Source organism: Cyclopterus lumpus, chromosome 5 (genome assembly GCF_009769545.1).
Source record: "Cyclopterus lumpus isolate fCycLum1 chromosome 5, fCycLum1.pri, whole genome shotgun sequence".
NCBI classification, from domain to species: domain Eukaryota; kingdom Metazoa; phylum Chordata; class Actinopteri; order Perciformes; family Cyclopteridae; genus Cyclopterus; species Cyclopterus lumpus.
The window spans coordinates 17,995,666-18,139,844 of NC_046970.1; the positions used below are offsets into that span (position 1 = coordinate 17,995,666).

Consider the following 144,179-nt stretch of genomic DNA (forward strand, 5'->3'; position numbering starts at 1 on the left):
CTCGAATTAATTGATAAATATGCTTAGAATTTGCTTATGAACAGAAACAGAAAAACAGAACCGCCAGGAAGAAATTATCAACATTAGAAAGAACAAGCAACAAAAGCCTCACAGAAATAGTAAAAGATAGACAGTAGGAAGGCAAGAGGTCATTTCCAGGAGGAAAAAAGCTTCTGGATTCTGATTATTTAAAACATTCACGTACATTCAGTCTGCAAACACGTCGTTATTGCCACTTCTTATTTGCATTTGCAGTACAGAACATCACTTGTGTTTGATCTCACACACACACACACACACACACACACACATGAACACTATGGGGGTTTCATCATGATACGATATTATATTGATTATTTCCAAGGGCTTTAGACCAACTTTTCCACTGGTAGCCCTGGTACTACTAACCTTTCTCCGACTCGTTCATTATAAGCCTCCATCCCTTTAGTTATTTCTGGAACACTAATAACTAAACATATGCATGTATGGTGAGTAATTAGCCTCAAAACCGTGCAAAAGAATTACAATAATTTTAAATTTGTTTCCAGTGAGATATTAATTACTTTATATAGTGACTTTGCTGCTAGAAACAATATTTAGTTATATCTAAATTATAAATGACTTCTAATTCTGTTATGAATGTATTTGTTTTTAAAAGTCTATGAATGTTTTGAAAAACAATTATTTAGTCACGCAGAAAAGCAGAATATTGACAAGAGTAGCTCTGAGTTGTACTAAACTCATAAACATACCTATCCAAAGCTGTAGACCATCGCACTCCGACATGCTTGTTAAGGGAGGAGTGAGCTGAGGAGTATTTAGTTGGTTGTAACCTGCCACAAACCACTAGATGCCACTGAAACTTACACTCTGTTCCTTAGAGTTGATTAACGCGTATTTCTGATCCACACATCACTATTAACAAGTCCGGAAACATGCGGTTACCCCACTGTTTTGTGCATTTTAATTGTCAACTTTATTCTTACACACTGTAGGCTACAGTGAAGATCTCTCTCTCTCTTTCCATTTTTACTGTTCTGACACATTCCACTGGTGAAAGAATTCCTGCCCTCAAAAACTTCTTGTTGCTATGCAACTGATCTGCCTGGCACTTAGAATAATGTTAGCTCACATAGGCTACACAGAGTACAACCCTTCACACACACACACACACACACACACACACACACACACACACACACACTCACGCACGCACGCACGCACGCATCACACACACACATACCAAGCAGCTCTTAGCGGCACATCCTGTGCTTGTTAAAAAAGATTGAGCTATTAAACTAGTAAGAACAAAACATTTTTAATCTGTATTGTTTTTGACAAATAAGCCTTTTTCATAACAGCGATTTTATAAATCTTTTACATAGTTACAAACTGGTACATTACGAAATGTCTCTGACTTTGCTGTCTTTGTTGTAAAAGGCAAGATAATGAAGACATTCTACATTGGCACATTAAAGCACATGAGTGCCGTTAAGGTGGATGAAAACCAACCTTATTTTCACACGTGTGAGTGTAAGCAGGCTTTTGTTTCACAAAATTATATTCCTGAAAGAAATGCAGATGAATAACTTTCCAAATAATTCTGCTACTTTGTTGTAAGTACTTCAACAACAAGTTGTTACAAATAATAAATACACTGTTAAACCCAAAGTGCTTGCTGGCATTAAGACTCATATTTCAAGTCACAATTACAATTTGAAATCATGAATAAAAACTAAAAGAGATATTTGCTTTCAAAAAGATTGTGTTGGAAACTCTACCAAAATACAGGTATATTATATAACCCATCTACATAAACTTGAATCATTGTTCCTTGTGGTCACTTCCATCTTCAAGGAAGTCATACGACAGGAGACATAAACCTTTTAAGTAATTAAATGTATCACTCAGTCATTAGCTATGTATATTCAAATGGAAGTCCACAGTTTGACGCGCCTCATAATACTGCCTTATTACATAGTTTTGATACAATCTCCTTTCAGTGCCAGTCGCCATTTTTTAAAAGTCCTTGTAATATCCTTTGCTATCTGCATTCTGCTATATTGATACTGCATTACTTCATGTCAAAACTGGCCTTAAATCCTGTACAGTGCAAATGGACTCAATCAGGCAAAGCTGTGCTTGGAGCAACAGAATAAAGTGTAAGTAAATGTGTAAAAAAAAACATCCAAGATTAGCTTCTAACTCCCCTCAAGGGAGAAGAAGAGTGTCAGATTAGGCGACCAGGAAGCGTCTGATGAAGAGTGATGGAGGAAAAAGGAGACCAGGCTGGTTTGAGAATGGTGAGCTTCAGACGAGAGACAGCCTGGGCTGCAAGTTAACCAGACATGCCTGGTTGAGATGCCTTACGCAAATAACACTGACTGCTGCCAAGGACCCCCCCTTCCCTCCACACACACACACACACACACAGGCTGTGCCTCTTTCACACTCCATCTCTTATTATCCGAATGTACACACACACACGCTCGCACACACGCACACAAGCGCACACACACACACACACACACACACACATACAAAGTGAGAGCAACTTGCTCACTCACTGGCTTGCCACTGCAGAGCTTTAGCCCATCTCCCTCACGGTCACACCAAGGGCATCCACTCCCTTGAAACAGAACCGCGCAGCTCGACACAGGAGAGGAGAGGAGAGGAGAGGAGAGGAGAGGAGAGGAGAGGAGAGGAGAGGAGAGGAGGAGGTTGTCCCTTTAATGACGACGAACACAAAGAAAAACCAAGTACTATAAAAAGACAGAGGGATGAAATGTTAATGCCGATTGTTTACCCACCTGTGTAAAAGAAAATACGCAAACAATGAAGATGGAAATTATTACGAAAAATGATAAAGGAGTGGTGGAAATGCTGCAGGTGATGAAAAGAGGAAGAAGAGAAGACAGAAGGTGGTAAAAAGCAGAGAGAGAGGGCAGGATGTAGACGGGTAATGGAGATGAGATGTTAATGTGCCTGCTAGTGATGCACTGCAGCAAACTGAGGGAAGAAGAAGTAGAAGAAGAAGAAATAGGACGTGTTAGAGGACAGAAAGGGGAAGAGGGGCGTGATAAAGAAAAGAAGAAGACAGGGAGGAGAAGAAAGAAAGATGGAAGATTTGGAGATATGCATTAGAAAGAAATGGGAACAGAAAGAGAGAAAGAGGAAGATGCTCAGATCTAGGCTAAACTTTAATGGAGCTGATGATGCAGCAAGATGATGCGTGAATAACCAACCTAAATTGCATGCATACTCAGCCGTACTTTAACTGTGTGCGAAGGCTCCTATGTTATCCCTTTCACATATCTATCATATTTAAGAATTTCCATAATTAATTAAAACCCCAAACACACACAGACTGGACATTGTACTCTTTATAATGAATATATGAAGTAGGACTCAAATGGTTCCAAGCCCCATGCCATGTACTTGCAATATTGTGCAGCGAGTGAACTGTTCCATCTCCAATCATAAAATTGCTCAAACAATCTAAAGAAAAAAAAACTTGACACAGAGCTACCGACATGAAGGCATCTTTGATGTTACAGCTGAACTACATCTGAACCTGCAGAGCAGCAAATCATCCCACATGCGGTTGCTGAGTAAAGACTTCCAAAAACAGAGAGAAAAAAAATACGGAGCAATTTCATCAAAGATGGAACTAGGAAAAGAGCCGATCAGGGGGAAATGAAACATAGCCACTGCCACGAGCAAAACACCTTTTAAGACACAGCTAATCTCCGACACACAGAGACCAAAACACACAATATACATAGATAGAAACTGTAAGAATAAAGTCACCACAAAGGTAAACTGTGAATTTGATGTGTGCAAGGTGGTGCAGATGGTTTCATACACTTCTGTAAAGATTGAGTTTTAAAGGTTGCGACCGTTTTCAATGGATTTCTTAAAGCTTCCCCTTCATACACCAGTATGACTTTAACATCATGGCTATATTTATCTTTAGCAGTACAAGTAAGTACAGTGGAGAAGATATGCGGCATATTTAGTTTACATGAAGCATGTAAGTCTGGCCCAAAGCGAGAGGCTTTTCATTCACAGCTTTTTGTGTGAGTATGACATAATACATTAAAGTCTTTGTACTATGGACGTTTCACATAAAATGTGAATGCTAACCTCTGAACATGCCTTTAGCTAGACGGTTTTCTTCATATGTTACTCTTACATTGGGTGAGTTAAGGTGAAAGAAAATGGCTGGTATAGCACTTCAGAGGACATACCTTTAATGTTGTTTTAATTTAGTCTATGAAATGTCAAATAAAAAAATACAAATCCCAGGTTTACAGAACGGAAAGTGTCCAAACCCTAAAGACATTCAGTAAATAATGATACATGACAAAAGAAAAGCAACAAATCTTGGTTTGCTAGCTAAAACCATGGTTCTCTACGGAAATAATGAGATTGAGTAACAGCAACCAAGCGAAGGAGTTTAAGTATCTCTGGGTGTTTTTCAAAAGTGAGGGGAAAATGGAGCTTGTACCGGACCGATATGGTAAAGAGAAAGCTGAGCAATAAGGAGAAGCTCTCGATTTACTCGTCAATCTACTTTCCGACCCTCACCTATGGTCATGTGGTCATTTCCCCCCTGCTCCTTCCCGTCAAGAGGGGCCAGCTGAGGTGGTTCGGGCATCTAATGAGGATGCCTCCTGGATGAGACGTTTCCCTTTACAAGTGTTACAGGCACGTCCAACTGGTAAGAGGCCCCGGGGTAGACCCAGAATACGCTGGAGAGATTACATATCTTGTCTGGCCAGGGAACATCTTTGGGTTTCCCAGGAGGAGCTAGAAAGCGTTGCTGGCGAGAAGGGCATTTGGAATACCCTCCTAAGCCTGCTGCCTATGCGAGACAGACCCGGATAAGCGGAAACTAATGGATGGATGGATGGATGATACATGACAAAAATAAATCAACAATTCCTCTCATTGGAGAAGCTGAAACCAGAGAGAAATATTCACCTAATTTCAGATCTAATCCGCAACTAGAAAGGTGCACTCAGTAAAATGTAGATCTCCATCAGGTGTTTTTGCAATGACCACTGCTGTATTGTGTGATCGAATGAATACAACTCACTATTGTGTGCAAACTGTTTTTCCCCACTGGTCGGGAGCAGCAGCAAGAGGCACTCAGAAGTGCATGTACTGGTAATCCCGTTAGCTGTCAACTAAACACATCGTCCAAAACACTAAAAGTGAGCACACTATACTGTGTTAACACTAGCGGCCACGACTGGATGGGAGTCTGACATGTACATTTGTGTCTTTTATAGTGTGATGTACATTGATTTAGCTGTTTAAAACAGGCACGAAAAAGTGTTTTGAGAAAGTGTGAGTCACCTCAACTATGAGAGCATGCAGCCATAACTTGCCACCCAAAAAAATATGCAATTTGCTGCAGCAGATAGTGAGATTTACCATGGACAGACAAAGATGTGCACACTCATTTACAGACGCATGACATCACATTATCCTCCAGGCAGAGATAATAGGCGGATATCGTTCTCGACTTTAAACTGAGTTTAAGTACGTACCTCCGGCACCATCTCTGTACAAATAAAAGAGGAAATTGGTATCAAATTTCTTATTCGACTTTGAGTAACATGGCATGTTACAAGAAAATTACAAGCAAATTATTCCTTGAAGATGTTCATTGTTTGAATTGGCACCTAGCTGCATAATAAATAGGCATTTAGATGAACACTGTAGACTACTTTTGGAACTGAGTTGTATCACGTTGTATAGCAAATATAACATTAGATCTGGCAGCACCTTATTTCAGATTTTAACAAAATGCTTTTCATCTTTGTGTGTATGTCTAATCATACAGATAAGACACTCCTAGATAAATCAGCAGAATAAAGGAATAAGTGAGGAACGAAAACAACAAAATAAGATATGAAGCATGACAGAAAAGCGAGAGAAAAGATGGGAGGATCGGAAGGATGGACTGATGAATTGAAGGTCACAGAAGTGAAGAATTCAATGAATGAAGGAACAGATATGTTCGAAGGGATAGTCATAATATGCATAATTAAAGGTCATAGTAGGTTTGTAACTTTGTTTAACTGTATGGGTAACGTGTTATTGTGTATTTTACGGACCGCCATTTGCCCTTCAGTGCTGTGTAACATTAACGGCAGATTGTATTTTATTTTGAGTTAAATGTCCAGTGCCCGGCTGCCGAAGTTTGCCAGTCGGGCGTCTGTGATAAAGTTACTGTTACTGTACTTTACTGCTGCGGTGAGGATCTGTCTTGTTTGGAGTGTTTTCCTTTCAAACTAACCCACACACACGTACACACATTCACACACTTTGGGTGTATTTCACACACACATGGTGTGTTAAGAGCAGCCTTCATTGAGTGTTGCATTCTCCCTTTAAATAAGCGTGGTCTCACGGGGTGTAATCATTTACGTGACTACGTCCACCATTTTTGAGCAGCAAGTAGGTCTGTGTGGAAGTTATAACCTCCATCACATAACTCTTACAATGGTGCAGAAAGAAACTGGGCAGGCATCCAGTATTATTTCTGCAACAGAATAGGGTGAAACATAACGCTCTCGTATTCTTTTACTCTCTCACAAACACACATAAACATCAAACATACATACATTATTTCTAACTATAAAAAGGCACACACGTGAAGGACAGTGCACATGAGTCGAGTTCAAATGTATGATGACAGATTTTTTTGGTAATGCTTTGACCACATGGGTCAGATTGGGAGGAATACAATGTTAGACCTCAATTCAATCATAACCATTAAAAGTGCAAGATCCAACATTGATTGGTCACACTGACTGCCCCTCAACGACTTTAAACATGGCGACGCCTGAGCTAACTATACACACAAGCTAACAGTGTATACCAGATGGGGAACCTGTGTGTTACGCTTCCGCTACGAAGCTGTTGGTTGGGACGGCTTCATTAGCTCCTACCACCATATGAGAGCAATGCAAAGCAGCAGCTATGAGCTAGCCAGTAGGACACGCTCACATGCACTAAGGTGCATTAAAAGCAAGTGCGGTCGGCCCGGCCATGTCATTAAAGCAAGGAAAAGCTCTCATAACAACACACACAGAGGGAGAGCAAGTACATTCTCTGCTCGGGTAGACATTAATCCACTATATATTTAGGTAGTCAATGGTTGTTTGATGCTATATTAATGCTCTGAATGATTTTATTCCCCCTTTAAATTGACTACTTTTCCTGTCCTTTAAAAGTCATGTGCTCACGACTAATATGTCCTGGTAATTTGATAATAGAGAAGAACAATCAGAAAAAACATCTCACAGGCGGAAACTAATCCAACTAGTCCAGAACAGAGCGTACAGTACCACATACAAGCTGCGAAGAGACAAAGATGTGAAACTTATTTGGGAGACAATAGCTCATTAAGTAAAGTGAAAGCAAATGTCTACCTGGAAACATGTTAATTTCATGTTATAGTTTTAATGTCAGCTTAGAATTTATTTTTGTGAAGGAAAACTTTCCTCAGGGGCATGGCCCAATTTATACTCACTCAATATTCAAATTATGTTAGGTCCCAATTAATTGCAGGGTGCATGTGGGAATATGGACCAGGAGTATCTCTGAACAGCCCTTCCCTACCTCTTCTTTACCTCTACACTTAACTTTTGCATTTTAACAAAGTTAAGTAAAAGTAATTTAATGAAGAGATAACTGTTGCTTTGTGCTTTTCAGGTAACGCACACTCCACTAATCTGAGCTTGATAGCTTCAATTGGTGGTCCAGTCTTAGTGTCTGGACACATGATAAAGTGGCACAGTCAAATTAATTTGCACTTCTTTGCCAAATGGATGTTTCTGGAAGGCCAAATCTGTCGAGACAGCCAAAAACTGTTCAACTTTCGATGTTTAAGTCAACATATCAACTCAATCAAAGGGAAACTCAAAAATGTACATCACCTCTGTGAGCGGATCTACTTATAGCGGTTTCCCATTCAAATGTACTAATTTCAGTCAGACATGTCATAGCTCACGTTGTGATACTTCCATGTAGGCCACAACTAGCGAGGTAGTGAGTTAGGGAGCGAGCCCATTCTCCATTTTCCATTAATAACATGATTGGTTGCGCACGCAGCCCCGCTCTACAGGCGCACCATGCTATTTTGCCTGACCTGCTTTGCCATGGTGATTTTGAAGCTTTAAAAGTCAGGTTCACAAACACGGCCACTGCCGAGAGCAACTGCACAACTAATACACAAATACACAGACTTGAATGGTGGCTTCTAGTGAAGCTGGTCCGTAAATGTACAAAATCACTCACTACATAACCATTAGTTATGGGCCATGTCAGTTGAATGACATCTATGTAAATACTCAAAAAGAGAAAGAGAGTTGTTTACTTTGTTGAAGGTAGAGTCAAAAGCATGTTTATGGCAGGAAATGTTATGAAAGCGTTGCAGAATATTTTCTTTCTTCCTCCTCCCTAACCTCATCTACCGACATAGAATTCTTCCATTCTTTCTACATATCTCCATTTTCTCCTTCTAGCTGCAATCATTACAAGAAGCTAATTAAGTAAGACCATTGGTGAACTGAGTAACCCCATGGGCAGACTGGGCAGCTGGCTATTTTAGGAAAGGTTTGCTGTTAAGGCAGCATAGAGATGCCATGCATAGAATGGACACAATCCCTCAGCCCTATCAGGAACAAAGACAGCCGATAGAGAGGAATATCTGTGTCCCTGTATTTCTGTGAAGCAGGAACTCTGTGTAAGCACGGATGCAGGTAGCTCCTCTCTTTGCTCTGTCCTGCACTGTTCTTTGGTGCACTGAGTGCGTGGGTTCATTGATTGTATCTCTCTCTTGGCACTTTAATGGTCGTGGTACACTCGTCTCTGGACCCAGCATTAGCATGGTCAAGTTATTTCCTCTCAGGGGCTATTTCCACTGACCGAACAGGATTTTTCCATTCACTCCTTTAAACTTGTGTAAGAAAACGGCAAGCTGTGTTTCCATTATTTCCTATACGCTGCCTTGTGATACAGGCAGCAAGAAGTGACTGTGCCTTGATGTATTTATTGGTAACATAACAGGTTGATATGCTTTAATTCTGAAAAAGTAGTCAATCTATATAAGTGTCAATTATAAACCAATTTTCTGTGAATTGTACAGCACATCTCTGTGAATTCAACCCAAACTGTGCAGTGAGCAGTGGTGCATACATTCAAGCAGATTAGTATTTGCTATTTGATATGTGCTGTAGATTCTCCTTGAGACCTTTGTCATATCACAGAAAATGAAGGTCCACTTACTGTAAATTGTCCAGAGCTTCCAGTCATTTTTCATAGCATTTATTAATAAAACAAATAAAGACCACGAGATGAGGTTGAAAGCTCTGGAACATGTCCAGAGAGTGGGTCTCATCCAATCAGTCAACAGAAATCCCCAGTTTATTTTTTGGGTGAAATGTAGATAAATAAGGTCAACAAACTGGACCATGAGACAAAGGTATCTACAAAACATCAGCATACATTTTGTAAGATGACTGAATCCCCTACACACACAGAGAAGAACAATACAGAAAAAGCCTTGAAGCTGAAGAGAATAGTGGGAGTTAGGGTAAGTGAAAATGAAGAAACAGAGAAAGACAGTGAGGGGAAATCCAGGTGGGAGTGCTCCATCAAGCAGCTTTTCCCCTGCAATTAAGGATGACTTGCTTGGGGTAATTCTACACACATTCACAAACAAACAAACACTATCCACTGCAAGTAATTGGTGTCATGAAAACTAGCTGTCAGTCCACCAGAAGGTAGTACTGCAAACCCCACCCCATCATCTTCCTGCCCTCCACCCCCATCCGTCGGGTGCATTCGGTGCTGCACTTTTTGAGCATCCTCAATCTTTATATATATATAAAGATTGAGAATGCTCTCTATTATAGGAGTCCTTAAACAATGACTCCTCATGGCACTCAATGAGAAAGGATAAACGATACTGAAAAAGAAACCTACCTGCCCACTGGTAGATAATTAACTATCAACTATGTAAACCGTGAACACTGCATGTCAATGCATAATACTCCCAGAAAAAAAACACATATACAACAGATGCAATTAATTACATTTTGATTAAAGGTAACTCCTGTTGCCGTTCAGGATCTCCCCTGCAGTATACCATTGGATTACAGTATAAACTGCAGTATGCCTTTGGATTACAAAGCCTTCTAACAGAACATATCGCCACATGAGGTCTCCTTAAAGGCCACAGTAGAGCACAGCAGGTGAGCTGTGTAGAACATTGGGCAGGTGCAGGCAATAAATGAAGCCGCATATTGCCGATCACAGAACTGAGAATATAGGTGCAATATGAGACTTGTGCACACATTCTGTGCCACATTTAACACTTTAAGTACAGATGAGACAAATTAAAAAGTTGTAAGTTAAAATAAATGTATCACCATTACTAATGTATCGCCATTACTATCTTTCAATTGTGGTGTGCACATGTGTACGACTTTGTAAGAGTGTGTGGTCATCAAGGCTCTCTCAGGAGACTTTCCAGTCCCGTCATGTTGTCACAGGGTTTGGCACTGGTCTTGTTTCTCCAGATGTTCCCACCATCCTGCCTCTTCTTTTTTATGTCTGCCTTCTCTTCCATTTTCAGGGATGAGAAGTTCACTTTTAAATTTTCCATGTCTTGCTGTCTGCCTTCGTTGTCAAATGCAAGCACAATCCCGGCCCCCCCCCCCCCCCAGAACAAATACTGTATGAACCTAACATTAACATTTCCTTGTTTAAACACACAGCAAGCATACATTATTATAACGATTTAAAAAGACAGAGGCACTGAAACAATAAATGCCATATTGGACGTTTTTTTTACATCTCAGTCTCAATAAAGCTCAATAAAGCTAAGGCAAAGGGCAAACTAGATTTTTCTTTGTACAGGCAACAAGACTTTACTTCCATACATATCATAATAGTCCAAATAGTATTGCTCTATATTCAACAAAGTCACTTAAAAACGTTTACTAAAGTTAATAAGAATAACAACTAAGAACTAATATACTATTGAACCTCATGTTTCTTAACAAACAACAGTAGAAAAGTGCTGGTTATTGAGCCTATTTCAAAGGCAGTCTGATATACTGAGGCATACTCTGAGTTACCACAGTACTTTCAGGAAATATCAATTGGAACCACATCAAAGGATTACAAAAACTCATTTACTTCACTACATATACAGTGTAGTGTAACTGCTTCCAACTAATCCTGTTGTGCCTTCTCCAAAGTGGCAATACCGGACTCTGTAATTCAACAGAAATGCCATTGTGTGAAAAGGATTTACTTACAGTGAAACAGCAGAGAGGAAAATGTGGTGACGGTGCTAGGTATAGTGTCCCCGGATATCCCTTTTGGTGCTGATGATAGCTGTAGTAGACTAAATATAACCTAAAGAGCTTGTAGCAGGAGTAGACAGCAGGCCGAATTGGTCTTTTCCACGCCGCACAGATAATGTATTTGCAATAAGCCAACTCATTCTAAACGTCTGGAAAGCTGTATAGCACGAGAAAGTACAAGAACAAGAAGCTTCACACTAATAGGGCTCTATCCCTAGAACAAATAATTGGAGGGAGGGAGGGAGGGAGAAAGAGAGAGGGAGGGAGGAAGAGAGGGAGGGAGGGAGGGACAGAGCGGGTGTTGTGTATATAAAGGACTTGCTTGCATGACCTCTTGTAATGAGAGCACAAACTGACATACACAGCCACAGCCTTCAGTCGATCTTGAAAAATACTGATAAATTGACAGTCATCAACTTTGCACTTAAAGGGATTCCTCTTTTTCTGCAGAAGGTGAGTATATTTACTTGATTTGCATTTTCTGGGGGTTCTATGGTTTTAGGATAATGAAACAAAATAAAAGTGAAAAGCTCATTGTTAAGTTGAGCAGAACGATCTTTAGTAATCATATTAGCAGTTCCTTTCTTTTTAGCTGGCTGGTAGTGGGTGGGGCTTGTCGATTAACCCACTGTCTCAGGAGTGATAAGGCTTCTGGGTAACAGCGACCAGGGGGGGATTTTGGCGCTGAGTGAGACAAGACGCCAGAGCCACTATGAGGTTTTGCTCTGATAACTGAACTCCTATCACCTCCAGCTCTGTTGTTTTCTTTTCGAACAGACCATCAATAACAACAAAACTTGAACAAGAATCACTTACTGACGCCATGTGGACTGGCCGCTCATGGGGAGCTCTTGGTTGGAGCTGGCCGCTGTTGCTGACCGGAGAAAAGCCCGCAGGCCTTCTCTTCAGAGCACACGTTATGTTCGGAAAAGATCGTTAGAAACCAACAAACATTCTGGTAACAACATGTAAATCAGCTTAAATGGGAGGAATCTAGTTGAATGTTGTTTCTCTTGGGCCTGATTTTGTCACAGATTATCTGTCAGGATATAGTGACAATTTGAGCAAAATATGACAAAAAGTTGTTGTTTTTTATCAAAGTTATCAACTATAGCTTTTTTTGTAGGATTATCACACTACTATAGTTGTGTTTGTGTGTCGACCAATCCCCTTCAAACTTGCCGCAAATGAAATTCGGGGAACTGGCCTTTGCATTGTTTATTTTCAGTGGTTTCTTTTTTTAGCATATAATCTTTCATTTTCAATGTTATACAAATGAATACTCCCTGCAGAACTACTATCACCTGGAACTACGTGTTCCACTATACCACACAAAGCGGCTACTCTACCTGAATCTAGAGAAGTAGCAGTAGAATCTAATTACAAAAGGAGTCAGTAACGAAAAAACAGTGATGTTGAATGATGCCAAATAAATGTTGGCAAGTTGTGAGATTTGCGTGCAATAGCGAATCCCCAGTCAGGTAAATATTTTGCAGTAAATTGCTGAACGGCATGTGGACGATCACCAGAGAATGAGACTGCCCATGTGAAAGGCCACAGGTAATTAATGACACAAACTGCTCCAGTCCTGTTGTGCATGGTGTCCACTCAAGGCATATATTACAATTTAGTAATGCATCTTATATCGAACCTTTTCACAAGTCACGTTTTTTGTGTATTGACTCTCCAATCCACTGTAGTGATCACATACATATCTCCTTCAGAATGAGTTTAGAAAATAATGCTCCTCTATGTCTTCCTATTTGGTTAGAAGTAATAAAAACATGAAGCAAAACACCTTGGTCCATTTCTAAAAATGTATGCCTAAATCTATACAGCAATCAATAAATCCCTTTATTCATCTTTGTTGAGCCATGTACCTTTTTATCATTCATCCCACAAAATATTTACGCATACCACATCAAGTAAAGTTCTCAATGATGATGATTATTATTTGTATTATTATTATCTTAGTTCAGCATCGGCAGTACCCATTAGCCTAACACGTATTGCCCACAACCAACTGGATTGCAGACAACATGCTGACTATTTTCAGCTCGACACCGTATTGCGAGTATTTAATAGGAAAGATCAGGCAGAACCAGAAAGAAGGATAAGAACTTCAGAGGGGCCTGGACTTCTCCACAAGATACCACAAACTCTGTTTCACCTAAGATTGATTTAGTCTGCATTTCCTGCAATGTTCTCATGTTCAGTTGGGTCTCGTCAAAAGCTCACAGGGATCTCAGTTCTTCAGTGCCTGCTGCAATTACGGAAAAATTCCGATCAATCCATTCAAAGATCCTCCTCTTACACTGAGGCCTCTTGGACCGAACTGCTCAGCAATCCAGGCGGTTCTTACAGAACATCACGCAATATAATGGATTAGTGTCTATGACTTCTAAGAATGTCTCTGGAAAGATAACAGAGTTCAAAAGTCATCTGTCAACAAGCCCTACATTTTTATACAGAGTTTTCATTTATGTGAAGTACTATGATCTTAATATACAAATATACAGTATTATTACTGCACTATGAAGTTTGGTGCTTTTTGGGATATGTACCATTCACCTCTCCCGTCTTTTGCACTTAACTTTTGCAAAGGGTGGGGCCAAAGGGTCAACAGGATCGGAGGAAGCTGAGGGTGAAAGCAATGCAGAGCAGAGGTCACATTAACCAAATATTGACAGAATTCTTTTTCCCAGGAAAAATCTGAAGGCCGTCTGTCATGTTGACGGACTGGAGAACGCCACCAGTCACACCGCTACCGGTGACGCGACTGGCATGAAAAGTGACCGCGTGTTCTGTGTCGTGTCACTAATCATCTTTTTTCTACATTCCCTTGAAATGAAATAACAATCTATTCTCTACATTTCCATTGAAATAAAATAACAACCTATAAGCTTTATCCGTAGATTATTTCTATTTAAAAAACAACTGCTGTCCTTAGTCAAAAGCTCAAAATGTATTGAAGAAAACATAGATGTAAAGCCAAAATTCAAAACTGGTTTAATTGAAGTAGGCGTTCAGCCGTTCAAAAACATTTTTTTCACTGCGGTCAAACATGTTAATGTTTTTTTTTTTTTATTACGGTAAAACTCTAGTGGCTCTGTCTAATTTGTTTGTTTCCCATTTACAGAGACAGGACTGTGCATTGAACCAGATTATTTTTTTCATTTCACACACAGAACTAACGGGCATTATTAAAATGGGGTTTTTACAACCCTGTCTGTCAAAAATACAACGAGAATGTCTAACGCTACCACGGAAGGAGAGGGCTGGGGTACACAAGCAAATCTCAGGGGTCAGGGGAAGGTCAAAGAAAAAAGGGGGGCTCTGTTCCAATTTTAGAATCAGTGAGGGATGACACAGATTTTTCATCTACTCAATTTCAACTCAATAATTCATCTACAGTTGTGTATGAAAGTAAATGTTGTAATTAGTTTGACAAACATAATCTTAGCTCACTTACCAAACACTCCATCCCTATGACAACTGAGCAAACTACATCCTCTGATGAAGATTGTGAGATGCAGTTGACAAATTTAATACATTTGTGTGAAAAATGTACATAGTCAAAATTACAGAGTGGGCCTTTAAGCATCTGATGGTGTATATTTTAATAATTTGTAAATACCCAGATACATATACAGTAAGTCAAATAAAGTGAAATAAAAGTTTCTTTCTCCAATTGTTTTCTATTCTCCAGCTCTCTCTCTCTTCCTCCGCACCCTCTGCAACCCTAAAATAATGATTCATATCAGTATAAAAAAAATGTGGCTTTATAAACAACCAGTTGTGGGGGGAGCAACAAGGTTACTCTTTGACAATAACCTGATGAACAATTGTGTGTGTACATGACCAGGAGAGTTATATTCTTTCACTTATGCATTGAGACTATTTTCAGCAAACTTGACACAATGTGCGCACACCCACAAACACACAGCTATACAAACACACACACACACACACAGTGCTTAAAGTCTAGCAGAAAGGGACAACACATGAGGCAGAATAGAGGTCTTCCCATGCCCCCCTGCCCTTTCTGTTGGATCTCCCACAGGCTGAGCTGTAAATAGACAGTACCCCCAAAAACTTCACACACACACACACTCACACATTCACAAACACATATGTGTGCACGCACACAGAACTATATTTAGACGCCTACTCTGGCCTGCCACCATATACTCAAACTGCCTCTCCCCACAGTGAGATGGGGCACATCAGCCTGAATATTTAAGCAGAGACAAAGCTAAATTGTCCTTCTCACTACAGGAAGATTACATATGAAATGAATGTGAAACCGTTCAACTTTAGAACATTGGTTTGCTTGGGTTTGATAAAGTACCGTGGTACAGAGGATTTCACAACATGCAGGGCTTCTTCTAGCCTCGATGGCAAGCTCATGGAACATCTGTAACCGATAATGTATAAACAGATCACAGTAATAGTTTATGAAATGTCAGGAGGGGTCTAATAGCAATACCACAGAACAGAAACAATGTTTTATTGAACTATTTTTGATAGATTGCCACTTGAAAGGTTGCACAGTAAATTGACTGTGCTTAAACACTGTGCTGGCCAACCTACAGTAAGGTTCAGTAAGTTAATGTTGTCAGTTAATGCTCTTCCGGTTAAGTGTTACAGTTACCGGTGGCTGAAGACTACAGTGGAAAGATGTGAACACATGCAAACACGGTAACTCACACGGACAATGAGACATTTTGACATATGATCAGATCCCTGCTGAAGTTGGGGAATGGCCGTTACAGTAAACTGCTTCCAGTGGTCCCCATCATCATGCATCTATCTACTGGTAGTCCTGCAGCAGCCACTGCAGCCAATTACTTTTCAAATGAACTTTAGTAGTGAGTACTAGTGGGGAAGAAGAAGCTTGCAAAGCCTAATCAAACAACTGATTCTGGATATATTGTTGTTTGATTAGATATATTGGATACAATATGATCAACTAATAGTGAACCACCTTTATGGAACCATGACAGCACATCAATCTACTTTGCACAATTATCTCTTAGGTTTTGCTCCATAATCAGTCATTGTGTTGAACGACAATAATTACTGTCTGAATTGAATACTTGGCAATATATTTGTGTTGTCTGCAAAAAAAGTTATCTTCAGAGAGCACCTAACATAACTTGTGATGCACAAAACAATGTATCCACTGTTTTACAGCCGTAAGCGTAGAATCAGAGTAGGCTACAACTCATTGGCTGTTCTTGGTGTTTTTATAGGTAATAGAGGAAAAGCTATTTAAAAATAACATTATTAAAAATAAGTCTCTAAAAAAAAGAAATGTCTATATTGTTTTAATGCCTAGCTCTCTAAGGGGTTAGGAGGTCTGCAATATAGGAGAGGCCCAGTCCATTTAGGGCTTTACAGAGAAACAGGAGAACCTTAAAGAGAACATCTGAACATCAATGCACACCCCGAAGAGTACAATGTTGTTTTATTCTGGACTGATGATGTTTTTGTAAGAGATCAAGGTTTTTCACACCTCCGGTCCCACTAAACAGCCTTTAATATGTCAACCCCATGACCTGAAGGATAACACTGACCTAAAGTCTTTATTACCAACGTGACAGTGTCAATGTCATATAAAATGACTACTTCCCATTCCAGTTCATATTTATATATGGCTGATATACATGAACCTCTAAGTTCAGCTACCAATAGCAGTGTTAACAGTAGGGTTGGGTATCGTTAGGATTTTATCGATACTAGTACTCTTATTGATACTGCTTATCGATTCCGTTTTTTTATTATTTTGTGAGAAAAAAAGCCAATTCATTAGAAAAGAACCAACATAGCTGCTACCTTTATTAATAACTATGTATTGAACAACTCAATATACAGTGACAGATTTCCTGTATTAGCTTGTTCTTATTATCAAACTCTGTATGGCTGCTAACGTTACCTGCAGTGACCAAGGATGGGCGGCTTAAGTGTCTTAAAGGTCTTCAACATGATCAGATTCTCAATAGCTCAAACACAGTATTTGTGTTTGTGGCAGTGGGGTGTGGTTAGGCTCGGCTGCAGAGTGGGTGGAGCGGGGGGGTGGTTCAGGGACCGGTGTCGGGACAGGTCTAATCAACCTCAGCTGGGGTGAGGGTTAATCGGCCCCAGCTGGGGTTAATGAGTGTGTGTGTGTGTGTGTGTCTGTCTTCCCTCAAAAGGAGCAGTAGCGATGGGGAAGAGTGCGCAAATGCAACTGTGTGTGTGCGTGAAACAATAAAGAAGGTTTTGTGAAACCCAAGAATCGCCGTTGCTTCCTCTGTTACTGTCCGAGACTCACGGGATAACCCGTTACAGTGTTAAAATCACTGCCAAAGATTGTTGACTCTGTTTGCTCGCATAAAAGGCCTCTCTATCGGGTTGATCGGGTTCAGGCCAAAAAACAACTTTCGAGTTTGGGAAAGATCAAGTTTGGGTCAAAATGACTACTTGGTTAAGGTTGTGTGGTCGTTGGGGAACGATCATCGTCATGGTGAAAATAAAACAAACAAACAAACAGTGGTCTGCCAACATTTTGTTGACCTATGTTGCACCCTATAGGTACAAGTCCCAATCCATAGGTAAATATTGTTTTGGGGGATTAACTGAAACGACAAATTCTGTTGTTTTTATTGGAAGAACAATGTTAACTTACAAGACATTTCTTACTTTACAAACAAATACAATCTCAAGAAATTGAACTTGCAACACTTCTTTTTATTTTGCTCATCTGCCAACTGGCCAGATGTTTTTTTTCTTTTTCTGATATTTGGTACTTGGCATTATAATGAATTTGCACCAAACATAGGGAGTCATATTATTCTCAAATCAGACAATAAGAAGATTATACAGAATGGGGGGAGGGGGAGAAACAGGGTCATTTCAGTGCAATAAAATAATGTATCAATACATCTTACTTGTCTCACTTCAGTTCCAACAATTGCTCTATGACTTCTCTTTTGTGATACTGGCATTTGCAGTGACTGAAGGCACATGTGTCCTGCTGCATGTTGACTCCAATAGTTTTGTGGAGTTAAAACTATTGTAGCAAGAAAAATGGCATCCCACACAGATCGTTTCCACAAAATAAACAAAAGAACGCAATCAGTAGCAAACACAGTGGATCCATCCTCCAATAGCATTTCAGAGGAACTGGGTTCTCTTTTTTTCCAGGCCTAATTTACCTAGCATACTCTAAAATAACATGTAGACATGCTCTATGTTGAATGATTCAATTAGCTCCTAAGACTGAGCAATTAGCAATTAGCTATCCCTTTCACAAAGAAAATGTCTACTCCCACCATGTAACATTAAAATCTGCCACTTATTTTGAATGCCACACAGACATGCACAGTAAATTCAGGGGGGAGTGTAACAAAGAACAGCAAGTCAGCAGGAAGGAACTTAAGTGACCACTCAAGAGGCACCTGCTGTGCCTCATACGTGGCAGGAATTTTAAGCCTATGGGGGAAGAAGTATGAAAGATCCTAAAAACAATGCATGCATAAAGCGTATACAGAAACACATGATACTAAGAGCATTAGAAAATGATAAATAGACCGATATCTGTTCTATTACAAGTTAGTTATGTACAAGTTTGTCACTTATTATTGAAATGTGCAATTCTTCGAAAATGAAACTCTGCAAGTTCCTTTAGTCTCACGGAAAGCTTTCTTGAGTAAAAGGTTTGACCTGAATGCACCCAATACCAACAGCCTACTGTAAGCTCTTTAATGTGTGAGTCTAGATTATTTAACTGCAAGTGCTGAAAGTCCACTTTTGCCAAGACTTAGATAGCTGCCAAGTTGACTTGGCAAACAAAAGCATAACTATACATTCCTTATAATAAGGTAAACAGTTGCACAAAGCTCAATTGGGTAATTAAAACTAATGTAAAAATGTGGCTACCTATTAAAGGTAATGCAATCTGACAAACTACAATTGGAACTATTAAACACACTGCACCTTAGTAGGTGAAGGGAACTGTTGACAAGCGGCGCTGTCAGTCTTTCTCAATGCCTATCAGCATAACAGCAATTTACAGTCCAAACAGACAAATATTTCCGAGGCAGTCCTGCCAACATCAAATTAGTGAAACAAACACATAACAATTGCTTGGTTTATGTGTGTTGTTAATTTAAAAAATGTGTCCTTCACAGAAGAATAACTGTATTTGTTCATGTAACACTGTGCCTCACTGTCTATGAGAAAATCCTGGCCACACTATTGACACAAATTCAATTGAACCTAACACTGCGTATCCAGTGCTCTAAAAAATATTTTATATAATATATAAAGCGGATTCTTATGTGTGTCAACCCAATGGTAAACACCGGACACTAAAAAGATTTAGAAAAAGATGTGTAATAGCTGTGATCTTAAGTTATTAATTGGCACATGTGGACAGCCAAAGATGCCATTTATCACTGTGGTGAGATTACACCATAGAAAACATCCAGTCTTCTATAGTGAGCAAGATCGAGAGAGGAGCAGGATTTAAAAGAGATGGAACAGAGAAGAAAAACACAGAAGAAACATAATCATACGTCTCTCCCGAAATTCTGTAATGGCCATAATGCCTGAAATAGTGTTTTTGATTGTTGCAGTGAGGATTTGTCATGGGTAAATCGATTCTAACACCGTGCCATGAAATGCAAATGACAGACAGAAGGAACACTAAATCTGCTGCAGTAATTAAACATCCTAAATGGCTCATTAGAATTCATGATTTTATTAGCTAATCAAGTGTTTAATTTGGGGGTGCTTGTGTAAAATTAATCAAAATGAGAAAAAAAAATCAGATTTACCTACCGGTAAATGCTAAATTGACTGGAGTGTCTATTTTTGGCCAGATTTCTACAGCTGGATCAATTGCTCAATCAACCTTCATTTAGGAACTACACAAGACCCTAATTGTAGCCACACAATAAGATGTCACTTCTTACTACGTTGCAAACACAAACAAACACAGTAATGATGTATGCACTCTGAATTTACAGTCAGAGGAGCAGTATTAATGGAGCTACTGTTTGAGAAAAAGATTAATGAGGATGGGAGTCTGCCTTTCAAACTATTTTGATATAGTATCCCCTTTCCTTAGAGGGAGACACCCCAAGCGAATAGGATAAAAAAGAAAAATGGAACAAGATATCGCCTTCAACGTCCCCACTTGGTTACTTACACTAAGATCTTTTTGTATTATAGGTTTTCTGAAAATGTATGTTTAAATATGCAAAGGATTAGCTTATCAAATATGTGCTGATTTGCATAACTTTCCAGATCAGAAATCTGAACATTGGATAAAGCCAGGTTGAAAAATCTAGTTTCATTTTGTTGACATATTAGAGTCAAAGGTTTTTGCCATGGGAATGTTGGATATCTCTTTTTTTTAACTCCATAAATCAGAAAATAGCCATAACACCATTTTTTAAAAGAAAATATTAATTAAAAAAACCTATGAAATATATATGAAAAAAAAAACTATAAATATAGATTATAACTGAAGTTTGGTGTATGTAAGCACTGCTGAAGTCATTTTGAGAAAGCGGCCTTTCAAAGATATGGATTGTAAATGCAGGATAACCACCGCTTCATCCGGCTTTATCTTAAATAAGGTGTAGGAAGTATCAAAAAACGTGGTACAATACTTCCTGCCAAAATTCAGAAAACATGACATACTCTTTTTTCTACAGTGCCGTAGGTACGGGGCATCAGCGCTCAAAACTCTTCTAGAACCACATTTACATCCGGTGGTCACCTCAACAACGACTGGCAGGAATCAAGGACATTTGCTTCTAAAGACGGGAAGCAAAAAAAAAAAAATACACCCAAAAGGCATATTTGTAAAGGGGCCTTGAGTGTAACTGCAACACCCTTAATTTCAACTAAGTGTAAAATCTACCGCAAGTAGAAGAAAAGGCTGTTTCTAATACAAAATGCTTTAAGTTATATTTTGAGGCTCTTCTTACAGTAGGTGTTATTAATGTGGAGTGCATATTCTTGATTTGCATTGGTTCACCTTGGACACAGCAACAAACAAAAGCACTGAGCCACAACTGTTGTCAATTATTACAAATATAATATAATATTACAATTAATAATAATGCCAGAGGCTTTTAATCCCAGTGGTGTGAGGTTGGCTATCATCAGTGAGTCTACAACAGTCACAATACTGTAGGTATACCGTTTACATAAACTACATAACTTATCACTTGTGATTTACAGTAAATAAAGTAAATGTCAGCCAAAATAAATTTGACAAACATCCATTTTGATTATATCATCAGTTGGAGTAATTTAAATTAACCCCAACTCTCATGTATTACTATTACGTTCGAGTCACACAACTGTGTATTTCATTAACAGCAAAATATTTACCTTGCATCTTTGAAAACCCCAAAAGGTTGTTTAACAACAGAGTCGGTTGCACAAAAAGAAAGATTTTCTGAAATTGTGACCTTACAGTTTATCGTAATACTTTTCGCTGGAAATGACATAATGTCCTTGCTCACCGGAGAATGATAACATGTTATTTTTTCATACATGAAACTTTGGAAAGAAACATCCAATATAACTTATAATAACGTGGTTCACGTTCTACAAATTGAGCATCTGATGCTCAGCTATGTGGTTCAACTGCAACGGTGAACCCAAGAGGCACAAATTGGGGCTACTCTGAGTCCTCCGGCTCTTGGTGGAAAGTAACTGAAAATAGGTCGCCTTGTTATATCATCAATCATTATGTCTTCAAACCGTGTGGCATGAAGAAAGAAGATGGCCCATGTTCCACGTGCAGTACACATGCACACGAATACAAGTGGAGAATAAGAAAGTAATTGGTTGCATCCATCCCCTCTTCCACTGCGTACCTGCGGCAGAACAGTCTCTGTGGCAACTCTACCGCAGACAGAATGGGTAGCAACAGTGTGTCATATATATATCTCACTCCGGATGCCAGGGCATCTCCCATCATCACTCCTCATCCGACAGCGGGCTCCAAACAAACCACGACATGGACGAACTAAAACAAAGGGAGGGGGGGGGGGGGACCGCGAGCACTAGAACATGAGGGACCATCTCCCCACCTCAACCCCCACTAACTGGATGTGTGGGAGATATTTCCCAAATCGGAAGCGTGTCCTACCTGTTTCTGCTGTTCCAAGAGGGCGAGGAGGAGGAGGAGGAGGAGGGGGGGAGGAGGGGGCGCATCAGGATGAAGATAGATGCCGCATTTAGAAGATCAGGTGATAACGGGAAGAGCGCGCGGTATAGCGGGGACGTGGTGGCGCTCCCTCGGCCAGTCAGGTCGCAGCTGTCCCGACACTTTGCGCTCCGCTACTGGTGTCGCACAGCTTCTACATGCAGGTGCAGGGCACAATTGTTGCGCAACATATTAGCAATTGAATCCTTTTTCTTCCCCCCCCCCCCCCCCCCCCAGAGAACCAATGGTGTCATGGAAGGAGGGTACACCGTAAAGTCGGTTATAAATGGAGTCGAACAATATTGAAGCTAAAGTGAAACTGCAGTACCATAAACAGTTTATAGACAGTAAATTAGCGTTAATTCAACAGAGGGGAGTTAAATTAGCAGCTTTTCCATCTACTAACTACCTCCCAGCTTTAGATTTTAACGTTATGGTTTTTCATAATAATCTCCTGTTAAGATGCTTCAAGCGGTTATAGCTTGCTAACGAGTGCGTTCATATAACGAACTAGGACCTCTGGTGAATTACAACGGTTTGCTTTAACCTTTCAAATGTGACTTGCTTTTTTAATGACAGCCACGATAGCGAACACATGAATCCACCTCACCTGCAGCTCGACCCGGCTTGTGCGTCATGTGAGCCCTCGTCTTAACATTAGAAACGTAGCTAGCTAACGGTGTCAAATCAACGTGCGTTTAAGAGATGAGCTGTTCTTGGGGTTCTCAACTATACACTCTAGGCCAAACAACAATTATGGCAGTTTTGGAGAAATGTCCAGATTTTCATTTTCCATTGGAATTTAAAATATTCTAATATTCTTCAGCTTAAATGAAGATACAAACTATTTCCGAATCAGTATCGCTAACGCAATAATGGCTGCCGGAAGTAATATATCACGCCAACTGCCATAAAACATCAGAAGAAGAGAAGATGCATCTTCTTGCTGGTTGTTTAGAAAGCTGTGGAAAAATCAAACACGCTAAAATGTTCATGGGGGGGCAAAAGTTGCCCTCTGTATATTTTACAGGAATTTGGGGAATGTAGCAAACTAGGGTAGTTAATTTTTATTAAGAAATACTTTACAATAAAACATAAACAAATAGTTAAAACATGTTGTCAATTCAAAGGATAATTTCTGTATGTTTAACCTCAATTTATTTAATTTTGACCATTGTAAAACAAACAAAACAAAAATGAAAAGTTCCTGTATTTGTTCACACAGATTGCATTCCTGGAAGTGTGGAGAGGTATTTGAAACAGCATTAAGACCCTCATGTTGGGGAAAGGTATGCAGAAATCATAATTAATTAATTAAACAGTATCTTTGGCATTTCATAGTGCTTCTAATATTGGCCTGCCTAATTAATTGGTCAGCTTCTAATGTGTATTTCAAGAAAAGCAACAAGGTAAGTCATTTTTGGCATATGTTGGATTCAGTATTTTCTTTAATTTATGAAATCATGGTAACATATGTGGCACAGAGATCACATTATGTGGGTCCCTGCTCATACAGATATTCTGGGCAATGTTGACATACTGGCCAAACTAGTTGTTAAAATGAAAAATGTCAATACTGAACTTTGAAAAAACAAAATAGGATATATTGTAGTTTGTAAGGAAATACAACAATAATTGAGAAATCTGAGCTTGGGTGTTTTTTCCCTTTTCTTCCTTTGAACTAAAATGTAAATGTTTTGTAGTCAAGATGCCACAAATTGCAAAAAAAAATTTAATTTCTTTGAGATCATAATAACAAAGACACTTCATTTTGTTTCCCACCCTCTTACCTACTGGCATGCTTGTTTGAGGTTGTATTTGCTGCTGTCATTCTGGAGTGGGCAACATGCAGAGCACTGAAATTTGATTTACTGGCAGAGATTTAGATTTTTCCATTACGCAGCGCACGTGTTACCAGGGTGAGTTGGTCGGAAACAGTTCTACTTGGTGTTCGTGTTCTTGAAAATACACCTGTCTTTATCCTGCACTGTGGCAAAACGTTTGTTCTTTGATGACTGTCACTGCAGCACACTGTAATTAGTTTTGCTGTGCATTATTAGAGTTGGATGACAGGGGTCATGTTCACTTCACCCATACTGCATTCTGTATTTCTCTGAAGTCTTTCACCAGATGGGTCGCTGACCTGCTCTCTTACCAAGGCCGAAGTGTGCAGCCACAAATGGAGCAGCAGGAGCAGATGGGAGCGAGACGGATGAGAGGAGGATGAGACAAGAGCTGTGTGCTTAATATTTAACCAGTGAAGCAGCATGCTGCTCCGCCCAGAAGGGGGGAGGATAAAATCATCACAGTGAAGTGACACTGATTATAGAGATGCTGGAATTCACAGGTGGAAAGTAAAGTACTCCACTATATTACCCACATTTTTGAAGTGGCACTTCAAGTGTTGTATAGACTTTACCCTTTTATTCCACAATGTTTCCAATGAAAATACTGTACTTGGGTGAAAATATCCCAAATACCAGAGCCTCATGCTTGTTTATACCTTGATACGTTAGGTATCCCTTAAATATTTCTGGATGTATAAGGTCAATGTGGACAATGTTGCAAAGTGTTGAGCACAACTCCATTATGGAAATAGAATTTGATACTATTTGGCCATCAATGTGCTAAAGTCCTTTAATTTGGCGGTTATTGGAATCACTATCGATCTACAACAAACTTCCTGTCTGGCTATTTTATACATAAACACTTCCTTCATCATTTTTGAAAAGTAACTTAATTGTATTACATGTGAAATACTTTGACATAAAACCAAGTAAAGTAAACTTTGATATGGAGTTTTACAATTATTATCCAGTTTAAAAGAAAAACAGTTCTTTACACCAGAGTACATTTTACTGCCAATACCTTTTACTGATAACTTTTACCTGGAGTATTTTATGTATGCGTTATCTGCTTTGGCTATTTCGGGTATAATATCACTGTGAAATAGACACAGATGTACTCATCTGATGTATTCATGTTTAATTGTTTTGTTTTTAGCTGAGAAGCAGTTTAATATACATTGTCATATTCATGTAATGTGTTTATGTAACTCTGTAATGCTGTTCATTCTGTACACATGACATCTATTGCATCTGTCCATCCGGGGAGAGGGATCCTCCTCTGTTGCTCTCCTGAAGGTTTCTTCCCTTTTTTTCCCTGTGAAAGGTTATTTTTGGGGAGTTTTTCCTGATTCGATGTGAGGTCCTGGGACAGGGATGTCGTATGTGTACAGATTGTAAAGCCCTCTGAGGCAAATTTGTGATATTGGGCTATACAAAATAAACTGAATTGAATTGAATATACTGTGCTGGTGCTAATCGTGCAGCAGTGAGCAAATGTTTATGAATATTATTTGGATAATATAAGATTAATTGTGTACTTATGCATTTAATTTGAATGCAAATTAGTTTTACATTTTAAGTATGGTGGGAAAGTCTGGAAAAGAGGTTTTGCAGCAGCGCCCCCAATTGAGAGTTATCTGAACTGCCAACAGGCAGTTCTCCCTCCCGAGCCCTTCGTTAATACACACACACGCACACACACGACTTGTCACTATATTGGCTGCAGACCAGTGGGAACCTAGTTTCACAGACAGATTACCATTATGCTTGTGGACATCAGCACCCTATGAACATCCCCTGGAAATTCCAGTTGGCCTCACGCTGTTTAATGCTCAACTGTCAAACCTCAAGGTCACCCATGCTGTGAGAGAATTATGTTATATTCAGAACATGGAATCTGTGACATTATTAACTGTACTTTTTAAAGCCTCCAAAAAGGACCACACCTCAAAAGATTAGTTGACAGTTTTAAAGATATGAGTGGCGAGTGACTCAATTCAAATAATGTGAATCCCTTCTTAGAACTGGCTGCAAGAATTGAAAACTAGGACGAAGGCATCTTTAAAATAAAAATGAAGCTCGCAGAATGACCCTGTGGATTATTAATTGCTCTTTCTATAGCCAGCTAATTACTGGGTAAGAACATACTGTATGAGACGGTAACTTTTCCTCTCTTTCACCTGAAACTAGACAGAGGAGCGTGCATGATTATGACACCATCAGTTGACAGGAAGTATCCAAAGGTCACAGATAATAAGATAGTAAATAGCAACCATGAAAAAAAAATCTGAAAAATGCCTTTAGTTAGGGAAGATGGTATCATCAGGTGGTAGTATTTTTATATTTCTCATTTGGTTTGTTGCTAAGTCACAACAGTGATTGAGTAACAACAGATGGGCTGCTTGTTGGAGGCCAATTTAATCAGAAAACTATAACAAATTAAAACATTGGATCCACAACTCTTGTTCTCACGATAGCTTCTTTAGCAACATTTATTTTGAGAAAGCGAGTCTCGATTCTTTAAAAAAGAAAAAACAGGGTGCCACTTTCCTCTCCTGTACGGCACACATTTAAAGGATTAGTTTGACATTTTAGGAAAAACACTCACGTTGTAGCCGGGCATTAGAATGGAAGATTAATACCTCCCTGTGGATATCATTATCTTTGTACAGAACCCTATAACCATTTCCCAGTTTCAAGACTTTGCTAAGCTAAGCTAACTGTTTGCTAGCAACAGAGTTCAAATAAATGGACAGATGCGAGTGCATCAATCTTCTTATCGAACTCTCACCAACAAGGCGAATAATTGTACTTAATAATTGTACTAAGTCACAGATATGATCCGTCCTTTCTCGTCATACAGAAGTATAGTGAGCAGAAGGAAAAAATAACCCTTTGATTTGATACACCTTTGATTTATTCCATTTGTCACTTAAAATAGTACATTGTCCATTTGTTGCTCTTTTTAATAGAAAACCCCTTTGTCCTTCAGGTACAGCAGCCCAAAAAACATTTAACTTTTATAATTGTAAAGATTCCCAATACAATGACGAGCAGGTTTATCTGTTAAATTCTAAATTGTGTGTAAGCACAGCCGGACAAATTGAATCCCAGATGATGAGCCAGAGCAATAATTATTCTGGACAAAGCTCACCTTAAATAAGCATTGAAAAGAAGTAGTTTGCAGAATTTTGATCATAAGCATAATAAAGACAAAAACATATATGGGTATAATATTGACATCTTGACAGTTTAGACAGTTCCCTGGAATATTTATGTCAAAGCAGAAATACTGAAACATGACTGAAAATAAATCTGCTGTTTCTGGGTAGGTGAGGTTTTCCTTTTATAAAAGGCACACACTTACACATCTATCCAGAGGGTCTATTAATCTGTTATGAATTAACAATCCTTCGTCTTTTTAAGTGTGTCCACTTTCTAGTGTAAACATAATGTGTATCTCTTCACTATCCAGACTTATAAAGCTTAGCAACACACTGTTCTTTCTTAGAAACTGTCACTTGTAATTTGTGACAAATTAAAGACAGTACAAGGGAAAGAACAGTTATGTAAGTCTTGTCTAAATACGATGGTTAGTTAGAGCCATTGAAACAAATCAAAATATTCAGACACTCATTGTGTGTCAAGACATGGGTGATAGTGACTGAATGAATTAAAATGTGTGAACTTGACAGACAAACCTGCTCTGCTTGATTAAGGATTTCCAAAACAAATGACATACAACACAAGGGAATACTGGTGGAATTTAACTGGTAAAAACCTCATTCAGGGACCCTGTGAGGCATCTGAGACAAATGTTCCGAAAGACGTCATTTCTGGATTTAGGCCTCTGCAGTTGTTGGAAGAACTCGCACAAACAGGGTTTTGGTGTCTAGAGATTTTACTGATGAATCAGCTGACAGCTCTGAAAAACACAAAGAGACAAACATTCACAAAGTATGATTATTTTTATTTTTTCAGCTAAAATTAGGTGTGGAAAAAACATTTACGCAATCACAAAAGAGCACAGTTTTTAGAGAGATAATCGAAAAAAGAAGATCCAAGAGAACTAAGGAATGTGCTGTAAAGTGTCCATTCATAATACATAACTTATTCATCCAAATTGCACTATTATATCATAGCCACTAACTTACTAACTTCCTCCAGCATTTAATTCATGTTAAATGTTGCAGGCCAAAGAACTGAAGCCCATGTTGGATAAATTAAGTGACGGGGATATTTAAATTACCCGTTAACAGTTACTGTCACTTGTTTGTTTTGCATGTGGGCACCAATTTGTAAAGTAAATCTTTTATTTATTTATTTGTATTGTTTAGATCATGCATAACATGTTTTAGCAACTTCACCACTCACGGCTTTATTTGCTTGAACTGATTTTAATAAAGTGAGTTAATTATTTCTGACCAAAAAATGTAAACAGTACCAAGACCTTGTCTCAAAACTACAAAACTACTTTTCCTCTCAGTGACCTGTTAGACAATAGTAAAAACTATTCCTCTTGCTGTATATCTTAAATCTGTGTATTCGACTTCTAAGTGGATGCTATAGTCAAAATTGTATCCACCATCTTTTCATCTTACCCTGGGTGAGGTCCTGGTCCAGGTAGAGTTTAACCCGTCTGCTGCGGAACCCAAACACCTTGGCAGCCTCAGACAGCAGGCCTGAGTAGTGGAGCCCATTCTGACCCACTGGATTCACCAACAGGAGGGTGCCCACCTCTCCAGTCTGGCATTCTGGGGGCGATAGGATGAGTGTTGGAAGAGGAGTAAACCAAGCAGACAGACTCCACTTGTTTTACAAATAAGACATGATTGCTTGAAGTCCTGTAAAGGTAACACGCCTGAGCCAAAGCCAAAGGGAAAAACAAGATACAGAGAGGGGGAATGATAGATCACCAAGAGGGGAAGAGAGAGACAGACAGATCAATAGGTAGATGTAGAGTCAGAGGGGCAAGGTGAACATGTTTGAGTGTGAATGACTTAAAGCCTTATACTGGATCATGGTACACTTCAGTACAGTGAACACACAATGAGTGCAAAGCACAGTTTCTATTTACTGTACAGATTCTGATTTTATAAACACAACATATAATCAACATTTAAAATATGATGTTTTAAAATAGATTAAAATGCACAACAGTATATAAAGCACATAAGGAATGGTTTGACAATTTGGGAAAAACAAGTATTCGCTTTGTATTCTTGACTGTATGGTAAATATGAAGCTACAGCAAGAAGCTGTTTGTGGTTTAGCTAAGTATGACGACAGCATAAAAACACAACATAGCTCTGCTCAAAAAGGAAAATAGTCTGCCTACCAGCACCCTTCGAAAGCTCATTCATCAACTTGCTTAATTTAAATTTCTTTTTTTATTATTAAACAAAGTGTTAAAACAACAATTACGGTTTAATTGGGGATTATGTGTTGGACATATTCTTTTCAGAAATAGCCAGGCTAAAAATGTCAGCAGGATAAATTCATTGTTGTTTTATAATTCAAACGATTAATGGCAGCCTTATAACAGTGAGAAGGACATACTTTTCAGTTGTTTTCATGGCTATATGTGTTTTTCTCACCAGCTGGTTGTGCGTTGCAGAGCACCAGGTTAACGTAAGGACACAGGAGGCTGTCGGTGGTCTGAGCTAAACCAGGGGAGGAAGAGCCTGAAGTCACTGACACCGTTGAACCGCTCAAAGCCTGAAGGTCCATTTTACTGGTCAACTCTGTAATGACAACACAAATGCACACAATTAGTATTAGATAACTAACTATGGTTAGATTGCAGGCTAAATGCTTTTCCCACTGTTACAAGAGTTTATACAATGATGCAGTGTGATGAACGATGATGTGTCGGGGCGATGAATAGCACCAGCTGGGGAAATTTTATGACAAAAGTTAGCTGCAGCTATGTAGCTCGCTGAAAAGGCAGGTGCTCAGTGTGTGTTCTAAGTTTAGTTAGCTTTGGAAAATTACAAATATTGTCTGGGAGTAATAGGAGGTGGCAGATGTCTCAACCGTGACAATGAGTCGCTGCATTTATATTTGTCTAAGGTTCCAAAACCAGTTCTCACCAGTTCCACCGTTGAATAATGTGAGTTGGGTGTTATCGGTTCCAAATATACTGCTGCACACTTTCTTCAGCTTGTCCAAGTTTAGTCTGTTATCGCCTTTCGGGTTCTCCAACAGCACCACTCCCTCTAAACAAGAAACAGCCAGGATTACAGGATTATGAACATAGCTAAACAGTTCACAGAGTAAAATGCAAAATAACCGAGGCAGGAGCAACTTCCATCGAGAGTGTAATTGTTACACAAATTCTTGATAAATCTTTTCTGGCTGGAAGAACAGACTTGCTTTTTGGCCTTCCAATGTTCTACCTTGTTCTTTGTTGTTGACCTTCACCCTGATGTTCACATAGGTGCAAGCTGGCCCATTTAAAAGAGCTTGAGGGGTTGAAGATCCCTTTACTATGGTTAACTCCAAGTCTGAACCCTTCAGCTGCGAGGAAAGAAAAAAAAGAGCATGACAAAAAAAGACTGACTTTTTATGTTCTCTAAACTAAAAATCGAATTATGACTTATACCACAAGTACATACAGACAGTGGTGATATGGGAATCATGAGGCAGAACATGTTTGAACAATATCCCTGCTTGCCCTGAGGTGTCATTTCATACCTGAGTCTTTTCTTCTATGATGACGCTGGCAGTCTTGGGGATGGGGAAGGGCAACAGTGGAGCCTTGGTGGTAGCCAGGATAAAGTCAGTGTGAGCCTGGATCACAGAGCCCAAGTACTGCCCCTCTGGCTGGCAGCGGTAGTACACACTTATCTCATCTGATGGCACCAAATGACCCTGTGCGACGGGTAGTTGGTTTTAATAAGTAAACAAATACCAAGTACAGTTGTTTTTTTTCAGAAACTAAGAATGCATGTTTGTTTTAGTAAATACAAATCACAAGCCAACAGGAACCATTAGTGAGTACTGCTCGAATAACAATGATGCATAATAATAGAAAAACATGTTATCCGATTAAAAAGAAATATTGCCAAACGCAAATAATCACAATTGAATTAGTAATTATCTTCAAATTATCTTTCTCGTCTATAAGAAAATGAAATCTGTAAAACAATTACCAGAAAGAAGGCTGTAATAAGGGGGGTGGGTGGAGGGGGGAATAAACACAATGGAAAGGCGGCCAAAAGAAGAGACGGAGGGGATTTTAAAAAAAGAAGCAAAAAAACAGAGAGTGTGGAACCAAATAAAGGGAGGGGGGAACAAGAGGAGCTTTTTTATTGGATGAAAACCTGTCTATTTTGGCATTGTGTGCTGACAGCTTCCTCTAACCTTGACACATTCAAACACATTGATCTCATTCTAATCTTCAGTGTACATCCCCTACACCTGTGTGCACAGCCCTACACACATGCAGTATATTAACTGTATAGTATATATACACACACACACACGCACCAGTATGTGGCTCAAGGTCAGAGGAATAATGTTAGCTAGATACAGAAAGGCAGTCAATCAATGGAGGAAGGTTTATAGGCTTTTCCTGCCAAGTCAAGGTACTGTGACTCTACCCTGAAGGGGCTAGTAGAGTGTGTGTGTGTGTGTGTGTGTGTGTGTGTGTGTGTGTGTGTGTGTGTGTGTGTGTGTGTCAAGTCATAGAGCAAGAGCTATTGCAACTTTGTCAGCGATCTCCAGTAACAGTCCAATAATAAAAGGAAACACTGACCTCCCGTTTCTCAACCCTGCATATGTTAACACACAAATACCCACACAATCACTGATTAAGACATGCATGCACAGCCACAAACTACAACCAAACATGTCAAAGAATTGTTCAAAATTAATTCCCATCGCAGGGGTGGAAAATTCCTAACAGATCTCAGTTTGAAATAACTGGAGGAATTTAGCCTGGCCGGGAGCCAGTGCACATCACTGCTATAGGGGGACGGAAAAACTGTTTGTTGCTTGTGAAAACAAGGGGCTGTTGGTTAATCCGTCTTTACTCCCCAGACCACTTCAAAGCTCCAACATTAGAATCTGAAAGGGGCCAGACTGTAATTAAGCTTCCATTAAGCCTGCCTTATGATGGAGAAACTTCTAACTGTGACGCTGCAGTGGAAAGATTTAAAAACTGCCCTGACAAAATTAGCATGGGACATACAGAGGAACGGGTAGCACTGGTTGATCAGGAGGGAAATGTAATAAAATAATACAGCAAATGTGTCAATGCTTGGTCTACATTGAAGGGCTGCAACCATCGATTATTTTCAATTCTTCAATCAATTCATAGTTAATAAAATATCAGAAAAGAGTGATAAACGTCCATTGCGGAGGCTTGCCTAGGAAGGTTTCACACTGAGGAAAATGACCCCAAAGTATTAAGTGGTAGCCATGAGAAGAGCTGGTCGAATTCTCTGAACGCTAAGGAAAAGTGATTCAATGCTTCCTTTCTTATTTCCTTCAGCATAGGGTACACTGGTCCATCCTTTATGGATGACAAATATAATAAATATAAAACATGAATTGGGCGTAATTTAGCATAATAATAATTTTAATGGAATAAAAAAAAATAATATATATATATATATATATATATATATATAAGCATTAAACTATTATAATTCTTAGTCAAATTAATAATAATAAATATTTTTCAACTCTTTTTCAACTTTGTACACATATAATGATTAATCTTGTTGTCATCACATTTCCACATTAAACATAAAAAACATTTATAATAATAATAATAATAATAACGTGTCGAAGTCTGCATTAGGACAACTAAAGATCACTGACAACAGATGCTGAAAGAAAAGTTAAGAAAAAGTCAAAGTAGTTTCGACCGGAGTATTTTGTTCTAATTCTAGAGAGCATGCCGTGTTCCATACATTTTTCAGGAGAGGATCAGAAACTGCTTTATTGGCCAGGCATGAGAACATATGCCAGGAATTGTATCAGTTTTTTTCAGTTGTCATCATCCTTTGAAAATACCACACAGATCTTTGTGATAATTTGATACTCCCAAAGGGCATGCTCCTAAATGCCTCCTTTGTTTAAGTGTCATGAATCGTCACCTATCATTATTATGCATGTTGTCTTCCAGTTCAACTGCTCAAATGTTGTATTCTATTCATTAGACACTGGATTGTAAAATTCACTGGTAGTGTGTTATGTGTCACTCTAGTTTCCAGAGCTAGTAGTGCTCCTGAAATAATTGTCCCACCTTCTTGCGTAGTTTCTGAATGCGGTTGATGACCTCTCGGGCAACGCCTTCATCCATCATGGACTGGTCCGGGGAGACATCCAACAGCACAAGAACCTAAAGGACAACAGACCCAGAGGACAGACAACAGGAGGCGTCATAAGCTTCATATTCGCAAAAGTTATCACAGGACTGATACCAGATACGATATTTTCAATCGATACCCGATACAACTATTTGAGTCTGTGAATGTGGGGAGGGGGGCTCATTCAAGACAGGTTGTACACTAATCATGGACAACCCACAATTACTGCAATGTGCATTTGACAGAATAGTAGAAGAGTGTGACATAATTTCACATGACATGAAGATCTTAGACTGGAGCCACTCCGTGACCAGACTCCTTCAGCCACGCGCTACAAACTATACAGCCGATAAGGCAGGGAGCAACCTTTATGTAATCTGCCTTACAGTGTTCAAACATTTACAATGTAAAAGTAATAAAAAATAAATAAAAAAAACACCCACGTAGCAATAATGACAATCGTGAGTGACTCCACAAAAGCAAACAGAAAACGAATATGGGAGAAAGAACAGAGAAACAGGCAGATGGGGAGTCAGTGCGAGAGAGCGAGAGTAACAGAGAGAACTAAAAAGCCAGCTCAGTAAACTGGTATTAAGGTTCAGCCGTGTGGTGTGTATACGGTTGGACGAGCACTGATTAGAGAGGGCCTGTGGGAAACGCATACATGCCGGGTTCCACTTAGCCGTGAAATGATTTCATATATCACACTCATAGTGAGGACGAATAAATGCATTTACAGTATATGGCAGCTTGGTGCAGGAGCAGCCACGCAGAGGCTTTCTTTTTTTGTATCAGGTTACATTACACTTTACAGCTCAATCTAGTAGTAATGTGGTAGTACGGAGTGTGGTATACTGTATGTGTGTTTGTATTTCTATACATTTTCGTGTTTGTTAAAAAGTGACTGAAATAATTTAGAAACGTTTGTGTGCTACAAGGACATGAATGATTTATCAATTTTGAAAAAATATTTAAAAGATTGACAATATTAAACCAACTAAAAGAACTAAGATACAAATCTATATCTATATTCATTCAAATAAAACAATGAGACTGCTACAAGGTTCAAGGAACAGCCTCACATTATTTGGGGTAAAAATAATTGTCTTATTTGCCGAAAAAAAGAAGGAACTATGGTTGAAAGAAAATAGTTCCGACATGAAACTGATCACAACAAGGTCTGAACGGCAATTTGAACGGCACGTTGAGCACCAAGCCGAGTGCCATATAGTCCCAATATATTGACTTACATATATCTTCCTGGGTGGATATCTTCAAAACTAGCACCTCACATCAAAACAATCCAGATTGATAAATCATTTTTGATTTGGGGATTTAAGCAGGGAAGCTATGTTCGTCTACTTTCTTTTCTTCAATTCGTTGGGCTTGAATTTCAAAACATACCTGTGAATCAGAGTGTGCTTCATACTGTGTTGCTGAGCCAGAGCTCTGGTCGAAGGTGTACATGAGTCTCAGGTCATCCTCATGAAGCTCATGGCCGTCCACCTCGATGGATCCTAAACATTAACAACCACAATAATAGGAAAATGTTCAGAACCACAGTTATGCCACTGAACCTACAAATAAACACTGTCAAATGGCAAAAAAACTAAACATCCATTAAGTCACAGAACAGCGTATGAATTGTACGTATACGATAATATGCTGTTCATGCAGAACTCAACACCAGTGGAACCCTACTGTTTCTCAGCATCATCAGATCACATAACTTAACAACCGTACATTATACAGCCCACACAAAACTCCCCAGGGGCTATGAGAAGATTAGTCAAACCATACTTAATATACATTCAATAAAACTATTTGCGACCACAAATAATACGATGTTCCTCTTGGGTTGGGATATGTTTGGCAAAAATCATACATGACAAAACGATTTGAGACTCTAGAGACAATCATGAAAAGTGTTCTGGTACATTGTCATTTGGATGTCAAGTGATATGAAATATAGACAATGTAACCGTTTTGTTGGATCACTCAAATGATGACATAATAATTAAACTATATAATGATAATACTAACATAAAAACTCAACTAGACAAGTACAACATACTGATTTTCAGATGCTGTCCTATGAAAATCTAAAATACCACCAGTCTAATAACGGAAAATGGATAATTTAAGAGCAGATGAAAATCTGTTTTTGCATTTGAAAATGATCTATATTGATGGCCATTATGATTAAATCGATGCTGACAACATACTTTAATGCAAATTAGATGATAGACAATTAGGTGCCGGGCTATTCTCCTAATTAAATTTGAATACGGTGCCAACTGATTGTGTGAAATTAGTACCGGTATTTATTTTGGTGTTCCGTCTCATGGAAAGGAGTCTAGAAATGGTTTCAATTACACTTAATCATACTGAGTAAAGTGCTCTCCTAACCCGCATGTTTTGAATTAGCATGGGTCTCGACCAGTATTTGCTTGCATTTTCAGATTCCTCACATTGCAGTCTTCCTGGCCAAATCCACACACGATCTGAGCTTTTAAACAATACAACAAACCCATTCTAGTCAGGTTTATGTCTCCATTTTGCTTGTGGCAGCAATTATCCCAGTCTGTGTTCTGACTAAAAACCGTGACATGGTTGTCCTCTCCTCTTCACTTCTCCAAACCCAGAGGCTGGGTGAAACAGTGACTCCCTTTCTCTCTAATCCTAGATTTCAATGCTTTGATTTCTGGTGTCCCTCCCTCCTTCTCCACCTCTTTTCTTCTGCCCCATCAAAAATAATGGGATCAAAAGCTGCAGGTAAGGAATATTGAGTAACACAACCAATGGTCATGAACGCACATCAGTTTCTCAACAAATTGCTACCGTTCTAGTCTAAAAGGTCACGGATTCTCAGGTAGAATTTGCTCAAGAGGTTAAAAATGGACTCTCAACCTAGTGTTAGCTTTTTCATATATAGATTATTTCAGAGACAGTGACGTACCTTCCACCAAACGTCTGCTAGCTGAACTATTTTGACAGAAATAGGTGAAACATTATAAAGTTTAGCACCCTAAAAGCAGGTTTTGTAATCTCAAAACGTCATATCTTGAGTTTAATCACAAGTCAGTGAAATGTTACTTGGTTCCTCTGCACACAATCATCTGTGTGTTTCCTCTCTCCATCATTTTTCCAGCATCCTCTACCACATCTATCTCTTTCCTTCCATCGCCCATCCTCCTTCTTTCCTTCCAATTGGCTTCACTTCAAACATCCAAGTGATTGGAAATGTTAAGTTCCCACAGCCCAGCTGACCTCCACTGCTTCCTTTCCCCAGAGACTCTGGGGGCTCTCCTCGTCTCTCTATAATTGGAGAGACAAGATACCTTGCACTGCTTTGATCCGTACTCCAGCTCCGATTATAGTTTTAGAAGGGTAAGGGTTTACATTCGGAGGATAAGCTGCCCGTCTGTCTGTACTCGACTTCACTGCGAGGATTCACAGTTGAGTATTTAGAATAAGGAAAATAAAAAAATAAAGAAATAAATCAAAAAAATAAAGAAAGAAATATATATATATGATTTCAACACAATTTGCAGCTATTGTACAGTTGTGTGTAAAATATTGAGTGTGATTTATAATTTATTTTTTGTTTTTAAACACAAGCAGGCAGCCACACACACAGAACAATACCTGTCTTCTGGAAGGCCTCTAGCTGTTCGCTGGTGAGCTCCTTGATAGAAGCAGTGATGGCTTTGAAGGCCCCCTTTAGTCTCTTGCCCAGCACCATGTGGTCTGGCTCGGCTCTCAGACGGATACCATACTTGTCCTTGTCTGTTGATAGTGTCAACTGTCGTACATTAAGCTCCTGGAAGATAACAACAAACAAAAGACACATATGTCTTAGAAAAGGTCATGTTGCTGCCTTGTCGCTTCCCAAGTACTAGTTACTAGTGTTATTACTGTTGATAAAAACAAACATGTAAATGAAGTACAACATTGAAACAAAGAAACTAAAAATTAAAGGGTAATGTGCACTGCAAAAATAACAAAACCTGTTGTGTTTTCATTAAATGGTGTTAAATCATTAAAAGGCCAAAAGCATTAGCGAAAGAAAATGAAGAAAGCGCTCCAGGTAACAACGTAAATGTAAAGTAACCCGGCTGCATCTGTTTAGTTTAACCGTTAAACCTTTTAAACTCATCATGCACCCAACATTTGTCCAATCAATCCAAAAGCATATTACATGTTAGTTACAATGCATTCATTAAACTGCCAATGCACACTAAAAGTGAACTAAAACTAAACTTAAAACATATTCAATAATTTTAAATACCTCAGGCATGTACTGTAAAGAGCAAATCAATAATTGATTACTGTAGTCATGCACTTACAGAGGAAGTCAGCCATATAATCAACCAGTAAGTCAGTCAGTACGCCATTCCTCCTATACAGTCAATACTCCTGCCTTTCAGTACAGTACATTTCAATCTAAATGGAGATAGGAATCTGTGATCCTCTTATAGCTGGTGTAGCAATAGAGATCAGTCAATCACACAGGAAAGTTGGACTTAGTTTGAGCATATCTGAGCACAGATAGGCTGCTGTAGTGGTGTGGGGTTGAAAAAAGCACCTGGAACTTCTGTTTTGAGCGGAGCTTGGTTTGTGAAGAAAAGAAATCACCTCTCTTATCTTGAGGACACACAGTATATGGCATTGTTTGTGTGTGATGTTGGTGCATTACAATATATTCATTGTATATCTTAAGTTCGGCAACGAGCTTGCCAGCAAAGAAAAGCAGTTCAAAGCTACAGTCATCCACAGCCAATCCCATGCTGTGCTTATTTTCTTCCATAAGACTGCAGACTGTAAAAAATAAAGAAGTAATCTCCATCACATCAGCCATTGGTTTCTATGAAGCCATTTGGAAGACCAAAGTGAGTGGCTCTGGACATCGCCATTTTGACAAGACTAAAAACTCTAAACATGAACTTGAGCTGCGGCGGCCCGCGTGACCCAGCAGAGCAGAGCTAGCAGCTAACAACCTGGTAGCGCACGCACCCGTCACTTAAAGCGACCCATGAAATAGGCCAGTGACAGTATCAATGCCAATAGTATCCACTACCCGATAGATTGGAAAGGCAATTCTGAAGGGTCTAAACTAGATACTTTGTTACATCCTGTAGAAGTCAAACTATAAAAAATGTATTGCTCCAAACGAGCAGAAATAGACGAGCAGAAAATGTAATTCCCTCAGAGAGCAAGTCAGCCTTGAAATCAACCGGTGAGCCAGTCGATAGCAACAATAGGTGCCCAATCAATGCACATTTAAGTAGTGATGAAATTAATTTAAAATGAATCACAGAGAAGGACCAGTTAAATAGTAATAATTATAAAATAATAATGAAGGAATCTAAGTTAAAGCCACAGTGAAACGGTGAATCTAGACTTAATCTACCAAACTTTCAAAAGCTCAGCTCAACTAAAACTACAACAATAGTAAGAGAGTTTGAAGGTTCTTCCCTGGGCTGCAGGACCTTAAACTGCTCTCGGTTCTGATCAAATAAACCTTGTTTACTGGAGGGAAGCTAGATGCCGGCAAGGTTAAATGTTTTCCTCACCAGAAATCAAACCGAGTGAGAGATAAAAAGTGGCTCGAACTAAGATTAAGCTTGAAGGTTCCAACAAAAGGTTACACCAGCAGCCCTTTCCCAGGTAATCCCCATCTCTATATGTTTTGTCAATTTTCTTGGTCAGCAGCATATGGCAACAAGAGCCACAATCAATTTCCCATCTAAGATGCATTAGTAAGAATGGAAAGACTTCACGTGGCTCCAGTGGGAACAACATAATTAACATTTCCAGGTAAAGCATTACAATGCTTAAGAGTAGTTATCCGAGTCAGCTGTGGAACAGCATTGACTTATTGAGCTTTGTTGGTGGAAGAGCAAACCCAAAGACAAAAGGGATAATGTCAGTTTAATGGCTTCCTGCGCTAGAGGCTATGACAATTAGTCTGCTTGAGTGTGCCCCCCCCCCCAGTATTTTGGGCAGCACCTGAATGGACCAGACAAACTTGTAATTAATCTGCATTTTCCGGTGCATAACCATAGTGATGATGTTATGTGAATGTTATGAAAAAGACACTGACATTGGAAACAGCCTCCTCGACTATATGATTTTGCTTTTATATAGTTAAAAGCAAAATCAGGATGTCTAAATGGGGATGTCTAAATGGCAAAAGAAACATGACCTTCGAGATGTCTAAATGGCAAAAGAAACATGACCTTACCTGGAAAGTCAAAACTTACAGAGCCAGCTGTTGCAGGCTCTTTATGTAAAACAAGAGCTAGAAGAGCTGCGCGAACTATAATGATGCATATTACAGTGACGTATGAAGTACACAAACACATTAACAGTAAATGTATGTTTCCATGTGATGAAGTCTGCATTCTATAGTTGATGAAGGGTTTGCATGTGGCAATTGGAGTAGATCAACTTTTCCAAGGTATCTGCTCCACCCCCTTTTGAGATGAACCAACCGCAGACATTTTACATTACAGCTGAAGATACAGATGGTGTGTGAACATGTGCTCCCTCCCCTCTATCAAATCAACACACTGGCTTTGGGAGTGTCAAAGAGGTTCTAGGAGAGATATCTCTTTCACTTAGAAATGTAAAGGTACTGATCAAAGCGGAGTAAAAAAACTACACGTTATAGCAAAGAGGAGAAGAAGATGCACCTCTTTCCTTGAAGCATTGAACTGGTACAGTACTAAGACGACTCTAAGATGGCACAAATTATCACACAAAACAAACAGCGTGTTCCGACTTACTTCCAGGATGTATTTCTGCAGGGACTGAATGTCTTTCAGAGCTTCTTGGTCCTGGTGAATAACTACCACCTCCTTTAATGGGTACTGAAATACACATCAACATTACAGTGGGTCAATTGTTCCAGCACAAACTTTCTAGATAGAGCTCCCATAAAGAACTGTAAACAAGTAATATACTTAATATTGTACAGTTGTGAAATAAACTTGCCAGTTCTTTTTGGAGGACAAACAATGTATAATAAACAAAACACAAACATGTCTTTAGCTGAGAGCAACTGAGTAAAGTTGATGATTCACCTTTACGGGTAGAGTCTTCCTGTCTCGGATCACTCGGCCCAGCTCAATCACAGACTGCATCTGACAGACGGCGCTCTCGATGCGCTTGTCAATCACACTCTCCCTGAAATACATAAAGAAAATCTAAGCCTCACCACATCATAAGTAGCGTTACAGTGCCATGGTATGTTTGAATAACCTCTTTACAGTTTGGTTTATACGGGAAAGAACGTTTTTATCCCAAACTCTTAACCTGGTGAGACTTTTGCAATTGCAATGGGTGCCACCTGACCGAGCTACCTCCTTATAATAAGTGGATGTGGGAAGATGAGAGGAACATCTTTCAAAAAAACCCATCTTCTTAGGAGAGTCCCTCTGTATTCTGTGAAATTCTGTTTCATTTCAGGGCACACTTAGGTGCATTTCACAGTAGGTGCATTTCTGCCGAAACTTACAGGCAGCGGTCATCATATTCTGGTTAATCAGTGGTTTAGAAATTTGAAATGACTAATATACTGAGGAAAATGAATAATAGAGCGTGACAAGGTTAGTACCATATATCTTAACAAAGACAGAGTTCAGAACCACCAGCGCCAGAGTTTAACTCAGGAGCATCCACTAATAAGGTACACTGTGACTTCCACCGCTGAATTCAAATTAGAGCTGCACAGCCACTGATAATCACGCATAATAGCAATATTAGCCCTGACTGTCTGGAGGAACACACACTGATGTGTGTGTGCGTGCGTGGGTGCGTGTGCACAAAGCTTTTTCATTTACTTCTACGGTCTGCTTCTCCATGTGTGCACACAACAGTGGAGTAAAATGAGAGAGGAGAGGACTCCAGGGACAGCCAATCATGTAATGAGCTGATTGAGGAGAAGCTCTTCCCACCGCCTGATTGGTGGCTGACCTTTGGGAGGGGGGTGAAGTGGTCCCATTTGACAGCAGGAAGGACAAGCGGCTAATAAAGCAACAGCACTGAGTGCTGCCAAAGTGACAGCAGTGATTATATGAACCATTACACAAACTATTTTCCTTGCAGTAAATCAAATGGATATTTAGTCAGAACTTTTTCGTTGTTGAAGACGATGCTATTAAGTATGTGCAATTAGACATTCCTCTCTGGCTTTAAAAAAAGTGATAAGCCAAATGCACACATTTTACAGAAGTAAAGTAAAGAATGAAATGGTAATATTTTGTGAGCAATATCCATCTGCTTTTCAAGAAGATAGCAGTGAACTTGATAGAAGCTGTTCACAAGGATTTCAATGTCTTTCTCCGTATCAGATGACCTGGTTGTTGCTTATAACTAACTTGAGCCTTGCATTTGACACATGAACAGGGAATCTGCTCAGAAATGGCTCAAAAGCTAATCTTTATCGACAGAACTATTCATTGCCATGTATATTAATACATGTTTAAATGGAAAATTTGATCAAAGTATCCACTAACAACACAGAGGAAGCAGCGAACAGCAGGAATGAAGAGAAGAAATGGTTAAGACCCAAAGAAAACAGCTGCTGAGAAGCCTGAAACTTCATTTAGAAACTACTGTAGATGTTTGAGCTTCAAAAGCTTCTACTTTGAGGAGTTCAGAGTGTGGCTGAATGATTGAGCACTGCACCAACAGTGGATATCCTGCGAGAAAAGGACGTTTTCCTTAACATTTGATCTGCATTGCGTGGATGAAAAGTACTACATTAAGTTTATTTTCATTCCCATCATTAAAAGGGCCGTGATGTGCTGCTCTAAATAATTACTGCACATATACAATGGAATGATCGATCGCTGTCACCTTGTGAACGAATCAGATCCTGATGCATTGCATTCCATGATCAATATAGTTTCTAGAATAAATATGTCGTCTTTTTCTGAGTGAATTTACTTGTTTTCCCTAAAATGTGATATATTTCATAAAAGTGTGATAATTCCCTCTTACGTTAGCTGCATTTCAGGCAAAACGGGCCTCGACAATGGCACACAAACTCCATAAAAGAGTAAAGAGTACTTACAGTCTCAATTTCTGCCTGGCTCCTCCAAGTAGAATATTTAAAAGCCACTTTTAGCTCATTTCGATAGCGATCGGGGGAAACAGGTGACACATGGACCATCGCAGTCGCAAGAGCCACTTTTAGCTCATTTGGATAGCAACAACTCTCAGGGCCTTTTTGACATTTTTCCTCTTCAATTTAAGCTTTAAATGAATCAGTCGATGTTCGTAAAAGTTGAGCTTTCTTGAAGGCTTTGTCCTACCTGACTTGAGGCAGCATGAGATAGTGGATGCTGCTGCTGTCCTTCTCTTCGACAGAGGCGGGATCGATGAGGTGACGCAGATTTTGGTACATCATCTCTGTAATGAAGGGTGTGAAAGGAGCCTGAGAGAAGGAAGGAAAAAGTAGACGTAAGAAAAAGGTTATTAGATGCTCTGTACTGTAGCTAATTTACATTTTCTGACAATAAGGTCTAGAAGTCAGAAGCATCTGTATAATCAGCATAAAAACAGATTTTTACGTCAGTTGTTTTTCCCTCAATGGTGATAAAGTTCAAACAGAATGGTGCCAGAGTGAGGTTACTTAAAGTGTAACTTTCTTCCATTTCAACCATGGTTAATTAATTTCTGAAGCTCACAGCTGATCTGTATTGATCCGGGTTAGGCTAACTGGCGCTTAGTGTGCAAACATCTGCAATATGTTATAAATAAAAACTCCTACTGTTCATGTATAATTCATAGCCATGCAAACACATAAACACGCACACCTCTTCCATACCAGCGTTATTTCTTTGTGTCTTGCATACACAAAAGCAAAACCTCACCACGAGAAATCTTTTTTTCTAACACACACAGAGAGAATAAGAGAGAGAGAGAGAGAAACAGTATGACTCACCATCAGCTTGCACATGGAGAACAGAACACTGAAGAGGGTTTCCAGCGCCCACAGGCAGTCCTCAGTGCCACTCTCTCCCTACAAAGTTCACACACACACGCACACATACGAGAACAGTGAAAAGAGCCCTTACACACATCAGCACATGTATCCCCAATTCACTTCAACCAAATGTTGACTTGAAGGGCCTCCAAAATGTCCACAGATGGTGGCGATGATGAAGACACTTGGTAGCTTAAATCCCTGTTTCCATTAAACCAAAGGGATCATTTAAATGCTACACAAAACAGCAACACAAAGAAAGATAGAGGACATACGCTGTAGAGTAGCATCAACTATGTATTTATACACTAATGTATAATTATACTTTGACTCATCAGATCCTACTACTGCTTGTGATTTTAGTCATAAGCGGCCACTTGCATCTGCCTTACATAATAACATTAAAATCAAAACACACACTGATCAGAGCAGTTCTCACCTTCAGTCGGCGTCTGTTGGTCCTCACATACCAGTTGGTGAGCATGTCCACAAACTTGACCAGACGAGGCACGACGGTGTACAGGTGGTAAGCTGCAACAAGAAACTACAGTCTAGTTTGTCTTTTCTAGCTTAATTAGGTTGAACTTAGAAACGGCATGAATATGTTACAGGATGGGATGCATTTTAAGATATGAGCCACTCATCTTCTTAGCCAGTGTGTGTGTGTGTGTGTATATATATATATATATATATATATATATATATATATATATATATATGTGTGTGTGTGTGTGTGTGTGTGTGTGTGTGTGTGTGTGTTTTGAGGACGTCTGTCTCACCATCCATCTCAGTCTTGACAAACTGGATGAGGGACTGTATAAAAGACTGAATCCATTTGTCCATGATGTTGTCACTCTGCTTCGCTGTGTTTTCATTGTACAAGAACTGAATCTCATCCTCCTGACACATTAGTACACAAGCACACACAGTTAAACAAAACATCAACATCCATCACCATTTCATCTTTAATTTTTTTTTTACAAAGACACACATTGTAGTTGATGCAAAGCCACTAAACAGGTCATTTCCTTTTTGTTCCGGTGATTGCCTTATGAATAATTGGTTAACAACAGTAACAATATTCTGTGCTACTATGCCTTGCTGTGCTTTTTAGAACAGGAATAGCTAAAGCAACACAGTAGGAGTTATGCAAGGTATGAGCTTTTTATTCTGTTCATTACCTTCTGTAACCTTTGTACATTCTGTACCAGGAAGCGATAGGCATTATACCACGGCAATAAGACATCCTTCAACACGTCTCGGACACCGTCCTCCTTGAAACGCAGGTTCTCTGCTCTCACTACTGGGGAGTTGATGAGGTACATTCTACCAGGAGAGACAGAGTTGGTCAGTGTGGACGGATTGATAAGGCGTGAGTGAGAGCATACAGTGTGTAGAAGCCTGCACACCAACCCCAGCCCGGCCCAGTCTGCAGTTCTTCAGCTCAACCTGTCCTAAGACCGACACCGATCCATTTAAGCTCTCTAATGCACGTTCTCACTGATGCGTGCAACAACGCTGCAGTATGGGCCTAATTAAAGGACAACGGTCTCTTTGATACACGCAAAAACACCGTGCCGCACACACAAGCTGGAGAAAAGTTAAATGAGTCCGACTTAAGCCCATTGGGTCCCCAGGCGTCAGCAGCAAAGTTATCATTTGGAATGATATATCATAAGTCTATACATTCACAACATGTTACCAGTGACGTAATCAGGCTAATGCTATGGAAATCAGAGGATTACCTAATGTACAACTACACATGAGATTTTGGCAAGTTTACCAAACTGTAAACATTGCAATGTAACAAATAACAATTTATCTTATAATGATATGGATGTCCGAAGCGACCTTTCAAGACCACACACACACACACTATGTCACTTGTTTGATGTTTTACAGCTACACGTACCACTGTTGGTTGGAGCCAGAATTTGAACTTCAGTATGTTGCTCATACAGATGCGTGCAGATGGTTAAAACCATGTTGAAAACTTTTTGCCCCAACAATCTGACGTAAACACTTCATTTTATGTCACATAAAAACGCTGTTAGGGAGGCAGCATTTTCATAATGCAAAGCTGTTCAGCTGTCAGACATATATTGATACGATTGGCTCTATCAATTAGTTTAAATGTCCACCTTGAATAGGTTCTGCAAAACATTTTGGGCCAAAAGCAAATTTTACCAACAGCATCCCATTGCAAATTAATCTCTACTCTTCATTCAGGCCAAATAAAGACACTGTTGACATGACAATGGAAGAAAATCTGAATAATCCATACGGATATAATAGCCTGTGGCAGGCATCAGTGCACTGTGTTAGAGTAGTTAGAAAAGGTTTTGATGACGACTCTGGAAGCGAGCTAAATGATGCAACTTCATGCAATAGGCCGTGAGCAATTTAATAGCGGCAACTATTGAAGATACACTTGAAATATGAAATGCAGAATAGACAGAAGCATCAGATGGTTAAATACCTCAAAATGAGCCAACATGAAAACAGACACCTGTCACTGAAAATACCAACAAAACCCCCCCGCAGTCCATACTTCAACCTCTCGCCGCTTAAGTTTCTATCAGATATATGTACAACTTTCTTTCTTTATCTCTGCAACTCACTCTTCATCAGTATATACGGTTTGCAAGCATATGGCGCAACTGCATAGTGCTTTATTCATTAGGCCATATGGCCATGGCACTCTCACTGCTCAGGGCAAAGGAGCACATGTATGTAGGAGAAATGTGTGTATGAATGTGTATGAATGTGTATGTACAGTATGCGTGAGCATGTCTATGCTGTTAGTAGGACAAAGAACAAGCTTAATTAAGCATAGATATCGATTCAAAGCCTTTAAAACCATGCCTGCTAATAACATAAGGTAGGTTAACAGTAACACACAGAACCCTGCCACCGGCACAAAGGCATTCATGCTTCAGAAACACACACTCATTCACATTCAAGCACAGAGCTGACCTGAGGGCATCAGCTCCATATTGCTGCACTATCAGTCCTGGATCTGGGTAGTTCTTCTTGCGCTTGCTCATCTTCTGTCCATCGCTGCAGGAGTGGGACAAGCAAAGGCATTAATGCACATACACACGCATGCATGCACAAAAGTGCATGTTAGAAACCAAGTACTTGGTATTCAAATTAGTCAAGTCCTTCCAGGTCAGCAGGCCACAGCACTGCATTCAGACCCCGGGGCTAAGGACATGACGAGTAGCCCTAATGTAGAGCAGCTCTAAAGGGGCTAAATGCTGCAGCACACAAACCACACTGATCAGGAGAAACAGATGGGGATGAATGGGTGATGAAAGGTGGAGAAAGGAGATGAAAAGGAACATTAAAATGTTAGTTAAGAGGAGGGCAACCAGTGGATTATTAGAGGCCAACAAGAAAACAATAACGTCTCAGAAATATGCTTGAAAACGACTGAAAGCGTTAGGTTGGCAATATCCTGTTTTTTTTTTTACCGTCAACAAATCTCATTAAAGATGAAAAACAACCCTGCTATTGAGTACTGCCTGTGCAACCAAAGCCTGATTGGGGAATTGGAAGGACTAGAAATGTGTCTCTCAATCTAAGTATTGAGAGACACATTGTTGGTTTTGATATTTTCACAGCATTTGTTGACAAGAAAAACAGATACATTTTATTTGCAATTGAAAGAAAGATGAAGATGAGGGGTTTGTTAATAAGTCAATGAACTCACCTAGCGAGTACCAATCCGTTAACAATGACATTCTTGAAGGGCGGTTTGCCAAACAGCGCCGTGGAGAGCACCAGCAAGGTGTAGAACCTACAGCAGGATGCAAAATATAGTACACACGGTCAGCGTGACAAGGACTAAAACATTACAATTAATTTTATTTCCGAGGTAAGACTCATCTCTTAACTTAATCGTTGATAAACTAATAACTTTTATTTGGTTTCATTCAAAACTAAAAATGAGTGTTTTAGAAACACACCATCCACGCTATGCATTCGTCATTTCCCTCAATGGACTCATCGGTCGACCTCTTTCCATCTACCATTCATCAACAGCTTACCATCCCCTGGTCTGGTCAATGCCTTCGGCGATGAAGTCTGCTGGGAAAGAGTCCTCAAACTCCTTCTTGTTTTCAAAGGGGTAGTGGGCCTGGGCGTAAGGCATGCTGCCGCTCTCAAACCAGCAGTCAAACACCTCTGTGATCCTCCGCAGCACGCCCTTCCCACAGCGCGACGGGATTGTCAGACTGTCAATGCTGGGCAGAGGAAGTGGTGCCAGGAGCAGGGAAAGAAAGAGAAAGGAGGAACCAATTGTTAAGACAAATGGCAACAATAACTAAATGAAAAGTCCAGTTTTATTATTGCCGTGGGGCACTTTTCTACACAATATGGATCCAAGCGTGTATATATAGGCTTTTGGCTGCAGTACCAAACAAGGATTTTATAATCTTTCGCCTCTTGGAACATGGTTTAAGAAAAAAAGAGCAATGTTGCTAACGATGTGCTGACACCCACTAGAATAAGCTTGGTTATTGCTTTGGGTCACAAGTTTCAGACAAGGATATGGATTCATTTACTCCATATACCAACTCACGCAGAAAAAAATAATTGTTTCTTCAGTAAAGTTAGATGAACTTGGGTGTAAAAGTCTGTGTTGGCCTGTGCACACTAAATCTAGATAAAATGTGTGTGTATGTAAAGTTTCCTCAGTTGTAGAAATACAAAAACCACCACAACAGAACATTTACATCACATATTCAAATAAGTTGATTCAATCAAACTTTTATTTCAGACTCAAGGTCCAGATAGTACAAAAATAAATGCTCATTTACTTTCTTTTACCCTTCAGCAACAGCCTACTACACATTTCTAGAACTATTAGCACTCAGTCCTTTAAACTGCAGATTACACCTTTAGTAATCACTAAAGCCCTCTCAGCTGCAGTACTCTGCTGCTTCTAAAAGCTTATTGAGGAAAGGGAGCCTGTTAAGCAGGAATATTACAAAAAGAAATGCACTGCGGAGTACATTTTGAGGAGGTTATTATGTCATTTTTGTGGTGTGTTACTAAGATTTTGGTAAAATGTTCGCAATGCAGGCAGAGCCATTATCTCTGGGATTTGGCCACTTCACTTCTTTTTATATGATTTAACAGTCATTTAGTTTTTAGAGATCCATACATCTTTTGTACTTTCGAAACCACCGCACACTTTCAAACACTGCACACTTTCAAACATCAGATAAACATCCTTAAATTAGAGGACTTTCTTTTTATTCTTGAGGGATTACTAAAATAATGTTCATGACCTTTCCACTGTCCATTAGCAGAGGACAGTGATCTGTGTTCCACAGCACACTTCTAAATTTAGGCAGACTGGTCACATTAGAGAGGCAGAGGGCAGATTTACTGTGGACCAGCACGCACACACACAAAATATTATAAACTTATCATCTCATGCCCACCCATCTACACACATACAGCCTGTGAATCGGAGTCACACTACCACGGCAGACACACATCACTGAGTACGTGCTCAGGTGGTTGGTTGATAATCTCGGTGTTTGACCGGGGACTCACCTCTCCCGATGCAGATCAGTTATTTTGACACCGGTCAGTTCCTCCAGTTCGGCTATGGACCCGACACACACCACCTGAAGTACAAGTGCGCACACACACATGGTACAGGTTGAGTGAGCAATATCACAAAACACCTTTCAAGTTTCCTGAAGATGGAACTTAACGATTATTGTTATAATTATTATTATTAAAGTTAATCAATGAGTTGATGCAACAAAAATTAACCAACAATTGAAATAAGCAATTTACTGTTTAAATCATCAAGCAAAACAAGTTTCCGTTAAATTTCCAGAAAGTTTCCACGGGAATTTTGTCTCGGGAATTTGGGGAATTTTGAAAACCCTGAATGCAGCTGGTTGGGAACATTGTCTGCCAGAAACATAAACATAAAACGTTCTGTTGTTTTTGAACGTCTTTGTCATCAGTGTTGCTCTGAACGTTTCAGCCCTATGCCTGGCAAGTGTGAGAGCGCCGAGTGGCGTAGAGGCCAAGAGCGGTATTGCAGACAGGTAGAGATTTCAATTATAGCTCGCAACATATTGAAAATAATAACTGAACTATGAACTGTAGAATGTAGAAAGTGAACTTTCCCAACACTGTTTGTCATTACCTAGCATATTGATTACTTGGTAAACTGAAGCCATGTTCATTTTAATACCAAGTTTATTTGTATAGAGTAGACTAAGTTTTTACAGCAGTGAGGAGGACGTTGATGAGGTCCAGGAAGAAAGCATTTAGACCTGAAAGGATTCAGGGAAAAACACTAAAAAAAGAAATGTGGGTTGGGGGGTGGTGATCATAGGGAATACACCTTTTTTATTCAACGTTCATGTTTTTGTTGTTCGATGAAAGAATAAAGTTCTACTCACAAAATGTCAAAAAAGTCAAAAATGTCATTTTTAAAAGTTGTATTATAAATGTTTGCATGCATGTCTGCTTATGACAAGGTACATACAGTTAAATTACCCCAACATTTCCAGTTTATTCCTGTTAATTCCCGTGGAAAGTTTCCAACTTTGAATATTCCCGGAATTTTGCAATCCTGATAAGACATCACATTAGGCCTTTCCATTCAATTTCTGACATTTTATCAATGATGAATTAAATTAGTAATGATCCGATTAAAAAATAATTTTAAAAAAATCTAAATATCTGTATTGGCCTCCAAAATCCATTATTAGTAGAGCTGTACTTTACAATAAGCACATGACATGGGTTAGTTTGTACAATGAATTATTACCAACCTTTACAATGTTGTCAAATGCAATTTTTTTGTGTTTTGTGTCTTTCTCACGGTTCATTTTACTGAAAGAAATTGTTTGACATTTTGGGATACGTGCTTATCCACTTTCTCGTTGAGTCAGAATTTTTTAACAAAATCAATTTGTAAGGGACCATGTACAATATCAATCATAAATGTTCCCATTTATTTATTGTATTACGGTAATGATGAGAAAATGTATACCATTGATGTGCAGATTAAACAAATGAGATAGTGTGTGTGCTACATGTGAGCTTAAGGGTCCGTTTAAAACCGGCAAAGGACTGTAAACCATAGAAATAATTCTAATGAATTTATCAAAATACAAACACAAATTAAAAGGAGGCCTACTTTAACACACTTCCCCGAGTAACTTTACCTTAGAAAGTATGGTAAAGTGTGTTATCTGGTCTCCTCAGAGAGTTAACCTGTAGGCTCTGCTCTAGTTTTACCACAGTGCCAGGTAATGTGGCCCAGATTCAGCCTGATACAAAACCACCTTCACAGACAACAGAAGAATCAAAGAAACACATCCAGAAAAGACAGAGAGAAAACAAAAACAAAACAATACTGAGATAGAAATTATACTGCCGCACACAGACAGACTGACGGACTGGACTCACTTACAGCTTTAGTTTTGGGTGAGTGCTTAGCCGCTGAGGGGCGTTTGAAAGAGGCACCAGGGACGCAAGTGTTCTGGAAACAGTCACAATGCTATTTCCAGCAAGCAGGTCGCTGGCTGTGCCTCTTTCAGCCAAGGGAGTAAGACTTCATTTTGAAAACGCTCAAACAACCCAATTCTGACATCTCTTTTCAGTTCAGTCTACTTCACGCAGTTGGCCGGGTTTGGCAATGGACATCCATAACCAGACGAACATTCATACAGTTCTGCTGGCTTCTCCGCTGTCTGCTTCTTTTTCTTCCATCCATTTATTTTCCTCCCCCTCTTTTTAAACTCGTACTCCCCCCGCCCCCTCTTCTCGTATATTTCACTTCCTCATTTTCTTCACACGATAATGTATTCTGTCCTCTCTTCCTCCTCCCCTTATTTTCCGTGTCATCCTTCCTTTCCTCCCCTCGATCACCGTTTTTGTTCCCCTGCGGACCGGTTAAGGCGACTTAACCGACATGAAGAGAACGCAATCACATTGGTTCTGGTTTATTTGCTGTTTACGTTAATGAATCATTCATGTGTTGAGTTTACGGAGGCACTCGGTTGGTGCCCGAGGGGAGCTGACTCAGACTGCAGTACGGAGTCACGCTACACTCCCTGGTCACCTCACTCTGCCATGCCAGAAAGTCTCACACACACACACAAAAGGTCCAGATATGCTAAATTACGTGAGTGTCAAAAGGAGGTCAGTGAGAAACATTTTCACACTGCACATTTATGAGAAGACTTGGATTGCTGTGCCCTCGCAGCAGACCAGTCTACTATTCGGAGAGGCATAAGACATTTTTTTAGAAAAATAAAATCAGACTTATGGAGGAGTTAAACTTTTCAATTATGCCTTCTCATGCTAAGCCCAGATTGATTTATGAGTGTTGCCAACCCTTAGAAAAGAGTGACTGTCTTGGTATTTGGTCATGACACAGACAAATTGTGTGATATCTGCAGAGTACAAAGACACATTAGAAGCATCGGGTGCTCCATTAAAACAAGTGCGTTTCCGTGTGTTTTCCTGACCTCCTCAAAGTCGTCGCTGACCCACAGGGGGATCGGAGTTCCCCAATAACGGTTCCTGGAAATCGCCCAGTCTCGTGCGTCTCTCAGCCAGTTCCCGAAACGCTTCTCTCGCACAAACTCTGGAACCCTACCGAAACAGAGAGGAGATGATGATGATGATGATGATGATGATGATGATGATGATTATTATTTTGACCACAGGGTGATTCAAGTATGAATGTGGGATTGAGGTCTATTTCTTCTTGAAATGAGACACAACAAGAATAGTTGCCGTCACACTTGTGTTTAAACATCATTTAAAAGTCATTTACAAACACTTCGAGAGACCATTTCATCAGGTTTTCTGGAGGGTTCATCAAGTTTAATTTAAGACTTTTGAGCACAACATGGAGTCTGATCAGCTGTATATAGATAGATAGACACGGAGAGATGATTTATTTAAAGTGTGGCCCAAATGTACATTTGCTCATTTTGAGATGAGCTTCCTCGCTACTGTAGCTGACAGTGGTGACGGTGTTTTCTGAAACAAGAAAAGACTAAATAGCCTCATTACATTACATTACATGTCATTTAGCTGACGCTTTTATCGAAAGCGACTTACAATCATGTTACATTCATACACGGTAGACACAGCTACAGGGAACAATGCAGGGTTAAGTGTCTTGCTCAAGGACACATCGACTAGGGCGGGGATTGAACCACCAACCCCCTGATTGAAAGACAGACCTGCTAACCACTGACCCACAGTCGCCCACAATCCACTGTCAAGACATCACCCACCTAAAAACTATAAGTGGGAGATGACGGATACAATACCATTTAGGAACTAATTTTACTCCCTATTGTATAGACTATTCTAAATAAAATGTAAGATTTTTAAAACCTATAGATACCCTGCTAATGTAATGTGCAATACATTTTCTTCCAACAAGAACAAGCATGGTCAAAATGTCCATTATTCCTTCTTCCTTCTTTTAGCCCTAAAAATAAACTGTGTTGCTGTATTTATTTAGCTCAACTGAAAAGGTTAACGTTCCCTCCAAGGCATCTTCCTCCTCCGTACCCCTTTTCTGCTCTCCCGTTTTCCTATTTTGCCTCAACCGATTTCAAGCTTTAATCCATTATCTCACAATCTCTTCCTTTTCTTCTGTCCCCCTCTCTTGCTTTGCCAGGCAGTGTTGCTCAGGAGAACAGAGGAGGGGGGGTATAAATTGTCATCAGGATCCACGTGCTAAGCAACGAGTTCATCAATTCCCATTTGTAGGAGGCATTTCTATTTAGGCCCCTAATATATCAATTTAATGATTTTTCTCCTTTGCTGCTGCTGCTGCTCACCAGCCCCCCGTGAACACTCACCCACCACCTCATCCTCCCACTCTTCTAAATGTGGAATTTAAAATGTTCTGTCTTGTGCTCAAGACGCACAGGAGGAGTCATTTAACGTGTACAGGCTTCTATTATAAGTCAGAGACGCTAGGGATGGATACAAGAGGGAGGCAGAGGGACAGAGGTTGTGGTCAGGACAGGATTGAGCGTGTGCTTGATGGAAACAAGCGAAAGAGGACAAAATCATGAAGAAAAAAACGTGGGAAGAAATGTGATCGTCCAATCATGGCTTAGTAATTGTAACTATGCAGACAGGTCTGTGAAGCTACATGTTGAAGCAGTGTGCACAGGGTTGTGTTGTTTTATACTCCGTTTCTCTGCTCTAACGTTAGCTAGAGATGTTAACATATCCGGCAAACTAGCTTACTATTATCTGCTGTAGACAACAAATGTCATTTCAGCCGACAGAATCAACAGTCGCCCGGTAAAAATGAGAAGCCTACTTTTGTCTGCCTCCGTCTGAAATCAAGGACCCATTGTTTAAAAAATGACTAAGCCTTTTAAAGTAGCTTAGAAAACAGTTGGGTTTGAATTAAAGAGACGGACAAAAGTCCAATGGAGGAGAAAACATGTCGGATTTCTGCTCGAGTCATTTGTCACCAGTCACTCAACACCATATTTCAAGAAACTACGTTCTGAAATCAGGCAGTGACCGAGCTTCCTGCAAAGAGAGCAGCGAGCACTCATTAATTCAGTCCTTAATTTATTCAGACAGACAGACATCTGGAGAAATCAGCCTGAACTTTCTCAATATACTTAGAACCGCTGCACACTGGAGGAAGGAGAGATAAAATGAACAAAATCCCGTTGAGAATATGGTAATAGCACTTTGCTTTCTGAAGGATTCTTTTAAGTCTTCATCAGCTAACATGAATTTCATGTAGAGGAACTGAGCACAGAAAAGACAGAGAGACAGACAGAGAATCGTCCTGAGGTTACAACTCAAGTATGAAAGTTAAGTCAAAACAAGAAAAAAAAAATCTAATAATTAAGGATGGAAGAAAAGCTTAATTAGAAAGCTGCAAAAGAGCTTCACCCTGCAACCACAGGGGGAAATATGTGTGTATGTACTTAATGTCTCCTGAAGGCTATGAAGTATAACAGCTACATTTATCCTTAAAAATTATGAATTTACATGGATGTTGTCAACACATTAATTGTAAACGTTTCATTATGTCTACAAATATGTTACATTTCATTGCATTTCACTTTTGAGCTGAAACAACTAATCGATTATAAAATGTGATCAGCAGAAATGTGGATAATCGAGTGGTTGTTTCAAGTAATTTTCAAAAGGTCCTCTATTTGATACTATTATTACAACAGCAAACATCCATTAGCTATGTAAAGATATAGTGGTGTAATTTATACCTGAGCAGAGAAAGAAATCACTCTCCCTCTGTGTGTGCCGTAATCGGATGTTCTCCTTGTTTTGTTCACATAGCTGTGCTGCACCGCTCTCATGCAGCAGTTATAAGCAGTTATAGCTGATAACGCCGCCCTCCGGTTCCCCCTCAGGTAAACACCGTTGGCTCCGTCTGCACTGTTGCCTTTGTTTGCACTGTTAAGTGTTATTAGCACCGTTACCGGCCATTTTCTAGACCATGTGATTAATTGAAATAATAAAAAGGCAGATTAATAGATAATGAGTTGCCAGATTCTTCTGCAAAAATACCCCATAACATACTGTAAATTACTTTGACATAATATGGACATAGTTGTCTTGTATTCAATAGGACACGTGTACCCCTCGTAAAAGGAATGTAGCCTCTAAAGTAGTGTGTGTGCCGGTCTCTGAACGTGTGTGCCTGTGCGTCGTCACCTTACTAGCGGCTACCCATTCATCTCAGTTTGACAGTCCCATTACCAGAGGCAGCTACTGTGGCTCAGAAAAGAGCACTGGGAGCACCAGGGGTAATACCACTTAGCAAAGCCATCGTGCCGACACATACTTTGCTCCACGTTCTGCCTTTAAAATTAGCATCATGCTAATGTTTTCTGTAAAAACATCCGTCCTGTGTGCATCGTAATAAATTGCTTTGAAAAGGATGTTTACCTTAATTAGTGAAAGATAAAGATACATATATGCACAGTAATACATAGCTGTCGTGTAGAGGCAAAGAACTTGAGGTGGTCATGCAGAATCAGGGCTGTAATCATAGCTGCCAATTCCCTGTCACTTAGCACCAAGCTAGCTATCAGCTGTCTCAGAAAACTGCTCACCAGTAACATTTGCTGTTGTTCTCCAGTAGTTTTTCCACCATGTGCTCCACTCGAACAAACCAGCTGGGGACGGCTTTGTAGATCAGAGGCGTGTCAGACCTGAAAGCATATCAACACATTACATAAAACATGGTTCTGCAAAATAAAATGCACTCAGAAGACGAATCAGAATTCATGAAGCAAGCCATTTGCATTCAGGTTGAAGAGGGATTTTGATGATTGTTGTTGTTATTTGTTTTTCGCATAGTAAGTTATATGGTGTTCTGCTGTATTTACATCAGAACACCTGCTGTATTACCACTGAATAGGAACTGGCCTGGCTCAGTAAATAGTAGATGGCAGTGTTTTTTAGCCACGCTTGCAGCATTGCTGTAAGAATGGCAATGTTGTTAGGTCGGTGAGTCAGACTGAAATATCTGAACAACTGTTGGTCTTTCAGAGAAATAGAGAGAACCAATCAGAATGACTTTGGGGATCTCCTCACTCTTGATCTAGCATCAGATCATAATATAAATGTGTTCAATAGTTTGGTTTATCACCAAATATCTCAAGAAAAAAAAACGTATTCCTATCAGTCAGTCAACTTCAAAGAGCCACGAGCATGGCTGTGGACTCCATCTTAAGACAACCTTGAGAAAAGCTGCTCTCTCAACTACAGAACCAGTGGAAAATAAGTAAGTACAAATAAATGGAAAATCTAAATCACGCAATTTAGTATCATAATTCTATTACATTGTTCTGCTTGTTCTCCCAATGTTTTGATAGCGTTCTACTTTTTCATCTCTCCAGTTAATTTGTGATTTCAGGTATATTCTTTTGAAGTGTTGTCAAAAGCATAGCTCCCTTCACTTTGCCGAGTTCTACCTTGCAGGTGCCAAGTGGTTCACACAACCGTTTCATCTCCACGAGCCTGTGTCTCCTTGTGGCATAAAGAGCACATCTCTGCTATTTACTGGGTTAATTAATCCTGCTCGGGTCAGCCTGCAGCTGCTCCAAGTGAGACACTGATTTAGTTTGCTTAAAAAGTTACAATATGTATGTGTGGATCTGCATGTGCTTGTTACGACTTAATAATGTGGGAACTTGAGGTTGCGTGCGTGTGCGTGTGTGTGACCATATTGATATTGGCTTTGTGGATTGATTCTGTGCAGACCACAAAACCTCTAATGGTCCTCAGGGAGTCATGAGTGGAGAAGAACCACACACTTTTTTAACACTGTACTGAATGCTGAACTGTACATTATGTTTTCTAACACTAAGGCTGCCTGTATTAAAGTAGAAAATATAATTTAACATGTCTAGAGTCCTAACATCTGCAGCAGGTGGGGTTATTATCTAACCATTGTTTTAATGGTCGCCAGTGGAAGAATGATGCTTTTAGTTGAAGTGAGTTGGAAGGCGCCACTCTAACGTGGCACAGAGGTAACATCAGTTTTACAGTTTGACTGTTTGTCTCACCTCCAGCAGAAGGGGTAACTATGTTTGAGACTGCTGGCATTGACGAGGCGACCCTTCTCCTTCAGCCACTTGATGATATTTTTGTCGGCATCCTAAAAAAAATAGATACAAAGAAAATAGACGTGCAGCGTTAAAGAGTAACACAATACCAGGCTGAAAAGGAGTGTTTCACTGTGGTTCCAATGTGGTTTGGTGTGGTCCGAAGGTGCAGCTTTGCACCTGGAACGACACCAAACTGTGACATCATAGTGTACTGAAACACGCTGGAGTACACCTGTGCACCATTGATGAAAAGGTGAGAAGTTAACGACGTCAGCAAAAACAAGATTTTCACCTGATGTTAATTAGTTTAAACGATGATAATAAAAGTCCAAGTGAAAACCAGATTATGAAATGTTGACATTTGCTACCCAAACTTTTTTAATTAAGCATCTCGCTATTTTTCTCCACTTTTTCTATTAATGAAAGCGCTGTCAAGCTGTACACAAGTGAAGCACGATTACTGGAACCTGCAGTTTCTCATGCAGCAAATCTAGGATTTGTCTTTCTTCTTTATGCCCATTGCTCAAAATATTGTTCACATAATCAACATATTTTATGTGCGAGCAGTATTTAAAACCAGCACACCATTTTAATGGATCTCAGAATTTAAAACACACTTAAAAAATAATAAATAATAATTACTATCGTCTTAAACATTCTTTACATATTATTCCACAAACCTATTAATCATAAACTGCAGTAGCACAACTACAGCTGAACTTATAATACTACTACTACGATTATGTATTATATCATTAATCTTGTATTGTAGCTATTGGAACATGTTTACTTTATGAACGTCTTGCATATAAAAGGTTCACAGTAAAACCATACCATGGCAACACTGCTGTGCACCACTTGCCGTTTGTTGCTAAGGTAGCGTTAAGGACAAGCATTTATCACTAGTTTGACATATTTTACTTGTAGTATTACATTTTCTCATTCCGGTAGGAAAGCTCTGGATTCTTGAATGCACCACAGCTTTAGGTTTTCCTTTGAGTAAAACCAAGGTAAAGTCACAGCCAAGGTCACGGTCTGCTCATTCAGGGTATGATGAATACCACCAAAGAGGGAGGAAGAAATTGTCTGTTTTGTCATCCAGCACATTGTTTATGGCAAACAATCTAATATGCAATCAGCCCTGTGCCTCACCACGCACCATTTCATGTCCCTCTAACCAAGCTCACAGTGCAATTCACAGCAAGCTCATAAATATGACTTCTCAGCAAGGTGTTTGGCAGACTGTTGGTCGTGACCTCTTTGTAGCGAGAAGGGTTTCAAATGTTCTCAGCCAGGAGTACATTTTGTTATAGCCTGGGCTCATTAAAACATGAAAGAGCACCTGTGATGTGGAGATTCAATGGAACTTCGCCTGCAACCAATTGAGAGAATTTCCCCACCTGGCCAATTTAGTATAAACAAGGGTTACTAGATATATTGACTAGATTACTCACATATATTTGTGACTCTTTTAGAAGACCTTCGTGACGAGACAATTTCTTCTTTAGTGGTACATTGAGTTTTTAGAAATTATTTACAGGATAAAGCAAACATTTTCAAATATATTTACTGTGCCTGACTTTCCAAAACGTTAACTGTAGTTCGTAGGTTAAAATGAAAGTATGAGAATGCAAAGAGACCGAGAAATAAAGTTAATACAGAAAGACGAAGTAGACCAGTCACTAAAGACACAAGATAATATATGAGTGCAAACAGACACACAGGAAAAAAAGAGCAATGCATTATTTTAGAATGCACTCACTTCAATCTTTATTATGTAACAATTGGTCAACATTAGTGTAAATAGTCAATAGTTGAGTCCTGTCAAAACATTCAGTGTGGAACTGTAAAGACAAGTCAAAACACTGATGGCATCGGCTCTGCTTTGTTTGGGTTGAGAGGTGAAACCTCACAGCAGGACAAAAGTGTATTTTGTAAAAGGAGGGGAGATCCTAAATGTTTATCAAGAGAAGCAGTGGCGGCAAAAGGTAAGCAGATGTAGCAACGGGAAGTGGCAGAAGTGGGGAGAGCAGTATAACGGTGGGGTTGATTTGGCAAGAAAAGGGGAAGGTGAATTAAACAAGGGTGTTGTAGGGGGAAAAAATCCAACTAAGGAGAGCTGAGGGTCATTAAACTGGATCCAGGGGGGATGCTGGAGGTGGCAGGGTAGAGTTGGGAAGACAGGAGGGTTGTTTTGAGAAGTTTAAAGAACTTGGAGGGATGTAGAGCAAATATGTAAGGATAATGGGGTCAGGGTATGGCAAGGATAGTAAAATGGTAAGAAGGGCTGGGTATCAAATCTCAATGTGTCCCCAAAAAAAGCTCAAGGACGGAAAGCTGGATTCAATAGACACGTAAATCTTGTTTAGCCCATTATTTTTTAAATCAGACACCAACTGCTTTCAATTTTCTTTTTTGTAGAGGGTGGACACCTAACGAGTGTAGGTCTTTGTTTTTCCTCAGTTTGTTGAATCAATATTTTGCAAATTTTAGAATGTTCTAATTGGGCAAAGTTCTTGTCAAAGAACACAAAGAACATGTGTTTGGACAGCATTTTACATTTGGTATAAGTTTCCTTGTCCAAAGAAATGTTTTGTACAAAATAACATATCCCCAGTGTCATTTAGGCATCTGGACTGAAAAACAAATTGGCATCGGTATCGAAACATTTCAAACAATACCCAGCCCTTGGAGTAAGGATGGTAAAGTAGGCGGAAAATTGGAAGATTGGAAGAATCTGTTTCACGAGTATGAGCTGATCTCTCCACTCCACAATGCTCTGCTGGTCGCTGCTTTAGACAATTTTGTCAATTCCAAGCCTATGCTCCTCCCCTTCCAGCAGCTTCCTGTAGGTGGCGATCTCTGCATCCAGCTTGAGCTTAATGTGCAGCAGGTCCTGGTAGTCTTGGAGATACTTTGTCATCTCTAGTTTGGTTTCGCAGAGCTGGGCCTCCAACTGAGCAATGATACTCTGGAGGCTCTCCACCTTATCCATGTGGGACATTTCCATGGCCTCCAGCTGCTGCTCCAGAGCTGCGTTGCGAGCCTTCACACCATCAATCTGGTTCTGCAGCTCTGACACTTGGTTGTGGAAGGTTGTGATCTCGTCTTTCATGGTCTTCATTTGCGTCTCATTTTTGCCAGCATGCTCCTTGAGGGTGTCAAACTTGCTCTTGTACCATTTCTCAGCTTCCTGGACGTTGCGGGCAGCCGCAGATTCTATCTCTGCACGCATGTTGCGGAGATAAGCGGCCAGGTCAGGCCGATCGCCATCCAGCTCTGCTGTGATCTTTGAGTCCTCGATCTGCTTCATGAGGTCAGCCACTTCTTCATCATGGAGCTTTTTGAGGAACTCTATCTCGGCTACCAGTTGCTCTATACGCTTCTCCAGCTCAGCCTTCTGCAGTGTGGCATTGTCAACATCCTGGCGAAACTCCCTCAGGATTATCTCTGCCTCTTCCTTCAGGGCCAGTTCCTCCTCTAGCTTTAGTCTCCACACTTCAGCCTCTTCTTCAATGTAGCCTCGCTCGATATCGGCTGCTCCCTTCTCATTGGTAAGGACCTCAATCAGTTCCCGCACCTCTTTAAACTTAAGCTCATATTCCTCTCCGATGCCTGTGGAGCCTCCCATGTAGCGGCTCTGCAGTGCAGCCAGCTCGGCTTGAAGACACGCATTTCTCTGCTCTAGAGCCTGGACCTTCTCGATGTATCCTGCAAACTTGACGTTGAGTTCCTGCATCTCCTCTTTCTCGTTGGCATGCTGGTGATGTATCTCTGTGCCCAACTCGATGGCAGTACTGCGAGTACCGGCGCGTCCGCGGTTGTCATATGAGGATCCACGGCACCGGGAAGGTGACGGGCTCTGAACCCTTACTCTGCCGCTGGAGCCGCTAACCTGCAGGCTCTTCTGGGTGTATGATGCAGCCCTCATGATTTGTAAAATAATGCGCCGTTTTTTTCCCAGTTTACAGAGTGGAACAGCTGCTCTCTCGGCTTCTCTTTGTGTAGCTCACGTCGCGAATGACGCTCCCTCAGATCACCTCTGAGTTTTTATGCCGCAATAAAGAATGTGTCGGACAGCCATGAAACTAACGCTTGGTTTTAACATATTTCAAACGTGGATTACGACACTCTTTCAGTGAACTGTGGCTGCATGCTCTTTATTAGCTAACGCTGTACTGTTACTGGCCAAGCGGGTCAAGTCCACTCCCTGATTTTTACACCAGGATGTGAAATAGTGAAGAGATCATGTATGACTGCTATTTTTCACTCACTATCCACTTAGGATGGTAATGAAGTTGGGTGTGACAGGGAAGGCACCCAGTGCACTGGTAAACAGTGACAATGTGCTTTGGCAGCAGGTTTTCCTACACAACTTGTAGTGAAACTGCTTCAACGCTAATTCCCATAACTCTCTTCACGTCAACGAACAAGTCATGTGCCTAAAGAATCATTTTAAATTACATTTGGAAAACATGATGAATATTTAATATTCTCATCTCAGTTCCCACCTAACATAATTAGAAAAAAGCATTACATCTATGACCAAAAAGAAAGCCACATTAAATTAAATTAGTAAATTAAAAATTAAATAAATTAAATATCAAATTAAATCAGCTTTTAATATCGTTGAGGGTTTTATCACACGTGTCAAACCAGTGGTTCTCATCAGGGGTGGAAGCCTGAAATGTCTGATAACCTAGTCTACATGTAAATGTCTGAAATGTCACTCACTTTGACATACTGTCCCGCAAAGTCAGTGACCTCTGAAGTGAAGCAGCCCGAGGCGTCCACAGGGCAGATAGGAGCCTGATCCCTCTGGATGATCTTGTATTCGGTGCACACCCTGTAATCATCCTACAGAGAGAATAATACACAGTTCAGAGGAGTTAGTGAGTGATGGTATTTGTATCATCCAATTCTATATTCATTATTAATGCTCATTGCAAAAGAAGTAACTAGATCAGAAAGGATTGGTTGATTAAATCAATGAATTAATGGGCAATACTTTAGATAATCTGTTAATCCCTAGTAATACATTTTACAAACATGCCCCCAAAGAATCAGGATTTCTTAGTTGTCTATGACAGTAATAATTTGAGTTTGGGACAGTTTGTTGTACAAAACAAGCAACTGAATATGTCAGTTTGGGTTCGCGGGAAATTATGAAGGGCATTTTTCACTATTTTCTGTCATTTTTATTAATGATTAACAATCAATCAAGAAAAATAATCAGGCAGAACAATCAATAATAAAAATAATTGTTAGAAGCCTTAATTTTAACAAAGTTATTTACTAGAGTATTTTACAACATTTTGAAAATGTGTCTGGAAGTAATTAAATTAGATTATCTTGATACAGTGACCCATTTAATTCAAGCTATTGTAATTTGTTTCAATTATATTGTCCGAAAGGAACCAACCTTAGAAAATAAATAACTATCTAACCCCTTTGGAAGCCAGTTTCACCAGTTCAAAGATATGTTATGACTCTATATCAAATTCCTTGTTGAGCTGGATACTTTTTGCAGTGTTGAAAGAAGCACAACGGGCATGTGACAGCTATGCATGAAAGATTGGAGCAGTGTCCAGCTGTAAATGCATTTCGTATTCAAGCACCCTGTCAAGATCCAAGATGGATGGCTCACAGGATCACATCCAGTCATAACAACATAAAATTTGAAGAATGTACTTTGGCAGCGCATTTCTTCTTACTGTATATCTCCAGAGGAAAAGCATTTTTGTTTTGGGTCTTCAGCAACCAATCAAAGTGAATGTGGTCCATAAATAACAGAAGTGTTACAAAATAATAATAAAAAAACATTTAAATGTAAATGGGATGTGAAGGGTTTACATAGGGACTGACTGCAGTGAAATAAGCAAACGAGTGCAGAAGAGAAGGCTAAGAACAAATGAAAGACAGAGTTTGTATCCACAGCTGGCTACAGCCATGAGGGCATCCATCTGCCCCTGACAAGGGCATCTAACCTATCAGAAATAACTCAATACCTCTACTCGCACAGCAACATTGGCTTCTACACTGTAGGAATACCCTGATACTGTAGCATTCAATACAAATATTTCAGAAAACTCTCTTAAATAGGCATACACATCAATGTGAAGTGGGTACACAAAGAAACATTGTATCTATGAGAGGTTGAATGTATTTTAAAATGTCAGTATTTTTTATATATATATATATATATATATATATATATATATATATAAAAAAAATAAAAAAAACATGAATTACAAGTTAACATGGTGGAAGGTATTCAAAGACAAAACTGTTAATTCAATTATTTCCCAAACTGGGTCATAGATTTCAAGACCTGCAGGTGCTGAATAGTCGTGATGGAAAAATAATAATACAAATATAATAGAAAAATTGTTTCATTTGCTCATGTCAAGAACAAATCTTGTTTTGGGCGAAGTTTAGTCCTCTTGTAAAGTGATGCATCAACCAACGTCTGCACATTGTGCAGGAAAAAGGCACTGAAAGCACGGAAGCTATAGAAACAACAGAGGACCTTGTTTAGCTCCATGTGAGCATCTTCAGGACTAAATTAACAAGCTTACTAGAAGCGATGTTTCAGAAGTACAATTCTCAACTGTACTCTAAGTCCCTTAATTAAGGAGATGAAGTGCATTATATTTATAAAGGAGGAGGTGAGCCTGACAAGAGGCAGGCAAAAGCTGCACACAATACACTCCTAACTGTGGTATATATACACACTGTGTTTTTGGGGGTTATTCAATAAATAAATAAATAGTTTTCAATGACTGATCTAAATATTTATCACGATATATTTTAAAACGCTTGTAGGTGCTAATTCCCCACTTCTGTTTGCTATTTTCATATCATGCTATTATACACTACTTTTAGTAAACCACAGAAGTGGTACTGAAACAATTAGTTAAATTAACTGATTTTCAACTATTAAACGAGTAATTTATTGAGTCAAAATTCTGAAATAATGTTAATTTCAATATCTTTTGGAGAATAGTGATAGCCAGTTAGTTTTTTCTGTCATTTTATAAACCAAAAGACTAATTTCTTGTTAAAAAAAAATAATGCACTATGAAGGAAATGTTTAAAAGACCACACTCACAGCTCCAAAGTAAGGTGCCTGGTGGACCACTCCTGTGCCTTCTTCCTCCTTGACGTAGTTATCCAACACCACCTGGAACGCGCCCGTCTCCTCACACTGAAGTGAAACAAGGATGAGGAGAATTAGATGAAAAGGGGTGAGTGGTGAGGAAGCAAAAGAAATAGAGGCACAGATAGCAATGTTTATAGAAAGAGAGCAATTAAGAGACAGATTTAGAGAACATAAACGGAGTTGCACATTTGTGGTCAGACGGGAAATTAAAGTACCGGGTAAGTTCTTTAGTTCGTGGCAAATAATACATAAACCTGTGGAACAAGAACAAGACTACTGACCTTGGCAAAGTACTGGAAGAGAGGCTTGTATTTTTTCCCCTTCAGCGTCTTGCCAGGAAATCTAAAAACACATTTAAAGTTTTTAAAAAAATGAAGTTTTTATGAGATACTGTATGTTATTCCCATAACTAGATTTTTTTAAGGACAGAAATAAAAATCTTAATTTGAGGTTTAAGTTTGTGTTGGAAGCTGAGTCTGTCATGACACACTGTTTTTTTTTTCCAATCATAGAAATAAATCTCTGCTTCCGTGTATGAAGACTTTGAAGAAAAGGCTCCCGCCAGTTAAGACATCAACATGCCTTCTTCATTGCCAGTTAATTTGTCCAATATATGGGATGAGTGGGTATAAATCGTGCTCCATTAGATTTCAGTGTATTCTGTATCCTGTATTCGCTCTGTGTTTTTATTTATTTCGCTTTGAGTTTTTTTCCTGCTTCACCCTTTTTGCTCCAGAATTCATCAGAGCTTTGTGTGCTTTGTGCTGCAAATAAAAAACACACAGTTGGTGAAACGCACATTGATAATTCTTCTGGAAAAGTGTGTTGCATTTAAGAGAATCTATTAGCAGAAATGCTATATAATACTTTTTTGTTGGGATTTCGTTACCTTAGAATGAGCAGTTTATATCTACATATGTTTTTACATTAGCCCAGAGGACACACCACAACACTGGCTCTAGACAAGGTGATTTGCATTTTCTTCGTTGGAAGTTTCAGTTGCTTGTGATCTACAACCTCACCGCTGGATGACGCCAAATCCCACACACTGCACCTTTAACTCCGTTATAAAGCAAGAGGAAACCTTTCACAGTGACTGTGAAACACAAGTTTGACGCTTAATGAAATACCATAGCTAGGTTTGAATTCTCTTAACTTAGTTTCATCGACCCACATGAAGTGAAGAATATTAAAGGTTAAGAAGATGGTGGGGGAGTAAAAACTGATGCAAACGCCTAATGGAAAAACACCAACTCTGAGCTTAGTACATCAACACTTAACACTGTTACAGTAGTCAGCCATATTGGCTCTAATGCCACTTAGCAGCGATTGTGAGCTATAATAGAGAGCTGACAACCAGTGCTTTGATGTGCTTTTAAATGACAAGAGACAAACCTCCTGCCAGTGCAGCAGTGAAAAGAGAATGTACGGATAAAAATGAACAGTAGTCTTGAGTTGATACTACAGTAGAAATTTCAATGCGGGTTGACAGTAATGGAATAGGACTGAACTGTGCTGTTCAATACTTTCATGTCATTTTGGTAAAATGATTTCTTCAGTGGTCAGCAAAGGAAGGACTGTTGTAATTGAAACCTGCCAGCTGAATTAACTACATTTAATTGGAACAATTAAAAATTTGAGTCAGTATTTATTAGTATTAGTCGTTTGCACTCTTGATGTGTTTTTCTTAGCTGGCTATAGGGTCATGTGCACTTACTTGTCGAGGAGAGTGTACTCGCTCTCCGACTTAAACAGAGCTCCCAGTCTCGCCTCCATCATAATGTAGGTCTTCTCTGTGGCGTTATCTGAGTGATGAACAGAAAAACACATGTGAATGCATTAGTTGAGTGTTCACACTTGGCTGCCAGCCCCGTGAGTTGAATAAACTCATCCCAAGGCTGCTAATATTAAAACCTGTATTGCTGTTACAGGGAAGCAGTTTAAACCAGAACGCATCTCATTTCAGGACACAAACAGTATGAACAACACATGAAGAAGAATTAAAGAGTGCTGACATGACATTAAGAAGATCACTTCATGTTTTATGTTTGATATTATATAATATTATTTGGTTTCATGTTTTGATATTTATTGTAATTTGTAATATATGTATTTAACTTCTTAACTTACTCATGTTCCACTTCTTGAATGTTTTAACGGCCTTCTTATTTGTATGGTCATTATTCCATAAAGCATTAAAAAGATGAAAGTAAAAAAACAAAAATGTATATGTATGTATGTATGTATGTATATATATATATATATATATATATATATATACATATACACATATACATATACATACATATATACATATATACACACATATATATATATATATATATATATATATATATATATATATATACATACATATACATATACATACATATACATATATACATATATACATACATACATACATACTTGACTGATTTATGTTTATTGAAGTGAATTCCATGTGCGATAACCAGCAACTTATCAAACAAAGCATCTAATATCCCTCAATGTCAAGTCCTGCTTCATAGTAATACAGTGTCGCATAAAGTCAAGGTCAGGTAAGAACCCAATAATGTGGCAACAAAAAATCAACCAGCAACTGGGCTTACTGAAAAGTTGCCACCTCAAGTAAGATACCTGCCTGACATTCTGGGAAACTGAATGCTCCGGGGCAAATGGGGATTTTTAGCAACAATAAACAGGAGAGATGGAGAGAACAACAGGGACAACAAGAGAGAGAAAAGGGGGCAGCATCAATAAAAGATGTTTCTTCCCCTCAGTGGTGTGACAAATGACTGCACAGCTCAGACCTGCTGCTGCTGACAGCCCCTCAACTCAAACAGCAACAAAGGCAGCGAGGGAAAGAGACTCAAAAAGAGACAGAAAATAAGAACAACGAAAGGACAAAACAGGTGCATGTGGAGGCAAAGACAGCGATAAGAAAACGAGGGGAGGGAAAAATTGGAGAAATGTGGAGAGTAAGAGCGCGCAAGAGAGAGATAAAAAGAGAGACTGCGCTGATACGAAAAAAAGAAGAAAAAAAACATTCATTGGTATTCTAAGGCGGTCTCCCATGCAGCACAGCACAGTCAGGATGACAGACTGCTCCAACACTGCCCCCTGCAGGATCAACGAGGCTATGACCAACTGGTATAAATCTAGGTCACCCTTTTTATTTAAACTCCCGTTTCTCTCACAGGGAACCAAAACCTACTGCAGGAGGGTAACAGGAAAAACACAAGGCACTTCTCTGGAGAATTTCATTATATATTTGAACGAGGACAACACTTTTTTCTTTTCTTTTTTTTTTAAGTGACCTGATTTGAGGTTCACCCACATTTCTCACGTCTGACTCTGGCCTACAAACAAATGTAGATGTCATACAACACATGAACAAAACTATTGGTTTAAGTTACAATGATAGGACTTTTTTTTAGAAGAGACATTGACATGTCACAGCAGAAACAAGCACAGTAATTGTTAATGGTATTAGTAACACCTGTGTTGTTCCTACTATGACAAGGCAAAATAACAAAAAACTAAATATATGATCATGATCATTTGGATATTTACAAACTAGAATAAGCGCCCCGCAGTTGTTTGTCTCTGCAAATCAAGTTGCAGTTTACATCCAGGTCTGTCCAAAATGTCATTCCTTTATAATTTTACAAAGACATTTGTGTGAAATAGTCATAGTTAGCATATTCATTATAAGTAGACTGCATTTCATCTCAGTGTACCTAATAAACTGGTAGCTATATATTTCATGTATCTGACAGCAGTGTGGGTGGTCCTGAATCAAATACTTGTTAAAAGGCATCTTGCTTTTGGAAATTAAAAGACCTGACAATTTGAGTAAGGTGGCAGGTTTCAGGTCAGATTTGGATCACAGATTGTGCCGTTACAAACGTCTTGACATTAAGAAGTCATCCCTTAAAAACACTTCTACGTGCAACAGTAGAAACATTAGCAAATGTAATACACAACTATATGTAACTGTCTTTTGATTAAATCTGAGTGGGCCCTTTTACGTGGGTGAGTCTACATGGACTTAGCATCAAGTTATTGCTTTTGAATTTGAAGTGTCTGGTTGGTTGAAGATAAAAGTTCCAGTACAAATTGTCCCATGTCATACATTTACATCTTCAACGTCAACACATCTTATTTCATCAGCTAGCACTTATCTAAAGGCTAGAAACTCCAACACGGTATGGTGCAGAAACCCCCTCCTCTCAGTGCAACTCTGCCAAAGCAGAGCGCGGCTCCTCTGTTAATTTGTTTATTTTTTTGTTCTGTCTGAATAAAAAAAAATTTTAAACACCCATAAGCCGATAGTGTGGTCCAGGACACTACAATGGAAACCAGATTTTCAGCACTTAACAAAACTATCAATCTTGGTATTTCAAGCAAATCGACAACACAAACATGTTTGAGGGCAGGATATGCGAGCAGATATTTTATATTTGTATTAAACAATAGATAGGCCTATAACAGGATTTTATGAGACTCACTGTGGTGGGTGGATGCTCACTGCCAAATATACATTTAAGAGGACAGATCTATGAGCTCTTGTAAACAAGTGTGTGCTCCAGTAAACAATTTAATCCTAAACATATTGGTTGTATAAATCAAACCCACATAGTATGGTAAACGAGACGGGCCCCTTGTTTCAAGAAGGGTCTGGGGGGAGCAGGGTCCTCTGTCCCTCCCCGCAGGGAGAGGGTGCAGCGAGCTGAAAAACCTTCACCACGGGCCTTTCCTCTAGCCTCGGAGAACATGAGCCCGGCAAGATGTAAACATATTTTCAGTTCATAATGAAACTGTGGCAGGCCTACTTAGACTGTCTATACTGTAATTAACCCTCTGAGACTCGTCAAAAGCTTTAGATATTAAACAGCATGGATTTTGCTATGGGGTTCCTCTAGGTCAGGGGTCACTAACAGGCGGCCCGCGATCCGGATCTGGACCCAGACACCTTTGTATCTGGACCTATAACTGATTGATAATTGATCATTCTTAAATGTTGACAGAGCGCTTATATTTTAACCGGCGCAGCTTTTCCAGCACTCGTTTAGCGGTCTAGAAACACACCGATTAATTACATGCGTTGTAAATCACATCACGCGATGCTACTCGGCCAATCAAATATGCGTATTCTGGTAAGCATCGCAGCTCGAGTGAGATACACACAGACTGGAGAGCCTTGAGGAGGAGAGGCGGAACATTCGGAACAGAACGAGTGAGAGAAGTTATGTCACAGGGTGTTCCCCAACAAGAGGAATGTGGACAGCGAAACCCGAGTCTTTAACCAGACTCTTCTATGTTCATTCTTCCCAAAGGAAGTTCAAAATATGTCTCATGTGTTCAGAGAATGTGACGATTATTAAAAGCGGCAATGAGAAGCTTTGCTGCGAGACAATGCACAACTCTTTGGAGCAAACGTACCGACTCACATCCGAAATGAAGGAACAGAAAAATAAAAGATCTAAGAGCCCAATATGATCAGAATCACATTCACTGTCCAACAATAATGCCAATAGAGCTGAAACAAGTGGTTTTAATAACAGATTTAGTCCCTGCACACACATTTTACAAGAGAATAATATAATATCGTGGCGTTTTTGGTTGACATCACTGGACACCGGAATTAACTGAATATAAAGTTACAGGGTAAAGACGATTAAGTTAAATGTATTTTTGTAAAATGAAGTACATTATTTTAAGATAAACATTTTTCTAAATCTTTCTGTAATTATTTTCCATTTTCAAATCCAGCCCTTATTGTAAGAATATTCATTTATATTTATTATTGGAGTATTTATAATTCATCCATTCTGATAATACATATTTTTTAGATATTATTTATTTATTTAATTTGACTACATACAGATGTTGAAACTGCTATAGGCTACTTCAATACATATGGGACTAAATCATAGCGCAAGTTAAACATTACTGTGATCTTCCGGACCTTTGCATAAGGACATTTTCTCGAACTGGACCTTGTTGAACATTAGTTGAATACCCCCGCTTTAGGTGTTGGTGTCTTAATGTGTTTTTTTTTTTTTTTAATCATAATTTTTTACCATCACGTGTGGTAAAGAATTGTTAGATTTAGCACCAAATCTGTGTAACGAATGGTATCAACCGAAAAACTGCTGTAGCACCTTAGTGTACATGAGAATGGCAATCATATAAAATGTTAAAGCCCTGATAAACTTTCCCAATTCATCTTAATGTATTAATTCACAAGTTTTTCATGACTACAACAACTTGTCACATCATTTCAGATGATGTATACCACTTCTTTGTGGCATGCATTGAGCTGCTATCCCCCACTAAAGATCCTCACTGTGTTGAAAATAAAACTACATATTTTTTACAACACTTTTTTACTGGATATAATAAGTACGTTGTATAGAAGTGGAACAATCGTGTCAAGCTTCGTCACTCACCTTTGACCTTGACGTATAAGAAATCTGGGTTAACACAGAGGGCCAGGTTGCTTGGCAGTGTCCAAGGTGTTGTCGTCCAGGCGATAAACGCCACATCTTCACTCCCAACCAATGGGAAGTTGACGATCACTGATGGGTCCTGAACGTCCTGAAGACAAAAGAGAAACAGAGATTCAGTCAATTCAATATACTGTATTAACAACCAGACCGTCAAGTTTGTTACTCGTGCTGCATTAGACCACTCGAGGTGTGATAGCGGTTGTGATTTGTGCCAACCTTGTAGTTCTGGTTGGACTCAAAGTTGGACAAGGGGGTGTTGCAGGCGGTGGAGAAAGGCATGACTTTGACTCCTCGGTAAACCAAACCCTTGTCGTACAGCTGTTTGAACACCCACCTGAACGAATAGAAGACACATGAAAAAACGTAAAAAGGGAAGGAGTGACAAACTACACATAAGGGGAAAGACTCGATTAATATTAAGTAGAGTAGACACTTTAAATCTAAATAAATCTCTGATGAAAACAACTGCCTTATTAGTTTATCAAATAGGGGCTACATTTAATAACTTGTATTCAAATCTTTAAGCCACAACTTTCAACATTCATACCAGACCGTCTCCATGAACCACGGGTAGAGAGTCTTGTAGTCATTCTCGAAGTCAATCCACCTTCCCATTCGATTCACTAAAGTCTAGGAATAAAATAAACATCCACATAGCAAATCAAGAGAACATAATGATCTTAAGCCATAATACTGCAGGTAAATTTACTATAAAAGGGTATTATTTTTAGGTCAGTTTGCAAACAAAACCCTCCACATAAAAAAAAAAACGTATGTTGCACATGTGAGATCTACCTATGCTAGTTTCATGCTTAAGAGCAACTTCAATGCACTGTTCCAAGCCAGTTTTTTTTACTGACACATGGAATGAAAAGAAAACCATCTGGTCTCACAAGTGTGGCTACAAAGTTGTCTCACATATTGTGCTTTCGTCTATGCTCACCTTCCACTCGTTGGAGTATCTCATGACAATGTTTCTGCACTGCTTGTTGTACTCAGCAATGCCCATCTTGGCCACATCTGCAGGCCCTTTGATCCCCAAAGTTTTATCAATCTCATATTCCTACAAAAGTAGACAGAAAATTAAACAAATGAATACCCCAAGGATTAAAAACAAAAAGGCATCGACAAATCAAACAGATTCTTACCACAGGGAGGCCGTGACAGTCCCAGCCAAAGCGCCGGTCCACGTGGAAGCCACTCTGGTGAGCAAAGCGAGTAACAATGTCCTTTATGGTGCCGGCCAGGATGTGCCCATAGTGGGGGAGACCCGTGGCAAAAGGAGGGCCATCGTAGAAGGTGAACCTGGTTGAAATGGTCAGTAACATATTTTTAAGAAGGTCGACAGTATTTCCTCTGTGATAAAAGAAGAAGAAGTTCGATACGAGATGATATGACAGGATGAGTAAGATGTCTGGAAACACCTCAAGATAACAGACAAACATTAACACTGCCTCGTTTATACGAGTGTTTCATGGTTTCTTCGTTCACAAAACAGCAATTTCAGTGCAATCTGTATTTGTTTAGCAAATGTCATCATGACATTCAATCTTTTGGTGGCTAAAAGGGGGGAAAAACAAGATCATTTTACAGGTAATTAATGCACAAATCCTGCTGTTTCAACATATGAGCCGAGATGTTAAAAATGTTATGCTTTAATCACTATCAATTCATTCCTTTTACAGCCTTTTCCCATTTATTGTGGTGTATTAACTTTATAATAATTAAAACAATATCTTGTTACTTAACATTTGATGTTTGTGCAGAACACACAACAACATTGCTATTAGCATATTAAACTGACTTTAATGCTTCTTACTGCATCTTGTCATATGATGGACAAGTACCGATACTCATAAAGATCAAATTCTGAAAGAGTATAATTGAATGAAACAATAACTGGTTAGCCAGGAAATGCAACTTTTCCAACTGTATTGGTAATACCTTGAACTATTCTATAAACACCGTCAGCATTAAAGAGACAGCAAGACATTACATGACTATGTTGCTGCTCTGAACCACTTAAGTGTTTGTTAACAAAAAATATTAGAAAGCCTTTTCTTATGTAAAGCGTAGTGATTATTGTAGCATATCAGATTTCTTCGATAACCCATTTTACACTTCAACAGTTTTTCGTGAGATTATGTTACTTAGTAAATCAATAATTATAAATAAGAAGCAGTTTGATTTACTTGGGCCTGTTCTTGGACTGTTTAAGGCATTCCTGGAAGCAGTCCTTTGTTTGCCAGAACTGCAGGATATTCTCCTCCTCTGAAGGGAAGTTGATGGACTCTGGGACTCGTTCCACCATGGCGTCTACCCAAAAAACAAACAACAAAAATGGTACTCAATAGACTTGTGGAGCAGGAATACATGTAAATAAACCCCACAGCATGTATGAAGAAGAGCACACAATGAATGTTTTCCCCTCTCCATCTGTTTTGATGATAATAATAATAGTATAACCCATTAAAATATAACAACTGAAACAAGAGTGAGCACACATGCATTGACCCACACTTCCACGACATATCGTTCGGGACAAGTGAGGACATTAAACCTATATTATAGGCTCCTCGGAGCCTTTAGTGTCTCATTAATAGCTGAGTTGTCAAAACCTGGAAGTGCTCGATAGTCTGTCAACAGAAGATTCAGTCATTTTGAATATTTTACGTGTATTCTAAATACATTATTTCAAAGTCAAAAGACTTTGTCACAGAAACTCTGCCCAAACTAGTTTATCAGAGACATTAAGTCACTTTCTCACAGCAGCTAGCGTCGTTCACAAGAATGACGCCTGCTTGTTGTTAGCTAGCAGGCTAAGCTAACCGGTGGACGTTAGTTAGTTCGCTTGCAGCTCAACAAACAGTAAAGTTAGTTAAAGGCCGCGTGTGGACGCTCGCGATCAGATGTTCAGGGAAGTGTGACTGTAATCGAACATGTCCTCGTGGATATTGAGTTTGAATGGATATACTCACATGTCGGCTGCCCAGAGAGAGACAAGAAATGATGCAAGCTGGAGTAAGCGTGAGCGGAAGTGACGTTGTAGAAGTAAAGTCAGATTTTCTTTTTAAATAAGAATAAAACCTTTAAACGTGCAGCGGTCAAAATAAAAGAAAGGGACATTTCATTCTCCTTTCTACACCAAATTCATTTTGAAACCCAAAGTTGTACTTTTTAATCCACTACATTTACAATTACATTCAGATAATTATCAATAATAAAATTAATCAATATTTCCTCATGTTTAATAGTAAGAGACAGAGTCAGTCGGGTCCGGACTGCAGCTGGTAAGAAACTGTTCTTGTGGCGTGAGGTCTTGGTCCTGATGGACCCAGCCTCCTGCCAGAGGGAAGGGACTCAAATAGTTTATGTCCAGGCCAGGGTGAGAGGGGCGGGCTACAATCTTTCTTGCCCACTTCAGGGTCCTGGAGGCGAACAAGTCATGCAGGGAAGGCAGATTGCAGCCAATCACCCTCTCAGCAGAGAAAAGTATACACTGCCCTTGTCCTTGGTGGTGGCTGCAGCGTACCAGAAGCTGATGGAGGATGGACTCAATGGTGGCAGTGTAGAAGTGCACCATCATGGTGTTTGGCTGGTTGAACTTCTTCAGCAAGAACATCCTCTGCTGAGCCATCTAAGTGATGGAGGTGATGTTCAGGTCTTTAAATGTTGTGTTTGTTGTGTTACAAATGTACTACAACTGTGTTTTGTTGAGCATCCCTGTGTTCAATGACAAATTAGCCTTGCACAAGTACTTTTACTTGTGGTACTTTCAGTAGTCCTATATTGTATATACACTTAAGACTCATTTGTGAAATTACATAGATAAATCCATATTTGTAATATATGACATTTAAACCCTAACCCATTAGGGTGGAAGCTTGTTTTTGTCCAATGAACAGAAATAAATCCCTAATGCTTCTTTGATAACAAATGTCATGATTTGCCAAAAATACTTCTCAAATACCTCTTTTCAACATCCAATCTAGTCTTATCTTTGTCCAAGTGAAGATGAAGGCCATTTGAGCAGCAGAGCTCAAATAAAGATATTATTGGAGACGGTTGCTTCACAGTAAGGATAAGACGTTGTGGGACCATTGGTGTGTGTATGTCAATCACAGATAACCTGAGTTCAATTTTTTTTCCTTACGGTACCGTCAGAACTAGACCATTAACAAACTCAATGCTTCAGAAGTAACCGGCTGTATGAGACCAGCTTGATGGAAAGCGTAGTTGCATCAGTCCTAAAATGGTAAAAGCAGTATCAGAAATTAAATTGACTTAATCTAACAAGCATTTTTAGAATCCGTAAATTCGTATTGATTTTAATACATTTTGATGAATGATAAATTAAGACTACAAACTATGCTTTGGAAGAATTCCAGACCCCAATCAAATGACTCATTCCATAACCTCAAACGAAGGCAGTCACAATAAAAAGTAGAAAACTGTGATGTTGGTTTGTTGACAAAGCATGGCTTTATTGTGATGGTAGAAACAGTCTATGGAACGCTGACAGACATCGAGGTGACCGGGTGGCAGCTTATTTCGCTTGAACTGCCGCCGCCTTCCGCATCCCCTTCATGCCCTTCTTGTTGTGCTTCTTAGCAAAGCGCATGTTCTTCAGGAACTTAGGGTCCACCTGCAACAAAGAAAGAAAGCAAACGGTGAAGTGAGCAGTATGGAAGCACAATTCCAGGATTCTCTTTAAAAAAAAAAAAAATTAAACTAAATAATAAACCAAATTCCAACACAAATAAACAAGAGCAAACCAAACACTTGTTAGTTTGCATTGAGTAGTGTTGTTACAAATCAGGTTTCTAGGAAACCCTGATATAGATAGCTAGATAGATATAGGGGAAAAACTACATGGTAACATGACTCATTGGTACCTGGCCTAAACTGGTCTCAAAAGAAACATATTTGACAATAAAATGTGCAGTTTTCCAGGCACTCATGTAAGGGACGTGGTTAAGATGGAGTGAAGAATTTTGAAGGGATATGCTTAGTTTTATACTCGTGAACAATGCTGCAGTGTCAGCTGAGCAAACTTGCATTTCATAAAGTTAATACCATTTACAACTGCTAAACCATATACTCTGAAAATACAATAAATAGGAAGATGACTTTGAACGACGCTTTCAGCATCTTTAATTGAACATTTAACAAAAATACATTTTAAGTCATTAAACTTTTAAAAGTTCAGTCTGAAAGCCTGGCATAAACTTTTCATATCAGACAAGTGTGTGTGTGAACAGCACTCAAAATAATGTACAATTACCTCTAAAAAAGGAACAATTAGGCTAAAAAAAAAATTTAACTTGCATTATTCGCTAGATGAGAGTTGACAGTATCGAAGTGTTTCTTAAACAAGTGGAACACATGGAACTAAGGATCTTCCTCTCACTCAGAAGCCGGGTTACCAACGGCTTAGTGCAGTAGTCTGATTTCTTTAAAATCAAATATATATCTATTCCTGTGATTGAGGAAGAAATGGACTGTATAAAAAAAAAAAGCAGCATGATGTCCAGAAATCTTACTAGTGGGGAAGCATCATGATCATAACAATCAATCAAAAAAAAAAAAAAAAAAAACCAGAACTGTAACCCCCAGAATTCTGCTCTGGTTTCTACAACTGGTCAGTTATGAGTGCATTTGTGCACTGAGTGAAGAGTAAATCATTTATCCAAAATACAAGTCTGATTACTGGCATGATGCATGTAAACAGAGACTATGCAAGCCCCATGTAGTATGGGGCTTGCATACAATCAAATAGTCGTACACACCTGATTTTTCAGTGCACATGCACAACATCCATCCATCAACACAGACCTGTAGCTGTACTTACCCCCTTCAGTGACTCGTAGCGCTGAGATCTGGGCTTCTTGATGCCATTTCTGTGGGCTTTACGGGCTGTTCAGACGAGGGAAGAAAAAGTTAACACAGGACAGCAGATCCATTTGTTTCAATACTTGCGCCACTCTCCTTTAAATATTCTTATAAGTCATGCATGTGAAACTAAAAAAGTGACATTGAAATATCCTTAATGATCTACTGTTAATGTAATAGCTTACACATGAACAAGTTATTGATGAGGACTAGGACTGCAGACATACTTACACTGGTTGTGGGTTGTGTGATTCTTAGACTTCGCCATTTCGACACTGGTTAACCTGAACAAAGGAAACGTAAATAAGATCAGATGTGGATCTTATTTAGAATCATTATTATTTGCATCCATTTCCTTGCTAGCTAACGTTTGAATCGCTAGCCCGCAGCCAAGAAAGCTTTGAATAATGTAAACAGAGAATCATTTGTTAGAAGACAACGTCATAATAAAACGGTAGCAGTCAAATATAGATGTTCAAATACATATTGGAAGAAAAGGAGCACTGAACACTAAATGTGATCAGTCGTTAGCTGCTTTGCTTCAGGCAGCGTTAGCACTTTTACAATGTAAAATTCGTCCATAAATGAGGAAAACATTCTAAACATATTGGGGTGAAAATGTGAACAATAGAGTGATTGATCACAATCGGTTGTTGTTTTAGTGTAGGAACGTAAAATCCAGTCAGATTGATTAAGATTTTAAAAGTCCACATATATGGGAAAGCTGTATACCTGCCACACGAACAGACGACAACCGGAAGAGGAAGAAAATCTAACCCGGTAGAAGAGAAGAAGAAGAGCAGTCTGCTCAGTTTTAATGGCATCGCCGCCTGTTGGTGGTTTCTGGTATGACAGATGAGAGCCCACAGCTGGCCACAGGATGTCACCCTCTGTTCATATGTATTTATGATAGCCACACAAAATGAAATGTGACACACACATACACACACACATAAACGTGTATGAGTCATGTGAACACACGTTAACTCATGTATCTTCATTAGAAATTAAAGTATGGATATTACATTACTTCCTGTATCTGGGAGGCCATTATGTTTTTCGTAATATTGTAATTTTTGTTTGTTTTTATTAGTTGCTACATTCGTGTAGCAGCACTTTATTTATCGTGTTACCATTGGACGGTGCCCACCCCTAGTTTGACTACGTATGAAATACGACCCTACAAAAATTTAATTTAAATCAACTAAAAATAAGATAAAGCAATTTACCATCCTTAATCCGTCGCTGATACTTCTGCACTTTGACTTTAGGATTTTCAGGGCAGGATAGTATAACAGGATGTGTTTACATTATTGTGTTAGTACTTTTTAAGGAACTGATTATTTATTATACCACGACTTCTCTTTCTTTCGTTCTTTTTTTTAAGGCTTGAAAGCTTTGTATCTGAAGATACCAGAAGGTCTTAATACAATAAGTACCACAGATACAGAAAATAGCCTTCGAGAAATACTGACTATAAATAAATATTATTTTTGTTTCTTTTATAACCTTGAGCTCTCTTTCAAAGTGTTTCTTTAAAGACTAGAAAACCATGATCTATTTGAGGGTGACTAGTAACAGCAGCAGCCCCTTCTAATTATTCCCAATTGAATAAGGTTTATGGTTACACATAAGCCTAAAAGGCTTTAATATTTTGTTCTATTACATAAATTACTTCTCTTAATATCTCAACAGATGTGTAACATTATCCTCTCTTGGCTTTAGTTGATTGCATGTGGTTAAGAAATCATACAGCCTGTTGATTTGTGAATATATTTTGGAACCAAAATTATGAACCTTGACGGAGCTTGAGTTTCTCTTCAACCTATTGCAAAACGTCCTAAAAGAAAAATCTGATATTTCCACTTAAATCCAGGTCGGCATCTTTGAGTGCTTACTACCCGAATGCCTATGTGAATATAGCTTCTAAAGGCAGTGGGAGGGAATTGAAAATGTGATAAGGATAATTTCATGACATGCGGTGTGGAAAAATATCTTCTCTGAAAGAAAATGAAAAATGGATTTTGAAAAATCAGGGATGATTAGAATAAGAATACAAATGGTGAGTCTGAATGATATGTCTTTAAGTCATGATGTTTACATAGTTGTTTTGAGTGAAATGTCTCAATAACTAATTTGCCATAAAACTATAACAAAAACTCATCATTGTGAGCCTGTTAGCAGGCTGATGTTAGATTTAGCTCCAGGCCTCACTTTGCCTAAGTACAGCATCACAGAGCCACTGTAATGGCTGTAAACTCTTGGTATTAACTTATTTTATTAAAATTGAGATTTAAACACATTTTAAGTTGCAATTCATGGTTTTAACATCCTTTGTGGCTCATAATTAGGATTTGCCGTGAGTACAAGTCACATTTTATTTCCCTGTGTGTAAGTCATTGGGGTATACAATTCCAGGGTGTAAATAGCAGATGCAAATTGTATTATTTACTTCTGACACCTGGGTATTGTTAGTATCTGCCTAAAAATATAACCGCGTTATGATGGAAAACCTTAGTCGAAGATTTCGGGTCGATTCGTTGCTAAAAACCTGAATGGAGTCTGGTGGAGATCACAACATTGCAACCAGCATGCGGAGGGATGGACAGATTGTAGAGCAGCCAAATTCACAGAGATTACCCCCCCCCCCCCCCCCATTGTGGTGATGAGAAAGGATGCACAGCCATGTGACTGACCTCTCTCTCTCTCTCTCTCTCTCTCTCTCACACAAACAAACAAACACACACACACACGTAATTTTTCTGGACATGTCACGAACATTTCCTCTTCCTTTTTCTTTCCTTTCCTTTCTCCTCTCCTCTCATTGTCGGCTGAGGGTTGGGTGAATCCCTGCTCAAGCAGAACAAATTATGCAGCGGCATCCTATATTTAGATCCCCGTTTGATCATACAAACCTCTCCGCTCCACTCTGCAGCGCTCGGCTCTGCTCCGTTAATTACAGATTTGGGTACATGTTTCATTTCATACTTTCTCCTTGATCTGATATCGTGGTCAAGAGAGGTTTCCGTTTCCTGCGAGATTCTTCACACAATGGTACTTTTTGGTGGTGTGGGGGAGTGTGAGATTATACCACAAAATGAACACATCGCTGTGAATACATCCTCAGTGTTATTATCTCTGTGAAATCTTTATTAATGAAGTGAGATCATCCTCACCATGTTCACTGAAACTCACAATTATCATAACTCTACCCTGACAAGTGATGCTATGCGGAAATCAAACATTCTAAGGTGATGAAAACACAAAATAGTTTTAGTTTCATGGGGATTATTCTCTAATGAAAACATAGTTATGGATATTATATTCAATTTCTGCCAATAGATCTCCAAATCTACCAGCTGTGATGGACGGATGTGAGAGTGTTTAATCTTTCCATCAAAACATTGTTCCTGGATATTTTTTATTCATCTTTAATGGTCATGAACACACTTTCAGTTCTCCCAGACCAACACTAATTCAGAATACATTTTACAATTGTATCTTCTTTGGAAATCTGATTGTCACCTATTTTCTATCTGAGGAAAAGAATCACTGCACATCTATAATTGTTTGTGTTTATTAAACATTTAGCTATATTGCTTCCCTGATATTTCCTTGTACATTTCATATTACAGAAAAGTTCAATGACTTTTGCGTCCTCATTTGATGAGCAGTTGGTTGTAATTCTGAATGCTCCAAAGGCCTGTAAAGAATGATCTAATGTTGGGAAGATGTTCTCATCTAACATTAAACAGTAGAATGATGCGTCTGCAGAATGAGCAGCATCTTCAGAGATGCTGTGCATTAACTCCCACCTATTTAACTCCCAGCTATAATGAAGCCCATAGGGGACCACCAGCACTGCTCTGTTTCTTTATCGATTCTCTTTGAGGTAATGGAAGACATCACATGCTGCTGGGCTCTCTGGGAATATGTTTTCTGTATCTGTTATTTGTATCACACCGTGCACTTCTTATTTCTCTGCTCCCATCCAGTGACGGCGGTACCCGTATTTAACAATTCCACCAAATACTATTTTATCCTTCTGCTCTACTAAATTTACTATAAGGAAAGATTGCAGTTTATTTTACAGCCACAGCTTCTGGCTACTTTACAGATTGCTCAAGAATTTTACGTCCCAGATCAATTTATTAGGTACACCTGTATAATTATGAATGCATGCCTTAACATTTTGGTATTACTTCTTTTACCAACGGTAATATCTCTCACAAACTATTGTTCTGACCTCTTTTCTGCTTCACTTGCATTCACATAATCCCCCTTTCCTCTCAGTCTCTTGTTCTCTTTTTCTCACTTTGCCCTTTTCCCTCAGTTGTACCCCTGAACTCCCTCTGCTGCTCTTGGCTCTCTCATTTGCGCTGCTCCCCACCCACTTTCATTTCCCTTTCATCAGGGAGAGCAAATCTTGTCTTTGAGCAGCGCAGAGTCAAACCCTCGGGGACTCGCTTCACCTCGACACATGAAAGAGGCTGCTCATCATGTCTCTGGATCTGGGAGGCACTACAGGAAGGCACAACCACACACAATGGGAGATCCATTAGGTGTCGCATACACAAGTGCAAATTAATATAATACGTTAGGGAAAAAACACTGGGATATTAAATACTTGAAGAGTATTGAGCATGTGTATGAACTGGGTTTTTTCCTTAGCTTTGAATTAGAAGTTGAACAAGCACATGGTTAGTATTTTTGAATGAGATTGTTTACTGTAAAGTCTTCTATGAAGGGGGCAAATCATACTTAATAGCTTAATAGTTGATGTCTTGAGATTAATCAAATCAGCTCCTTTAAGGCCAATACCCTTTATTATAAGTTTAACAAACAACCACTTGTTTCATGACATTCTTCCTATGTAGTCACATATCTGTTACAGTAACATGAATGCCTCACATGGGAGATTTTGACAGAAGTTGTACACACATTTCTGATGTAAAACAGTTATAAGCTATATCTCCACATTAACAATGGATCAAAACAAATGAGCTAAGAGAACCTCCAGTCTGCAGCTTCTCTTAGCTCTGTTGAGCATTTCAACAGCCTTCTCTCAGCTCATTGTTTTGGTTTCCCTCTCCGCAACGTTCTTACTCCTTCGGTGCACTTCTCACTGCTCTCCTCAGGCAGCTGTTTTAAGCGACAAAGCTCTGATAAACCCGCAGCAACAGCAGACAGACACATTTAGCAGCTAAAGAACCAGCTTTTTAACCCAGGAGTTGGTGGAGAGAAGGAAAAAAAAAAGCTAAAGAGAGTTAAAAGTAGAGTGAGTATTGGACTTGCATTCACCAAGTGACCAGAAACAAGACTAGACCACCGGAACACACACACACACACACACACACACACACACACACACGCGTGCACACGCACACACAATACAGAACTTAAATGATACTTTAAAGACATGGTTGCAGCGTTCACTTCACAAGCTGTGTTTCAGCCCTCTGATTTCCTGCCATCTACCTACTTTACTCCATCTATGAGAAATAATGACAGAAAAAAGGCATCAGAAATGGCAACAAGCGTGCTTTAGATACAGACAGGTGTACAGGTTGTTGACTCACATAAATAATTTAGAATACAGTAGGTTAACGTGCAGAACGTTGAAAGTGCAAGTAAAGAGGTAAAGGCAGTGGATTGAACACCTCGTCAAATTGCAACCTGTTCTCCTTTCTCGAGGCCTGTAAAATAGTGACTACATAAACATGCAGTGTGATGCCCTTGAGCGACATAGTAAATGACTGAATGCTCAATATAGCTGCCCAGCAGGAATGCCCTCCTGTTTGCTGGCCTGCATTGCAGAACCCATGCACAACTAAACACTGCGCTCCGTCTGAGAAAATCTCTGGCACATTGAAGTCCCTCCACCGCCCCATGAATCTGGCATTGAAATGTATTCAATTAGGGATTCCCTCACTCTCTGTGTGCGTGCATGTGTGCGTGTGATAGAGAGTTTGTTTTGTCTCTCTATTTATGCTGTCCCTCGTTTGCTTTGTTGCTCTGACTTCATTCATCCAGAATATGAGAATGAAAAAAATGTGATCAAATGGAGGAGCGAAGCAGCGTGTGTATTGGTGTTGGGAGAAAACAAGTGGGCGGTCTTGGCTAAGATTGAGTTCCCTTATTGGTTGACGGGGAGGGGATGAATGCAAGGATCCTATAGCCATATAGACCAAAACAAAACCTTCCATGGTGTTTCCCAAACAGATAAATAGCCCTGTCTGTTAAAAAAACAACAACAATCCCTTAGAAAAGTCACAGCACTCATCCCCGATCATGAGAGGATCTGAACAGTGTGTGTTGGAAAAGTGGCAGGACACTGCAGTGCTGATGCTGCAGGACGACCACAGCACATTATACATATACTACATGAATCACAAATCAAATGAGTGGCTTGCAGTCTCTCATTTGATTTGACTCATTCATTGTAAGAAACAGAGCTATAATGGGGCATTTATAATGGATTTACATGATGTGACGACCCTCTCTGCCACAGGCTCGTGTCCCTCTGCAGGTGGGCGTGGCAGAGGGTCATCAGGAGAGTAGAAACACCTGAGGTAATCAGCAGCATTGGCAACACCTGGGCCTTGTGTGCCAGTGCACTCTGTTAAAAGGCCCTCTGGTCTCAGGAGGCTCTCAGTCCCGAGACACCGTTTGGCTGGTTGTAGAAGAGTATGTATGGTTTGACCCCAATCTAAACATACCACGCACTTTCCACGCATGCACTCACCTCCACATGCCACTGTTTTTGCTACCCAACCCTTTCTGTTGACTACTTGATTGTGTGTATCCCCCTTTACGGTCCATGTCAAGGATTATTATACATAATGTTTTACGATTTAAGGAAACAGAGCAGTCAGAGAGGAGTTTGCGCCAATGCAGGTGGATAGTAATCTGACAACAAAATCCCCAGTTTTCCATTGTATAACAGGTTAATTAAAAAAACATATCTGACAATATAAATAGACAGCAGTGTGCTGACCGTGTAAACACTTCGAGAAGGCCGAGCACAAGCAGGATTTTCACTTGCAAACAGAGCTTGATCGTTTAAAATAAATAAATCAGACATATAACCGTCTTACATAACGGAAGAATAATAGATGGCTTTCAAAACACGACAGTGGTTTCAAAACCAGCAATAAAGTTGAAAATGAAAAGCATATATTTCACGCATTTCATCCCTCCCTGCACTTTGCTCATGATGCCACGCGATTTATCAAGCTTATGATCCAATAGACATCAGGGGTGACAGGGCAGTCAGTCAAAAATAATGTTGGATTTGTATTCTTTTATGAGCTCAAGTTTCACCAATCAGTTGATTATAACTAATGAAACTGGTTTAGATTTGTCTTAGACTATTATGAAATAAAGGGGCTGTAAGTAATTATGAAAACAATTTTCTTCAGAGTCTTGACAGTGCGTATCAACTGAAAATGTTAAACGATCGTATATTTGCATCTGCATCACCAAGAGTATAGCAGAATGAAAACCTTAGGACAAGACAGACATAATAAAGTATTATGGAACTAAATATTTGATCAGATCAATGTTTACCGTAGTACATTGTTAGATGGCTTAAATATATGCCATTATTTTTATATTACATTTTAATTTTAATAATTCTACATTGACTTTAATGCCTTCTTCATTTGTTACTTTGCGGATTAAGATTGTTAATACAAAATATAATACATTTATAAATGACGTATCAGGATAGATTACAATATATATATATTAGTTAGAGTAGCTCAACCTTTGAACACACTGACTATCGTTTATAATCCAAGACGTGAGGGACTAATGAGGGAATGGGTTCCAGGTGAGACGGGCGTAAGGACCAGGTGAAGGGAATGAGGAATGATCAGGTGTGATGGCCAGGATCTGAAATGACATGGGAGTTAATTAAGCTGGCAGACAGGGTGAAAAAAACTAATATGAAGGGGAATTCGTGACAATAATACTTATGTTTCTGAAATGAGCCATTTTGGCTAAAGAGTACTTTTACTTTTTATACACTAAGTATATTTTGACTCTACTATATTTGTACTTTTACGAACATTATGAATGCAGAACTTAAGTTATTCTATGCTGTGTTATTGGTACTTTTACTGTTGAAAGAACGAAGTGCTTGATTTTAAAAGATTTAAGTTGTGTTTTGTCCGAGTACATTGCCTGAGATTCTCCGCTAGACACCTGTTAAAAGTGAGGATATTAAAGCATTACAGTCATTCTTCCTGTTACTTCAAGGACACTCAAAATGAACAGAGTAAATGACGCATATGAAGGAACTGGACATACTGTCCAATATGAGGAGGCTACAAAAAAGGCTAGATCATTTCACTAAATGCCCATGGCGCCGCAGTTTTGCTACCCCGGATTTAGAAGATGTTTCTCTTGAATGAACAATTATCAAGCTAGGAATACCAAGTCCAGTCTTTTGGACTAAAACATTAAGACTGTGCCTTCTCACTGTTGTGCATTGATTTTTAAATTTTTTATTATTAGTCAGCATGTACCTCCAGTGAGACAAAACGTTGTTTATAATGCATATCACAAGAGAGTGTATGTGTTAAATAAATGCAGGCCACAGACCCCCGGGGTTTGTTGTCCCACAGCTTTGCACGGTTCAATCTTCTTCAGGAATCTCACACAAATTTGTCATTTTAACACTACAAGTATATGACCAAAAATGTGTAATCAATATCATGTCGGTAAAAAGAAACAAAATACATATCCACATCCACATCAGTAAGGAGGGTGACAATATTTGATTGTGAATGATAAACAGTAGAAGGCACCATTTATCTGAGCAACACTGAAGCACCCCGTCTGAGATGCAACTCACTATTTCCTTGTATTTGCACAGTTTACTGTACATGATTATAATGTTGTTATAATTACTTTACAGATTCACATCATACTGTAATACACGATTTAAATTAGCTCAAATTTGTGTACCACATTAGTGTATCACTTACAATGGATCAGTAGTGATGATCCGATAATATAAGGAGTACTTTTACTTGATGCATTCAGCTGATAATACCTTTGGACTCCTACTTACGTAAATATTAAGATATACAATACTTTTACTTGTAGTACTAGTTAAAGTAGTTTTATATAATAAGGAAAGAAACACCTTTTATAATGTAAAACTGATCTGCTGTTGTTTTTAAGTTCACAGTTTGTTTGTTTTTGAGATTGAGGTGACGATTCATCATATTTAACCACTAGTAGTGTCTGCATATAAAGGCCCAATTTTCAGATTTGATAATATCATTCAAATCATTCTGTTTACATGAACAAACAAACAAATACTATATAACCAGAATACTATTTGCGCTCACTGTCTGCCACAGTGTTTGTGTGTGTGTTCTGTGAGTGTGTGTGTGTGTGATTATTCTACCACTAGGAGGTGCCAAAGGTTTAAAACCCAACACATTGAAGCTTCAGCTGCTTGTTACTACTTTGTTTTCAGGCTTGGATTAGACACGACATGAATGAATCAGGGCACTGATGTGTAGGCTTAGTCTGTACTGGAGACTTCTAGATGTGCTTCATCCTACAGATAGGGCACACGATAAAGGAAAAACGATAATATTAATAATTAGAATAAATAAATAGAATAAAGCAGTTCAAATATTCCCCATCTAGTCACCTAACATGTCAATTTAATGCATCAGTAACAATAAGGATAATCATATTATAATAATATAATCATCCAATAATGTAATAATAAGACTCAGTGAGGGCTTAGACTTTTAAAACTATAACTTTTACAAGATGTTGTGTTTTGTAACTACTACATTTCATGAACAAGAGATCTTTTTGGCAAAAACAAGTGATCTACCATCAAAAGCACTGAGAGAAACACACACACACACACACACACACACACACATATATACATATGCCTATCTCACGTGGTTTTGGGCTAATGGTTTCAACTAGTCAACAAGTTGCTCATTCAGGACTGATGACTGCTGGCTCCATTAAACAACTTAACTGTGCTGTAATAACTTCTATCAGACTTTCAATCAATGTTTAATTTGTCGTTCAACATATTGATGCTTTTACTTTAAAAGGCCATGTAAACTTACTTTTTTTAACCAGTGTACATGAACACACTATTTTCTGCTAAAGTTTAGATTTTTTTCAAATAACAAATTTCTTTATTTCTCTGTGGCTCATTTAGAAAGAGGTGAAGTCCCCATCCTGGTCTCCTAAAAATCACATTTCCATACAACATAACTGCATTCTCAATTATCGTCTTGAGGGAATGTTTTTCCTTCCAGAAAAAAAAGTGTAATCAAAGTCATCGTGTGGGGGGGGGGTTCATGAATCAAACACTTTCACCCAGGAGACCGCTGTTTGTGTCCTGTGTGAAACCAGAAGTACTGTTTTAACCTAAACTATGTTTTACTAAACCTAATATACTATGTTTGTTGCCTAAACTAAAATGTAATTGAGAATGCCGTTTCGAAAGCCCCACAAGCAGTTACACACTTCATATAATAGAAATGTGGATATGAAATGTAGGTTTGGATCAGAAACACACATTTCTAGGAAATGTTTATATGAGTACTTTTGGTTTATAAACACTGAGTATCAATGTATCTGGAGTTTGCAGAAAATGTACAGTGCCGGCAAACTCTTTGGACTGATAAGGATTTAACAACATTTAGTTTGTTTAGGTCGGATGCAGGCGGCATTAAAAAGTAAAGCCAATGAGAAAGTTAGTTAACCTTGCATTTTCTCCACTGGCCATCAGGGGGCGACTCCTCTGGTTTCAAAAATAAGTTCTATATAGAAATCTATGAAAACTTCTCACTTGATTGATAACCTCAGGAAACTTTTATTCATGCGCTCAAAGTCAATGTTTCAAGTCTCCTTCAATACAGAACGTTGTTCATTTGGTTAATTATGGTCTCATTTAGAGTAAAATAGACAAGAAAGCAGGGAGTATTTTAGGGCGTTTCACCTTGTGTTTGACAGTTCGCTACATATATATATATATATATATAAGGCGTCTCTACAGTCTCTCCGCAGTTTGAATATGGTGACTTCGTTCACTGCAAAGAACCAAGATGGTGACGACAAAAAAAACAAGACACCAGTGGCCCAAATGCCGAACTCGAGGCTTCAAAACCACGGTCCTTAAACCATTGGGTGACGTCAAAACAATTACGTGCACTTCTTATGTACACACTATGTTCTGATGACACAGTCTAACTATTAAACTATATTTCTGATGTGTCAACTTAGTTGCACCTATTTTATTGAATTCATTTGAACCTGTTGCAAACTAATGCTGAATTAACACAAGGGAGCAATTTGAACACAATATATGTACGCAGAGGATTGCAACCTGCAATGGGTTGCAGGATAAATCTGCACAGTCCTGCAAAATAAAACGGCCTGGAACTGAAGAATCTGTCTTTCCCTCTTAGTTGAACAGGTTGCATGCGGAGAATAGCTTTGTTTTGGTGGTTTATAAGCTAAAACCATGTTTAACAAATATTACCATCATGTACACGGATAATAATCAGATGATAAGTTGCAGCACAGGACATCGAAAGTGACTCCACTGTATCCGGAGTCACAGGTAACCATCCAACCATCCGTCTGTCTGGCATCTATCTATCTATCTATCTATTGATCCTTTTCTATGTTTCTATTTTGAATTGTATTTGTGCCATTTCAGTTTCTTTTCGCAGTTGGGAGCAGTAGAACAACATGTTGCAAACACAACACTGACATATTGTTACTTTGAAAAGTTGATTGACAGTTTTCCATTGACAGCCATCTGTTTTTTTTAATAAATAAGAAAACAATACAGTTTTCAAAACCTTGTGTTGATACATATAAACATATTTTTCCATAAAACTTGTTCAACAATGTTTTCAAACGTTACAGTCTGTCTCAACACAATCAGCCGCACAATAACATTGTCTCAACAAAAATATTTATAAATATTTAGCATATTCTTCTGTAATCAGAAACTGTGATAAAACAGAAAAAAAGAGTTCCAATCTGAGATTTGATTTCAGCTTTTAGCTCAATAGTTTCAGATGCCACAGAAACATTTAAGGTAGCTAAAAAATAATGTTTATTTTTACAATAAACAAGCATTTCTTAATCTTGAATGTCACATTCGTTTACACGTTTACTAACTACTGTTTTCTTCACCTTGACCTTGACCATCCATCTTGTTGTTTGTGCTTCTGGCCAAAAGAAAGAGACGTCGGTTCACATTACAGTAAACCTTCAGGACATGAGACTGACGCAAAGGTCGCTTAAAGTAATACAACAATATGTGCTATGACATTTCACAACAAGGAACAACAATATAAACAACCTCATGCAGTCTAAACATAATACATGAACAAAGATACAAAGATGAAGAACATACTGTATGCCGTAAAGCCCCAACACATTTAAATTGACACAATTGGCTTTGCTCAGTAGGTAGAACGTTGTTATTCAATATACAGTAATATTAGGGAACTTTTTTAAATTTTTATCTTGAATAACAATGCTGATAGAACTTGAAGTATAAATATAACCTGTTGGAATAGAAATATTGAATCTTTACATTTCAAAACATGGACAACAAACTGTTATATTTTCCCAGTACATACAGAGATAAATAACTTGAGAACAGACAGATCTCATTTGTTAGACATGAATACGTGTTCAAGAATCTGACAATGATTTAAACGTGATACCCAACACATCCAATATATTAGATGTGTACCCCAAGATAAAGCTTTCGCCCCATTTCAAATAAATTACCTCGAAAACTGAGACATTTCTTCCAGTATTAATTACTGAAATGCACTCGTCCCTGCTCCGCTTTCAATCAAACTAATTAAAATCTCAGCAGACAGAAGATAAATGTGAGCCAATGAAACAGATTACATTACCTCGTTTTCTTTTCAGTGTCGCGTTGTGAATGCACGTACCGATTATAAAGTTTCAGAGCACACAATATGTCAGTGATTCACTCGCAGATCTGTTCTCAGCATACATGTTCATTATTATATTTGAAAAAGAAAGGGACACTTTTCAGACAATGTCTCATTAGTGGAAACTCGCTGAGGGAATTATTAAGAACTAAATATTATATTATATTATAATACATGACATATTGTGTATATCTTTTGTTAGAGCAGTTTTTTTAATAATATATTATGTACAATATACAAATATACTATGCTACTCATTTATTCAAACAGTCCTAATATTCTGTAAACTGTAATTGATATTGTCACAACTGTTTTATGGGACATCACAACTTTATTGTATGTCTGCAGAAGATCGTAACTCACCTGAAATATTTCCTTCACACATCAAACCTCAGTTATTGTGTCAGCCAATGCCACCAAAAAAAACTTACTCACCAAAATGTTTCAATGTTTTTGTCACCATGGCATTCAACTGTGAACATGTTTCTTATGAATAAACCTCTTTCTAGTTTTACTTGTTTGTTGACCCTGACTGCTTATAGTCTACTATTCTTCAATGTCAGTCTTGTCCAGCTGAAGGCTGCTGTGTATTGCACTGCGCTTTTTACGTTTAGGATCTCAACAGGAGGTTAAAGCTTACAGAGAAGAACGACGGCAGCGAGACGGTGACAGATGACACAGATTCATCTAAAGCAATTCACTGGTTAATTAATGGAACAGAAACAGAGGCCAACATAGTGTATAAATCATATTCTGGTGACTCACTTGTATCACTGCCACACTCACTCACTTTCACACAGTGCACACATATTTATTGTACATATAGAACACACCTACGCACACACTTGCACACAGTGCCGTTCAGCACTGGGTATTTTTGAACACAGTGTTGTTGGGTAGCCTGTTACACAATATGTGTCTCAGGGACAGCCAGCCATCCTCTGACCTGTTCTCTGTGGGAAGAGACCGGCCTCACAAACAGACACGACTCTCCATTATCTTTACAGAGAGAGAGAGAGAGGCTGAGGTGAAGATTAGTTATCATCTCTGCCACTGGGCATTTCTACTGAAATATACTGATGAGTTACTGGAACGCACACAGGAGGAGCCACTGGTGGGCGTTGTGATGTGAGGTGTGTTTGATATGAAAATGTATTCCTGAAGTGTTGATGCTCACAAAAAGAAAAGAATCAAATAACATACATCTTCAAAAAGATGATGTTGACATGGTGTGATGAGATATTGTTCTTTCTGTATATTGTTCCATATATGATCTACATATGTGTATTATAGGCACTATTGCGTCTGTTAGGGATTTCTGCTTGGATGCTAAACTGCATTTCATTACTGAATGTGTGCATCAATCTAATCTAATTGATTCACCATTCCCAACATAGTAAACACTCACTATTTGACTACATTACTAGCATTGTATTGAGATTTCTGACACTGATTAATTAATATGGATTTGTTGCAGGTGTTGTTTTTCACATATATAAAAAAAAAAGGCAAAGCATTGCACTGTGGGATTTAAGAAAGTGGGATATTGTTTTAGGGCACTATATATATATATATATATATATATATATATATATATATATATATACACACATACATACATACACACGTGTCAAAAGGAGAAATCAGGTACTTAAATAAAATAAGAGAAATTAGTGCACAGGTAAAAAGAAGGGAAGTGGTTTCCTACATAGCTCTGGTCATTTCTCACCTGCCCTCTGGTACAGTGTTTCTCAAAGGGTATTTGAAGTACTGCAGGGGATACGTGAGATTTGTAAAACAAATGTGAAGACGCATGTGTGTAGGATTTGGCAGCATCTGGCTGTGAGGTTGCAGATCGCAACCAACTGAAAAGTATCCTTTGTGAACCGCTTTTGTTAACAGCTGACGCAACTGCTGCCAGCCTGTTTATCAAGTACATTTTTTAAGACACTATAATAATATGTAAATAACACCTCTGCTGTAACACCCTGTGTGCTTCCTTTGTGTGTGTCTTCCCTGTGTCACCTCATTGTTCATTAGCTTCACCTGCCCTCAGCCACGCCTCTGCCTCCCCTGATTGTTCATTAGCTTCACCTGCCCTCAGCCACGCCTCTGCCTCCCTTGTGTTTCCTGATTGTTCATGCCCTACACCTGTGTTTTCCCCTCTGATATATACACTCCCCTGCTTTCCCTTGTCCTCTGACAGATTATCTTTGTAACCCTAATGTGTGCATTGCCTTCCAGCAATAGTTTCCAGTGTCGGTTTTCCTTTGTAGCTTTGCCCAAGTAAAGGACTTTGCTTTTGCCTCACCTCGACTCCTGTGTAATCCTCTGCTCCTGAGTCTCTGCTACTGCCATCAGAAACGTGACATCTTTTAACTTCAGAAGAGATTGTCCATTTCTAAAAATTACATTACACGGCAAAGTATCGCATGAGTGAGGTGATTCGTTCGTCAAGAAACTGCACTGAATGTCGGTATGTGTCACTCAGCTCAGGTGACAATGATTAATTGATCACATTAGCAATAATAAATCACAGTTTAAGGGAAACAAATCACAATCAAAGATTCACAAAGATACTGTAGTCTGCAACGTTAAATTAGTCATTCAAGCGGACGTTAGACAAAAATAAAGACCAATTTATTTTAAGCCTCAAAACTAAAGCAGAGCGTTGTTTCCTTGGTGACAATCCATGACCCTCGTGGACCACTGTAACCAATTGACTAAATAACAAATGGCTCATCATTTGTAGTTTAACAATGTGTGTGGCGCGAGCAGTGACCAGAAATATGCAGCAGGGAGGACATTGTCAGCTGTTTTCATTTACAATCCTGAGCGACGAGTCCGACGAAGCACTGCCACATGAAGAAGCGGCAGCAGCTCAGGTCTGCACTGGGTTCACATTTCATGGGACTAGAAGTTTTCTTGTTACACTTTTTTTAAAGCCTTTACCAAGATAAATTCTTCCAGAGAACAAACCGAGAGTGAATAGAGCTCAGCAGTTTGATGACAGTTACCCAAAATCCAGCAAAAATGTGTGCTACTTAAGATAGTCCTGAACTAGACAGCTTGAAGCCTTAATGTCAAGTTAAACCTAAACCAGTTGGGCACAATGATCAGCCGATTCAATCTGTATTGATTAGAAATCAGTTGTAATACATTATTGGCCAGCTGAACTTGTTGGGGGTCATTTATCTGGTCGGCGCTTTCCTTCTTTACTATCAAACCCTGCTGCCATGTCTGCATTTGAATCCTGCGCCCTGTTGCCCGTTACAAGAACAGTGGCAACCACCAAGAAGAAAAATTGTATATAATCACTTTCAGTTCAATCACAACACATGTTTGAACTAAATACATGGCCTACATGTATAATTATCATATGATCTGATTATGTGAAATATTCCACATGCTGTGTGAGCAATGTCAATCATTTCCCACACCTCTTAGGTCACGGATACATTTGGTCACCTATGCTGTGGGTTGGGCTGTTGGAGAGTTAATTTCAGACATGGCCTCCTGACTCTTCACAGTGGCTAAATATGTGCGTACATAGCATAGTAATTATAGAGTCACTGTAACAAGAGTGGATTACCTTCCCGAGTTTTCCCCCAGCACCAATGATCGAGCCCACTCAAGGTACCGGTTTGCAATACTTTTATTGTGCTGTGCGCGCCATAGCAATCTCTGCCTCTTGCTCTCCTCCTCTCTTGCTTCCATCCCTACTCAGCTTAATATAGAGAAGACACAACATATTTAATTAGTTCCAGATGAGGCCAATTAGGTCTCCTCCCAGCACCTGTTCCCTGAGCCACTCCCCCACTCCCCTATGCAGCTGAGCCTAACCACGCCCCCATCACCACAGTCACATTGCCATACTGTAAATAATGTGTTAATACAAACATTTACTTACGCACAGGGGCACAAAGTGGCACTGTAGCAACACATACAAGCCATAATTAGCAGAGGAATTGTGTTAGGAGCATATCATGTGTGTCACTTTAACTCCAGTATCCACCTTCAGTGACTGGACAAGATGAAATAAAAGCACTCCTAGAACTTTTCACTGGCGCTAATCTTTACTGTTGCGGCTTCACATTATCGTTTCAGATTTGAAGTAACTTGCAGGGTATTGCCAGAACAAAGTTATATTTTATAAAAACTAATAGGGTCATTTTTTAGGTAAATTACAAACACCAGATTTTCTAAAGAAAATGTGTGTGGACACACATTTACAGGATGATGTATGTGGTTCAAATGTAGGCAGGAGGCAATAAAAAAAGATAATGGATATGTATTTGTAATCAAGCATGAAACGGACACAGGCTCCCTAAATCTGACGCGTCCGACAAGCTCTTCTGATACAGGCAGCTTTATTGTTCTTACTTCAGTAGACTAACGACACAGTTTGTACTAATTTCTAAAGGTTTTTTATTTAGGATAAATGTGTGTGGACTTATATTTACAGGATGACATACTGTATAATTCGTAAAGGTAGTTTCAAAGTGCTGAAACAGTTCCGTTGTTGTTTTCCCCAAAGTAAAAATCAGGATGTAACTGATTTTCTATTTTAATAATTTTGCATATCAGTGTCTCTTCACCTTCTAAAAGTGTGACTTCTAAGTGTATGTTACACTTTGTATTTCTCTCCGCATTAAGAAACTAATTATGAAAGCATTTACGTCAATTTATGGTCATGCCTGAGTGTGTTTTTGACCTTGTTCTTTGATGAAGCTCTGTGAAGAGAAGTAAAGTGAAAAGAGTACACAACATCTCAAACAAGGACAGGCTCCTCAGGGAGTTGGTACGGTATATTGACGAGGTTATTTGGCTCTGCGCTTTTTGGGATTATTATCCTGCTTCTTTTCTTCAAACCCCGAGTCTCTCTCACAGCTCTGCTCTATATTTGTGTTTTTCTTCTGAGGACCATTTTATCAAACCATTTGTTCAAACCATTATAGATCAGTGTGTATCCAACTGTTTCTATTACTGCTTAAGTTTGTGTTACCATGAGTGTAAAAAATGCCCAATAAAGAAATACATTTTGATGACCTTAAAACTCAACAATTAAACCACCACATATAATATTTTCTTTTTTGCATTCAAGGGTACCCAGCGTAACAGCTTCTTAAATGTGTAATAACTGTATTTTTAAGCTGCTATTTGCAAAGCCAGGACACTTTCCTGTCCCAATTGAATTCCTTCAAATGCAATTGTTATCGTTACTGTCCTAACTTCAATGATAAGTTGCATTACTGTTCTGTAACAGACACGTCGTCATAATTGATGCATTCAAAATTCTAATAAAATGCATTTTTATATAAAAGGTTTTTAAGGCAAACTTAATTTACCTAAATAGGTTATCTATGATCAATCTGGAATCCAATATTCACATCAAATATTTCTTCATCTTAAACAAGCCCTCGTCATAGAGAGAACATAGACCCCTTCTTAAATACATCTATAGTTTAAGATAATAAGAGACTTCAGGATTTAAATAAATAAATCCTTATTTCTTCCTTTAGGAGGAAGTAATCGGCTGTCAAGGTGTGTGTAATTACAGTGGAAGCTCTTGGGTGGTTGGCCTGTACATGTCGACACACACACACACACACACACACACACGCACACACACACGTCATGTCACGTGTTGGAGAGGAAAGCGGTGCTTCCAGCTGGAAACCCGCTGCTGTCTGTGTGATGGGAGAAAAGTAGGTCTCTCATCTTGTTAATCACACATATGCAGTTTGCTGCAAGATGAAGGTGTTGATTAAACACGTAGGCAAGCGAAAAAGGGGCTGCAGCTCTGCCTATGAAATGTTATGCTGAGGGAATTTTAAGGTCAGCGCAAAGTCTTTGAGCAAACTCTCTGCTGATCAGATGTTGTGTCTTCCTTCTTGTGGCGTAAAGTGCTTTCACTCGTGAGGTGTTTAAAAAATCGCATTGGGATTTGGTTTGCTAAAATGAAAATGAAAATATGCTAATGTCTACACGGATAACGTGATCTATGTGTGTCTGCTTTGCACCTGAAGGATTGCGTTTATTACCAATGAGCAATCCTTCTTCTAGGAAACAGTTTTCCAGGATTCCTACATAGCTTAAGTTTCCAAAACTCAAATCAGTCTTGAAGAGTTGAGATACTCACTTATTACATTAGACACATGTGGAACGAGATATACAGTATTTAATCTTATTTGGGCAGGATCAGCATCAGCATCATCATTGAAATTAAATATATATGTATGAAAATCTACAAGGCCTTCCAGTAAACTAAGCACTATAAGCACCAACCAGCACTAACAAGTTTAGTTTGCCCTTCACTCTCCCTCTCTTGTCCTCTAGGTATACTAGTACTGAATTTAATTCATACATCAATAACCCAAATATCGCCATCCCACAGCCTAATCAGATCTGTAAATACAGTTTTAAAAAAAACACTGCTTCTCAGAAATGGGACATTCCAGCATCTGGTTTGTATTTGCTGCTATGGGAAACAGAACAAACTATCAGAGAAACATGGACCTGACCCATAACAGCTTTATCAAATGTTAGGCCCCACAGCTTCAAGTTAAGTCCATAAGGACTGCATGTGTCACTGGTGCTGTTGGGAGTGAGATGATCCATCTGTAGGAGTTTGAACTGCAATGATCGGAGGTCCTGCAGGAGTGAGGGAAAAAATCATGTTGAGGAATTATTACAGTAAGCCTCATATAAACACAACCAATAACATCTCACGTTTATAGCTAATGAGCATTTGTGACAGAGCTGCTGAATGCAAGCACACAAAAAATATTTTCTCTCATGCAAGTGGAGAAGTGGAGCGAAATTCTGACAATGTGAGATGTGATGATTTTTCTCTGCACAGCCGCTGCCTTGTGTGTTCCCGAGCAAAAAGACATGTGACAGCAGGTTCAATCAAACAGGCGGCGGACACTAACTATAGACAACAATGCACAGGAGCATGCACGCACAATTACACATCCATTCATGCACACACTAATGTATCTCTCCAAGCATAGGAGCAAACATGCTTTATTAGCACATATTCTTAGCTACAAACGCATTATTGTGTCTGGCTATGTGCAGAAACATATCATGTGCATGTACCAAGAATAAAGACATTTTGAGAGAGTATACACACCTACATGCACACACGCCCTCGTTTTGTCCACGTACAGTGATGTACGGAACCGAGATGTGCAGCATTAATGAATGAAAAGCTCTCACCATAAAGTGTGTGTGTGCTTGAGTATTGTGGAATAAATACTTCCTTTGATCCCCTTTTTGCAGATCATTCAGTACTGTGGATGGTTATGCATTTGCGTCTGTGTGAGAGAGATAGTGCAGAAGAGGGGGGTGTTAGCAAATCCCTCTCATTCAGCGGCTGGCTACCGTTTGAAATGTCATTCAACTAAAAAACGAGTCTTGAAGGAAAGGGAGGGGTGAGGAGAAAGACAGGCATCAATGCGGAAAAGTGGAGCTGACAGAGATGAAGCGAGGCAGTATGAGACAAATTTGGGAGGGAAACAAAGATATGAAAGAGGCAGACAAGAGGAGGAGAAAAGGGAGAAAGAAAAGAGGCCACTGCAAAGGGTATTTAGAATCAACATTTCCTCTCCATTGATTAACTATGAATGGAGCTCTGCAGTATAGTTAAGCAAGGTACATGTGGGACTCTCTCTCTCTCTCTCTTTCTCTGAGCCTCTGGCCTCCATTGTGCCCAAGCGTGGTTGAGCACAATTCGCTGGCTGATTCCAAGCGTCCTGAGTGAAGCACAGTGATCTGTGAAAGTGACATGATCAGTTCTGCTCTGAGGAGCACACACTCTTGTAGTCTCAGTACTCCAGAAGTCGCTGAGCTCATATTAAGAGGAAGAAAGTAAAGAAACCTTGGCTGAGAAGAGTTTGTAACATTGCCTTTTGTTGTTTCAACGCTGTAACAGGCGACACGACAACCGTGAGATTGAAATGAAGTGCAACAGGTTTTGTGCCGCTTGTTAATATGAATTACAGTAACTTAGTATTATTGTATAAATTAATGATACTTCCTATTTTTTCTTTTTCTCCTCAAATTCTAAGTGAAGTGCCATGAATAACTGGTAAGCACTTACTCAGCACAATTCAGATCCTCTGAACCATTACACTAACCACTAAGTGTGTCATTGTCTCCCGTTACGTCTTCCTTTACTAATGTTCAGATTGCTCTTTTTTACATACTTGAATTTTTTTAGCGACTCTGTGGCTCTAGAAATGGAAATAATATTCCAAAATGTTGCTCAAGGTTGACATATATCTCAACACATTGGTTGAACATTGACAGTCACCAGCAGATGAATCCCAAAGAGTAGTCCTTTTTCATACCATCACCAACAGGTCCAACACAACCCCATCTCATCTGTACCTTTTAGATTAATACTTACCCTGACATGAGCATACTAACCATGCACCCCCATTCGTGACTAAGTGGGCAGAATGAAAGGTTGACCATGCTCCCCATCGCGGCATTGGATCAGAGTGAATGAGAAGAAGCCAGGAATTCTCAATTGTAATTGCATTTACAAACTTAAAGGGATTACAAAACATACATGGGCATAGCAAGCAAGAGACAGGTTAGAAGAAAACACATTTAGGATTTTCAATATTAAATACAAAATCTGAGAATATGGATTGAGTACTGAATAAATGCTGAGAACCGTGTTTGTTATGTAAAAAAGAACAAAGACCACGAACACAATAAACACTGCGAAACGTTATGTCTGCCTGATAAATTGTATGGCTTCCTCCCTCTGATCCTTCAACTGTCCTTGTCTCTGATGCAGAGCCACATTTATGTTGAAGCCTCCACTTCTGTTTCCTGCTGCTTTTATAATTGAAACAACAAAGTATCCTTTCCAACTTGTCAAATACTGATACTTGGTCGGTCCTGCGTGTCTGATACCGACTGTCAGAATCACCTTTTAGCGCCTGAATGCGACACACCAGGCTTTTCAACTACACTCCAATACAAACCCACTAACAGCATCAATATTAGATGCTCTTAGTGTCCTGTGTGAAATAAAAAGTTAAGATCGTTAGTCACGTGACTCACAAGGGTGCTTGTCATGTGACGATCTTTGCCTAACCCTACAGAAGTGGTTTTGTTGCCTGAACCTTCAGGCCTGAATGAGAACATGCTGATTGAATGCCAAAAACAAGGGTTGTCCATGTGCAACGTATAGTAAGACATAGAGAATATAGATGATATTCCAACGGTAGGCCTCATAAGGAGCATGTTTTGTTTTAATCACTTTAGAGACAACTTTTGATGGTCATTGAATGTAGATATCTGAAGGCTTGACCACCAGAGGAGGCTCAGAGGTCCTCTGGAGGATGCATCTGAATTTAGACTCAGCTTTAGTGTACTTAAATCAAAAAATGTCCTATATTTTCATTTGCAGGGCTGGGAGAAACCTCCATTACATGTATTTATAGTGTCAATGTTCATCGTAAAAAGCCCTTCACTGGCACAACAACCTCATTCATTATTCTGAAATGGGCGGGCCCTTCTTCGTAATGAATACTTTCTATGCTATTACTTTTGTACTTTTACTGCAGGACAATATTGAATGCAAAACATTTATTGTAACAATTCCCCCCAAAAATTGAAATTGCATATATTTTGTCTGACACTACGATATTTTATATTGATGACGAGTGTAATGCTTTTTGAAAGTGAAAGACAATCCGTTGTTTTTGTTAAGGCTTCAGATCCCACGAGAGGCCGGTCCATAACTCTGACTTTGTGCTTGGGCCTCCACAAGATATCGATCCTCTGGTGCACTTTAGATGTAACCCAACTCTCTGCCTCCATCAATCCTCTCAGCCTCCTCTGCATCCCGCTGTAGCATCCAAAACTGCCTTCTAGGATCCAGGGTCTAACTGGAAATTATTGATCCTGGCATGGACCATCTGATTATGATGTGTTTTATGACTCTCTGGATGGGAGCTTTATTGTTTTAGTGGGTGCATCTGGTTTCTGATGATGGACTTGATGAGGTCAGTGTAGGGGAGAGGAGGGGAAGAGAGTTGGGGCAGAAGTGAAGAGAACAACACAGAGAACAATAGAGAAAGAGGGAGACAGAGTGATGTGTTAGAGGGGGAGTTTAATCGATACTCTAAAGCATTACATCATCGTTTAGCCAGTCTGGAGGGACATCAGGCGCTCTGCCAGTAACCCCGTCCATAAATAATTAATGTCATCCACTCATCCACCCCAGTCCAGTCTGATGTTACAGGTCAGGGCACCTTCAGTGTGTTGTGTTTGTCAACAACAATGTCATCTTGGACAATGTCTCCCATCCACTCCATGATGGCACATTCAGTGCAAGACTCACTCCACCAAGATGCACCACAGAAAATCCTTTATATAAGGGAACAGAGCAAGGCTGACGAGACATATACAACCCAGGCGATCACAGAAACAATGAGGAAAAACTACAAAGACAAAAAGGTCAAACTATCACAGGACACAAGAGGCAATTCAGTTCAAAATAAAACTAAATTGAACCAAGATTGTGACATTTATGCTATATTTTGTACATCATTTACATTTTACTTTATTTACCTTCACAAAGTATAAAATGCATCACTTGCTGTCCCCCAGCTGCTTAAATCTGTAATTGTATGTTTTATAGAATTGTAATTGAATTCATTTGGGGGTTTTGCATTGTAGTTCAGATAAAAACACAATATTTAAAGATATTTTAAAGTGTTAATGAAAATAATTGTTAGCTGCAGCCTCAGTAATTATATACTGAATACTGAAAATCACATTTACATACTTTTACTCTGCAACAGCAAATCTACTTGAAAGGAAAGTAAGGAAAATATAGAAAAACAGACTTAAAGTCTAAAAAATATGCTTCAACCCATTAGATGGTAAACAACAGAGATCCTTCGCTTCACTGGGTTGACCTTCAGACTGTCCAGAGGTCATTTATAATTGCAAAAGGTAGAGACTATACACACCAGAAGACATGTGAGACACACCTATGCACAGACAGACATGATGAAAGGGAGTCTGTGACTGGGGAAAGGAAGAGGTTAGTTAGTATTCCTGCTGTCTGGAGGTTAATTGGTCTCTCTTGGTTTATTAATGAAGCAGGGAGAGCCCCTTGTAACTCGGTACGCTCACCCATTTTAACTTTAATGATCAAGACACATCCGACCAGCGTATCCTTACTGATAGAGTTCAACAGGCAGGTGGGCAGACAAACAGACAACATCTTACATTTAAAGTTTATTATTATGCACCTTTTTAAGAGCATACGTTAAAAAGGTTTTCGCAGTAATAAACAGATACGTATAGGCTACATTTACAGAACTAAAACAACATGACATTAAAACTTATACACGACAAATTGAGGTTTGAACTGATGGGTCTCGAGCTGCTTTTTGAAGGTTGCCACTGACAGGTCCCTCACTAGCTTCCCTCCCATGATTATTTTGAATATGATAAAGAGTCAGTATCATGGATGTATTAAAAGAACTTCATGGATAAACACAATTCATGAAACAAAGAGTAATAATTGACCTTGTTTGCAATTGGAGGCCCACTGGTTTCTTTTATAATGGAGGTTTATGGGATGAGGCATCTTTTACATGCGTGATCCACAGTAGCTGCTGGAGCATTTAAATTTAAAAAAAGTTGAATATCCACTTCACAGGCTTAAAGGAAGGTGAGATGGGTCTGTATATCCATAAATGTTTATCACATACGCAAACACCTAAGCACATGTTTATTTACACAAACATATGTGTTCATGAATAGAGGTACTTATACTTTCACACTTAAACACGCTCACACATCACCACACTGGTTATTACTGTGCACCAGTTGCCATAGTGACAGGGTGACAGAATATTGAGTTCAGTGTGTGTGTGTGTGTGTGTGTTTTGTCACACTTCACTCTCTCATGTCGAGTGATTTGTGAGGATTTCAACATTGCATCGCTACATCGTTGGTTTGTGTGCGCACGCAAATGTGTGTGCGTCAAACTCAGTGTGTGCCTTTACTTACTGTGTGTGTGTGTGTGTGTGCGCGTGTCTGTGTGTGTGTGTGTGTGATAAAAAACAGAGGAAACACTTGAGCTTGTCTGTCGGCACTCTAAACAGAAATAGGCCTCATGAACACCTACTCACCAGATAAGGGCCTCTTTTCCATTGAGCCCCAGACTGAAAATCACTGTGACCACTGTGACTCAAAAATTACTCATATTCTCCCCCTGAATTAACCAGCAAAGAGCTGACTTTTGCGAATCATGGTTTACTTTATAACTTTAACTTTCGAGCCAGACATTTATTCTATACTGCACAAAACATCAATCTTAATGGAAAAACCCAAGTACGTGTCAGATTAAGTCTTTAAGACTTAGATTTAGTGCTTTAAAATGAAGGTAAGCTAGATCACTACAACGATGTAAAAATTATAATTGATTTTAGAGACTAAGATTCACTAGTTACACAAGTCCTCTACACTGAGGGTTAAGCCCAAGATAATGATGATGGAGGATTTCTGCAGTATGCCCTATTCATTTCTGTTATTTCTGTGCTTTAATTTGCTTCCCCCCCCACAGAAATGTAAGAATCTTCATTGGGTGACATTAGGATTAAAAAAATTAATAATTTAAAATCTTGTTGAAAGTGACATTTTGACAATATAATTAGCAGCACTCAACACTTTTACCTTTTACATTTTCTATCTGACGATTATCGGCGCTGTAATAGCTAAAGTAAAGCTGTGTTCACACCATATCTGGATTACCATTTATTTCAGTGTGCCAGATGTGTTTGCTTCATGTCAAACACTGATCCAGAAGCAATTCTCACAACATTTCGACCTTTGAACTTTGACACATGAAGTCACACGGCTCTCCAATGTCCTTGCCAGTTCAAGAGAAGGATTGACCTCTCATTCAGAAAATACCTATTGGTTATACCCTCCTCTATTTAACTGCATATCCAAATAATACGAGCAGCAAAGAGGGAGGTATGCCGCATGTCTGCAGTGAGGGAACATACAGGCAAAAGGTCACATGGAGACAGGCAGGGACATGAAGACTGGACTGGTAAGGCTGGCTTGCACAATAGATGATCTGGCGGAGAGGAAGGGCAAAGGGGCTGGTCTATAATGAGGGGCTTGTGTTGGTGGATGTGAGCTTCAGGTAATGTAGAAAGTGTGAGGGAAACTAGAGAGCAGAGAGGGAATGTGCTTTTTTTGGAGAAGACATTTTGACAGTCAGAAAAGCACATGTGTAAATAATCAAATGAATGAAGGTTGCATTATATTTACCTGCTTCAGGTCATTTTAAGTGAAAGTGGGACAACCTTTTTTTAATTCTGTTTGACCATAGGTAGTATACGTTGTTCCTCTGCTCTCTATTTAATCCAATGTCCCATCATTGCTTTAAGTGGGTAGCATGTTGGATGTTAATGGTCATAGTGTCTATTTTCAGTGCAGCAACCTGAGACGACTGGCAGCTGTGTGGACCCAGATTGGGCCACTAACCCTGAGCATAGGACAGGAAGGCAGACTGAACACCAGGGTTTCGGTATCAGTATGAGTGTGTGTGTGTGTGTGTGTGTGTGTGTGTGTCCGTGAGGGCAGGAAGCGGACGTGGACACCCGAGTCGTCTGATATGTTGGGAATCTGTCACCTCCAATCACATGGTGCAATCTGTCGTACTGGGCCAAGGACAGGCCAAGACTTTCCCACAGTCAAGAGCATTAGTCGGAGAGAGACAGACAGACTGAGGGAGAGTCACTTTTGTCAGCTAGGACAAAAACACAAGGACAGAGTGCCACTTCCTGTTACACTGCAGCATGTATCAAGACATAACAACCTTCAAAACCAGAACATCATTTTATATTTATTTAGGGAAACACTGACACATAATACTGTACTGAACTTTGGAAATGTTTCTTAATTCTTGCCCACTGCAGAACATCTTCCAATAATGATCTGTTTTCATCTCAAAGATCACACACCATGTGTCACTGGGGCTTGTTAGCTGAGAGAGTGAGAGAGGGAGAAAGAGAGAGAGGGCAGTTTTGACTTGACCCGTCTCAAGACACTGTTTTCACAATTTATTATTTTTTCTTCCAGTTTATATTTAGCGGGTGTAATTTACTGAGCAAGTACTTATAGTGTAGAAATCCCTCTTCTACTTCAAGGGATTCCTCTTAGTGTGATGATAGAAACTAATCTGTCTGTGTGTCTGTGTGTGTGTGTGTGTTGCAGACATCTCAGCTGCTGTGCTGTAAAGCCCATATTCATGTTTGCCAATAAGTAGCACTGACATGGAGCCTGGGCTGCAACGCAACCACAGGATTTGTAGATCATTAGTAGCTCCTGACACACACGCGCACACACACACACACACACACACACACACACACACACACACACACACACACACAATCTTGTGTCTCCTGCAGAAAATGACTTGTTGACATCCTGATTCTGAATGATGCATCCTTAGTTGTCCCTACAGATAATGGACACTAATGAGGTGAGACAGATCAAACAAAAGAGTCACACGGAGACAAGTTGATAGAGGGACACCAGATGAGAAGAAAAAAAGAGAAGAGAAAGACCCCCCCCAAAAAAAAAATCATTAGCCGGAAAGAAAAAAAGACATGGGATGAATTAGCCACAGAGATAATTAAACGTGTTTCAATGAAACAAGAACACCCTGTGAGCACATAATGAGATTACAATGTGGAGAGAACATGAATCATTATTTTGAATCCAGAGCTCTCATCCCCGTTGATACCCAGATGAGTGTATTCCTCGATAATAAAGCACTTGGTATGCAGTCTGCACACGTTTGCTTCGTCTGAACAACAAACTCACAATTTGTTCAGACAGGAATTGAAGCAATAGCTGCTTATTTTTGCTTCTGGTTCATAAAAAACATACAGGTGTACAAAAATCCCTGTGTGGTTATCAAAGCACTTGGTTAAAGTCAGGGAAGTATCCTGGTCTTGGTTTAATGTTGAAAAAGACAACAGTGATTTGAATTATGAGACAGAATGTTTTGACTTTATTAACATTTAAACAAAAATAAAAATGATTTTGGGACCCGATTCTGAACGCTGCATTATCTGAACATTCATGAGTCGCTTAACTGTGGGAATACGACAAAATATATCCATAGACTCAATACTGTAATGATCTGCAATGCAGGGAATTGGACCAAATGCATGCAAATGAGAAGCAGGATGAATATAGTAAAGCTAGAGTCCAAATGGCAGTTTGTCCAGCAGACACATAAAAGCCAGAATAGCAGGTAAGACTGCACATACAACCTGAGACACAGCAGAGCGGACAGCATCGTCACCCACAGGACACGCTTCTTTAACAGCTTCTTCCCTGCCACAGTCAGACCGATGGCACAACAGAACTACTGAGAAATGCGCACTCCTTGAAAGTGTGAAAAAATGTGCAATACCACAATCAGTGCAATACCCTCACACAACCTTCCACCAACATCTGAACATGTGCAATATCCCCATATAACTGTCCCCTTCCCCCTTTCTTTTTACAAGCTAGGTACAGCACTAGCCTACAATTTACTACTACGGATGTACTACTTACCTACTTATTATCTCTGCACTCTCCTTTCCTTTCTTATGTTTATCTTTGATAACCTGTTCCTGTACTTAATACTGTAAATACTAAATACTGCATACACTTTACCACTATGTACAGTGTCTTTTGTACAGTGTTTTTTTTTAAATATATTTTTCATATTTCTATTATTATTATAGTGTGTTTGTTTTGTACCTCTGTTGACTCAGAGAACCCTGCAAAATAATTCCGATGTGTCTGGACTGCTGGTCTAGGCACAGATGGCAAATAAAAAAACCTTGAACCTTGAACCTTGAACAAGAACCTGCACAGCAATGCTGATCTGAGGAGGCACAAAGGTGAACAGGTACATATGGAGAGCGGTTGACGAACGAGTGACTGAGATGCAGGTGAGGAGCTGGAAGGAGAAGGCCAGACAGAGCTGATGAGGGAAATGGCAACAGGTGTGTTGTGGGAGGGGCTGTCAGGTGAGGAGGACTGTCAAGAGAGTCTGAGGGCATCTGGTGGACGGTTAGAGGATGGCAGGTCTGGGCAGTGAGAAGAGGGTACACGGCCTAGGGGAGAAAGCAGGAGCTCTCAGGAGCTTACAGGATGGACAGACATCCAACAGAAAGAGGCATAAATAACAATTGTAAAAAAAAAGAAAGAAAACAATGTAGCAGATTGCACTCGTCTGCTCTCTGTCAAATATCTCTGTCTAAGCCGGGGCACCACACTGATCCACTGATGTCACTTGAATCCTTTTCTCAGACTTGACAAGGCTCCATCAGAGCCACAGAGGTACATTACACAACTGTAAGTAGTAAAACTGTAAAATGAGGGGAATGCTTCCTCCCCGGCGTCGTTGTGACTTCACGTCTCATGGGGTCCATTGGACCTGTAGGTATCTGATGCCTGGTGAGCCGGCCTCCCGCGTTGGCCCTGCTGATGCGCCTCGCCCCCCTTCCTCTCTACCTCCTTCTGTTTCATGGATTGGAGTTCCATTCATATATTGTCATATTCATGTAATGTGTTTATGTAACTTTGTAAATGCTGTTCATTCTGTACACATGACATCTATTGCATCTGTCCATCCGGGGAGAGGGATCCTCCTCTGTTGCTCTCCTGAAGGTTTCTTCCCTTTTTTCCCTGTGAAAGGTTATTTTTGGGGAGTTTTTCCTGATCCGATGTGAGGTCCTGGGACAGGGATGTCGTATGTGTACAGATTGTAAAGCCCTCTGAGGCAAATTTGTAATTTGTGATATTGGGCTATATAAAATAAACTGAATTGAATTGAATTGAATGTCCCTTTAAATTAAATGTACATTTATTTCATTCATACAGGCGAGTTACATCCTCTTTCATTAATCTTCTACACATTGTATCACTTGTTTTGTCAATTGGAGCTGAGAGAGCGATGGTTATGTTTTTTTCTTTTCATCTACTTCAAAACAGCACTATAAATAAATGACCTTCAATACTTTTCAGTACAGAATAAGCCAAACCAGGTTTTTCTCTCATCTATAGAGAGAAGTTTACACAAAAGTGGAGAATTCAAGGTTCCTTTTGTTTGGGAAGATGCTATTTTAGGGTAATGCATTTATTCAACAGGAATTCATTTAAATCTGTGAGGAACACAGGACAACACTGAAATGGAGAATTTTAATAATTAGTGGAAATTGTATTAATATGTATTCTTTGTCACTCTTGGTCGACCCTGCAGGGAATCCTATTGCATTATGTAACACAACTCCATGTAGTTCAACAAGGCATACATTTAGGCCAGAAGAGGAACGCTTTCTCGGTTTCAGAGCATCAGGGAGAGCTGCTTATTGGAGGATTAAAGAGGAGTTTCCTAAATCTTTATTCCCTAAGGGAACAGTGAACTCTTTTCAACCCGTGACTGGGGCTAGCGGTTAATGGGAGAAGCTGTGTGACAAAGAGAAGTGTCCTGCTCAAAAACCACACGGAAAGAAGTTAAAGGAATAGCTCCACGTTTCGGTAAATATGTTTTCTGTCTTGACAAGACTTCGCAGATCTGAAAAAAAAGTGGACAAAACAATGACAGTTAAACTGCCATGGATCTGTGCCGGAGGTGGTAGGAGCAAAACAAGGTTTAACTAAAACTAACTGCTGGTCACAGAGCAGGACCCTTATAGTTCGACATTTGAGGAAATACACTTATTCACTTCCTTGGCGAGAATGAGATGAGATGATCGTTACCACTCTCTGTCTGTGCATGAAATAGCCAATGAAGTGTCATTAATGGAGCTGGAGCCTCCTCCTTAATGGGGGAGCAGCTAGCCTGTCTTAGTCCAAAGTTCATTTACCCAAGTACTAACACATCTAAAGCTCACTAACATGAGTAATCTGTACACACAATTGTAAATTGAATTTTGGGCAGGAACTGCCGGCCATGGATGGCTCAATCAAAATGGCGGGCTAACGGTGCTCACAGCGGCAAGGGCGCAGATAGAGCGAATGGTGTGAACCGGGGTTAGCTTACACTCACTGGGCCGACCTGGCTTGGTGACCTGGTGCAATGTTACAAAATCCCACATTAGCAAAGGCACGACCCACCTTACGCTGCCTCTGATTGGCTTACCCTTATATTCTTACCCTGAGCAAATTCACTCCTCATGCCTAAACCTAACCTAGAACTACTAACGAAGGCAGCGAGTACTAGCCAATTGGAGGCGCAGCAAGGTGGGTCATGAACAAGAAAGGAGGGAAGGGAAGACACAGAGAGGTATACGTTCATGCTACACTTTTGATCCCTGAATCCTTTTACTTTGTCGCCAGTGCAATCAAAGTTTCTGATACAGACTCACACCACTTGAAAATCAATGAATTGTCTTGTTCACACTTCCACGGGGTGCATTTTATCTGTGAATGGAGGACTGAATCACTTTGCCACCCTGCTCAGCAATTCTATAATCAGGCTACAGTGTGGTGTGCACAGTGTCAGTTCACTTGATTTGGGTTCAGTAAAGTTCAGTTCAGGTCAGCAGGAGTTTGCAGAGGCTGATTATGCAAGTTGATAGATAATCTAATGGGGTCAGATAAGGCTCTGGCTAGAGTCCACAGTGTGAAGATAACAGCCCTCGACTGCTACCGCCGCATGCTGCGGCGCTAATAAGGAAGACACAGTAATGGGAGACTTTCCTCTTGCATCTTTGACATTTGAGCTTTGTTTTAATAAACCACAAACACATTCAGGATTTCTTTACAAGCGGGTAATCACTTATTTTGGTTTCCGTCAGTTGTTCAGTCGGTCCTGCTGAGCACTGCAACAATTCCACTTCCTTCCTGTTCCATGGTTACCATGGTTACCATGAAAGGAGAACTCTGTTATCATCAGATGGATTGGGCCACAAAAAATATTTGTATCTCCACTTCCCCATCTCCCTGCCTCCATATAAACAGGGGACTGAGTGTCCTCACAAGTTTCATGATGCAGCTGGAGTGTGCAGCCATTTCAAAGGATGTGAGAGAAGCTAAAATAAGACAACACCATGAAGACAATCAGAAACGTGTTGCAAAAAGTGTGAATTTTACCAGAGCTTCTGATATGGACAAATAATCAGAAGCATAAATAGATGCAAACAATGTGTTAGAGGGTCCGTTTTCACAGTTTCTTAGATGAACGGCTCTTCATTGTGTGGAATAATGACATCAAACTTTTTTGGAGCTAAAATAAAGATATATTGTGATGATTATTTCATGCTACTGCAGCAACATCATGCAAAAGAACCCCTGCTGAAAATATCCTCCAATCGTATCAAGTGAAAAGGTTTGCATTCAAAACACCAAAGCACACTGAAAAATATGTTTTCTGGGGATTTTTAAAAAGTCAAAGTTAAACCCACCAGCTGTTGTTAAATCCTTAAAGTATAGCTCTGGTGATATTCTGCATTTTTCTCACTGTCAACAAATCCAACGAGAAGTCCAAAATCAACAATACATTAATACTACTAACTTAAGCATTGCATGTGTGGCCAAATCCCGATCTATCGTATCCCTCTGTGCCCTCCATCGTTGACCAAGCGCTCCAATGAGACACACTGCTGCACCATGAACATTGGTACTGAGGTTTATTTTTAGTCTTTCCCACATACACCCACCTGCCTCCGTAACCAAATGTATGAATCTAAAAATAGTCCCCAACAAATGCATTATATGCTTCAGTTTGAGTAGCGTTTGTACAAAACAATGTACGAATGATACGTTGCAAAATGTTTTTCTTTGAAACCCTAAAGGAGCATCATGGTTTGATAGTGAGAGCGACACACAAATGCAATCGTTATTTCAGAAGTCAGATCATCCTCATGTAGAGGTGCGTCCCTGTCAGTGCCTGGTGCACGTCTCACATCCAGTGATAATTTCTAATCTAGCCGTTTGTCTCGGAGGAGCAGCCAGGGTGAAAGAGGAGGGCTGAGGTGACGCCATCAAGGTGCTCTCGAGACGATCAGGCGATATATAAAGGAGTCAAACGTGCTAATGGTGTGCTAATCTGACTCTGGGGAGCACACCACAGCCGTTCCATCCATCATTCATGAATGCCAGAGGAGAGAACATGTTTGATCACTGATTATTTTATGGGTGCACATTACCTGTGGCTGAAAAAATGAAGTGGACAAATATGAATGAACAAATGCCATGAAACACGTTTTTACAGGGGCTTGACAAAATAAGATGAAGACCTTTTCAGTGTTTGGGATATCAGCATAAAAATAAAAACAGCAGAGGATGCCGGATGCTTCTTATTGTGAATTTATGCCACGTAAAATATAACAATAACACCATAAACCAACACATTGCAGTCCTTGTAATTTACTACAGAAGACTTAAAACATTTATATTGGGTTGAAATCCAGTTAGTATTCAAAAATAAATGAAACCTTTCCTCCGTATTTATAAGAATGTTTTTTCTTCTTTTTCTGAGGGTTTATCCTCGGATTTATTTGTATCGTGTTCATTTTTTGCATATAAGTACATCATAATTATTTTGCATTTCATGCTCCTTTACTTTCTCTGAATGATCATGACCCTAATCTCTTTCGGAAAGCACTCATTCATGTTTCCCCCGGACATGGTTGCTACAATCTGGACTGTGGTCTGACTGGCAGTCGTGTGGCGATCACCTGTTGTTGTTACTCTTTAACTTGCCAGCGGATGCGTGGTGCACTTTATTAGCCTAGTGAGCACCTCACCCCGTCTGGAGTCATGTTACACCGGCTGAGGGGAAGGGGGGGGGGGGGGGGGGGGGGGGGGGGGGGTGGGGAGGATATCAAGATGAAGTGAGTAAAACAAAGGAAGATAATTGGCGAAAAGGACAAGATAAAGGAAATGAAAGAGGATTAAGATATAATAGGATGGAGAGGAAATGAGGAGTAAAATGAGGTGAGAATTCAGTGTAATCGAAAAGAAGACAGAAATAAAGGACAGAGAGGGTGAACAGGGAGATAAAGTGACTTAATTAGCCAGTTGTGAGAGTGGAAAACTACTACAAACAAGACATTATGTATAGTTATTTCACTTGGCAAAACTGTTTTTAAATATATGATTATATAAATGAATGCCATGTAATTCATTCATCTAGTATAACCCAAAAATGTAACTTTATGGTCATGGTTGAGACTACGAAGGAATAACAAGATATCTGACTGTAATCATCAAATAATACCACCGATAACAGCTCGAGTTAGTCAAATGTATAGATAGTTCACCACAAAACTCATAAGAAACACATTCAACATTATGAGAATTAGATAAATACAGGCGCTAACGTCACAGTGGGCAAGGAGATAAGAAGAGACTGAATATGTTTGCTCACCAAGGACAGGATCAAAGTCAAACATTCACAGGCATATGTGGCTGCTCATGCGCAGCATCAGATGCACATACACACACACACATACACACGTGCGTGTGCGCACAACACACACACACACACATAGTGTGTGAGATCATACTCTATAACAATCTCGATTTTACAGTCGACAGTGTGTTTCACCATATTTGGCCTCGATAAATCTGCTACACATGACTTAGACATGGACTCATTTCCAAAATGCCACACATCCATTTTTTTTTTGGGGGGGGGGGGGGGGAGCTGGGTTAAAGATTTGTGAGCACATGTCTTTAATTATCTACATTTAAAAAGCTATTTTCCATTGTGAGTTTACGTTTTATTGCAGAAATCACTGTGTTTGAGGTGACGTCATTGATTGGTTATGTTCAAGGTTCGTTCAGGTGTGCGTGTTCAATGAGCCAGCCGTAAGTCCGCCAGCTCACACAGGTGGACTGACGAGGTGTATATTCCCCAGCTGCTCTTGTCAAACAAGTGTCTCCCAATAATGTGCCTCTGACCTGCAAGGGCACTCAGGTTGTCAGCTTCACAACAGCTGATTTCACTGCCTTCGCCCCTTTATGGCTGATGATGTGCAGTTAACTGTAAAGTGAACATGAACAGCCTGTACTCTGGAGGATGGCTCTCTAAAGGACTTTTTTTTTTGGTTTGCATGTAGAGAACAGGATAGCTTCCTCTCTGTATTGTTTACTCTCTCAAACAAGTTCCTCTTAAATACAAATGTAGATCTATTAGTTCAATATCGGGAACGCACTCTGATGAACATGCAAGCATGCACACACTCAGCTCCGACAGTGCGGATGTGCTCTGCTGCACTGTGTTTTAAAATAAAAAATGTTTGGTATTCTAGTTACTATTCATTTTTAGTACATTGTCACACCACTAGACCACAAACTGAATAAAACGTTGATAAATTCAACATGCCATCAATTTACTGCTAACATCTTTTTCTGGATTAACGGAAATGTAATATTAACAACAATTAAAATCTGTGACGGTGATTGTGATCAGCAAGGCAGATAAATACAAGGAGTGAGTAATACGTATTGGAGCTGAAACATCCGTCCAGCCTCGACTGCTTTCCTACCGGTTTTGGTTTCCATTTTACAGGTATGCAGGCTTCCACATGATAAAACATGAACATCTCTTCCTCCCTCGCTCCTCTCATCCTCCCTCCCTCCCTCCCTCTTTCCACTGCTGCTCCCTCCCACCTCCCCTCTCATTATGCTCTTGAAGAAGTGCGTTGATGGAGAGAGCGCTGCACTGGTTCTTTATATAACTGTGAAAGAGAGCTGAAAGAATACAGTACATCAGAGTACAGTACCACTCACAGTGGGAGGACAGTGCTCGCCTAAGAACTGCGGCAGCAGCAGCAGCCATAGCAGCTATTCAGTGTAATTATTTGAGCCCATTAAAGGAGCCGGCAACAGTGGAGCTTTTGCAAAAGTAGTCAGACCCCAAGCTCCTCTCTTTGTCAATGTCATGACTGTGGTAGATGTAATTTATCCGCACAGGTTTCAGTTCTGTCAGTCAGACAAAGAGCACGGACAGAATCTCATTAAAAGAAGATGGAGGACCATTACTGTAATAAGTCTGTGCAGCATTCACAAATGATGGCATTAACATACAGATATCGCTTCAAACTGTGTAAAAATGATAAATGACACGCATCATACAGTATATAGACACACACAGATTCTATATACTGTGTTTCTGCTGTGACCCTTCATTTACCCCTCGAGACGTGTCCACATTCCTAAACAGACAAAGTTTGATTGATGCAGTTTGGTTCTAAGCAATATTCCTTGTTTTACGTCCTCTACTCTGGTTGTACAGTGTACAAATAGCTTCTCTGAAATGGTGATTAATATTTACAAACACTTTGGCCCAACAATGTCAATGCATGCATTATCATCAGCAGCAGGGTTACTGATTTCTCTGAAATAGTTGTGGAATAGTGCTATTAATGCACACATATTCTTGCTAGCAGAATATGAAACAATTTGGCCTTTTGGGAGAAAAGTGTTGGTTCTGCAGGAGCCTTAAACTGACAAATGTGAGGTGTGAACCTAAATATTCTCTATAACATTCGCGTCTATTCCACATATTAGGCAACTGGACGGCAGGAAATCTCTTAATAAATGACATACATAACCCGATCCAAACCAAACCCTGAACCAAGGGACATCGAGCCGACTGGGAGAGAGTAAAGACATGCGTGACCAGTAACGGAACCAACATTGTCTGTCAACATGCACCTCTTTGGATACCAGGGTGAAGCATCTTCATTAGTGAGCAGTGTGAAACATGTTTTCAGCTCTCAAAGAAAAACACTGCAAATATCACAGAGCTGTCATTACTTTGAATATCTAAGGTCATGACAAACTCTTCAAAATTAAAGCGGGAAACATTTGCTGTTACATGAATTGTCACGATGATGATGATGATGATGATGATGATGAGGGGCATGTGGGAAACCCTGTCGTCATGTTGCCAGGAAACCAGAAAGTAATCAGTCGGTGGTGTCGATCACGCTGTCCCCAATCTCTTCAAACAGGCCTTCATTTCCTTTATTTCACCTCCGCTGTCACTGTAATATCCTGTCTGAATTACCATGAGGTGAATGGCTCACTCGACGGTGCCACGGCGCAGGAAGTCAGAGCAAAAATAAAAGACGAGCCGTTGTAGAAGGAGGGAAGAGAAGCGAGGGCAACACTGGAGGAGATATTTATAGCCAGCTCAGCTCACAGCGCTGTCTTGAAGATGCTCTTTTTTATTCTCACCAGCCCTCCTCTCTCTCTCTCTCTCTCTCTCTCTGACTGCAGCTTTCATGTGCCATTGTTACCCGCTAGTTGAGAAGGAAAAGGCAGCTTGGGTTATGTGGGAGAACAGTTAATGGACACACACAAGTTGCAGCTTGGAGAAAGAGTTGTTATCCCTCACAGCTGGATCTCTACTGCCAGTTTATAGAATTAGGAACCGTAAACTGGTATTTATCGGCATAAAAATACTTATGTACAAAAAGAATGGTTCAACAGTTAGGGAAATATGCTTATTCGTCCAGAATTAGATGACAAGATAATAAGAACCATTTAGCTTAACTTAGCATAATGACTGTGAACAAAGGGAACAGCTAGCCTGTTTCTGTCAGGGGGAGTCAAAATACAGACCGGCAGGACTAAAGCGCACTAATTATTATATTTCATCTTGTTTGTTTAATTCTGTACCAACACCAACGTGTAAATATGTCAACTTGCCATTTTATGTGCTGACCATGTTTTGGCGAGCAGCAGTTGCCAGGCAACCAGCGGAGAGCAAAAAGATGCTGCGTTCCATTTAAACTAAGTTGAGTTTCACGGTCGTAAATTTAAACTGCTGATATGTGCATTTGTATGCACATATCCTGGCATAATGCATTGTTATCAACTGGTATGGCTAACAATGACCTAGAATGGCAAACCCATTAAGTGTACGTATACGTGTTATGAAACAAAGTCAACTCTGATGTGAAAATGTGTAAAAGGAACGCAGTAATAGTCCACTACATAACGCCATGTAAAAACCACAACGACTCATTTTCCCACGTTGGTGTTTGTACAGATTAAACAGATCAAATATGAAGTGTTAATTTGTAAACTTTAGAGGTGGAGGAGGATTTTGTTTTCTTTGGACAAAGCCAGCCGAGCAGTTTCAACCGTTTTTTAATCTGTATGCTAATTTAAGGTATGTGTCTTCTGTCTGTAGCTTTTATCTGTAAGTGGCGCAAGGGAAGGGAAGTGGCACAGTTTCAGTTTTAGCAATCGGATGTGTAGCTGCCTGAAAATGTGTAAACCACTGCACAGATGCAACATGACAAACCCTGTGTGCGTGCGTGTGATTGTGGAAGAAGATGAAGGGAAGTCAGAGCAAAACCAAACTAAACTGAGCCGTTTCTATTGTCTTGTTGAACTACACACAATCTTGTTTTGTAAAAGCATATTTGCCTTTTCGAAAGGTGATTGACTTTGGTTCCCTTATTTAGCATTCATAAGCAGTATATCATTTTATAAACCTTTTTAAAATGTCATACATTTAATCAATATATAACACACTCTTACGTAGTTATACGCAATGTGTTTATTAATGCTTTTGTCAACAACTTTAACTGATAAATGGAAGCTGGTCTACAAACAGATATTGGAAATATAGTAAAACACAGCTGTACTAAAACTAACAACGTCCTAATTAACCCTTTACTAAGCCCTTCCCTGAAAACTATTAACTAGACGCAGGAGGCCTGTCAAGCTTTCAAGGGTGTAGAGACGAGAGAGTGTCATATTTGTCACCTTCCCGAAGCCAAAAAGAGTAGGGATGTCAGATATAGATTCTAATTCTAAAAACGTTAAGCTCGCCTCACACGTTAGAAAACAAAGACGGTTGGATATGAATGAGTATTGATGAATGAGATCCAGTGTTTGGATCAAGCCCACGATGTGTGAGCGTTATTCTGGCGCTCTTTAAACAAATGGTAAAAGCGGGTTAATTTAGTGTTATATTAGTTACTGAAAGCAATAGGGAGTCATAACTAAAAGTTTGTTTTAAAAGAACAACAATACATTGACTTACTCTGCTGTGCAGCAACATTGTTGTTCCCGTTTGTCCTTGTATACGAGAGTTGTCAAGGTGCGGGGTGTCCGGTGAACCTTTCCCCTCCATTTTAATGGGCTCTTCCCGACCTTGAGACGAGGAACCATTGGTTACGGTATAACCTGCAAAATCAATCAATCTAAAAATAATCCAACAACTGTTAATTGTATAAGTTCCTCTGCATTTTAGATTGATTGATTTCTGCATTGTAATTACTACTTAAAAGTGATTGTTGTATAATCGTGTGGTAATTAATGAAAAGGACACAAGTTGTAAAGAAAAAAATATTTCAATATTTATTTGCGGTATAAACATGTCTTGTGTTGTTTCCATATACTGTACAATACATAGGGTCAGAAAGGTGAAACTGCCCCGGTTAACATGCCCCTTGTTTTTATACACAGACAGATTGCATCTTCTTGTAAAAACTGTTTACAGCACAATACAAAACAGCTATTCAACGTGTGTTTCAAGCTGTAACACGATGCAAGATGCATTGTCAAAAAAATCCCTGAAAAATCCCTCACTGAGGTAACATTTTGAAAATCATTCACTTCTTCTTTCACTTTGTATTTAGCGCTGCCACCCCTCTCTCGTCTTTCCCACCCGAGCTCATTCCTACCGAGATGTAGCTACAAGTTTAAGGACACAGAAACGTCCGTTCCCGTGATCTGGCAAATTTACAAACAGAGAAAAAGACTTAATTTCTCTTACATTGTTACAAAGACAAAAAAAAAAAAAAAACACACACACAAAAAGCAGCTTGAAATCATCCATTTTCTTTTTAAATAGAAAAGCTCCGTACTGAAATATATTTCAATCCTAGGGTGCAAGTGATCAAGTTGTTTTTCTTATTGTAAGTGGGGTATAACTACAGACGAGGGAAGGCCATTCAAGCATGGTAGTATTATTTTCATCTCTGATGTTAGAAGAGAAGAAATTTGCATATAAATTCATCACCTGTATATACTTAGATATATATTCATATTTAAAGGCCACGGGAATAGCATAGAGCGCATTATATCAAAACAAAACGGAGAAAGACGTAATTATATAAGCGGGGTGGTGTAATCGTCTATTGTGAAACATAACTGGCATGCTGTCCCACAGCTCCGGCTGTGTGAAGCAGAGTGTGTGTGTGTGTGTGTGTGTGTGTTTGTGTGTGTGTTTGTCTCTGTGTGTGTGTGTGTGTTAGTGAGGGCCTCTTTCAAGTTGGTGACAGGCACGCCGGCCCTACATTTTGGACACCCCAGTTGAAATGTTACTTCAGTCCACAAGCCATATCGAGCTGGATCTTGTATAATTATAATAGAATAGATATAGTACAAAAGAAGAAGATTTTAAAAAATGACTTGGATCTACAAAATACTGCAAAAAAATGAGTTTTGATATATTGCAAAGTAACAAAGAGGACCTTTTTGTGACCCTATATGGTAAAAAAAGAAGGAAAAAAAAAGAATCTCTCCATCTATTATTACCATGTTCTGATTCAAATAACAGATAAACAAAAGTTTCATTTTTTTTCCTTTTTACACAATGTTTTTCTAAAGTAAGATACAAAGTATTGAACAGTCACCATTATAAACAAGTTAGAACGATTATATAAGGCCAGCAAAAACCAACCCTCAGAATCAACTGTCCCATCTGAAACCCAGTTCTTTGTTTCTGGTAAGACCCTGTCCACATCACACCTGTAGAGAGAGCTTGTGTCATAACTCTGAAAACATTTGCGATTCCAGCGTCGTGGTGTTTTTTTTCACAGCGGTTTTCTTGGACTACCGTTAACGCTAAATGTTACGTCCGCTATTCCAATCTGCTTTTTCAAAAACATTTTTGGGAACAAAACGTGTCCAGCAGAACAGGGAGCCTTATAAAGCAATTATCAAGCGCCAATTGTGAAACAATCGCAATTCACGAATGTGCACGTCCTCATACACAGGCGGGCCGTAACCAGCTTGAAACGTGCCATTTACAACATGTTTGTGCAGTTTCAAGCTGAATCCGACTCGTATGAGCATCCCTCACAGAAGAAAGTAAGAGAGATTCAGGAGAACACTCAAACGTTCTTGCATGACGCCCATTGTACCTACAGACATCGCCATACGTCTAAGTGCTGAAGAAAGAAATACTGCAGCATTTGCACATGTTTTGCAGTCTTTTTCTGGTGCTTCTGATGTGGACAGGATCTCAGAAAACTCTTTAAACTACATGCTGTGTACCGCTGTGTTCAGCAGCAACAGCAGTTAAAAAAACGGTCCTCATCATTCATCTTCCCACCTGGCAAAGCAACATCCAAGCCGTGGTTACGTCTACTGTTAGAGCATACAGTACCACAGCATGCTCAGGTATACAAAATAATATCCAACTCGTTACTATTATCTCTATAATATATATATATATATATATATGTATATATATATATATGTATATGTATATATGTATATATCAATTTATCTTTCATATACCCAAGGCTTAAGGGTGAATCAACTCAGACAAACCTTTCTTTGACAAAATGGACGATCTCTTTGCGGAAAGACCTTCCTTCTGTTTTCTCTAATGCAGTTATGGGACGTGAAGCTATTGAAGTAGCTAAGTGCAGTCTGAAGCCAGTCCCAGTCCATAACACCATAATACCAACACCAAGACCCGGATACAATCGCAGTCCTGTGTCCTACAGTTCTATTTTTTTGATTTTTGGTAAAAAGGAACCTAACAAATTGAACGACTTCCTCTTAGGCAAAACAAAGTAGGGTAATACAAGAGTGTTGAGGCACTTCCTTGCCAAAGGTTGCTAAAATAAGCTGCCCAAAAAGTTGCTCAGAAATGTTAACGCTGTCTTAGCATCCCCAAAATGACCTCTCGGTTAAGTGTCTGCCTCAAAGTGCAAACACCAGAGGTGTGAGAAACCAGTTTGGCAAAATCATACTGCGGTAAGACAATATGCGATGTGATGAAATAACCAAGGAATTTCAGTCGTTTACTTTCTCACTGAACAAATCAAAACAGTTGGTGGAGACAACTGGTACTTATTGTAAGGCAACTGGATGAACAGTCATACGGGGAAGGAAGTAGGAACTTGCACTTGAAAACAGTTGGCCGTATGTCAACTGGCCTGTAATGTCTTCACCCATACCCAACCCCCATGCCCTGATCCTGCCCGCTGCTCGTCTCTGCCCCTAACCCAACCCTCTAACCCCTGAACCTCGTCCTTGGCTTGGGGGCCAGTTCCTGCTCCCTCCCCACTCCACTGTGCAGCTGTCGGGACACGTCGCAGCCTGGGACTGGCCTCTCCTCTTCTCTGAATGTCTCTTTATCTGCGTGCATCCAGCACGGGCTCCAAGTGCCAACAAGTCAATGGCTACACCACTGTGCAAACTGCATTAGGTCATTACAAACCTAGAAGGAAAACAAAACTTACAAATAAAAATCAAAATCAAAAAGACAACTCGGAATATCACAATAACGTTCCTCTTTGTTGGCGTCTCCACCGTTTCTTTAGTTTTACATTCTCTTAAGCCATTGTTGGATTGAATAGATATACGATTTCTATGTGTATATATTTATATAAGGTACAGATTTGTGCGTTAATGTACACAAAAATATACAAAAATGCGTAAAGACATACTGAATTTTCTGCTATGTACGTTGACAAACATACAGTACAGTATGAACTTACATACTTTGTTTATGTGTGTGTTAATTCCTTGGTTTGTGCGAGATTTCCTACAAGTAAATCCCAGATTCTCCACTTGGCACCAGTCAGCTCGGCCAGGGAGCCGAGAGCAAGACAGAGAGGATGTTGTTGTCTCATAAGTCGAGCGCTGTAGATTTTTCCTATCTTTGTATGAAGCTGTCTGTCCTCCCCGCGTCCTTCGCTCAGTCAGTTAAGTCTCCTCGGTTCTTTGCGGCAAGACAAGTTGATCGGGGCTCTTCCTCCCTCGATTTCAATCAACTCCCATGGAGGACACCATTGTAAACCCATTTGTCAGTTCCCCCCACTGGGTAAAAAAAAACACCTCGTCCCCATTTTAACGCGGCATCTGTGACCTCCCACTACCGACGCTGCTCCTTCGCCAGGCTCTCAGACAACGAGGCCTCAGGAGGCTAAAACATTCATTAAAACTGGGCAGCTTCCCTCCAGTGCAGCCGCTTGTTATCACGGTAACAACACCACCTTTAACCCCCCAAAAAAAAGGAACAGTCACCCCACGGATTTTCATCTGGACTCCAGTGTGTCCAGTTGAAACACGTTGTGATTGGTCGGGGTGGTGAAGAAGAGCTGGTCGTGCGTCGGGGAGGTCGAGTGGTTATCACAGGGGCTGTTGAGGCCCAGCGTCCGCTCGAAGTCCAGGAGCTGCCCCATGAAGTTGAAGTTTGGGGAAATGTTTGACTTTTTCCGCTTGACAAAGTCGTACGCATCGTTGAGTGACAGGTTGAGCTTCTGCATCAGGTAGGCCACCGTGACGGTCACCGAGCGGCTGATCCCGGCCAGACAGTGCACCAGGATGCCGCACTTTTTGGAGCGAGCCTCGTCTGCAGAAGAGGGTTAAAAGAGGAAGAGGAAACCATGTGAGAGGTTTAGATTACGTATAACACCCACTGTATGTTTTAGCCTTCACATGATCATTGAGCGAGAAGGAAAAGTCTTTAGATTCTCTGATCTACGATTTCACTGGCAATATTTGTTCTAATAAAACAATATAAATAAGTAGAATAAATATTATTATCGCGGGGTACTGGAGCCGATCGCAGCTGTCATTGGGCGAAGGCGGGGTTCACCAAGGTAATCAAGGTAAGTAAGAAAGAAAAAAAGAAATCAATAATAACAACAATAACAATCAAACTAAAATAAATATGTATGTACATTAAATATGATTGTTGCTTATATAATCATGACTATTTAATGTTATAGAAAAAATAATATATATAGACCACATTTTCAGGCACTTTTAATTACATGAGAATAAATTATTCTCATGGAAATAATATAATACACTCAAACTATACCATATTTTGTTGGTATTGAATTAAAACTAAATAGCAATCCTTTGTGCAATAGAAATACTAAACGTTATATAATCACGATATAACTCGCATTGTATAACACAGGCATACTCCAAGTCATAACGCTGACAATTAGACAATTAATTTCTCTCTAGACATTTATTATATTTTTACTCCAGAATGACCTTTCTCAGAATGTCATGTTTCATTCTGCTTTCATGACCTCAGTCCGTAGAAAAACTTGAATAAAAACTCCATCTTACATTATTAAAGGGCTACATCCATCGCCCTTCTATCAGTTACGAGCCCTTGCACTTGCATCACTGCAGGCCATTAGAGCGAGAGAGTTAAGTGCTTCTTTCCTTGCTTCCTCCTCTCCCTCTCTCTTTTATCCTCTCCTTTATCTCTCACTGCCTGAATCTCTTGTTGTAGGATTGGGGTCAGTTGGCTCTTGAGTTCAGGCTGCTGAAATTTATATGTGATGTGTGCTCACTTTCCATGACTATACAAGAATCAGAAGTCAAATAAGTAAACCGTGGTTAATTTGTGCTGAAATTATCTGTGGATTGTGCAGCGTTACACTCGTTTATTTGTGCTTTAAATGCATTATATAAATAATTGTCCATTTATCAGCCGGCTAACATGCCTGAAAACATAAAATTCCTCCATCTCTACATGCTGATACAATAATTTCAGATATTTAAGGAATCTGCAGTCTACAACAGTATGTCGAGGTCACATCTGGGTCTCCTTTCCAGCCTGAACTTCTCTCCTCTACCCATAATTATCCTGCTGTTACTAAAAAGACCTGATGTAATCCCTGCACATTACAGCCAGCCAGACTGCAACATTTAACATCAGCATGACCCGAATCTGCCACGACCTCTGGCTCTGGCATATGTCTCTCTTCCTCCCACTTGACAAGTTGAAACATTCGTCTTAAATAAGAAAGGAAATGTCAGGGGTCTGGCCAATCACAAAGACTGTGCTTCTCATTGACTCATCAGAGAGAATGTACTCATTCTCTGAGAATTAAGTCAGAGGGAATGATGGGAATGATGGGAAATACTGAAAATGGGACGAGATGAGGGTCCAGAATTCTTGTGGCTTCAATTCTCAAATAACCTATTTTCACGTTTCATTCAAAACTTTGCTTTAACCTGAACCCTTTTGTGATATTTAATTAATTTCTAATCAGGAATGGTGAAATAGAGTAAATAAATGCAGCTCAACAAAGCAATTTTAAGACAATTTCACACTTCAAACATTTCCACAAAACCTATTATATGGCATATGATTAAACTCTTTGATATATGTATTTAAAGATGGTAATGAAGGATTCACTTAACTTAACAACATTTCATTTTTTTGATAAATCAATTAGTTGCTGGACAAATAGTATTTGACCAATTCATTTGATAATCGTTTCATACATTTTAATGCAAAGACACAAGATGTCCAGCTTCTCAAACGGTGCAGATTAGTTTTTCCAGGTATGATAGTTTACGTTTTGGACTGTTGGGTCGGACAAAACAAGACATTTGAAGACGTCAAATGGATGAATCGATAATCAAAATAATGATTACCCTGCTGTTTCCTAAAAGGTATTGTGTAACATAACAGAAATAGTTATGTGCACCTTTACTTACCAATGAATGAAATGGCCTCGGGGAAAAACTGAGAGAGGTTCTGGCTCCAGTGATCGGAGATGGGGATCTGTTTGTACTTGAAGTCGCCTTCGTGTTCGAACATGTTGGGCAGGTTGGGCGTCACGTTGAGGATGTACTTGATGTTGTACTTGCTGAGCACATCCAGGTTGGTGGAGTCTTTGGCACAGCCCAGGTAAAGGTACGGCAGGATCTGGACAGGAAACGCTGGCTGGTTGTTGGGGAGCGGACTGCCCTCCGACTCTGTGGCGCTGCCCGGCTCGCGGTCGGATTCCCCGTCTGAGCAGTCGGAGCTGATGCGGAGTCCTCCCAGGCCGAGGACGGAGGCTGGTGGCGAGCTGCTGGGACAGGAGCAGTCCAAATTGGTCTCGCAGTGCTCGGGGTACTCCGACTGGAACTTGTTGAAACCCCCTGGACGACAAGGGAAAAGACCAGAAAAAGTCAATATTAGGATAAAAGCTATGACAATAATTTTCCTGCATGGTATAAAAAAAAATTCCCTGTCCACAACACAGGCAAGGTTGTGTTATACAACATCTATAAAATGGCAGCTCAATGTCAAGTCTGCATGAGACAGGAGGTGGATCACGAACCTGAGTGACAAGAAATAAACCTTTAACTAGAAATAAAATAAACCAAATTAAAAACAATTGACAGAAATATTTTTGAAAAAAAAACCACAACGTTGATGGTGGTAAATAATAAGCACAAATTATATTCTAAAACATTATAATCTAATAAAACACATGCTACCACTGTAAATGTATACTCTAATTACATTATATTCTATAAAGCAGCCAGGTGTAGTGAAGGATACATTTACAAAACGTTTTCATCAACTCATATAAAGGTGTGTACATCACAAATATTATTAAATTAGCCATTTCTATTGTAATAGAGTGTTACGATTAAATAAATAAAATCATAAAGATGTTCTCGTTGAAAATGCAGTTACTGAAGCCACGCCACCTTTTTTTTGTATGTAACACTACATATTCATATTTTATTGCGACAGATAAGAGGAGATTAACATGATGTTTACGTCATTGTGACAAAGCAAACAGGTCAGACAGATGTGCTCCATTGAGAAAAGCTGAGCCCCGGGGAGAACGAGCAGGGCAGCCGGCTCTGCTGCCTCAACGCTCAGCGCAGTGGACTTTTTGTGAATGGCAGCTCGGCTTATGACTCAAGTGAAACATTTCTTCGATTGACATAAATCAAATGCATCCACGTATTCTAATGCGACCTCATTGTATACTATTCATATCAGATTTTAGTCCTGGAGAATCATTCAGAGTGGGTCGTCGTCTCCTCGTTTTCTTGTTCATTCATGAAAAAAAAAAAAAAAAAATGAAAAAAAAAGCCAGTCTTTTCCTGAAGGAGCACAACATGGCGGGGCCATTTTTGCAGCATTTAATTGAAAACATATTTGACCCAGCTCTATTTACCGAGACACAGGACGCCGTTGAACGCTTTTTTAGATCAGCCGATAACTCTACCCAAATAATCACGAGAAATTAGACAATAATTAATGTCGGCATGGAGTGAAGGAAGTCCAATGTCAAACTTCATTGAGACTTCGCAGTGAGTGCAGCTCACGTGTTTTACCTCGTTTCTATTCGCCTGTAATAACTGTGATCAAAAACGCTTCGTTATAATAGTCGAAACCGTGGCCGCCTCATTGTAGTTCATACATAATGAATAAGACATAAACTCCAGTCTGTAGACAGATGATAACAGCTGGATTCATTTGAAGTGTCGCCACACGGTGACAAGCTATTTACTAATCTGCAATAACGTTTTATATGACACCAGTGGCTTGTCAAAATGGGAAGATGCCCTTTTCCCCAAAATAATATCTTCTTAAAGCTCCCAAATCTCAAGCGGTTTGCTTCAGATGTATCAAAGACCCAGACTGGGGATGAAACATGCGCACATGTATTCATTAATAAAATTGTTCCAGGCGAGATCATTCATAACATGTATGCTATGTTTAGTGCTTGGTGAAAAAGACACATTCAGAAGAGCCGCATATCCTGTCATTATATCCTCAGATAATTACATCAGAGTGAAATTAAACAATCTGTCAGTGTGAGTTATTTGTATTATTATTTTTGTTTAAAAAAATGTATGAATTAAAGCGACTATCGGCTACAACACAGGCGCGGGACCTCCAGGTTTAAAGCCAGCTCATCTTACCCTCCAGGTGGAACGCCTTGCACCCGTCGTCCCGCAGCTTCTGCAGCAGCAGCCCCAGCACGGAGCTCCCCAGCCCGGACTCCTGCCGCTCCGGGGTCGCCTCGTCGTACAGAACCACCACGTCCGTCTTGCACCGCTTGACGAATTTCTCCTTGTCCTCGTTGTTGGGGATGATGGAGCGGATGGGGAGGTTGCCCTTCTTCAGCCTCCGCAGCATGAGGCCCGGGATGGCCAGGTTGATGGCCGACTCGATGTGCGAGGACTCGTACAGCTCATGGGGTCTGCAGTCCAGCAGCAGCAGAGAGCTGGCCCCGGACTCCAGCTCCTCCTGCAGCCACTCCACGCTCTTACTCGACATCATCGTCATGGTCACGATCACAGAGTCTGTCCACAGATGATTTATTTTCATCAGGGAAACGTTAATCCGCCCGTCCCCGGTTGTGACATGAAAAAGCAACGCAGCCGAAGAGGAGAGAGAAGACAAATCACGGCGCTAAACTTCCCTTCCCTGCGGCCGCCGCTCTCGCTGCTGCTGCTGCTGCTGGTCCTGCGGGCGCGCACACACACACACACACACACACACACTCACGCGTCCACGCACACATCCAACACGCACGCACCGATGCCCCTCTGGTTGTAGCAGGACACTTGAACATGCAGAGGTTTCTTTCCCTCCTTCTTCTCCCCTCAGTCCGGTAGATGTGGAGCTTTTATTCCAGTCCATGGACGTCCATTTGGCGAGCTCGCTCCAACTTTTGAGGGCGTCCGAGGACCCACAACCAACCCCCCCCACCCCTCCCACCCCCCAAAAAAAGAAGCCTCGTTAGGAGTCCGAGGTCGTGAGTTCCGGATGAGTTGCTGTCGCTAAAGCTCACGAGTGTTGTTGTTATTTGACATGCTGGCCCGTGGAGCGCCTCTGGTTTGTCATTTCCACTGGATGCGCTGAAGAGGCTCTGCGGGCTTGTCATTGAGAAGAGGGCGGGGCGGAGGGATTTAAAGGCGCAGCGCTGCTGGAGAGTAACACGAGCTCGCGCTGCTTCCGCGACATTCATAACCATTCATTGATAGTCTGCACGATGTGGTCTAATTTTGAATGACACGTTTGACTAAGGAAATCTGCAAATAAAAAGTCACAATTCAATATCTACACGGGCGCGTGTTCGGTTCATGGAACTTCACATCTCTGTAGCCTTTTATTTTTATTTATTTGTTTGCTTTTTATTTGGTTGTAAATATCTCTAAACTTTCTCCACGAATCTTTAAATAACACATTTGACATTGTAAGTTCATGTTGGATCATTTTGCCTCGTAGCCTACTTTCCTTTATGTTACAATGCTTTTATTATATTATTGTAATTCCTTACAAATATGAATGAGATTTAGAAAAACAATTATGTCATATCCGTTTGTAAATGGGGTAAATAATTAACGTTCAATCTCAACAACTGAACAACAAGCATCCATAAAGTTCTCAGAACAATTGAAAGTTGAACATTTACACATCCATGATCATATATCATATCCACCAGGTCATCTGCTGATGAAAATGTGATATTCCAAGCATACATAGCAGCATATGGTTATAGTCTATGTAAATATCTGGTGGAGTGAGGTCCACCTGAGCAGAGAAGTCTCTCTCCCTCTGTGTGTTGTTATCCAAGCTTCTATGTGCTTTCTTTACCTAGCCAGGCTTTTTATTGCATATTTATGCATGTGAGTCCATGTGAGAGTGTCCCACTATAAAACGATATTCTCAATATTTTTGAATTTTTATTCAACCCACGATGACACTATAGCGTTTGTATATTGCTCACAAATGTATCCTTACTGGTATTGTCTATTTTTGTTCCTCACATGACTCGATCCTTACAGGCCAAAAAACGGTGTTCCTTCTTTTCTGAGTTGGCACTGCAGAGAATTAAGAAGTCTTATTGATGAGCATAACATATACTTTCCCTACAAGTAGGTTGTTATCATCCTGTTCGTTTATGTTGGTTAATACTTGACAATGAACTGTTTTAATAAAATTCCTGAGGACAGAGCGTAACTTCCACACATTCGCTTGTTATTACTGGACACATTACGAATTGAAAGTTGGCCTTTGGCCACTATCTCAACGTCACGAAACGAGTGACAAAAATCATAGTTTGTCTGCTAAAAGTTTGAGTATAGCGTATTTTTCATTACAGCAAAAAATAAAATAAAAATGCAGATAGGAAACATGTTTCTTCCTCACTCCTTTATTAAATTTCTCTCTAATTATCTGTACTTTTATTTAAACGTAGAGCTCAATTCTTCAAATCCAGATTGTCGAATGTAAAAAAACTTTTTTAACGGTTTTGAAATATTTCTTCTTTTTCATATCATTATTACAGCTTATGGTGTTATGATGATGTCATGTAGAATGTTTACATTTTGTAACAGCTCAATGGTGCCGGTGTACCTGCTGCTGTGGGTCATCACATACGTTTCACCATGAATGACCTAATAAGGCATCAGCAGGTTGTGACAGAGGCAGAGAGGAGGAAAAGAGGAGCGTTTGATTTCCTCACAGCTGCAGAAAGGAGGAGTGGGGGATGCACCAGCTGCAGACAATGGCTCTTTATCCCCCCCAGTGAGAGACACACACACACACGCACACAAACTTTAGGGCTCTTGTGTTTCCACTCCCTTCATGGACAACAACAGGCTCTCTTAGAGATGTGCAGCCACTTTGTGCGTCTGTCCAGTGGTTAACACAAACTATCATCACTTATTTTTAACTTTCATGGCTGAGGACTGAAACTTATGATGAAACTCTATCAGAGTTTGTTTTATTTAGTGTGTGGCAGGGCGACATGTTGCTTTAAAAGTACAAATAGACTGCTTAATAAGAACATCTGGAGGCAATATGTCACAGTGTAAAATATAATTTTGGGGTTTCCTATATCAGAGTGCGTGGATCATTTCTTATCTTTAAGAGGAGGAGGAGGTGTGAGTTCAGGGCAAAGGCGGCAACATGAACTGCTGACTTGAAAAGTATGTTTTTTAGAAGTAGCATTATAGTAGCTCACCAAATATAATTGTTTGGTTTCTGAGTTGATAGATACTTTTGTACTTTTGCATAAAGCACCTTTAACGAGCTGAATATGGTGCGGTCACTCAGTGTTGCTGGTAATTAGCTCCAGTGGCTAACCAGTACTTCAACAAGAACATCTCATCAGGAACAAAAAGCAATTCAACACCAGACCACCAATCCCTTTTATTTTATATTTGCAAAAAATTCCCAGAGCACAGGGAAGTGAAAAGGAATGTGACGTCATTCCAATGTAAAGTCTATGGGTGGAGCGTGAGTGGGTAGTGAGGAAAACTATTGGACTTCACAATGCGGACGCAGACCATTTTCATTGAAATGACTGGAGTCCTGTATCGAGTTATTATACTACATCCGTGGGGCATTTTGTGTCATTATGTTTTATTCTGATTGGCTGGTTTCTAACTGTGGGTCAAAGCAACAGTCATATTATGCTATTTCTGTCCCAATTTTTATGTGGCCCCTTTCAGGTCGGCTAAACTCTAAATCGGCGAATTGTCGGTGGCACATCCAACATGACAGTAGCCCTGGCAACATCAGCAAACAGCCTGCCACCTTTCTTCAGATTATGATTCAAATGTTGCTAAATCCTGATTTGTGGTCAGAAGTACGTGACATGATTTAGTTGAGCCACATTGCTCATCGCAAGAAGATGATTGAGGAGATTGTCAGTGCCTTTAACTGGTGTTTCTTCGTTACAAGCAGGATGAGCTATGTAATAAAGGATAAGACAAATGAGCTTATGTAAAGATTAGGACGTATTCAACGCTATCTGAACAACAAAAGACATGAGCTCATCAGCAGTTATACCCACCATCGTGAGTCTACTTGCTCATACATGCATCAACAGCCTTTAATCTGCCATTTTGGAAAGAACAGAAGCTTTCAGATTGTCTTTGTGCACACATTTCCTGTTTCACAATACATCTCTGTCACAGTCAAGTTTTTAGAAAAAATGGCCCTTCTCCATAACACTTGAGGATTTTAATCAGCTTTATCGTTCTCATATTGAAATGGAATATGAATAACTGTCCGTACAGTATAACCTAATCACACAGAAAAAGCAATATATGCAATATGAATCTATTCAGTGTTGACACAGAGACTCGTCCTTCACTGGTGGGTAAAATATTTCTGCCAGATGGAGGAGCCCTTAATTCCATCTTAAATCTATACTCCAGAATGTTAATGTAATTTTCTGAAGCATGGTGTTGAGAGTGTTTTTCGTCTGAATGAAAAGCCACATACCAAAATAATTCACAAACCCGTGCAGCAACCAAAAAACAAGGACAAAGATAAATCTTATGTGACGATTTAATGTTTTTGGGGGGTGAGGAAGTATTGTTAGCTAAAATTTAGAGATTGACAAAACAGACGAGGAGCAGTTTTTGTTCCTCAGGAAGAAGTGGCTTTACGATTCCACATCCTGCTGAACTGCACCTGAAAAAACGTTCTGACTGTCACATTTTCTGAATCTTAAAAAGTAAAGTCAAACAAAAATCCCCAAAATTAAAATGTTTTTTTTTTATACTTCTGTTGTATAATTTAGCAAAATTCTAATTAGCAAAAATAAATTTAAGTGTGATAAATTGTTCTGCCTCGATAGCGCCCCCTACATTAGCGTTCTCCAGTGGGCAGGAGACTTTTGGGACTGAAAGACAATGTCGGTACTCGTAATTTGATTGCTGTCAGACGATATAGTGAAATACATATATTGTCCGCAATTTTATTTAAGTGTCCGAATTGTCATACATTTACCACATATTAGAGATCTAAATGGTTACATCAAAACTTAATAATGTGAGATAGTAGCAGGCTCATAATTGCCACCATAACCACTGATTGGTGTGAAATGCATTCTGGGATACTTGGTTACCCTCAAGCATAAACACCTGAGCAATGGGGCAAGTGGAGCAAATGTATCCCCATTATTGAATTAGAGGGAGAAACGTTATGAGGCCATGCTATGTAGTCCCCTGCATATTGTATTTATTCAATTTTTTTTTAGCAACTGACAAAACCCCCACACCTTTTCACCATTTGGGTTGGTTGAGACAAACTCGTTGCTGATCGTAGATAGTAGATGAGACGTTTGCAAAGGAGCCTCATCAAGTCGGATTTGTTTACCCTCAATCAAATAATCTAGAGTAGGTGGCTGTTTTTTGACTTATTCCAAGAGGTTAAGTAGTATAGAAATGCAGTAAAATCTGTTTTAAATCCTATTTTTTCCCAGAGTATGCTTTCCATTTTAAGACCTAACCCTAAAGACTACACAACTTCATTCCCAAAGCAACCTCTAGAAGCTTTAAACTGAGACAGTCTCACTATAAAATATGCATAAAAGCTGCAGTGTCATTATAGTTGTAGTCGATAGAAAAAATGTGCACTTCAGACAGTGCGGAGATTAATCTGACCTGCATGCTTGCCAAAAAAGCAAAAGCACCTATTTCGCAATATTTCATCCATGGATATTTTATCTGTGTTATCACACATTTATTAAACGGGGGGGAAATATACGCACCCTGGCATCTCTACTATGGACTCGTCTGGGCCTTCTTAGCCATGAAATCTGCCCACTTCCCTGGAAAATCACCCTGGGTTGTATCCAGTATTCACAAAAAAAGTCTCCTATTCATTGTCAGTGGAGAGGCTCCAAAACCTTTTCACAGATTAAAATGTTCTTGATTCAAATCTCTGTAAGGATTTAAACGTCATGTTCAAACGACTGAACTGTCCCTGTTCATTAAGACAACATCTGTAGCTCAAATCCTGATTAAAAAAATTAATTTGATCTTGTGCCCCGTCTATCATTGCTATCCAACCTGCATGTTTGCATGCTTGTGTGTTCTTTGTTTCTGTCTGAGGTCTCTTTAAGGCAGACTGTGGTTTAAACCCACTCACCTCAGTGATGGATTGAGGTGGCCACCCCTCTCCCACGCTAACGCTGGCATTTCCTCTGCTGTTTCCTTTGCCCCCAAACACGCAGGTCGCCAGCACATAAAACACGGGCCTGGAAAATGTATCGCGGCACTTTATCCGTGTCTGTTCAGTCGCTCTGTGATTCGTGACCATTTATTAATCATAAACACATGAGAGATTGTTATAGTGAGCGATTAGTGATTCAATCTCAAGATTTCATATGGTGACTGATTTAGTTGAACTTTTTTAAAGGTGTTTATTGTACACTTTCATTCGAAAATTACAAGCTTGACACAGGTACTTTTACTGTAGTTGAAAGGGTATAGTGTACTGTATATTGTACTGTGTAGTGTACTGAAGTGGATTACATTACATTAGATTACACAGTTCAACAATGCTCTTCTGCTCCAGACATGATTCTTATTTCATATAAAGCACTTTGTAAGAAAGCATAGATAAATATCGGACATGTCTTTTTTTCTGGTATTGTGGGTTAGGTGCATTTCCAGCAACCCTTTTATAAAACGGTTGCTGGTAAAATGAAATAAAAAGTGCAGTATTAAAAAAATTAAGAAGACGCAGAATCTAGAATTCTAAAATGTTTTTTTAAGGGCAGCACAGCCACACAGTAATGTCATTATTGGATACAAGTATATTGTTTTCAAATTCTCGCTTTTAAAAAAATCTCTGTATGGCCACTAGCTATGGTTCGAAGAAGATCTTATGGTTAGCAAAAAAGCAAACATTAATTAAAGGTCTGTGATTGGAAGTGATATAAGGTCTCCTACCTATAGGTCACATACTTGACCCCGACTTCCACATCCTCACACTCTAAAGGTTCACTTTGGACAGATTCATCAGAGATGCAGATCCATCCAATGTGGCCGTAATTGCGAGGGATAAATACTCATTGCAGCCCACCCATTGTGAAATGTTACAAAAGTTCTGGTAGCATGATGTGAAAACATCATTTATATGATGATCAAAATTAAGCTTGTTATCAAAGGTGGTGGGCTGCACGGTGGCGTAGTGGCTAGCACTGTCGCCTCACAGCAAGAGGGCCGCGGGTTCAATTCCCGGTCGGAGCGGTCCTTCTGTGTGGAGTTTGCATGTTCTCCCCGTGGCAGCGTGGGTTCTCTCCGGGCTCTCCGGCTTCCTCCCACAGTCCAAAGACATGCTGCAGGTTAATTGATCTCTAAATGTCCCATAGGTGTGAATGTGAGAGTGAATGGTTGTATGTCCCTACATGTGCCCTCGATGGACTGGCGGCCTGTCCAGGGTGTCCCCTGCCTTCGCCCTATGTCAGCTGGGATAGGCTCCAGCGCCCCGCGACCCTAATGAGGATAAGCGGTATTGAAAATGGATGGATGGATGGATCAAAGGTGGTACTTCTGTGAAGAGATTTAGCGAAGCACATCTACGCCAACAGCAGAAACAACGAAGGTGCTGAGAGATGCTTCACCTTCCCACAAATGTGATCAAAATAACAGCTTCTCAAATGTAGCTGCATCAAAACATCTGGGATGGGATTGGTGGGTGAACTGGTGGAGCGATCCCTGTGTAAAAAGTAGAAAGGAGGCCAGCGTTATTGCTGATGTCTTTAGTGGAAGAGTGTGAGCACTGACCGCAATGAATTTGTCAGAAATCCAAGAGATAGAGAAGTGTGACTGTGTGTGCATTAAGTGTATATTCTGAATGGATTGTGTGTGTGTGTGTGTGTGTGTGTGTGTGTGCATTTGTGTGTCTATTGAAGAGTTGTGAACACAAGCCATAGAGAAGTCTCTCAGCTGAATGCATTATTAAAGACCAAACCAGAAAGATGGAGAGAGACAGAGACTATCAGAACACAAAGAAAAGGAGAGACAGAGAGACAACAATCTTGAGGGAGAATGGATTTAAAGTGGCACTGGCTGAGTGACAATGATGGAAATCAGTTTACCAAGTGTACATCTGAATCAGATCTCCTCAGTCTAGCAACAATCACAACTCAATTAAACATGCAATCTTTTATTGATACCGTCATTCTAAAAAAGTACATTTAAATGTCAAATATATGGCAAAGACCATTATGTTTTGTATTACAATTTATTTTCTTGAAGAAATGCATTTAAATAAGCAAATGAGGCTTTATCTTATTAAATGTGCTAGTTTTCATAACTTTAAACAACAGAAATCTGAACATTAGATAAAGACAGGTTAGAAATGCATGTTTCATTCTTTTTTATATATATACACCACTTTGTCAACAAACATAAAAGAAAAATCAATTTCACCATGATTTTAGGAATAAAATGTTCTGTAAATCAGGCTATGAATTATGTATGAACAAACCCCTCTGTAAAGAATATAAATAGGAATTTAGCTGAAAAGATGTGGGTTTAAGTGAAGTGGAGATTTCTGGCTCAGAGTTTGAGGAAAAATTGTGTGTATTGTTTTCCTTATTTGTGCAAGACACTGCAAGGTAATAGGGTATACAATATACTATAACTAGATGTAGCCGTGACACTTCTTCTGTTGATTACTTACATTAAAACAATAGATTTTTGTATTACAAGTTTTCTGAAATGTTATGTTAGAATATTCTTACATTTTCTAATGCTAGCTTATGTGAATTCAGGAGAAATCTACAGATGCAAACAGACATATAATAATAATAAAATAAACACTAAAATATGCATTTTTACTCTCCACTTAAGGCCTCAGGAGACCGAAAAACTAAAATCTAAAGTCAAAATATCTGAGCGAGATGGAATTAATTTCTTAAATTCAAATGTAAAACATGTGTGTGGGAGAGGAGTTTCAGACACTGTTGAGCCTCATTTCCACAGCATCGTTCGACTCGACTCACTTTTGGTACCGGGTCCTTTTTTTCGTTTTCCACTGAGGTTTTTAGCCCGACTGTAGGCGGGAATCTCAGCTGATTGTCGTCGGGATTCGTCAATTGTAGCGTGTAGTTTTGAGGGCTACCATTTCTCTTAAATAAAGAAAAGTAAAAAAAGATCAAGGTCAAGTTAATAACGTAATTGCGGACCCTGTAACAGTATCTTGGCGACTCAAAAACACTGGTTTGTGGAGGAAGTCTATACCTTCTAGTAACAGCATTTGATCCTCAACCAAATTGGGACCCAAAAAAATTATCTATCTACCGTACTAACTTTAGCCAATAGAAAAGCAAAAATAAATGAGCCGAGTGGAGCGGTGCCGTACCACACAGTGGAACTGTAGTATGAGAGCAAACTGAGGCCTTTACACTTCACAGAGGTCATCGGGAGCAGGTCAGGGTCGATGGTCGGGCTGACGAAGCACAGGACTAAGACATCGGAAACAAGGTATTTTGTTTTGTGTGTTGTTGCTTTATTAAAGATTTTGATTCAAATTACGGACATACCGTGGTTCGGTTTCATTGTTCACGAGTTGGTCGATCCACCACTTTGGTTGAGATTGAAATATCTTAAGAACGGTTTTCATGAATATTCATGACATTTTGTACATACTGTACATTCATGGTCCCCAGTGAAGGAATCCTTTGATAATGCCCTGACCCTTCCTCTAGCGCCACCAACAGGTGAGGTGATGAACATTATACATGCTAAATATCAATATGATAGCACGCAATTAGGTCAAAGCACCTAATTTTTTAGTACCGCCTCACTGCCGTAGAAAGTTTATACATCCCGTCTTGAGTTTCATGTCACTGTCGATTCATACAATATTTAACCAAACACCATGATTATTCCCTCACTTTAACAAAGTGCTTTGAGTCGCTTGGGAATGTATCTGCTAATGCAAATAAGTTGTCTATAAACATCATTTTAGAGAAACATGGCGAGGGAACAAGGCAAGATCAGCACCTCTTTGATTCAAGAGAACTGCTTACTGCCAAACAACAAGTCTACAGACCATAATGGAGCAGGTAGACAGTCAAAGGGTTAACAATAGAAATCCACCCTAAAACTGAGTCACCCAACCTGTCCTCCAAATCCCTGTGCTGCTCTCCAAGCCCGGAGCAGATCCAGAAAACACATTTGACTGGTTTTATTCCCAGTTTAATAAATCGCTGAGCCAACATGACAAAGGCAACATTAATTGTGAACGACTCCTTATTTGAACTTTTAAATCGTTTCTTTAGACCACCTGTACGCTTACTGTATCTAATCAACCTGCAGAGCAAACACACTGTAACTATGTAAGCAAGATTGTAAAAGCACTGAGGTGAGTCATCGTGTGTTAACTCCTTCCTCACCTCTCCCTTACACACACACACACACACATACACACACACCCTCAGCCTCACCCCATTATGATATTGTGACAGCTGAGAGGCCGGACAAAAGACTGATGGTCAAAGGTGGCCAAATAACACACTAATGATCTGTTATATCTCTGTTTCAGCCCTAGCAAGAGTTGCATCAGCGCAACCGTAACCAGACATTTTAAAGTAAATACAGGCAACCTCATAACTACTGCTGGCACATAAACACAATAAGGGATCTGAATGCTCAAGATTTAGGAATGTAATTGCCATATGTGGAAGTTAAAAATCAGTTTGGATGCGAGTTGGCTTTCTGGCCATGATAATACAGCTGCAGTGCACGGTGAGGTATTATGTTAAGGTCACAAGAGCTGATTTTACGCCTCGTGTAAATTCGTCTGTGTCTGCGCTCAACTTTTCCTCTCCTCATCATTTTGTGTCTGCGAGTGTAGACGTAGGGTACTTTAAGGTTTTCGGGGTCTTCCACCCCTAAACGGCGGCCAAATAGAGAGCAGAGTTCCCTCCTGATCAGTAAACAGAATATGAAACTCATAAACAATTCTTGGGCTGAAGCGAATCGTTGGAAGCTTCATTCATGATGTTGACATTAGAATTCTAAATCAACATTTGAATGCTGCGCAGCTTCCACTTGACCTGAAGTGACCTGAAACGTATGAAACATATGAAGCAGTTGAATTGATATGAGAAACTTCCAAACTTCCCGGGTGGTTCATAGTTTGAATGACGTTTCGACAGATGTCTCTTACTCATTTCCATCATAACTAAACTAAAACAAAACTAAACTAAACTGAAATAGAAAGAGATTTTAACGTTTTTTGTTCTAAGATATAAAATAAATCAGTTAATATTAAACCTGTACATTTTCAAGCTTTAACGCGCATTTAAATTGTGGAGATTATTTTGCAAGTAAATGTTTTGCCACAGAGCTTATTTTTTATTTTCTTCATTAGCTTTTTTTGGCGAGGAAACCAGTGTGACGCTAACTTCCTGGTTGGCCTACAAAAAATGATCATGCCTGCAGCTCTTTATACAGTTATGAGAGTATTATGCAAGCCTGATACACACCCATTCAGGTAAGTATTATTCTAGAAAGTATCATACACACATGGAATCTCACTATTAGACACATTTCTGAATTAAATGGTGGGTATGTGTCAGAGCGGTCAACCTTTAGAGAGGCAGGTGAAACAGAGTTATCTCAGTTTGTTTTATGGGCTGGCTCGTTGTAAAGTAGGTCATCAACTTTACACTCTCAGCACACATTTACACACCTCGTGTGTGTGAGCTGGTTGTATTTGTATTACCTGAGAAGTGTGTGAGATTTAGAGGCATTGAGGTTCCACTGCAGACGCTGTAGTTTCATATTCTACTAAGGACTTTCCCCTAACTATATACTTAGTGAATATACATTATATATGTGTATACAATGGCAATCTTTGCTGAGCAGCAGATGTGGACACATTTAAGTTTGTGTCCCCTGAAATGAATCCGGAAATAAACTGATGATAAGAGGGCAGTGTGAACAACTTTTCACAAGAGCTGCAGCACCTTTTTTTTCAGATTGCCAAAAGGGGCTGGCTGGTCAACAAGATTAAAAGCCTTTTTTGTTGTTGTTGTTGTTGTATTCGACTTACAAAAAAAAAAAAAAGAAACCTCACTCCCGCCGTGCATTCACGATGGAAAAGATAGTTTTGGAGCAGAAGCTGAGGCGTGGGTTGGAGAAGCCCAGCGCCAAACCTCAGCCAACGGCCGACAAGCTTGGCTTAGTCTCAGAGGGTGAAGGAGTGGGAGGCGATGAGGGGAGAGAGAGGGAGGGGGGGGGACAGGAAATGAGACACTGGGGAATATTGCCAAATCCAGCAGTGGTCAGAGAAGACATGGCGGGACTGAGGCTCAAACAAGTTTCTCCTCTTTTTAAAAGGTTGTGTAAAGACCGTGAAGCATGTCCACACCTGTACTTCTGTTTGCTATTGTTCATGTGACTTTGTTGCTGAGAGGTCTATCGAAGCAATCACAATAAATTACATAGCAAATAAAGGTCCGTGTCTCATTCAATTTGGTCGATGATAAAGCACCCGTTTGCCTTCAAATTAATTTTTTTATTTCTCAAAAGTGCATTAATTGTTTCTAATGTTAGTAGAGGTGCTCTTTATTTCAGGGTGAGTGTCCCGCCTCCACAAAATAACACAGTAGAAAATCCAGACTTTATGAAAAAGATGTACCAGTATTTGTCATGGTTTTATTTACACAACACCCACAAACACTTTTTTTAAACAATGCAGCTGCAGTTTGGACACACAAGGCTTCTTTGGGGCTTGACTTGTTCCTCATGTTGCTTTGAAAACTCACATATCTGTTGATCGCCAGCTCTTATAGCTGACAACCTGACATTCGTATCAGCCACTTGTGTAGCTATTGGGTGTTTACATTGTTCTGTCGGTCGGTTTTTATGAACTTCTCTTTGGGCTTTGTGTTACTCACTGGAAACTTTAGTATAGAACGCAGACTTCTTCTATGTTCTTCTCCGTTGGTTCCTCTTTACTAATCCGGCTGTTTCTTCACCAGGGAGCGACAGTGAAGAAACTATCTACGGCAGCGCAGCCTCCACCTGCTGCCCCCAGGACACAGCAGCAGGCTTGGCCGTGAGAGTGGCCCGGTATCTTTTTAATCTCATAAAGTCAGAATATGACACAATGTTTGAAGGACACAAAAAAGCCAAGAGGAGCCGAGTCGGAGAGCAAAAACTTACACACTTAACTAGTAAAACACACACTCAGGAAAGCAGTAGCAGCGACCACAGCGCACCAGGAAAAACATATCCAGATGTTCTCCATAAGATCACCAACCCCCACACAAACACACAAACACACACACACACTCTTGTGGGCCACACATGGGCTACATATTACAGAGGATTGCTCTCCAACTTCTCTTTGCTCCCCTTTTCTTTTTCATGTACGCACACACACTCACGCATTTGTACAGCTATATTTGTGAGGACTCTAACAGATCCATTAGTGTGAAAGCTTATCAGATGCCAAAACACTACACAGAGGCCTCACCCTTAACTGAACCAGGACTGCAACTTAAACATATTTTCACGTTCGGTTAATACTCCAGTTATTCCCATGATTAATAGTTTGGCATCACATCCTCTCAGAGTTCAATGTGACGTCTTCAAAGGTCTTGTTTTTTCAGAACAAACGTCCAAAACTCAAAGATTTTCCGTTCACAATAATATAAAACAGAAAAAAGCAGTAAATCCTCACAGCAGAAATGTTGCAACCAACCAAGGAAGAGTTGGTGTTTCTACTTAAAATGTTACTATAGATTATAGTTGCCTATTTTCTGTCAACTGACTTACTGATTAATCGTGTAAGCTCGAACTTAAACCTAATTCTACCCTAAAAACCTTTATTCCTGTAACACTCAAACAATTCTGTGAATGTCTGGCCTTAAGGTCTTCCTCACTTTGCAGAAATGACCCCACTCCCAAGGTTACACACACACACACACACACACACACACACACACACACACACACACACACACACACTTATTGAACCCACTCTTTCAGCCCCCCCCTCTCCTCCACTAGAGCTTCTGGCAGGCCGTCTGGTTGAGGCCCATAGTAAAGGGAGCCGTTTTCTCTGGCATGAGTGTGTGTCTGTGTGTGGTGTGTGCGTTTGTGTGCGTTTGTGTGTGTGTGTGTGCGTCTCCTCGGGCCCCAGACAGGAAGGAAGAGAGTGGGCCCGGCAGCACAGCTCCAGAATTCCGGTTTTGTTTTTCTTCTTTTTCCATCAGTGCAGAGCCCGAGTCGGTTCTTAAAGAAACAGTCATTAATATTTTCCCCTCTTAATGACACCACGCTGTTCTCTGAGACCTCCACAATAGGACCCAGTATAATTCATTACAGTACTATGCAAACATAGTACCAGTTTGTTCAATAAAAAAGTCCAATGAATGAATAGGTCTTTTATGGCTCAGGTGAATCTGTTCCTGGAGAAAGCACAGCGTGCGTCTAAGCGTGGCCTCGGGCTCATTTTCATTGAGCGTCTAAAAATAAAAGTACTGATCCAGCATCAGCGGTCAGGTTACGTAAATTACTCAGTGGGTAAAACATAAGGATTTTGGACACAAGCAGGGCAGGTGAATATAGCTGCCACCCCGATGTTTTTGTAATAAATCATCACTCAAAATCTGGCAAAGAAAGGGTTGAAAATGAGCACTTGATGACAGCTCACGGCTCATGAGCTTAACATCTCTGCTGAGAACAATAAAGGCAGAAAAGTCAGGATTTCTTGGTTAACCGCTCGAGCTCTGTGGACCAATCAGAGCAGGAAACTTTAAAAGTAACTTGGTGACATCATCGATTTGGCAATGGTTATGAAAACAAACGCTCTTTCACTCGTTACACAAAAAGAGCTTAGTGTTGTGAAAGAGCAACCAGATTCCTTTTATCAACTGATTTCAGAGAGATAATAGTGAAAAACATTTATTAAAGAAGGTACACAATAAGTTAATTCCACTGTATAAAAAATTCAGACAAAGGGCTTAAAGGGACGGAACAAGACACTTATCTTTTAAACTGCAGTAATTACAATCAGCCATTCTGAACTTGTGCCATCATTTCAACTTAAAGTATAAACTGCCTTTATTTTACATTTTGTTTAATTGTGATCCAGTCAGGAGACAACAATGTGTTAGTTCATCTCTCAATACTTTCAGACTTTCCTAGCCTGTCTGTGGCTCTCAGTCGTAAGCCGAATAAGGTCAAATTCAGGTTCCTCTTTCTCCTCTTTCTGCAATTTGGAAATGATTAAATCCCTGTGCTGGCCTGAATGCATCATAAAATAATAACTGTGAGTAACATGTTGGTTGTGATTACCGCTCACAGTCTATGTGCTTTTTTTTTGACAAAAAAGAACATTTCCTTCTGATGCCATTCTGCGTGATCCTGCACAACTAGATTTTAAAACACCCACACGTGTAGTGCAAAGGCAAGTATGGAAGTCTTTTGCATGTGTCTACACTTTTGTACAGGCACCCATCGTGTGTACACACACACACACACACACACACACACACACACACACACACACACACACACACACACACACACACACACACACACACACACACACACACACACACACACACACACACACACACACACACACACACACACACACACACACACACACACACACACACACACAGTGACTTGTAGCAGCAGGTCCTTCGTCAGCAGAAATGGGACTGCGCTCTCAGCACTCTTGTAGAAGAACAACTTCTCTAATATTCAACTCCTTCACTTCTTATATCTCTTTGTGAAACAACTAGGCGCGGTACATCAGCAGTAAGGCTCAGTGTGCATTTGAAGTCCAGTCAGGAAAATGTTTCCAGACCGTGTGCAAGTTTGCACATTTTTTTACGTGTGATCCAACAACAGCAGCCAGCGAGTACTGCATACGCGTTTCTGTTGATGGTGCCGCTGCGACCCAATTTCCCTCACACCACAGCTCAACCTCTCTCTGGGGACGCCATCTTTAGGCCTCCTCTCGTCTCTGGAGATGCAGACCGATCTCCATCTGGTTCTCCAAACACTCCTTGAGTTTGTCCTCTGTCAGCGTCAGACGCTGCTCCAAGATCGAAACCGTCTGGTAGGAGGCAACAAGAGGAGAGGGACACGACAAAGAAAGAGAAGGGGGGAAAGGAAGGAGATGGATAAGAGAGAAATAGAATGTTAGAGAGGGCTGTACAGCATCAGCTTGACAGTAATGACTATATAATGGCTGGGTCTGTGTGTGTGAAAGAGGCAGTTGTGTGTATGTGTGTGTGTTTGAGACAGATGTTGTGCATGCAAGACAATCCAGCTGATTATCGTAGCGAGATCTGCCGCCTGAGCCGAAAACAGCAGAGTTTCTGTGTCTGGCACGCACTCTCTCTTGTTCTCCCTCTCACACAGTTGCATAAACACTCTTACGCGCACAGAGAATACAAGAAGGTCGCTATCCGAAACAGGACGGGCATGTGTGGGTAGTGAGATCACAGTGCGACATACTTTTCCTCTCAGCATCCTCCAACAGTGACAGCATTTGTTGTGCACGAGTGCCATCGGAGCCTGTTTACCAGAGGAGCACCCAGGTGTAATTTCACCATCTGAATGAACCGATTACTGAGGGGGGAGCTGGCGTTTATATATTTTATTGTATCTAACATTAAGGAAGTAACGTAATCAGTCTTTTATCATCTAAAACAAATACAAAGAAGTCATTTTCTTCAGAGTTCGAGCAAGATAAGGAGAATTGAGCAAAGTACTACAATACTTAACTTGTTATAGTTGGCTGCCAGTTCGATAACTTATTAGCTTAAGAGCCTTGGGTGAAAGCATATTACTAATATATATACTATTATACTAATATATTATTTGAATAGCCTGAAGGTTTTAAAGAAGACAAATTGAGGAAGTTAAGCCAATCACCGTTTAGCTAATCTTGTCTGAAGTTGTTTACGGTTGTGTATACAGGATTAGAAAATGTATCCAGCAGCAAACACTCATTTGCCATGTAAAGATATAGTGGAGTGATGTTGACCGGAGCAGTGAGTCCCAGTGAGTCCCAGTGAGTCCCAGTGAGTCCCAGTGAGCGTGCTCCACTGGCTAGCTAATGGCTGCCGCGCTGCGCTCGTACGACGGTGATTACACCATCTCGTATTATTGTGTGCTTATGATTGATTTAGTTCCTGTACTGCACTTTTATTTCATCAAACTCTTTTCGTCATCAGAAAAAAGTGAACAAACAAGAAAAAGCTAAAAAGAGTAATTTGAATGAATCTTCTGGAAACACAACGGTTTCCTCTGGATCTCTGACATAACTGTTGACTGAACTAATGTTGCCGGATGACAAACACAACCCCAGCTAGTAAGCAGTTATGGATAGTAGTGCTTGGCAACATAAATGGATCAGTGCAGGAACAATTAAACAGTGAACATGTCTTCCCCCCAACAGACAAAGGCTCTCTAGAGTTGGGCCAGTGAGTGAAAGATATGTCAAAATGTCTCCACCTGTGATTTTCATGTCCTCCTTGTGCGAACGAGTGTAATTTTAAAATTGCTAGAAAGCAGCGCAGAGATGAGTCATTTATCAAAATAAAACCAGATGTGTATGAGACATTAAAAAGAGACACAGACCAAAAAAAAGGGGGGAAAAGTATTTTATCAACACACTTTCCAGTTTGTTTCATTGTGAAATAACCTGATGCTGGGTTAGTTCATTAAAACTATACAGTAGGTAACTCAAAACTATGACATATAATTAATATGATCATGATGGTCTTCATTTTTTTAATGTCTCTCTTTCACATAATTATAAGGTCCCTTCATACAATCAGGGCTCCTATTGTCACAATGTCTCATTGACTAAAGAAGTTCTTTTAAGGACTATTTTGATGAGTTTAATATTTTTCCAGTGTTATCCCTCCACAGTAACCCTATCTTTAAGATCTGATAAATATCAAAGCATATGCATATGTTGTCATGCCGTAAGAAAATGATTATTTTGTCCATGCATACGGCCGACCGGCTAACTCACGACAGGGTGCCTTAAATTCCTTTGATTCAAATGAGAAAAGACAGAGCAAGAAAGAATCTCATAAATGCAAATAAGGACAAAAGTTAAAAGGAAGAAATCCAGAGACAAGTTTAGGAAAGTGGACCGAACGTACGCTTAATACTCAGATTAAAAAGTGAGTGTTTCATTATTGACATCATAACCATATGTCATTTAATAATCACAAAATTGACAGTACAGGTGTAATTTGATAGGTGGACAAAAGTCGAAAGAAAAACTTTTTATTTTTTCAACTTAAAGTGTGTTGAAATGCATTCTAGCACTCGCTATTTGTGATTTTATCAAAGTTAAGCAACAAAGACTACAGCTCCAATGAAACTTAATATGTGCGGGTGCTTACGTCATTGTAACTTGTTTCGTCCACATCCATTGAATTGTTTTTTTAAAAATGTTATCTCTGATGTCTAAAAACATCTTCTCTATCCTGCTGTTATTACAGACGTGCCTGAGCAAATTGCCACTCCCCGCATCTTTAGTCAAACTATTATATTTACTCGCAACAGCGGGCCCATGAGAAATGGTGTTCACTCAAGGCCGCTAAAATACAGAACTATTAAATAAACAACATCTTATTAGTTCTGGTTTCCTGCAAACCATTTCAACATTGATTTAAACACCTTTATTTTCTTCTTAAGATTACTGTAAACGCAGTCATTTTCAAACCAGAGACACCATGTGCAGCATGTCCCAGCAATACAGCTGCGTTTGGTAATTGGCTATCGAAGGCCTGCTTTAACCCCACAGAGCTATGCAAGCGAACACACACAACCAGGCATGAACAATCCAGCGCGCAATGATGAAGGAATTGACAAGGATCGTTAAATCCCTGAGATACTCTCATACTCGGCACACACCTAGTGCCTTCAACAGTGTGCGGGAAAGTGGTGTTTTCTTTTGGGTCATCAAACTAGATAACATCTCCTGCTATTTCATGCATCGCGGAAGAGAAAGAGCTTGTATTTCCTCTTTCTCTCCTTCTCTCCTTCTCTCTGCCTGTCTCTGTTTTCTAGATCAATACCACCCTGTTTATCTTACCAACCTGATATGGCTACCCAGTCCTCAGCCCAGCCAGCTATGTGTGTGTGAGTGTGTGATTCTGCACGTGTCCCCAGGCAGCGGCAACATTATATGGGCATATAGTTTTCATCTGGAGTAGAAACCAAATCTTTATGCCCCTAAAAATAGAGGGAGCTGTTTTTCTTTTCTTTCCAGACCACATTATACTCTCCATCGCCCTGAGCATTACTGGCCTCTGTTACAAAGTCTCATAGCTTTGGTATGACACACACTACAATAGTCTGTGAGTCAAAGAAAGGCAAACTGGTGCCGGGGAGAGGTGGAAAAGTCTGTTTTTCTCAAT

The 144,179-nt window shown here is 39.7% G+C and overlaps 5 protein-coding genes across 7 annotated transcripts in view; all 5 read right to left on the bottom strand.

The window, feature by feature from the left end:
* Positions 1-27,349: 27,349 nt before the first annotated feature.
* Positions 27,350-74,206, bottom strand: iars1 (isoleucyl-tRNA synthetase 1). Its single transcript, XM_034533866.1, has 34 exons — positions 74,053-74,206; positions 73,267-73,390; positions 72,223-72,379; positions 72,018-72,137; positions 71,622-71,704; positions 71,291-71,408; positions 71,015-71,162; positions 66,277-66,364; positions 64,841-64,901; positions 64,509-64,604; positions 62,132-62,254; positions 57,356-57,447; positions 55,898-55,996; positions 52,289-52,415; positions 49,341-49,414; positions 47,825-48,019; positions 47,488-47,574; positions 46,749-46,832; positions 44,954-45,098; positions 44,552-44,672; positions 44,212-44,303; positions 43,731-43,808; positions 43,099-43,220; positions 40,864-40,966; positions 40,567-40,650; positions 37,424-37,598; positions 35,180-35,292; positions 33,712-33,807; positions 31,152-31,328; positions 30,854-30,974; positions 30,548-30,673; positions 30,053-30,199; positions 29,057-29,209; positions 27,350-28,380 (listed from the first exon to the last, which is right to left on the bottom strand). The coding sequence occupies exons 2-34, from the start codon at positions 73,383-73,385 to the stop codon at positions 28,298-28,300; spliced, it is 3,807 nt and encodes a 1,268-aa protein (XP_034389757.1). The 5' UTR covers positions 73,386-73,390; positions 74,053-74,206; the 3' UTR covers positions 27,350-28,297.
* On the bottom strand, positions 59,140-62,121 carry LOC117731478 (vimentin-like). The gene has a single exon (XM_034533867.1). The coding sequence runs from the start codon at positions 61,326-61,328 to the stop codon at positions 60,192-60,194; it is 1,137 nt and encodes a 378-aa protein (XP_034389758.1). The 5' UTR covers positions 61,329-62,121; the 3' UTR covers positions 59,140-60,191.
* Positions 74,207-75,533: 1,327 nt separating the features above from the next.
* On the bottom strand, positions 75,534-77,779 carry rpl29 (ribosomal protein L29). Its single transcript, XM_034533864.1, has 4 exons — positions 77,699-77,779; positions 77,198-77,250; positions 76,926-76,990; positions 75,534-75,719 (listed from the first exon to the last, which is right to left on the bottom strand). Exons 2-4 carry the CDS (start codon positions 77,232-77,234, stop codon positions 75,621-75,623), a joined length of 201 nt encoding a protein of 66 aa, XP_034389755.1. The 5' UTR covers positions 77,235-77,250; positions 77,699-77,779; the 3' UTR covers positions 75,534-75,620.
* Positions 77,780-117,480: 39,701 nt separating this feature from the next.
* On the bottom strand, positions 117,481-125,900 carry dusp7 (dual specificity phosphatase 7). Of its 2 annotated transcripts, XR_004609471.1 has the most exons (4): positions 124,924-125,900; positions 122,707-123,135; positions 119,734-120,586; positions 117,481-119,449 (listed from the first exon to the last, which is right to left on the bottom strand). XR_004609471.1 is itself a non-coding variant. In XM_034532343.1 (3 exons), the coding sequence occupies exons 1-3, from the start codon at positions 125,330-125,332 to the stop codon at positions 120,270-120,272; spliced, it is 1,155 nt and encodes a 384-aa protein (XP_034388234.1). In that variant the 5' UTR covers positions 125,333-125,900; the 3' UTR covers positions 117,481-120,269. The 2 variants fall into 2 exon arrangements, 1 of the variants encoding a protein (XP_034388234.1); XM_034532343.1 differs by having other exon boundaries at positions 117,481-120,586.
* Positions 125,901-139,656: 13,756 nt separating this feature from the next.
* poc1a (POC1 centriolar protein A) overlaps positions 139,657-144,179 on the bottom strand; it is a 33,892-nt gene continuing 29,369 nt past the window's right edge. The window contains exon 11 of one of the 2 annotated variants that reach the window (XM_034533247.1): positions 139,657-140,848. In XM_034533247.1, the coding sequence (XP_034389138.1) occupies positions 140,738-140,848 (111 nt within the window). In that variant the 3' untranslated portion in view covers positions 139,657-140,737. The remainder of the gene's footprint in view (positions 140,849-144,179) is intronic. The other variant, XM_034533246.1, reaches the window with a different exon arrangement.

Coding starts and splice junctions, on each gene's coding strand:
- LOC117731478 (XM_034533867.1), bottom strand. CDS start 61,328: ATGAGGGCTGCATCATACACCCAGAAGAGCCTGCAGGTTAGCGGCTCC.
- iars1 (XM_034533866.1), bottom strand. CDS start 73,385: ATGGTGGAACGAGTCCCAGAGTCCATCAACTTCCCTTCAGAGGAGGAG. Junction 57,448..62,131: donor TTGCGGGACAGTATGTCAAA/GTGAGTGACATT, acceptor TATTTTTTTTAG/GATGCCGACAAAAATATCAT. Junction 30,975..31,151: donor TCATAGAAGAAAAGACTCAG/GTATGAAATGAC, acceptor CTTTCCTCGCAG/CTGAAGGGTTCAGACTTGGA.
- rpl29 (XM_034533864.1), bottom strand. CDS start 77,234: ATGGCGAAGTCTAAGAATCACACAACCCACAACCAGT. Junction 76,991..77,197: donor TCACACAACCCACAACCAGT/GTAAGTATGTCT, acceptor TCGTCTGAACAG/CCCGTAAAGCCCACAGAAAT. Junction 75,720..76,925: donor GCTACGAGTCACTGAAGGGG/GTAAGTACAGCT, acceptor TCTTTGTTGCAG/GTGGACCCTAAGTTCCTGAA.
- dusp7 (XM_034532343.1), bottom strand. CDS start 125,332: ATGAAAATAAATCATCTGTGGACAGACTCTGTGATCGTGACCATGACG. Junction 123,136..124,923: donor CAAGGCGTTCCACCTGGAGG/GTAAGATGAGCT, acceptor CTTGTCGTCCAG/GGGGTTTCAACAAGTTCCAG. Junction 120,587..122,706: donor CGAGGCCATTTCATTCATTG/GTAAGTAAAGGT, acceptor CCTCTTCTGCAG/ACGAGGCTCGCTCCAAAAAG.